Genomic DNA, 144179 nt, shown 5'->3' on the forward strand with positions numbered 1-144179 from the left:
CTCTCTCTCTCTCTCTCTCTCTCTCTCTCTCTCTCTCTCTCTCTCTTCTCTCTCTCTCTTCCTCTTTTTCTCCCTCTCTCTGTCTCTGTTTCTCTTTCTCTGTCTATCTCTTTGTGTCTCTCTCTTTCCTCTCCCTCCGTACTCCTCTCTCTCTCACACTTTTTCTCTCACTTTTCCTCCTTCCCTCTCCCCTATTTCTCTCTCTTCATACACAGAAATGTGTCTTTGCCAACTTTTATATTAAGCCCATATATTTTTATATGTACTTATCCTTCCCTCCTTTACACTGTATACACAGAGAACAGGGTAGGTTACCTACTATAGTGGAGAGGGTGATAGTCCAAAGTTGGAAAGTCCCACCCCTCCAGTCCTGCCTTTGGCACAAGCTACCTCAATGACTGGCAAGTGAGCTCCCCAAGCAAGTAACCTCATCTAGTTGAGTCAGATTCCATAACTCACAAACTGGGGGTGATTATGCCAGTCAGTGCCTAACTCATAGATTTAGATTGAAACTCAAATGAAATTACATACTCTAAGTGCTCTGCACATTTTGAAGAGTTCCCAGCAAGTCCAAGTTGGAAGGAACCCCAGTGTCCATCCAGCCCAACCTGTTCCCCCAATAAGAATCGCTCAATGAGGGATCCTTCAACCCTCTGCTCCAGTCAAGCAAGCCCTCCACCTCCCAAGACAGCCAAGTTGTTTCTGGCATCAAGCTTTGATTTGCCTTTTTCCTAATTTCCACCCACTGATCCTGATGTTGCCTTCTGAATCCAAACAGAACCAGTCTAATCCCTTTTGCTCATGACAGAGCAAATAATATGCCCAATTTTCAGTTGTTCCTACTAGACACAGCTTCTTGACCATCTATTAGTCTCCTTACACTTCAGCAGCCAGAAGGGATATACTGCAATATTGCAGGTGTGCTTTGACTGGGACAGTGCTCAGGGACTATCATTTCCTTATTTCTGGATGCCTGGTCTCTCCTGTCACTCTCCAAGACTAAGTAGCAGAAAGGGGGGCTGACTTGCATTGATGAAGGGAATTTCCTCATCTAAGAGTTCCCAATCCCAATGACATCATAGTTCCAATCCCTCTCTAACCCTTGCCACTACCCCAGATCTCTTTATTTTGAATCATGCAAGATGCCATGGTGCAGAGTGTCAGGGCTGGAGCCAAGAAGACTTCTCTTCCTGAATTCAGATCTGGCCTAGACACTTACAGTGTGACCCTGAGCAAGTCACTTCACCCTGTTTGCCTCAGTTTCCTCATCTGTCAAATGAGCTAGAGAAGGAAATGGCAAACCACTTCAAGATCTTTGAGGTCACAAATAATCACCACTGAACAACAAATTCACACCAAGGATTCATGTTGAGCTCAGTGTATGAACCTCCTAGTTGTTATTGTTATATGGGACAAATTATTCTCCAAGTCACTGATTCTTTTTTTTCCCCTAAACCTCAATCTTTGCATTAATGTTTAATGAATTTCACCCCAAAAAGCCTGCGGAGAATTTTTTGGTTCCTTGTTCTACCTTATAAGCATTCAACATTTGGAAACCACAACTCCAGTCTTTAATCCTTCTGTGGCAACATAGCAATCTGACTGCCGTTTCTCTCTCTTGCACAAATGAGTCCACTGTGGTCTACATGTGTCGAAAATAAAAATGCCAGTCTAATGGGTGAAATCTGCTCTTAATTTTGTCATGGATCCCTCCCCTTATTTTGGTGATGTCTTTCTCTGAATCCTTTCTCAGAAAAAAATGTTTTTAAATGTATAAAATACAAAAGTAACCAATTACATTTACAGTACAACCATCAAGATATTTGATTTAAAAAGCAAATTCATCGACACTCCCCCTTAAGAAACTAATGAAATTTAGTTAGACGTTCACATCAAATCATAGAAAGAGCCTCAGAAAACATTGTACACGGCAACAAGATTCCGTGATGATCAATTCTGGTGGATGGGACTCTTTTCAACAATGATTCAGGCCAGTTCCAATGGTCTTGTGATGGAGAGAGCCATCGGCACCCGGAGAGGTGGCAGGGATTGAGTGTGGATCACAACATAGGATTTGCACCTTTTTTGTTTTTGTTGTTATTTACTTGGTTTTTTTCTCATTTTTTTTTTCTTTTTTGATCTGATTTTTCGCGTGCAGCAGGATAATTGTGGAAATATGCCCACGTTTAATATATATTGGATTGCTTGCCTTCCAGGGAAAGGGAAACGGGCTTGGAACACAGTTTTGCAAGGGTGGATGTTGAAAACTCTCTTTGCATGTGTTTTGGAAATGAAAAGCGATTTAAAAAAATAAAAAAGGGCCTCAAAGGATATCAGCCCCCTGGAAGCCGACGCTCAGGAAGGCTGATTGTGCCCCCCCCCAAAGTCATACCCAGTTGAACAGCGTCTTCCCGCCCGGGGCCTCCTGATGTTGAGAGCCTGTGGTCAGAGAAGCACCTGCAGAGCAGTCCCGGTTCTCGACCGCTCTCGACACTTGTAGCCGTGCGCCCCCGGGCAAGCGTCTCGCCACTCGGGGTTAGGTTGGCGGCGGCCGCCGGGGCCAGGTACCCCCGCCCCCGCTTCCAAGGCCAGCTTTCGGTTTTGCCCGGGGGCGGCGGCGGTGGATCCCGGGCGGCTACGGGACGGGGCGGGGCGGGGCGGGGCCGAGCGGCCGGGCCGGGTCTCGGGATGAGTGGGATGGAGGGCCCGGAGACTTAATCCGAAAGAGAGCCCGGCTCGAGCCGGCTCCACATGAGACCGAGAGGCTGAGGTAGAGAAAGACGGAGCTGGGGAGACACAGACAGACAGAAAGAAAGGAGGGGGAGGGGAGGGGGCGAGAGGAGCCCCAGAGGAGCCAGGAAAGTCCCCACGCTCGCTATTAAAGGGGCTGCCCCCCGGCCACCTTCCATCCAGCTCCCACCTGCGCTCCGCTCCCGGCACGGACTCGCGTGTCACCGCCGCGCTCCCGTCATGAGCCCACGTCGAGATGCTCAGCTCCGATGTGAGTAGTCAACGGGACCCGGGCCCGGCCTAGGGACGGGACGCGGGCCAAGGGAACGGAGGGGGCGGGATGGAGGGGTGGGGGGAGGCGATCGGGAGGAGCTCCAGCCTTCTGGCAGAAGCACGTCCTGTAATGAACCCACTGGAGCTGGAATAGGGGTGACCTGGGTTCCAGGGTCACAATTTAGTTACCACGTGACCTTGGGTAGCTTTTGAGGTCCTCAGTTTCCTTCTCTGTTAAAGGAGGCTAGGAGAGGAGTCGATGAAAGGTCCAGTAGGGAAAATGCTGAATCCGGTGTGAGGCAATGTGGGGTCAAATCCCAACTCTGCTACTTAACTTGGGCAAGTCACATCATGACTTACCCTCAATTTACCCAATTATGAAATGAGGGAACTGGACTCTTTATCTAGGATCTTATAATAAGGGAAACGATTGATAGATCCGGGGTTTGAAGCTGTGAGTTCAAATCTCTGCTCTGCTCCCTCCTGCCTGTATGGATTTGGATAATCCCAGCTGGATCTTTAAGAACCTTCCAAGGCAGCTAGGATAGAGTGGATAGAGCACTGGCCCTGAAGTCAGGAGGACCTGAGTTCTAATCTGGTCTCAGACACTTAACACTTCCTAGCTGTGTGACCCTGGGCAAGTCACTTAACCCCAGCCTCAGGGAAAAAAAAAAAAAAAAAAAAAAAAAACCTTGCCCAGTCTAGGACTGAATATCTCTCCTGACTACTCCAGTGAGGACTTTGCAAATCGAAATCCTGTGTGTGGAGTGCCCAAGAACGCAGAAGGATGGCACAGGAACGAAGTGGCTTCCATCCACAGAAGAATAGAAAAGAATAGAAAAGAGCTGGGGAAAGAGTGGAGAGGGAAGGGAAAATGTGATAGAGAGGAGGCAAGATATAGAAAAGATGATCTACTGAATGGGCAAGTTGGGCTGGGAGACAAGTGGGAAAGTAGGTAACCAGAGTCTGGGCATTGATTTTCCCGAAGAGATTGATTGGCATGGGAGAGGGAAAGAAGCAGTGAATAAGGCATGAGGGAGATCTGAACCCAGGGGAAATAGATATGCTGGTGATCTGAATGTCTAATACCCCCAAAAGAGAAGATAAAAACAGCTTGAGACGAATACCCTCTCTTCCAGATATCTTCCTCATTGCCACACTTATTGGCCTTAGCCAAGTCAGCTGGGTCAAGAGCATTCCTGTGATCCAGTCTGAACCCAGCATGCACCAGTACCTCAGAGGCTCCAAGAACCTACTGGGGACTGTTACTGACACTCTTCAGCAGGTAAAGCAAAGGTTCTCTTCCTCTGTGATATTTTTTTTTGTAGCTTTTAAAATGGGCCTCTCTTTCCTTGTCAACACTTAGGGGGACCAAAGTAATTTGTAAAGTTTTGAATTTTTTCAACTAAAAACATTTACTTTCTCTTCTTCTCTGCCCCCACTGGAGGGGGAAAAGGAAAACTAAAACTTTATAACTAAATATGCAGAGTTAAATAAATTACACTCCCCCATTGCCCAAGTCAAAAAAAAAAAATGTCCAGAAATGTCTTTTTCTGCTCCCTGAGTTCTTTCTTCATCTCTCTGCTAGGTTGTGGGTAGCTTGCTTCCTCATCGGTTCTCTGGAATCGTAGTTAAGAGTTTTGGCTCTGAGCAAGAGTTCTTAAACCTTTCAAAGTTGTGTGATTTTTAAAATTGCACGTGGTTGTCAACAAGCAGTTTCTCCATTCTTTAAAGGGTTGGTTAAACTATCAAATTGGTTAACTATCATTGAAGGAGACATTATTGAAATAGCATTAATCAATTGATTGCTTGCTTAAGAATGGCCCCGAGGGCAGCAGGGTGGCTCAATGGATAGAGCACTAGCCTTGAATTCAGGAAAATCTGACACTTACCATTTACTAGCTCTGTGACTCTAGACAAGTCATTAAACTGCGCTTGCCAGAAGAAAGATGGAAAGAAGGAAGGAAGGAAGGAAGGAAGGAAGGAAGGAAGGAAGGAAGGAAGGAAGGAAGGAAGGAAGGAAGGAAGGAAGGAAGGAAGGAAGGAAGGAAGGAAGGAAGGAAGGAAGGAAGGAAGGAAGGAAGGAAGGAAGGAAGGAAGGAAGGAAGGAAGGAAGGAAGGAAGGAAGGAAAGGAAGGAAGGGAGGAAGGGAGGAAGGGAGGAAGGGAGGAAGGGAGGAAGGGAGGAAGGGAGGAAGGGAGGAAGGGAAGGAAGGAAGGAAGGAAGGAAGGAAGGAAGGAAGGAAGGAAGGAAGGAAGGAAGGAAGGAAGGAAGGAAGGAAGGAAGGAAGGAAGGAAGGAAAGGAAGGAAAGGAAGGAAGGAAGGAAGGAAGGAAGGAAGGAAGGAAGGAAGGAAGGAAGGAAGGAAGGAAGGAAGGAAGGAAGGAAGGAAGGAAGGAAAGGAAGGAAGGAAGGAAGGAAGGAAGGAAGGAAGGAAGGAAGGAAGGAAGGGAGGGAGGGAGGGAGGAAGAAAAGTTAGTTCTGAAACTGGTCAAGAGGAAGATGCAACTGAATTAACATTGCCATTGTAGGAGAGATAGATAATGCCAGCAACAATTAATTTAGAGCAGAATTTCTATTTTCTATTTCTAATTTCTATTTTTCTATTTTGCCCTGTTACCTTACTATGGCCCTTCCCTTGTTCTACACATTAGAGCTTTGAACTGAGAGATCTTGTGAGTGGAAAGGCTTTGTTTTCCCCAAGTTTTGATATATCTGAGAATTATCTGAGTGTCCCTTTGAAGGAAGACCAAAGCTCAAAGCTTAGAGCACTGGCAACTCTCTTAAGAGGGTCTTAGAGACTCTCCAATTTGTGATTTGTAGCCTTGCAGTAAGGAGAGAATTTCCATACAATTAAATCCCAAACTATCCCTGTCCCCCACCCCAAAATACAAACTCCCCGAACTTATTTCCTGCTCCTGATAACATCTGGATTTCTCATTTTAAAATACAAAAGCAAACAGTATCTTTTTGGAAGTACTCAAACCTAGTTTGTGTTGCAGAAGAACTGATATTTCTGTTTGTGACCCTGACACTTTATTAAAACTTTCTTTAGGTATTTCTGTACTGTATATTATCTATCTTACTTTCTATCTTACTTCCAAACCACAAGATCTCTTTCAACCCAGGCTTTCTCCTTTAACATTTCCTAGAGATTCACTAAGTGAAGCCATCATTGAGCCCAATCTTGATTAAAAATAATAACAGCTAACATTTATATAGTACTTATGTGCCAAGTACTTTACACTTACCTCATTTAATCCTTACAACTCTGAGAGGTAGATGTTATTATTATTCCCATTTTATTGATGGGAAAACTAAGGCAAACAGAGCGTAAGTGACTTGTCCAGCATCAGATAACCAGGAAGTATTTAAAGCTGGATTCCAACTTAATTCTTCCGAACTCAGGCCCAGTGTTTTATCCACTGTGCCCCTAGTGCTGCACACTAGGGATGCTAACCAAACTGAGGAATAGCTTATCCAGTGGAGGGGAAAAAAAATGCTTTGATTAGATATATTGTAGACTGTTTTGATATTCTCAAAGTCCCATCAGGACAAGCTATTTTGTTTCCTGTTAAGAGGAAAGTTTGTTCTAAGCCCCAGTTCCTTAAACTGTGGTTTTCGAACCTTTATAGGATCTCTAACTGAATGTGATGGTTGAGAAATTATATTTAATATCTGTAAACGTTTGATTTGCATCCTAATTTTTTATGCTATATATCCGAGGTCACATAAAAGTTTCTTGGGCAAAAAAGGGTCACAAGTGGAAAAAGTTTAACAAGTCCTCTTCTAAGTGAAAGTTGTCAGTTACCAAGTAACAATTGAGTGAAAAGCTCCAGTATTTAATCTCATGGGGGGTCGTAGCATTCACCTTGTCAAACTCACTAGAGCAAAGTGCCAAAGTGGCTACCTGTTTTGCAAAGAGCAACGGTGTATCTTTGTAGAGGAAGAAGTTGATTTCTTTTTATTATTTGTTTTTGTTTTTGTTTTTGTTTTTTAATATAAAACTTTTGGAGTGCGTGTTCTTTAAGGTTCTTCCCAGCTCTAATGATGATTCTATGTACTCCAATCTCATGAAGTTGCTTATCTGCTTCATTGGAGGGAATTTCCATAGCTGAAGTTCCTTATACTCATGAAATCATAGGTCAAAATGGGGGGGGGGGGGAATTTTTTTAAAGCATCCTTAATGTTTCCTTCTTTAAAAAATTATATTTGAAAAAAAGATTTGTCTGGGGAAAGAAAGCTATTTGCCACAAGCAAGTATCAAAGAAGGGTGGGTACTAATCAGCCCATTTTGTTGAAATGATTTGTGCTGTTTGTATAATAGAAAACAGTCACTGAAAGAAGCGTGTTTGAAGTAGGGGAGCAAAGAGAGATACACGTGATCGAAATGGGCTATTTCCTATCTTTTGTGGTTGAACAAAATTTTGAAGAGAACAAGGAAATGGAAATCAGAGTAGCCCAAGCTGACCCTAATATTCTAGTGAAATTCACCAGAGAGGGCATTTGAGAAGCTGATCTATCTGGGGCCTTTATTTCTACAGGCAAGACAAAAACTTGAACTTTACTCTTGTTCCTTGGAAGAGATTGATCATGAAGATATCACCGAAAGCAACACAGTCAGGGTCTGCTTACCCCCAGAATTAATCAAGGTAGAAATGGTTTTTCTCTTGTTTTCCTCTTCAAAAGAATTTCATTTCTAATCCAATGGGGAAAATTTCATCATTAATGTCTGACTTCTCTGATTTTAGAATGGAAGTTGCCTGGTTTCCAGAGAAAAACTTTCTGTTAAGGTAAAACAGGAAGCTCCCCTATTATGATTTTTTTCTTAACAGTTTTTGGTGAAATTTTGTGTTTCCCTAACCTTATGTTATGTCCTACAACAGTTGTGCCTTAAGAGCATCTATAAGGATCTGGAGACTTATAAGACTGAGTTTAAAGTGATCAAGGAAACTCTTGCAAAGGACCCTACAAGGCAAATTTCTCTGGATCAAAATATGTTGGCTGCTATTGATGAGATGATGCAGGTAAAAAAAAATTGCTTGTGTTTATTTACTTGTATTATATGTCAGCCAATCAATAAACATTTATTAAATGACTACTGTGAGCCGGGCACGATGTTAAGCTCTAGAGTTATGTATCCTTTCTGCCTACTCTCTTTGTATCTTTTACGGAGCCTAATTATTGGCATGTAGTCTCTTTCCCTTAGAGGGTGAGCTTGAAGTCAAGGATTGCCTTTCTTGGTTTCCTGGCACATAGTAGGCACCTAATAAATGCTTATTGACTTGACTTGACTTAAGATGAAAGTCCCTTACTGTCTAGGAGCTTACAGATGACAAAGAATAAGGGTCCTTGATTTATTAATATTTATTGAATGTGTATATTGAATGATAGCACCAGTTGTACTTAGCATAGTAGCATTACTGTTAATATAAGATTCAATACAATGTTCTTGTTCAGTCATGTCTGACTCTCATCATAGCTCCATTCAGGGTTTTCTTGGCAAAAATACTGGAGTGGCTTGCCATTTCCTTTTCCAACTCATTTTACACATGAGGAAACTGAGGCACACAGGTTGGAGTGGCTTGCCCAGCATCAGATAAGTAGGAAGTGTCTGAGGTCAGATTGAAACTCGGGAAGATGCCTACTATGTGCTATTGATCACAGGCAAGTCACTCAACCTGTCACGCAAGATTTATTAAGTGCTGACTGTGTGGTTGATCATAAGCAAGTCACTCAAGCTGTGACCCAACATTTATTAAGTGCAGCTAGGTGGTGCAGTGGATAGAGCACCAGCCTTGAAGTCAGGAGGACCGGAATTCAAATTTGGCCTCCAACAGTCAACACTTTCTAGCTGTGTGACCTTGGGCAAAAAAAAAAAAATAAATAATAATAATAATTTGCAGTCTACTAGGAAAGGATATATATATATATATATCTCAAATCTCCAATCTACATTCTTTCCCAAATTACCTTCCATCTACTCTCTCTATATCTTGTATGGGGCCTAGTCATTGGCATATTGTCTCTTCCCATAAGTGTGAGTTTGAAGATAAGGATTACTTTTCTTTGTTTCCTAGCACATAGTAGGTACTTGATAAGTGCTTTTTGACTTGACTTAACTTAAGAAAACAAAAGGTAGATATAAAGCCATTTCAACTGAGAGAAAGAGCTAATTTTGGGGGAAGAACTGAATGGAGAATCGTGAGCCATAGGAGATTACTAAAATAGACAGTTCTGATCAATGACATGAATCGATTCTGATTCTGAAGTGAGCACAATTTTTAATGTAACGCTTTAAAAATAATCGAGAATTGCAGTAGAGGCCAACTTCATTGAATTGTTCCTTACAGAACCCATCTTCCAAGGGATGGTTTCCAAAGAGGCTTCTAGAAACTTTTCAAAGTTCTCTAACAGATCCTTGGCCCTTGGTCCATTACCAAAGGGTAATATCTTCCCTTCTGTCTGGTCATCCCTTCTGTTGGAAGTCAATTGGGAGACCATGCTTGAGATCTGGGAAATCACTGAGAAGTTAGCATAGTATGGGGAAAGGGCGCAGGCTTAGAAATCAGGGGACCTGATTGAAAGCTTGACTTGGTCATTTCCTATGGCATCATCTTGAACAAGTCAATTTCTTTTTCTAATTTTAAATATAAAACATATTTAAATGAGGGGTGATGGAGTTGATGGCCTCTTATGTCTTGTCCAACTCTAGATCTGAGCCGAACACTGGATTTTCCCATTCTCCTGATAGATTTGTTTTCATTTTGGAACACATTTTATGTCATGCTCTCTTCTTACTGTCCTAGGCCCTGAATTTCAACAGTGAAAACGTGCCAGTGACCCCTGCACCCAAAGAACCTGACTTCTACAAGGCTAAAGTCAAGCTCTGCCTCCTCCTTCATGCTTTTAGAATCCGGGCTGTGACCATCGATAGAATGAGGAACTACCTGTGCTTCCTAAAGGGCTCCTTACCCGATGGCTTCAGGTCTTTGGGATAAGCAGAGAATTGGAAGATCATCACCATCATGGAAATTCCACTGGAATTTCCATGAGATATTACCCAATAGCAGTTTTTATTGGAATGATTTGGGGAATTAGGGAAAGGGTAGGATTGACTAGGTTCCATATCATTTTGCTTAAATTATTCTATTTATATTGCCTTTGTTTACATTCTCCATAGCACAATCCGTGAAAGATATGGTCAATATGACCCATTCATTTGATCAGTATACTTCACTAAATTTACAATGGATGGAATCATCTTGATTTTCTTGACCAAATGAATGTTCTGACTAAACATCTTCCTCTTTCACTTTGATAGAAAAAAGACAAGTATTTATAAGCTATTTCTGTACCTAAATGTCTGAAACGTGGAAGACTTGAATGTATTCAGAAATATTTATTCAGGAATATTTATTCAGAAATATTTATTTATGCCTTTTAAAGTTTTTGTGGAAGCATGTTGAAAAGTAACATATTTATTTATATTTATTCAAGTATTTATTATCTAATAAATTTTGAGACATTCTTTGTGAATTTTATTCTTATATGAATAAAGTTTTTGATGATACAGAGATTGTGGTGTCTCATGTTTTGAAGTCATTGAATATCACCAGAAGAATATTTTTTGTGGGACTTGGACTTAGGATTTCAAAGGTATAAGAATCTCTCTTTGTGAAAAGCCCCCCCATCAATATATAGGTCAGGAATTTAACTATAATGGACAGACTTTGTGAGTTAGCTATAAAGTCATCTATAATCTTTTGAACTGAACTCAGATCTTCCTCCTTCCATTCTCCATTTCACCTTTCAACCAGAATAATTTTTACTTTTATATATTTTTTTGGACCCAACCATTGGCATAAGGAATTCCCTTCAAGGAAACTCCCTCCATTAATGCTCATCAGCACTTACTCTGCAACTTAGAGAGCCCATTTTGGGGCAGTCTGAGCCCTGAGACTTGATTAGTTATTTGTTTATGGTCACACAACTGATATGTGTCAGAAATGGGATTCTGGCTCTCCCTCCATTACTCTACGCCATCTCTCACTAGAAAAGCATTAAAAGGCTACCAGGAGATTTGGAATTAAAATGATATTTTTGTTTTATGCGAAAAGAAAGCTTGAGATCATTGAAAACACACTTCTCTGGATGCTGTATGGCTTGCCCTGCAAAATTCTAGACTGGAAGTCCATGTAGAAATGGGGTTTGCAGAAAGCAAATTAAGATTAAAAAGCATCCAACAATCAGAACTGCCCAAACACGCCTCCTGGAGAAATGGGTTCTTCCTCACTGAAGGTTTTCCATCTGGAGAACTTTTCAAGCTGGATAACTTTTCTAAGTTTAGAATGTATTAGATGTAGGTTAAACCAGAGGATGGCCAAGTTCCCTTCTGACCTCAAAGATTCTGTTTGTGTGACTGATGGTCAGAACTTAGTCTTGTCACCTCCCACAAATACACACTTCCACGTTCATGAACTCCGAAAGCTTCATCTGATTTGTTATATTTCCAGCTCTCTCTGAGCTGGGAAGCTTCAGGTCTTCTTTATTTTCACTGTGACCAACGCCATGACCTCTCTGTTCTTTCCCAGGTCTTCAGCAATGCACTAGTTATGCTTTTCTCCCTTAGCTCTCTAGAGCTCTTGATGAGCCACCTAAAGCTACACTGGCCTTTCCAGTCCCTTGCAATTTTATCATATCAAATATCCTGCCTTGTTAAGCTTCAGCTTTGGTTTACTCCCCCTATCCACTATTTTCACTCCTCTTAGTACTGCTGCAGGAAGCTGGAGAAAATCATGAAACTATCCCATATGGGTTCACTCTAAATTTGTTATTTCATCCCAACTGGGCCCTCAGAGAGAGATATCTATAGATATATATATATATATATATATATATATATATATATATAGAGAGAGAGAGAGAGATATCTATATATATATATAGTATCTATATCTATATCTATGTATCTATCTGTCTATCTATCTATCTATCTATCTATCTATCTATCTATATCTATATCTATATAGCATATAGCATAGTAAATAAAGTACTAAGCCTTGAGTTAGGAAAACCTGAGTTTAAATCAATCCTCAGACATTTACTAGTTGTGTGACTCTTGGCAAAACCCTCAACATCGATTGCCTCAATTTTCTCATCTGTAAAATGAATTGGAGAAGGAAGTGGCAAGCCACTTTAATATGGGGTCACAAAGAGTCAGACTCATCTGGAAAATGACTATACAACAATTAACTCACTCTCCTATTCACTATAGCAGCTTTTCTAAACTTTTTCATCCCTCCTCAAAACTCTTATGGCCTCTCTTCTCCCCACCCTCTCAACTAAAAATGTTGTCTCGTATTTCACTAAGAAGTTGAGGCTGTTCACCTTAGAAGTTCTTTCTTGCTCCTCCTCCCAAATCACCTAGATCCTTCCGTCACTATCTCCACCTTCATCTCACAGGAAGACTTAGTCCAGTCTCCTTGCCAAAGCCAATCTCTACAAGGACTAGTGAGCTCATTCCATCCTGTCTTCTCCAGCAGATTGGCCCCCTTATCATCAACTCTCATTTTTCTTCATTCTCCCCATATCTCTTGGTGGCGTCCCTACTACCTACATGCATATTCATATCTGCCCTACCTTCAAAAACTCATATGATCTGTCCATCCCATTAACCTAAATCTTACAGCTTTTCCCTGATCTCATCAGTTCGTGACCTCGACAAAAGTAAGCTTTAGTCTGCTATGACCTGTATTTGATTAAGCCATGTTGGCTCTTTGGGATTACCACTTCATTTTCCAATGTGCTAATGACCTATCCCTTTAATAAAATATTCTTGAATTTTGCCACAAAATCAAGGTCAAGTTCATTGACCTATATTTTGCCTGCTCCACTGTCATCCTTTTTTCAGTATTTTTTTCTCAATTACATGTAAGCAAAATTTTTTAACATCTATTTCTTTAAATTTTACATTATAAATTCTCTTTCTCTATCCCTTCCCCTTACTCAAGAAAATAAGCAATTTAATATAGATCATACATATGCAGTTATGCAAAGTATTTCCATGATCTTTTTTTATTTATTTTCAAAACATATGCAAGGATAATTTTTTCAACATTGACCCTTGAAAAACCTTGTGTTCCAGTTTTTCCTTCTCTTCCCCCCACCCCCTCCCCTAAATATACAGTATATGTTAAACATGGTAAAAAAAATTTTGTTAAATCCGATATAGGCATGCATATTTATACAATTACATGATCTTTTTTTAAAAATCAGGACAATTGTCTTTCTTCAGTCTGGCAGTATCTCTCCCATTGAATAAGTGTTTGTTGCCTGACTACTCCAAGATCTGTCCTAGATGGCTAGCAATATCACATTTGCTGGTTCTTCAGATCCCCAAGGCTGGAGTTCTAGGCCAGGCTAACTCAACAGCCAGATTTTCTGTTGGTACCCCCCCTTCTCTAGCTTGAGTAGCAACTCCCTATTAGCCATCTTTATTCTGTCCTTTCCAGTTCAAAGGTAATTTTGCTTGGCAGAATAAACAAGCAAAATACAAAAAAAAAAAAAAAAAAAACCCTAAATTTAGCAATTATTCTGTGGTCTGTTATCCTTTTTAATATCCTGCAAAATATTGCTATCTGATTTTTTTTTAATTCCCTAATCAGATCTTGCATAAAACCATTCTTTTGGGGGTTCTTGGTTTTTCTCACTATTCTAAGTTGTAACTCTCCTGATGCTGTTCTCACAGGATGGGAGGATGATACTTTATTCAGTCTTACTTGCCAAATCTTATTTCCATCTTGAACCTATGTTTTGTGTTTTTTTTTAAATAAGTTTTTATTTACCAGATATATGCATGGGTAATCTTACAATATTGACAATTGCCAAACCTTTTGTTCTAATTTTTCCCCTTTTTCCCTCCCATCCAGATGGCAGGTAAATATGTTAAAGTATAAATTAAATACAATATATGTATACATGTCCAAACAGTTGTTTTGCTGTACAAAAAGAATCGGACTTTGAAATAGTGTACAATTAGCCTGTGAAGGAAATACAAAATGCAGGCAGACAAAAATGGAGGGATTGGGATTTCTATGTAGTGTTGAACTTATGTTTTTTAAAGAAAAAGAAAAGATCTATTGGTGGCTATGTTCTCAGTTTATTCATATCAATGTGTCTAGAGGATTTCCACTTTTCCCTCCTCATCAGAGTCATTTTTCTTTGTATCTTCAGAATTTCATTGTTATCTCCTGGCTCAATTCCCCTAGAAAATTTTAGTCCATAAGGTCCTATCTCTCTTCTGAACACTTTGAAATGACTTTTCCCAAAATCAAAAAGTGCATGACTGCAATTCCTTTCACTTTCTATCACCAACTCTAAGATGAAATTTCCCTTTCTCAAAGCTCCCATCCTTTCCACCCCATCAACCAGTTCCAGCTTGTTGGTTGGGAGCAGATCAAAAATAGCACTCCCCTTGGCGGCTTCTCCACCTTTCAAAGGATAAATTTGCCTGGAAACAAATGGATCATTTATTAGCTGCCCTACATTTGGTAGAGTTCCAGCAGTTGTCCGAAGATCCTTAACATTAAATTTCCCATCATGTACCAGGCTTGGTATTTGCCTCCCACACTCCTCAGTCTTTCTCCTTTATGTGCAAATGGTCTACAGAAATCGCTAGTGATAATTACTGTTGCCTTCTGCCTCCACAGATCTCCATTATGTTTCATTCTTGGATTTCTTCACATGTATTCCTTTTTAAGATACACCATTCTCCTCCCTCTCTACCATAATGTACCTTATTTTTTTCTGAATGAGTAACATCCTTCAGAGCCATGTTCCAGGCTTGGGTCCATCCAACCAAGTCTTAGTGTGCAACTTGTGCTCTCTCCTTACCTCTGTCTCTTAAAACCCTTTGCTTTCTTGAAAGCAAAGCTCAAGCTCTACCATCCAAATGGGGCTCTTCCCCCCTCCAATGATTATTACCCCCCACCAGAAAGATGTCTGCATTCAGGCAACACTCCCCAGTGAGGCCTAACTATATTAAAATGTACTGGGGGGAGAGAGACTATTTAACAAAAGAAATAAAAATACAATAGAATATAAATCATGTTAACGGGTGTGTGATTTTCTAAGTCGACAGGTGCCTGAGGGATCCTTATTACACTTTAGTGGCCCTATCTCTGTTTGATTTTGACAGTATTAGTCTAGGCCTTCTATAATTCTGGAAGTTGAAGTGGGGATGTGGAGCACAAATTGATGCAGAAACTGAAATGCAGAAATAGGAAGTGATTTGTACAGAATCATCCTGGTATTAAATAGTACAATACAACTAAGAATTGAACATAGATCCTATTTTTCTTTGCCTATTCTGTGAATAAACAAGGAGGAAGACTGAGTTCATTGATTTATATTTCCAAGTTAACTTGGGCAAAATAAACTGATTTTTTTTTTAATGAAGTAATTGGGGTTAAGTGACTTGCCCAGGATCACACACTAGGAAGTGTTAAATGTCTGAGGTCAGATTTGAACTCAGATTCTGACTTTAGGGATGATGTTCTATTCACTGCACCAACTAGCTGCCCCACAATAAAATGATTTTTGAAGGAAAAACATCCCACATGGTCAAAATAATATTTCAAGAAAGTGGCAAATAACATTTCAAAGAAAAATATTTTCCTTAGAATTAAAATGGTTCAAAATTCAAAATCATATGTTTGTTTCATTTCAAATCATATAGGCTTGTTGGAAGAAAAGATCTGAAATCCAAGAGCCCATTGTTTTGGCTACACAAAATAATATCAACACTATTTGGGCAAATATCCTTCAAATGCAACATGTCACCATCACCCCATCTCCCTTAATTGGAGATGTTTACCATCCCAATAATTTATTTTGAATCATAGTTTTAGAACTATAAGGAAACTTTTAAAATTCCTTTGCAGGTTAACTTGTATAAACAAAATAAGCAACAGGACAGAAGGAACATGATATAATGGATCATAAGAATATAGAGAGTTAATAGAGACCTTAGAGGCCATTTCACTTTACAGATAAGGAAACTGAAGTCCATATAAATAAATTATCTTACCCAAGGTCAGATTGCTAGTAAATGCCTGAGTCAGGATTTGAATCTAGGCCCCTTGTCTCCAAAACCCATATTCCTTCCACAGTCCTTTGCTGCCTTTGACTTAGCTAGCACTTAGGAAGTTGCTTCAGGAAAACACAATCAGCATTTGGGGAGTATTTGAACCTAGATATACTGCTTGAAAATATCCAATTTCACAACCAAGTCATTGGAAGAAGTTATTTTTAAAATTCCTTCAATCCTTCTAAGATCTAGGATTCCAGGTGTGAATTTTCCCCGCACCAACAGAGATTTCAATCCTTTCATGTCTTATGAACTAATGTGGCTGAAAATGGATAGAGTCAACTTCATGATGAGTCTATCAGACAAGAGATTCATCATTTATCACAGGTTCTCCAACCCAGTGACAAGGTATGACCTGCAGAAGTTTCCATTTCCCCTCGTCAAGCTTCAACAACCGAGTCAACTCCACTGTGGGAAGACTTTGGCCTAGCTTAATTTTATATAATTGAAACCTACCCTGCTTTAAGGGTTGGAAGATTATAGCCATTGGTAAAGGCAGGTATAAAGTGAACGACTTTGGACAAGTCATCACCCATTCCTGTGCCTTCAGATTACTTAGCTATAAAACCAGCTGGTTAGACTCAAGATCTTTTCCCAATTCTGACATCCTAAGTCATCCCAGAAATCCAAACACAACATGAGTATTTAGTCTTACCAGATGTGGAACGATTTACTTAAGCTACCGCTTAAGTGATAGGAATGAGGGGCCCTCTTGTAAACTTAATGCCTATCATTACAGTAGTAAATCCCTCAATATCCTTCCAGGATACACCCGTTAGCAAATGGTTTGACATGTTTAAATAGGTATTTAGCCCCAAAGAGAGATTTCCAGCTATGGGAAACATAAACTACACCAACTGTTGAAAGCGGAGCTCTCCCTCGGGGACACTTTGTTTTATTTTATTATGATTATTCTTTTAAATCAGCGAACCCTATGGTCTCCTAATGAGAAAATGGACTGAAAACTTACAGCCTCATGAAAAAGCAAGAAGGAAGCATTTTGTTTCTTGTTGAATGCAACAAACAAAATTTACAGAGCGCACTCCTTGCTGTCATGGAGAGAGACCAATCAGTAAGACACACTTTGGAGGACCGGCTATCCATCGGCCTGTTTATAATCAATAACACACCCTCTGAGATACATAGGGGAGAAGTCTCTGGGGTGGGCCTGATTTTGAGTAGGATGTAGGGGAAAAAAGAAAACAAACGGGATTCTATCCTATTTTTTAATTTTTTAGAGAACTGCTGACAATAACCTGCCTGGAACTGAGCTAGAGAAAGTGACTCATAATATCCAAAAAAATCCCAGGATGTGAGAGGTAGAAATGACCTTGAGATCACCTTTGTTGGCCCAGTGGGTGAAGCCAGTGTGCTTCTTAGAATAACATGCTCAAATGCATTAAAAAAAAAAAAAAAAAAAACCACACACACATAAAAAATCAATTAATTTCCCAAATACCTTTCTTTGATGTTCATGGACCCCAGGTGAAGAAAGCCTCAATCTATATTAATTTACCACAATATCCATTTTACAGAAAAACGGGCCCAGAAAGGGAAGTAAATGAATAAATTAGGAACAACCATTAAGAACTGACTTTTACCTATAACTTTGGATTTAACAAAAAGCTCATTCCATTTGATCCTCACAGATAATTGGGGGCAGCTATCAGCCCCATTTTACAATTAAGAAAATGCAATCACAGAATATCAGAGTTGGAAGAAGTTCAGTTCGTTGTGGCCAAGCCACACTGACATGAGGATCATAGAATTATAAAGATGCAAAGGTAATGGTCATCTGTCTAAGCTACTCAGTTTTATCTTGTACAAATCTGAAAACAACCAGCAATGGCAGACATCCCACTTCTGAGCAGCTTTCATTAAGAAAATATTCCTTACATTAAATCAATATACTTCCATGCCCTTTCAGTCATTATTCCTAATTCTGTCCTCTGGGGCCACCAGTTTATATTAGTCTTTAGTGTTTTGTTTTGTTTCTTAATGATCATATTTTTAAATATTAATAAAAAATTATAAGAGGTAATAGTCTAGTATAGTATCAAGAATGAGAAGAACTGAGTTCAAGCACTATAACTATATATACAACCGATCTCTGATTATTTACCATCTCAGAGAGGGAGGAAGAGAGAAAATTTAAAATTCAAAACCTAAAAAAAGTCTAAAAAAAGATTACAATATAATTAGGGGAAAAATAAAATATTATGCATCAAAAGAAACAAAACAAACAAAAAAACTGGCTCTACCACTTATTGCCTGTGTGCTATCGGTGATGTCACAGAACCTTGATGTTTCCAAACAATTCTTTAAGATAAGATACAGAAATATTGCCCTTCCACATTGATAGAAGTAGTTTTCTGAAGAGGGGGTCCATGTGCCAGTGAAATCACAGATCTCACCAAGGTTTATTATCTGAGGGTCAGCACAGTTAAGTGACTTGGCTCACTGTCATGTAACCAGCTTTCTCTGGATATCAAATCTGACTCCTTCTGAAGTGGACCTCATGCTGTTTTTCATTAATAACAGGACCAGAGTCCAAGAGCACACCAAAGCAATCAATTTGCATAAAATATATGAAAAGGAAGAGACAAACACTTCTGTACATAAGCAGATTTATTTTCTCCTCCCTGTTCACTAACAAAGAGAAGCTGATAAAAATGGTGGAAATTATCACATTATCTCATTCTGCAAAAGTTTGTTGAAATGAACATTTTTTAGCATATTTCTAAAAAAGTCAAAATAAAAATTGAACTAAGCCCATTTATATAGTTTTAAAAGCCTACCTTTCCCACCTCCCTCCTTATTTTCTAGGCTACATCACATATAAAAAAAAAAGAAATTCATAAAGACTCCCAATGGATTCTTGAATATTAAAAATAATCCTGACCCACAGACAAGAATTATTTTTTGAAAAAGTGTTATCTTTAATACAGCATATTAAACACTGTAGGTCAAAGTTGGATATTGTTTCTGTGGAGGTCCTTTTGACCTCAGCCTTAGCTTTTCTCCATGCTACACAGACCACTGACCTCCTAGTCCATTTCTGTTTCTTAAACATGATTGTAGTTAGTACAATTGTCCAAGACATTTCAATCCCTGCCCCCCAAATAGGCCAGATTGGGGGGGGGTATCAAAATAGCATACAGAAAACAGATCAATAACCACAAAGAACCAATGTGGCCCTATAATTCCTTGGGGAAAATCTTCCACGAGAAGAGAGAACAATTCTTCCTTGGCTCTGCTTGGGGCTCAGAATCTTGGCCCTGGCAAGGCAAAGTCAAGCAGTTGTAGTGGTTGGCTTGTACGCACACCCATTGGATACATATGGCCTGAAATCCTGACAGCAGAAGAAGATCAGGATTTTAGTCTGTGTTCACCACCTGAAGGGGCACAAAGGTAGGAAGAAATTCCATACCTTTCCTTCATCCTGAGGGAGTGAACAAGTGGGCTGTCTGCAATCCAGTCAATCCCAACGCACAGCCGCAGGGCAGGCAAGGATGAAATCCCACTGGAAAAGACACTTGACCCAGGGTGGAAGGAGCCCCAGGACAAATGAGTATGTGTGAGTGTGTTTGCATGCATGGGTGTGCATATGTCAGGTTATTAAATAACAAAAAGAAGGTGCATTTGTTATTAATGCTAATAAGAAAGCTACCTGAAATTACCATCAAGAATATGGCCACCACTTTCAGCTGGATAGGCTCCAAATGCCTGACACAATTTTCCTAAGAAAAATGATCACGTTTCACTTGTAGCTAAAAGGTCAACAATGTTCAAGCACCTGGAAGATCTAAGCAAATGCTACATTGATTTGGGGAAAGAAGGGAGAGAGAGGGGAAGAGAAAGAACATTCTCAGCATTCTAGCCTCTTCCCTCCTTCCCTGCTCTCCTCAAGTTTCTGGCCCAGTTTATCTTCCATTTTTCCTCAGCTTTATTTGACCTCGGAAATGTAGTTATCCATGAAACTCTGTAACAGTTTCATCACTGGCTTGTAATCCTGAAGCTGCATCAAGTAATGGACACGTGGAAGAGTCTAAACTCTTTAAAAAGATTCCTGAAGTTTCCATTTTTGTAGGGATCCTTCCAGGACCTCACATTCATTCCACAAAACCTGTGAGGAAAAAAAAAAGACACATGCAGGTGAGTGCAAGGAAATATAGGAGTGCCCTTGGATTGTGAACTCCTGCTTCTGTCATTTGCCTCTGGGTATCCCAAACACTTAGCACAGTGCCTGGAACATAGTAGATGCTTACTAAATGTTCACTGATTGGTTGACCGAAAGATGTAGTGAATATGAGAAATTTGCTGAAACACTAAAAGATTCTATGAACAGGTTTTTGTCATTGTTCAATCAACTATTCTGTGACTCTATTTGGGGTTTTCGTGGCAAGGGTACGGGACTGGCTGGCCATTTCCTTCTCTAGCTCATTTGCAAGATAAGGATGAAACAATTTGTCCAGAATATAGGATAAAATTAACAGAATCAAATGAAAAATGTATATGGAAACTAAAATAATATCAATGAAGAGCAACAGGAAGTTAAAGTCATCATGAAAAGACCAATATCCATCTCTCTCTTTCCCATGTCCTTCCCTCCTCCCTCATGTCTCCTTCCTCTCTCCAGAGAGCTGGGAGCATATGGGGATATGGCAATGTATATAATGTGTGAAGCGGTCACAGTAAGTGTTAATTGTACCCAATGATTTTTATTAGCTTCAAGGGAAATTCAGTGCTAGAGAACAGAATCAAATGAAAAATATATATGCTAACTAAAATAATATCAATAAAGAGCAACAGGAAGTTAAAGTCACCATGAAAAGACCAATATCCATCTCTCTCTTTCCCATGTCCTTCCCTCCTCCCTCATGTCTCCTTCCTCTCTCCAGAGAGCTGGGAGCATATGGGGATACCGCAATGTATACAATGTGTGAAGTGGTCATAGTAAGGTTAATTTTGTCCAATGATTTTGATTAGCTTCAAGGGAAATTCAATGCTAATAGGGAATATATCTGGGAAAGAAAGCAATTTAAATGCCAAATCAATGGAAAGAGCTCCCCATGAAAAACTTCCCGTCAGCCCCCTGCAGCCCCTTCTCTGCAATATGAAATTGCCTCACACACTCCAAGGATGCCTAGTCTCGAAGATAGTTCTCATCTGGCATTTAAGGCTCTTCACAGTCTGTCCCCTTCTACTTTTTCAATCTTTTACTACTTCCTGAACACCTTCTATAATCTATGGATACCAGTTTACTTGTTTTTCTTTGCTAATGGCACTTCATCCTCTACTTCCTTGAATTTGCATGTCTTGTCCCTGATTCTGAAAGGTTCTTTCCTCATCTCTTCCCCTAAATATCCCTGGATTCTTCCAAGACTCAATTCAAAGGTTTTTTTCTTGAGGAAGTTTTCCCCCTTCCTCTAAGGTTACCTCTCACCTACTCTATATGTATCCCAAGGCAAGGAACAATTTCTTGGTGCTCTGAGAAAATTTCTAGTTTGCACTCAAAGATGACCCCTTGGCTGAGAAACCCATAGACAAAAATTTTAAAAAAGAAAAATAATATAACATATAATCAATTTAGAATGGGTATCTTTTGGAGAAAAAATGAAGAGAAATGTATTCAAAATTCCAAATCAAATTCATCCCCTTGGTTTATGTTGTGAAAGGTGTCTGTATTCCACAAGTTCCATCACTACTGAGTTATTCAGAATCTATTTGGTGCCCAATGATAAGAAGCTAAAATGATGAACCAGATTGTTCTAACTTCATCCATCACACCAGGTGAGAAGTAAAGGAAGGAGCAATGTGGTACCCACCACGTAGTCCTGAAATATTTCTTTGGATTCCCAATGTAACTCTAAAAATAAGAAAAGGGAATAATACTTTTTGGCCTGTCTTGATTTCAAAGAGTATTTAATCTAAATTTTTTACCCTATATAATATAATTGACAGGGGGAAATGATGAATCTATAATTGAAAACCAAATGTGAGACATCTTTTTGGTTATCCTGGACCTGTTTAGGCAGCCAGTCTAGGGAAGCCTGTGGAAATCTTCTCAGAGTAATAGTTTTAAATATATAAAACATATAGGAAACTATGATACTGAATTCAAATTTAAATAAATGTATACATACATACATGCACGTACACATATACACATACATGCGTGTGTATATATATACATATACACATTACAATATGTATATAAAATATTTTTTAAACCCAATTTTCAAAATCTCAGGTTAAAAAATCTTAATCCAGGGTCAGGGGACCAAGGACTAAAGCCTCACGCTACTGCTGACCCCTGCCAATGTTGTACTGTCATTTCCCCTTTTGTTCTCCTTTCTTTCTGTAGTTATAACAATGTTAAGACACAGAAAATACATTTGTGAAACAAATACCATATTTCCTAATTTTACAAATATCTAGAGTTCCCTGACATAGCACTGTAGAGCACCAGCTGCTACTCAATAGCTAACAGAAAAACAATTCATTCATTTTAAAAGCTCTGATCTTTCTAGAACTGACAAGGAGCCCATTTGTCAGGGACAAGTATGATGGGACATTCTGCGCTGGCTGTTGAAAAGACAATATATTGATCTCAATTATAAGCTGAAATGGCATTAGCAGGATCTATGACACCAACATTAGTTCTGAAACACTCAGTGCCATAAACAAGCTTATTCATATAATCAATACTATTATGATGATTATTATCTTTATAGGTAACAAATATGCAAAATATATAAAGGACTTTATCAATAAATGTTGACCTTTTGCATTGTAAAGCTTGTTATAACATTATAATAAATACTATAGTAGAATAAACAATGAGCTAATGTAGAAATGGATGAATAGAGCACTTATTTGCCTTTTACTATTTGTCAGTCTGGGATTAAAGGCTGAGATTACAAGGAGAAGCAATAAAAGGCAAGGAGTTGTACCTTCTAGCTGGAGAAGATAACAATTAAAAAGACAAGACTGGAAGAGAGGAAGGAGAGTGAGGGGTAGTCCCCAAAATGAAGCGATCAGTGTCTGGGAGTCTCATGAAATGGCGGTCCAGAACTCAGTAAAGAGGGCCAAAGGCCAGAGGCTTCTTCCATGTGAGAAGATGGTGGGCAGTGAAGCAGAGAAACCCGGAAGAAAGGAATAAAATGTCTGAAATTTTTCAATGAAAATTAGGGAGGAATATGAAAAGTTTTCTACACAAAGGGGGGAAGGATGGAGCTGCATAAAGTTTGGAAACCAACATCATAATCTACAGACCAGAGGAATTAGAAAGGCGCAACCAACCCAAAAAAGAAAAAAATGCATGTCTGTGTAAATACATGTGTGTGATGTGTGTATATGTACATGCATATATATGTGTGTGTATATATAAAATTCAGCAGTATGTTCAGTCCTACAGACCCCGTCATGCTCAAAGAGCTCTATTCATCCATCACTATATTAGCTCATTGTTTATTCTATTGTATATTTACATATTATTATATGTTATAACAAACTCTAAAATACAGAAAGGTCAACATTTATTGGCAAAATCCTTTATAGACTTTGCATGTTTGTTACCTTTGATTTTAAGCACCCTATGGTTTTCCCCACCAGAGTTTTGATATATCGCAGGTCAGAATATGAAAGTAAGGAAGTCACAGATGACAGGAAAAGTTTAGAAATTATACATTGTATGTATAATATTTTATAACATATTTGACCTTTTCATGCCATCCTAATTCAGACTTCTTCTCTGGTAGAGAAAATGAAACAAAAATTGTATGCAGATTTTCTAGCTCCCGGAGGCACCTGACCAGCAAGATGTGAAAGGGTGAACTAGAATTCCTGGATCTTTCCCGTACCTTTCAGGACATCCAGGACCTCAATGGAAACATCATTTTCCAGGCAGTTGTAGAGATTCTTAGGCGTGGCATTTATCCGTTCCCTCTCCTGCCATTTCTTCAGCATCCTGAACTTGCAAAGGGTAATGTCATCAACCTTCTCCTGGATGGCGTCGATGTCAGCAATCTCTAACCCCAAGTTGGCGATGGCAAGTTGGATCCACTCCTTCCCAAATTTCTTGGCAAGAGTCATCAACTGTTTATCAGACAGCAGCTCCTTCTTGGTGGGATCTACAAACAGAGGAGACTTTGAGCCATCGCCTCTGACTCCACACGGAGCACCTCTAACCATTTACACAGAAGACAGATTCCCTTAAAGTCGGTCCAGAATCATTTATTAAATGCCCACTGTTTGCCAAGCACTGCGCCAAGTGCCAGGGATAGAGAGGTCAAAAGTCAGCGGCTGCTCCAAGGGGCTCACAGGCCAACGGAGGAGGCACGGCAAACAAGATGGAAACAGTAAGTGGGAAATAATCAGCAGAGGGAAGGACGCTATCGGGGTGCTCCCTACTGGGCTACAGTGGGAAAAGCACTGGCAGGGAACGAGGAGTGCTCTGATCCCAGCGGTGCCTCAGTTTTCTCATCTGTAAAATGGGACATTAACAGCACCCTCTTCCTAGTGTTATTGTGAGGATGGAACAGTGGGTATAAATGGCTTTGCAAACTGTAACGGGCCAGGCCTTTTCTGGACCGGAAGCTCAGCTTGCCACCCTGGATGTGCTTGTAATAGAGCGGGAGCCGGCGGGGCCCTTCCCAGTCCGCCATTTCCCATATTTTACATATATATTGGATTCTCTGAGTCCCAATCTGGCTCGTGACTCGAGCCACGTCCCTTAAATAGGATCCTGTTTGCCTCAGTTTCCTTATCTGTAAAATGAGCCGGAGCAGGAAATGGCCGACCTGCAGCGTCTCTGCCAAGAACACCCCAAAGGGGCTCCCGAAATGTCGGATAAGAAAAAGCGCCTGAGCAACAGCAAAAACGCGGAGCTGTCCTGGGGCACTCGGGAAAGTCCGCGTGAGGCGCGCACGCGGGGGCCAACCACCGGGGCGCTCAGTGCGGAGTGAGCGGGGAGCCCCGCCCGCCTAACGCAGGGGCGAATTAAAGGGCGCTGAGCCAGTCCCCAAATCTAGTTTTTGAAACTGTTCTAGTAACTCTTCAGTGTGACTCATAATAGATTCAATGCCCTTTATGCACTTAAAACATTTCTCTGAGAAGGGAGCCCGGCTTCAGCCCCGGGAGCCATGACGTCACAAGGGCTAACTCTAAGCCCTCCGGGCCTAGAGAGCCACGTGACGTCATGGGGAAGGAGAACCGTCACCCGCCTCCTTCCCCGCTCCCATGAAGGCTCCCGGGCCTCTCCCAGAAGCCGCGGGATAAACACCCAGGGACATTCAGAGCGTCCCTGTCCCTAAAGCCCACTTAAACCAGGGCACTTTCTTTTCCTTGCTAAAGCCCCAGGAAAAGTGCATCCCCATCTCCTGGGGCCGCAGCAAGAAAAGAAACGAGATCCGGCCCTCCCATCCCTCACCTCCCGCCGGGCGAGGTCAGGAAAGAGGCCGGCGTCTGCCCCGCGGCCAGGCCGCCCCCCTCTCCGGGCCAGGGCTGGAAAAACCATAAAAGAGGACACGGCGCCCTCTAGCGGCTCCTTCCTTCCCACCGCCCTGGGACACGATATAAGCGTTAGTCCATAACGGTCCAGGCTGATGGAGGAGGGGGTCCGGGAATCCGCCTCGTCCGGCCGGAGAACGTCAGGCTGGGGGGAGGGGTGTTTGGGGAGTTTTTTTCTTCATATCTTATGAGAAGGGGATGGGGGGAGGGGAGAAGACAATGGGAAGTCCAGGTGAGATCGAACCACAAGATATTCACAAAATTGGTTCTGGATGCTCCGAGGGAAGTCACTTTCATTTCTCTGTTTACCTATGAATTATAAAAACTCCGGCGCTGGGAAGAGCAGCAATCACCCCCCCCTCACACCCGGGCAGGGACGAGTCCTTCCACTGCTTGTCTCTGTGTCCCCCCTCGTTTTGGGGGAGCTGCCTCGGCCAATCAGCCCTGCACATAAATGCGCACAAGCGGTGTCCCCAAAGTCCTAAGTTGTAATTGCTTAAAACTTTTAGGACTGTGTGTGTGTGTGTAGTGGATCTGTGACTTTTCTGTCAGGGGTCTCCCCGTGAGGGGCGCCCCTAAAAACGCAGCTCATGCCAGCGCTGGAGCCTTTAAGAAGGCTGCCGGGGCAGTAAGTGACTGGCTGGTGTCTGGCCCAGAGAAGATGGCGTTGTGACGCATCTTTATCTCGTGAAGGCCACGTGGGCGTTCTCTGCCCCAAAGCCCGCTGGCTGCCTGGGAGCCCCCTCCGCCAAATCCCTCCTTTCTTCCTGAACGTCTCCATGTCGGATTTACTGAAACCCTGAGAGGCCCCTGACTTGGCCGAGCTCACGCTGGCAGCCATCACCGAAGGGTCTGACTCCAAATCCAGGCTTCCACCCACTGATGCTTCAAAGCCCTGGGCTCCAGGCTCAGCTTCTCAACTTCTCATCTACAGGGTCTCTAGACAAGTTTTCTGACCCATCAAAATGGGGACAATAATAATAATCCATGGCATTAACATAAGGATCACATGAGACACAAGAGAGAGAGAAAGAGACACAAGGCCCCTCCTTACCACCATCCCTCAGGGCCCCCCAAGGCTATTTCCTCCCTGTAGACCACCAAGATTGGGCTGCTTAAGGTCCCTTCTAAACACTTATGTCTCCAAACTGGGAAAGCAAAGACAAATCTGGGCTGTAATTCTCGTTTATTCCTATTCATACTCATAATTTTAAAATCTTATTTTAATCCTATTTATGCTAATTGGGATATTTCTAACTTTTAAAACCTCCCAAAAGGATGGGCAAAGTTTTAACAAAAAACTGAGATAGAAATTAGAGAGAACTACTTAAGCTGCCCGGTTAACAATGTTTTTTGTTTTTTTCCCTAAACACCAAAATGATCCCATTTCTTAACTTTTGAGAAATCAGGCATCAAGAGCATTAATTAATTAATTCTGTTAATAGATACTCAGGAAGTTAGAGAAAAGCCCATCCACGTACAGCCCAGGCCTGCTGAGTACAGGGACACATTTTTCCCCCTGAGGCAATTGGGGTTAAGTGACTTGCCCAGGGTCACACAGCCAGGAAGTGTCAAGTGTCTGAGGCCAAATTTGAACTTGGGTCCTCCTGACTTCAGGGCTGGTGCTCTATCCACTGCGCCCCCTAGCTGCCGCCAAGGACACATTTTTCAAAGAATTAAACAATAGTCTCTCAGAACAGGTGGTACTGTCCCGGAAAGGCCTGTCACAGGGCTGAGTTGTTTTTAAAATGTTCCTCATATGGATCAGCATGATGGCGCAGTGGATAAAGCATTGGCTCTGAAGTCAGGACCTGCGTTCAAATCCAAACTCAAACATTTAACATTTATTAGCTGTATGGCTCTGAATAATTCTAATTGCCTCAGGAAAAAAAATGTTATGTTTTTATTTTAGTTTATTTTTATTTTTCTGAGGCTGGGGTTAAGTGACTTGCCCAGGGTCACACAGCTAGGAAGTGTTAAGTGTCTGAGACCAGATTTGAACTCAGGTCCTCCTGAATTCAGGGCTGGTGCTGTATCCACTGCGCCACCCAGCTGCCTCCTATTTATGTTTTTATTAATCAATAAAAACCACCTCCCCTCCAAAACAACTTAGTAAACTCCTACTATGTGCAAGACACATCTGCCAAGACATGGTGAGGTACTGTGGGGTATAGAGGAAGCAAAGTTGAATAAAAGCTCCTTGAGACAGGAACTAGTTCATTCTTATCTTTGCATTTCCAGTGCCTACCTTAGGGCCTGCAAGGCACTCAGGAATAAAGATGATAATGATGCTGATGATCAAGTGCACATTTGTGAGAATGGGGAGAGCCAACGGTTGAACATTTCCTAGCATACCACTGCAAGAGCCCCTAATGCTTCTTGACTATGTGTTAAAATGATCAAAACAAGAAGTCCCTTTACTCAAGAGACTCAGATGTTAAATCAGGCAAAGATGTAAAAAGGAACCATGAGGAAAATAAAAACTGGTTATTGGGGCCACTAGAGGGCGTCAGAAGATTCCTCTCTGAGTTCAAATGCAGCCTCAGACACTGACTATGTCTTGGCAAGTCACTACCCCTGCTTGCCTCAGTTTCCTCACATGTAAAATGAGTTAGAGAAGGAAATAGCCAACCATTCCAGAATCTTTGCCAAGAAAACCTCGATAAGATCACAAATAGTTGGACAACCAAATGACCGAGTGCCATAAAAGAGATACTCAGCAAGAGCTTGGGGAGCCCAAAGTAGGGAGTGCAGAGTGGGAAAGGGAGTGATAGAGACATAGAGGAGAAGAGAGAAAGAGACAGAGACAGACTGAGAGACAGAGAAAGAGAAACGAGAAACAGAGAGACGAGAAACAGAGACAGAGAGAAACAAGAGACACACAGAGAGGGAGAGACAGAGACAGAGAGAGAAGAGACAGAGAGACAGAAACTGAGGAGACCGAGACAAGAGACAGAGAGATAGACAAGAGACAGAGAGTGAAAGAGAGAGAGAGACAGAGAGAGACAGAGAGAAGATAGGAGACAGACACAAACAAGAGTAAGACAGAGACAGAGATAAACAAGAGACAGAAAGAGAGACAGAGACGGAGAAACAAGAGAGACAAGAAACAGAGACAGAATGAGAGAGACAAAGAGAGGGAGAATAGAGAGGGGAAGGAACAGAGAAGGAAAGGAAGGGGAGAGAGAACAAGAACTTCTGGGAGGAACTGCAGGAACTGAAGTAGGTGGCATTTGAGATGGGCAAGATTTCCACAGAGAAACAGAAGCAGCAGAAGGGCAGTCTGCTCGGCAAGAGGGCAGGGACTACTGGGTCCCATGGTGAGCAAACCAGGGTCCTCTTGTGGAGGGCCTACATTCCCAAACTGAGGAGTTCACACTTTTATTCAAGGCCAGGGAATGCTTATGGGAGTGCTGATGGAGTTTGCGCAGGGGGAGAATGGAGTCAAGGCTGATGCTTTAGAAGGCCACTGAAGCAGAAGTGGGAAGGACAGCCTGAAAGGGAGACAGAAATTCTGGGCCACAAGACAACTGAGGGATCCCTGGGGCCACCGGGGTGAGCACGAGCCCTGAAACTGAACAAAAGTTTTACACACCTGAAGTATCAATTTGCTTTATTCTTTTCACGTAATTCTCCTCTTCAGGTAAACTGTCACTCATTTTCCGTCTTCTGTTAACTAAAGATAAAACAAATGATCTTTCATTTCTTGATTTCATCTTCACCCTTTTCCCTTCTAGATCACAAAGTCAAGATTCAGAGAGAAACAAATTACAGAATGATTCAGGAAAAGAGAAAGAAGGGGTCCCCCCCAGGCCCCAACTCAGGCAATGCTTGTGACGCTTTTGCATTAGGGCAGGAGATCAGACACTGGGCAGGATGGCAGAAGAAAATAAACCCATTGATTTGGGGTTTTTAGCACGTCATGCCCCATAGATGCCAATGGTGGTAACTTACTGTTTGTGTTGTTTTTCTGAATATTCTGGTTCTGATCATGTTGGATCCAGTCACCTGTTAAAACATTCAAAGATGAATATCTTTGGAAGGGAAAGAAAACGCATTTTGGAGAGGAACTGGGGAACTAGGAGGTGCCAGGGCAGGGGAAGTAACCACATGCTCCCAGGAGAAGAAGAGCAATCTGAGCTTGATTTGCGTTTATTGGCTTGTCGGCAGGATGTCCCGGAAAGCCACCGCTGGATTTCCATCATGGGAAGGGGGCTATCTCACATGCAGCTGGCCTTGGGCTGACTCTGCAGGAAGCAGCAAGTCATCACTGGTTCTGCACACACTGGGCCCTTCCTCAATGTCTGCTGAAGGGAGTTAAGCCATTATGGGCACCGCACTCACTCTCTGGGACATTTTCCTCATCCAGCTCTCTTCGGACTTCTCCCTGATTTCAGACCCGTTATTCCCCAAATTTAGACCACACTTTCCGACCCAGCTTCTGGATCTGATATTTCAAGTCATTCTGGATTTGACTTTTGAACTAGTTCAACTCCTAAAGTGGAATATTATACTTGAAATCCTCTCCCCCCATTTCCAAGAGCTTGTCGATTGCCTCTCAGCAGTCAGTCACCTGCTAACCGCTGGCACAGTTCCCGCTACCCAAGCTGCTTCCCTGCTGGGGCCCCTTCCTGTCCGGGCAAGGACACCATATGGTAGGTGGGTTTGGGATCTGGAACTAAGGCAGCCTTGGGAATAGACGTTCTTCCTTTCTTGAAGTTTCCCTGAAAACCAACTCCTTTGTCCATGAGAAGCCATAATCCTCAGACTGTTTTTGGCTCTCACACGGAACTGGGCAGACCATTCTATTTCAATTCAAACTTCAAATTAAACCCTTTTCTCTGGGTACATTTGATAAAAACCCCTAAAACTTTTGGAAAATCTCGATAAATGAATTGACTTTGAACAAAAAGAATAGGATAGTAACTGTTCACATCTCACTATTAAGAAATGTCCTTATCTAAGTCTTGCTATCTCCATTCCCCTCAACACCTAAAAGTGATTATCAATTGAGAAAAGAATGAAACTTCATCATTTTCCTTCGGCTGTTGCTACTATTATTATATAGGTCTGTGCCTATTATTTCCATAGAAATGGCATTGAGTGATAAAGTCATTTATTCTAAGCTTATTTTATGCAAATATGAAATAACAAGGAAGACAATACATCAACAAATGTTTAATTGATCAACGACATAAGCAAACACTGTTGATTAAAATAAGTAAAAATTCGGAATCTCCTGCTTATAAGCAAGAAGAGATTCTATATTGTTGGAGTCATTTACTATATGAATTAAGACTTGAAGACTAAGTAAAAACTAGATTATTTGCAAGGACAAAAGGGGAGTTTGTTGACTCATTATCCAGTGATTTTTTTTTTTTGTATCATATAAGGATTTAACTGTATATACAAGGACTTGAAGGAAAGGATTCTCTGAAAATCAGAATAAACAGCTTTCCAAAATGAGAGTATTTGGAAAATTAGAATGGATTTTTGTGATCATCATGACCAAGAATCTATCATCCTGACCAGGGATCATTGTTCCTTCCCTCTTTCCCATCCTAGCAAGAGGTTCCTGACTTCCTCAAACAGCCCAATCCCCTTTTCAAAGGATCTTCTCATTTTCAAGGCAAACTCCTATTTCTGTCATCTGCAACCTAATTCTGATTGCCATGTTTTAAAGATCAGAATTCTAAATATTACAGGGAAAGGTCATTAAAAGGGACAGGACCTGTCGTTCACTGGCCTAAGGAATTCCAAGTTGAGGAAAGTCCTTCTATCTATGCAGGTCAATGCCTTTTCCACAGCGTATATCTTTCGGGGGCTGCTTAGAGCACTGAGAATCAGGGCCCCACAGCCAATGTGTATTGGGGGCAGGACCTGAACCTGGGTTAACATAAGCAGAATAAGCAAACAAACCTCAGCCAACAAGAACACTCACATTCTCGGAGTTTTGCTTTCCAAACAATTTCCTCAGAATCCAGCTCAACCAAAGACAACTTGAACTCCAAAGGTTGCTCCAAAAAGACTTCGATGTAACTTTTCAACTTCAGAAGGGAACCATCGACAAATTCAATTTCCTAGAAGACAAAAGAATTTTTTAAAATCATGTTTATTGGGGCAGCTAGGTGGCGCAGTGGATAGAGCACCAGTGCTGAAGTCAGGAGGACCTGAATTCAAATGTGACCTCAAGACACTTAACACTTCCTAGCTGTGTGACCCTGGGAAAGTCACTTAACCCCCAATTGTCTCAAGGGGAAAAACCGTGCTTATTCATAGCAAACCACATCATCACTGAGGGCATTGTGTAAGGCTAGAGCCACAAATGCACCTTGGCCAAAGTGATCAAATTTTAGCAAAGTTGAGAAAAGATGCTATCAGTCAGTGCTGGAAGGGATGTTGGAAGAAAGGCCCATAAGGCTGAGCTTTACTGCTTTAACCACAGGAAAACAATTTATCCTCCTGAGAGAACTGACAACTGATCTAATTGTCCATATTCCTTTTAGCATGTCACTTTCCCACATGGTTCTCCTTTTTTTGGATCATAGACCCCTCTTTGGGAGCCTAGAAAACCTTCCAGATCTCTTCCCAGAGAATTTTAAAATATATTAAATAAAACACAAAAGATTACAATGAAAATCGATTATCTATTATGTGTGGAACAAATGAAACTACAAAAGAAACTAAAACCACGTTTGTAATGTTGTTACTGAAATATATCTATAGATATTTTTAAAATGCAAGCTCACAAGAGCCTACATGCAAATCAAATACATTTTTTCTTTTTTTTAAATTGGATTTCATGTGTCTTTTTTTCACAGAATTTGGAGAAATGCATTATGCATGATTACATATGTGTGTAACCTATGTCAAACTGCATGCTTTCTCAATGAGGGGGGAAGGAAAGGGAAGGAGAGAATTTAGAACTCAAAATTTTGGGAAAAAAAGAATATTAAAACTGTTTTATATGTAATTTACATGTAAAATAAATTATTAAATAATGTGAATTATTAATAATTAGATAATAAGAATAATTAATAACAATGAGAAATATTAAATAATGAGAAAAAAGAGAAAGCAGAGGGGAAAAAATGATGGAATATCTGGGTTTCAACCAAAAGATCGCAAGATTGTATATTTAGAGCTGAAAGGGACATTTAAAAATACATCAAATCCAAACTCTTCATTTTATGCGTATGGAACTAAGACTCAAATAAGTTAAGTAAATTGCCCAAATTCACCTAGCTTGTAAAATTTTTGAGGCAAGATTTGAACTCAAATCTTTGTGATTTCAAATTCAGCATCCCATCTATTACAAAGCATAGTATGGTGTTTTTATGGACAGATATAAATGGCAAGACAGTATACTTAAGTGGTTTCAGAACTAATTGATCGATGGAACTCCCTATCTTTCCCCTACTCCCTAACTCACCATTTTTTACTTTCTGGGACTCCATGCTCATAGGAACCTTCTTTACAGAATATTTCTAATCAGTTGCCAAAAGTGGGATCAGGGTTTCAGCCTTCTAATTTTGTGGTGCTCCTAGTGAACATCATACTATTATACACAATTCTGCATGCCATCTGAAGCACTGTGAGAAAATGTCTTTCTTATGGGGAAGTTTTGCACCTGCCCAACCTGCTGTAACCACATCCTATTTTTCTATTAGTTTATTAATCTTCCCAACCTAATTCAAATTCAGCTTTTGTAAAATGTTCAGCTTTTTTTCATGTCACGGAAGGACTTATTTATGGCAACTGGAAATATATTTGTAATCTGGATGTTCCTTACAATTCTAAGGAATAAAAAGCTAAACAGCAAGCTATGGTTCTAGATCCCCAGGTCCAAGCAGATGCTCTGTAAAGGTTAAAAAAACAAAAAGTTCCATTGTCATAGATCAAAGTATTCTGAGAACACTTTTGGAAACCAAGTGAGGGAACGTTAGTAGGGAACAGTCAAACTGTGGCTAGGAATAAAGGGAAGAAAAACCTCTTTTTATTTATTTTATTTTTTCCTGAGGCTGGGGTTAAGTGACTTGCCCAGGGTCACACAGCTAGGACGTGTTAAGTGTCTGAGGCCAGATTTGAACTCAGGTCCTCCTGAATTCAGGGCTGGTGCTCTATCCACTGCGCTACCTAGCTGCCCCCTAAAAACCTCTTTTTAAAAAAACCGCTTGTAACCTGCCATCTGGGGGTAAGGGGAAGGAGGGGAAAAATTGGAACAAAAGGTTTGGCAATTGTCGGTGCTGTAAAATTACCTATGCATATATCTGGTAAATAAAAACTATAATTAATAAAAAAAAACTTGTAGAAATGAAGAAATCTGAGGCCATTCTGGGGGGCAAATGACCTAAGAAATCAATCTCTGTGTGATTCTTGGTCAAATGGCCCAGTCAACAAAAGCTCCAAACTCCTTTTCTTCCTCCCTTCCCCAGTCCCTCCTACTTTTATCACGAAATCACAGATTTAAGCCAGAAGCCCAATCTCCTCATTTTACAGATGGAACAATTGAGTCTCAGAAAAGTTAAATGACTTACCAAAGTCATTTAACACAAATACTAAAGGGAAAACCAGAGTTCCAAACCCCAGGTTCCTGATAGAGGTAATGAATAGAATAGCCCATGGCTCTTTGTTTTTTAAAAAAAATTTTAATTTTTAATTCTTAATTCATTTGAAACTAAGTAGTTTTTTAAAGGAATTTAATTAATGTTTTTAATTTGTTAATTAATTTAAACCCTAACTAAATGGGAGAGGAAGGGTAAACCAAAAGGAGAAAGTCAGGTCTAAAATTCATTTGCTACATTTTAAAAGTCAATTCAAGAAATTAGGGATAATGGTAACAACAATAACTGCCATTTATATTAGCACTTTAAGGATTACAAAGTACTACATAAATATCTCCTTTGCGACTCAGAACACAGGAGGCAGGTTTTATTATTATCTCCATTTTACAGTTGAGGAAACTGAGGCAGAAGAATTAAGTACCTTGGCCAGCTTCACATTGGCTAGCAAATATCTGAGCCTGAAGTTGAATTCAGGTCTTCCTGACTCTAAATGCTGGTTACTTAAAAGTTCTATACTAGGCCCCAAAGAGACCCCTTCAGATTGATCATTTCCAATGTTTTATGGCACATAAAGACGTCACCAACCTCCGGGGTGATCTCGGCTTCTGGCTCACTGACCAGGCGGTATCGCTTCCCATTCTCCAGCAGTTTCAGACACACGGGAGGCTTGTCAATCTTCATGAACTTCTTGGAAGAGTGTTTGACAGCTTTGGCGATATCCTAAAGGAGAAAACAGGAATTAAGCAGGAATTCATCGGAGACAACCCCGGAAGGACATCTAAAGGAAGAACAGAGCCAATGGGCACCTGTTCCCATCACCCCAGCCTTTCCTGCTGTGGCTAGCAACACTATCCAGGAACTTAGGGACAAGGAAGCAGAGAAAGCTGCCCATTTCCTCTGGAGCTCCTCGGACCCTCACACTAAAGCCTTTGGAAGGTGTCCTTGAATGATCAGGGAAGGATTCTGTGGACAAGGTCAGGATTTCAACTCCCCTTTTTTCCAGTGGAGTTTGGAGAGAAATGCTCCAAGGGCAGGTAACGGCCATTCTGCTAGGATTCACACTATCTACCTATTCCCTGGAACACAATGGTTGCTTTTTGGAATGAGATAAAAGGATTGGGATGGAAACTCATCTTTGGCTGGCTCAAAAGGCTCTACAGCAGACAGGACAAAAAGGAAGGGACAGTCCATCCCCAGCATGGCTTGGATTTCTTTGCCTAGGTCTCTATATTTTAGTAGCTTTCCCTTTTCTAGAATATGGCGTGAATGAGCACTATTATCATTCTAATTCAATTAACTTTTTGATTTAATCTAATTCCCAAGGCAGACTAGTACTTTCTCTGCTGTACAATCCTAGAGATGTTGCCCAGAACCCTGAGGGATGACAGGGCTTCCTTGCCCAGAATCAAACAGCCAGGATGGGCCAAAGGCAGGATTTCCATTTGGGTCTTACAGATTGCTGGGATACTTCTCTGTCTCCTAGGTCAGACTGCTTCTCAGTATTTCTTCACTGCAGGCTCTCAGGATGGAAGGTGCCAGACAGAATAACAGAAAGACCTACCTTTATTTCTGGGGTCTTTCTCTACTTGTTTTGTTTTCCTCTCATACCCAGCAGAAGGGCCAGGGGGGAAAGGGTGGCTGTTGTTCAGTCATTTTAGTTAGACCTGACTCTTTGCGACCCCATTTGGGGTTTTCTTGGCAAAGACTCTGGAATGGTTTGTTATTTCCTTCTCCAGCTCATTTTGGAAACTGAGGCAAATAGAGTTAAGTGACTTGCCCGGGGTCACACAGTATCTGTAGTCATATTTGAGCTCACTCCTTCCTCACTCCAAATAGGCACTCCATTCACTGCACCACCTAACTGCCTCTTTTAGGAGGGAAGGGATGGATGAGAGTGTTATTCCAAGATGACAAATAAGGAAGTGGTTCAAGGTAGCAGCAGGGCAGCAATGGAGTCACAGCTAAGACCCAACCATGTTTCCTGAGTGCAGAGGTCAGGGCTACCTTTCCCTCTGTCTAACAGGAAAAGTCACCCTAGGAAGAAAAGGGCCCCAAACCCACAACCCCTAAAAATAACAGATGAAACGCACTTCCTTCCTCAGTGTATTTTCTTCCTTTAAAAAAACAGACCTCTCTCCCGGGGCCTCTATTCCTCACCTCAACTTCATCAAAGCTGCTTTTTAAAGCTTAAAAAAAACCCTTCTTTCCATTGTTTTTCTTAGTTAATAATAAGGAGAATACTTATTAAGCACAAAGTCACAAATTCTGAATCTGTGGCATTTCTATCTAGGCAAGTGTGCACTGTACAGCCAGGTTATCAGAGGAGATTCTCCCAAGGAAATCACTCTATAAATAAGAAGGCAGAGCTAGTTTATTTTAGCCAGATTTAAAAGGAAAAGAAAAGTTTTTAACATCTCTAACATATTAATAATTTATATGCTAATGGGGAGTTTACCTCCTTGGGTAAGTTGGGCAACTGAGCTTTGATTAAGGGCTAGACAAGCTTAATGATGTCAAGAATAGTAAAACTCTAGGAGTTCTGCCCTCTGGGCACGTGCATTCAAAAGGAGCCCCCAACACCATAAACACAAGATCCAGAAAAGTAGGAGGGAATTGTTGGGAGGGGGCCACTGTCTGGTCAGCAGAGATACAAGTGCTGAATCCAAAGGACCATATACTCTTGAAAACAACAGAACTAGGCTTTTTGTGGTTTTATTTTTAATAACTACATGCTAATTTAGTTTCTTTAAAAAAAAATTCATTGTTTGCTTTTTGTTTTCATATCACCTTCATTTTCAAATATATTCCTCCTCTTCCCTTCTCTACTTAACCACTGCCTGCCTTGGTTTCCTCAACTATGGGAGAGTGAGAGAGCAAGAGAGAGAGAGAGAGAGAGAGAGAGAGAGAGAGAGAGAGAGAGAGAGAGAGAGAGAGAGAGAGAGAGACAAAGAGACAGAAATAGAGAGACAGGGGGAGAGAGAGAGAGAGAGAGAGAGAGAGAGAGAGAGAGAGAGAGAGAGAGAGAGAGAGAGAGAGAGAGAGAATGGCAGAGTGAGAGAGAGAGAGAGCAATAGCAAGAAAGAGGGACAGAGAGTGAAAGCGAGAGAAAGAGAAAGCAAGAGAGAGCAAGAAGGAGAGAGAGAGCAATAACAAGAAAGAGGGACAGAGAGTGAAAGCGAGAGAAAGAGAAAGCAAGAGAGAGCAAGAAGGAGAGAGAGAGCAATAGCAAGAAAGAGGGACAGAGAGTGAAAGCGAGAGAAAGAGAAAGCAAGAGAGAGCAAGAAGGAGAGAGAGAGCAATAACAAGAAAGAGGGACAGAGAGTGAAAGCGAGAGAAAGAGAAAGCAAGAGAGAGCAAGAAGGAGAGAGAGAGCAATAGCAAGAAAGAGGGACAGAGAGTGAAAGCGAGAGAAAGAGAGAGACAGAGAGAGCAAGAAGGAGAGAGAGAGCAATAGCAAGAAAGAGGGACAGAGAGTGAAAGCGAGAGAAAGAGAGAGACAGAGACAGAGAGCGAGAGAGAGCAAGAGCAAGAGGGAGAGAGAGAGCAATAGCAAGAAAGAGGGACAGAGAGTGAAAGCAAGAGAAAGAGAAAGCAAGAGAGAGCAAGAAGGAGAGAGAGAGCAATAGCAAGAAAGAGGGACAGAGAGTGAAAGCGAGAGAAAGAGAGAGACAGAGAGAGCAAGAAGGAGAGAGAGAGCAATAGCAAGAAAGAGGGACAGAGAGTGAAAGCGAGAGAAAGAGAGAGAGCAAGAGAGAGCAAGAGCAAGAAGGAGAGAAAGAGCAATAGCAAGAAAGAGGGACAGAGAGTGAAAGAGAGAGAGACACAGAGAGAGAGAGAGAGAGGGGAGGAGAGAGAGAGAGAGAGAGAGAGAGCAAGAGCGAGAGAAAGAGCAATAGCAAGAAAGAGGGACAGAGAGTGAAAGAGAGAGAAAGAGAGAGACAGAGAGAGACACACAGAGAGAGAGAAAAAGAGAGAGAGAGAGCAAGAGAGCGCAAGAGCAAGAGGGAGAGAGAGAGAGTGAGAGAGAGAGAGACAGAGAGAGAGAGAGAGAGAGAGAGAGAGAGAGACAGAGAGAGAGAGAGAGAGAGAGAGAGAGAGAGAGAGAGAGAGAGAGAGAGAGAGCGCAAGAGCAAGAGGGAGAGAGAGACAGAGAGAGAGAGAGAGTGAGAGAGAGAGACAGAGAAAGAGAGAATGAGAGAGAGAGAGAGAGACAGAGAGAGAGAGAGACAGAGAGAATGAGAGAGAGAGAGAGAGAGAGAGAGAGAGAGAGAGAGAGAGAGAGAGAGAGCGCAAGAGCAAGAGGGAGAGAGAGAGAGCAATAGCAAGAAAGACGGACAGAGAGTGAAAGCAAGAGAATGAGACAGAGACAGACGGAGAGGCAGAGACAGAAAGAAAGGGAGAGGAGAGAAAGGACAGCCCCTACCTCCTAAGGTTATTGTGAGCATCAAATGAGATAATATTTCTGAGGTAATTTGCAAACTTTCAAGTGCAATATAAATGCTAGTTATTACTATTATTGTTAGAATAAAGAATATTAGAGTACACAGTTCAGCAACACCAGTTAATAGCTAAGAATTTGTCAGAACATGCAACATACAGAACCCTATCTCCCCCAGTCTTTGCAAAGGAGAGATGTTGTTCTTCTCTTTAGAGACAAACTTGATCATCACAATTACCCAGTACTCAAAGTCACAATTTTAAGGAAAACCTTCTATAATTCGGATCTCTCAGGATTCCCCATTTCACTCAAACTACTGAACATTTATTTAGTGGTTTTGCTGAGATTTGTTATTAAAAAAAACTCTTTGGACAAATGTTTAACAATATTTTTAACTGCTGACTAGGTCAGAAAGGCAGAGCCTCATTTGGAACCTAAATCACCTGGCTTGGGTTGATTGCTATTGTTTTTTAATAGTCACATCATTATTTCCTGTCCTTGCCTCAGATGTCCCAAAAAGTATTTGGTTTTCAATACAAGATTTCGAAGTTTAAAAGACATACGTCTTTTTAAAGTTGTATGTATGTATTTAATGTTTGACGTATGCATCAAGACTGAGTGATGGACAGAACATATGCCCCATGGCCTGGCACCCAGTAAATAATAAGTGCCTCTTAGCATTTCACATGGCAAACCAGCAAAGAAAGCAAAGCAGGAAAAGGGCCAGTGTTAGCGGAGCTCTGGAAAGGTAAGAGGCAGTGAGGACCAGGAACGGGCCCAGCCATTCTGGAAAGCAACTTAAAATTACGCTTGTAAAAAAAAAAAAGTATATAAAATATCCATACCCCTTCCATCGAGGGTTCCCACTGCTTAGGTAGAGGCTTCTAGGAGATTAAAGACAGAAAGAAAAGTCCCCACAAACAACAAAATATTCCTAGCAAGACTTTCTGTGGTGGCAAAGAACCGGAAACAAAGTAGACGGCCATTGATTGGAGAATGGGGAGCCCAAGGATGGCAAATGAGTGTAATGAGACCTTCTTGAGCTGTAAGAAATGACAAACATGATGAATACCAAGAAGCACATGAAGACTTAAGTGAACTGATGCAAAGTGACAAGGCATAGAGAGCCAGGAAGATGGTACCCACAGTGATCGCAGCCATGGAAACAGAAAGAACAATAGACACAAAGCTTGATGCTGGGAAGCAACACTCTTGGACCCAGACAGAAGATGACTCTCTGAAGAACTGGGGGGAGGGGCGCCCATGGCTATCAAGTACTGCATCTCCCATCAGGCTTCTTTCAACAGTGCTGATGGGTTTTACTGGATTGCCCTTCCCGCTTCTTAAAATTAGGGGGGTTATTTTTACCTTCCAAATCCAATTCTTCCTTTGCAACAACAACAACAACAAAAGTCGGTTCTGCACATATATATTGTACCTAGGATATACTATAACATATTAATATGTGTGGGAATGCCTGCCATCAGGGGAGGGGGTGGAGGGAAGGAGGGGAAATTTCGGAACAGAAGTGAGTGCAAGGGATAATGTTGTAAAAAATTACCTATGCATATGCACTGTCAAAAAAAATGTTATAATTATAAAATTAATTTTAAAAAAGAATAGGCATACAAATGAATAAATATAAAATACATAAAAAATTAGGGGGGGAGGCAGCCAATGTCACAGTGGATAAAGCAACAGCCCTGGAACCAGGAAGACCTGAATTCAAATCCTGCCTCACTCAACACATCAGGTGTGTGATCCTGGGCAAGTCACTTATCCTCTAATGCCTCTCCCTTCCTCCCTCTCCCCCCCAAAAAAAATTGATATCAGGGATGTTTCTCTCTGAAGGATACAAGAGAAAAGCCACCTAATGCAAAAGCAAAAATAGGAATAAAAATCTATTTCAAAAAAAGCAATAGTGAATAAGAAGAATTCATAGAAGTATAGGAAGATTTGTACGAACTAAAGCAAAACTAGATAGGCAGAATTAAAAATTGTGTATGTGACTAGAATCAACTAAATGGAAAGAATAAACCAAGGGGACAGCTAGGTGGTGGAGTGGAGTGGAGGACCTAAAGTCAGAGGGGCCTGAGTTCAAATCTAATCTCAAACACTTAACACTTCCTAGCTGTGTGACCCTGGGCAAGTCACTTAACCCCAATTGCCTCAGCAAAAAAAAACAAACAAACAAAAGAATAAACCAAATGACACAGAATGTTTATAATGAGAATAAAGAACTGAGGCCCTGAGGAGGAACTGAGCAGCATGCCTTCCTCCCCACCTTACAAAGGGGCATTGAAGAATTTTGGAACAGAAGACACTTATTTTCTCAAATCTGACGCCATCGCCAAGAATGTAGTCTGAGATGCTCAAGCCCCCGGCACCGAGGACTGAATTACCGATTGTGCTGCTGAGCTGGCTTTTTTTAAATTTCTATTTTTAATTCCTGTTAAAAGAATAGACCTAAGGGTAGGAGAAAGGAAAAGAAAAATCTGATGAACAGACTTAAGCAAGAGACTGGCCCAGAGCATCCCACACAGGCAGCTTTCAATGAATACTGGCTATGTATTCCGTCTGTTCTGTTTCCATTCTCTCCATATACGCACCTACTCTCAGAATGGCACCCACAAGGATAACAGTCAAGGCGATTCCAGGAGGAGGCAGCCCCTCCACACTGCTTTCAACAGGCAGCAGCTCTCTGGAGGGCTCACTCACCCTGCTATAGGGGCAGAGAGTGGAGCACCCCCCTCTCATCTTCCCTTTGTTGATTAAAGCTCCAGGGCAGCTCCGTGGTACAGTGGATCGAACACTGAAGTCAGGAGGACCCGAGTTCAGACATTTAACACTTCTTAGCTGTGTGATCCTGGGCAAGTCACTTAACCCCGATTGTCTCAACAAAAAAAAAAAAAAAAAAAAAGAAGCAGCAGCAGCAGCCTCCAATTCAGGGTGAACTGAATGGAGATGGACAGTTTCCCATCTAAGTCCTATGTCATCCCAGTCCCCCCATCCAAGAACAATGGCTGTGATGTCTCAACAAGAAACAGATGAGAAAGTCGGACTCCCGTCCCTGGAATACACCAAACTGTCCCCAAAGCCATGGGTTGACTCCTTATGAACCCAATGTAACTGCTTTTTGCAGTCTTTAAGTTACTATGAGTAACTATATTTCATTTCTAAACACAAGAAATGGCTTATACTCAAAAGCCTACCTGCCCCATACAGGCTCCCTTCACTATAATAATTGTTATTGAGTCATTTTTCAATTGTCTCTGGCTTTTTGTGACCCCATTTGGGGTTTTCTTGGCAAGATACTGGACTGACTTGCCATTTTCTTCTCTGGTTCATTTTACAGATGAGAAAACTGAGGCAAATAAGGTGAAGTAAATCTGCACCTTTGTACAGATGATGCCCTGGCCAGAAATGGACTATTCATAATGAGCAACACGCATTTACGTTCTCGCTAGCCTCAGGCCTCTGGGACTCACTTAGGTTGCAAAGCATAGTTAGAAACTCTCAGTGGATTCCAGAGCTCCCACTCATGGCTGGAGAGTCTAGAGTGGGGAGACCGGGGCTGCTACTTTCCAGCTCAGTCATGGATGGCTCCTTGCTGTTGTTGATTAAAGTATCTTGATTTTGGGTTTGCTTTTTTTTTTTCTTGCCATCTTCCTCAGTGACTCAATAAATGTCACCCCTGGACTTAGCCTAGAATTCACCTGGCTCACTTTCCAGGAGTCTAGCCATGCCCAAACCGGCCCAGGCTTAGGGGAAAGGCCTTTTCCTCCATCACTGAATTCCCCTAAGCAAACTCTGGTTCCCTAAGCCTAAGGACTAAAGGGCTCTGTACTTAGGCACTCACCCTTTTCCCCTCAGAGATCGAAGTATCAGGAGCCTCGACTCAATCAAGCTGAACTTCACAGGAGCATCTAAAAGCTAAAAGGGGCGCATGAACGCCAAGGAGAACGGAACTCTGAAGACGCTTTAAATGGCCTTACCCTGATGAAGGAGTCGTTATTCGTAGCAACATAGACGCGGAAGGACAAGGACGGATGGCTGTCGATGACTTTGTACAGAATCACCGCCCCGTGGTGCTGCACGGTCTCCTGGGCCTGGATGACTGGCCCAACCGGAGAAAGGGAGCTCACGTGCCACTTGACGTGGGTGTTGGAGTGATCTACGGTGGATTCAAGAGCGGGGCCAGACTTCGTGATGTGGAACACCTTGAACGTCATCAGGGACTCGTGGTCTGTAAAGAGGGGCAAAGATGCTATTAAGCTGCTGGCCTGCCATGGAAATAAGCCCCTTCTAAGCTGGTACAGAAGGCCTGAGTATACTTACGGCCCAAACAGAGGGAATGTGGAAACTGGATGGAGACGAGGATGGCGGGGTCACATTTGACGTCAAATAAGGGCCCGCCGACGACCCACGGCTTAACCACCAAGTCGGCGTATTTGCTCCAGGACAAAACTGAGTACTTGATGTCAGTCTTCTTGTTGACTTCAAAAATTAGGCCGGTCCGGGCACACTGGTAGGTTCCCTCACAGTCTACCTTCAACCTGCATTAGACACTTTATATTAACAGTGAGTTAGTTTAAAACTGTCTCTATTCAGTAATGAACTGAACCAGCTACACCCAGCGAGAGAACTCTGGGAGGTGACTATGAACCACTACATAGAATTCCCAGTCCCTCTGTTTTTGTCCACCTGCATTTTTTACTTCCTTCACAGGTTAATTGTACACTGTTTCAATGTCCAATTCTTTTTGTACAGCAAAACAACTGTTTGGACATGTATACATATGTTGTATTTAATTTGTACTTTAATGTATTTAACATGTATTGGTGAACCTGCCATCTGGGGGAGAGGAGGGGAAAAATTAGAACAAAAGGTTTGGCAATTGTCAATGTTGTAAAATTACCCATGTATATATCTTGTAAATAAAAACTATTATTATTAAAAAATAATAATAAAATATACCTAAAGAAAAAAAAAGAAATTAAAAAAAACTGTCTCTTATTCATGGAAAAAATGACTTAAAAGCTATTTAAATTTTTAATTTACTTCAAGGACCAAGGATGGTCTCATTAGAATTCATTTCCTCATTTCAAAGTGTCTATTCGAGGCAGTACAAGGTAGAAAGGCAGCCTCAGAGTCAGAGAGCCTTGAGTTCAAGTCCTCCTTCTGAAACATGTTGTTGTATGACCTTAAGCCCAACCTCTGAGCAACCCCAGGTGATACCCCAAGACCACACGCCGTCTACCTGGATCTAATCTGCACTTGCTATGGGGGTTCTTTACATCAATTAAATCATGGTCTGTACATCCCAAAAAGTCAGACAGTCAATCAACAAGCATTTACTAAGTGTTTTTGATGTCAGGCACTTATTAAGTGATGGGGAAGCAAAGAAAGATTAAAAAAATAAATATTCATTGCTCTTGCTCATGGAGGAGACGACAAGCAAACAACTATGCTATATCCAAGAGAAACTGGAAATAATCACAGAAAAAGTGCCTGTTTTGGTGAATGGGAAAGGCACTAAAATCATGAAGTCTTGGTCCCTGCCCTCACACGAGGGGCAGTCTAGCAGGGGAGTAGACGATCTGGGAGGAATAAATAAGATCTGGACCTCAAATGTAATCACTGGGCTAAATTCCCACTGTGGAAACTCCCTCCACCACAGAAGTTCTTAAGCTTCATTTGTCTCATGGCCCCCTGTGATCACATGGTGAGGCAAATGGATCCCTCCCAGACTGTTAGACAGCTAATTAAAAACAAAATAAATAGGGGTAGAGAGGAAAACGAATGCACGGAAAGAGTTGTCAAATACAGATGTGTACATACATACGCACATATAACTACACACTATAATCATGCACAGACACGTGTGTTCATATGCACTTACATACTGACACGCATGTGCCCGTGACTAAGTATGCTGTCACGGGGCACCCATGTGAATGAACTTGCCCTCACAGGCACATGCACATACAAATACATGAGGACACAAGCACATGTGCACAGAGACACAATACACCAGCATCTACACACCCACACGTGCGTGCACATGTACATGCTTGCGCAAATACGCATACAATCACAGACAGGCGGACAACAAGGATTCCGGGTTAAGAACCAAGCCCCGCCACATGATTCAGACGGACAGCTGTTCTTCCTTCTGATCTCAGAGCAGTGCCCGGTGACACCGAGGGTCACACAGAACGTGCCAGAGGCAGGCAAGGACTGGGCTCAAACAGAGAGGATCCTTACTCCAAGCCCTCTGTTTCCTGGGTCATTGGGTCACCTCCCAAGCAGGCATAGAATAACAAAGCAAATATCCAGCTGTCGAGTAATTAGCAAGCGGATCAGGCTGGATCCAGAACAGAATGAGACTAAATGGGACAGAGAAATGGCTGCCCCAAAGAGCTACTGGAAAGGCGGAAGGAAAGCTGGCTCCAGGCTGGAGGGATCAGGGAAGGCTTTAGGGGGAAAGAGCGCTTGGGTCGGCCTTTGAGTGGGCTAGGATTTCCAAAAACAGAGACGAGAGGGAGAGGGAAGCGCCCAAAGGCCAACCTCAAGTAAGATTCACCATCCCACACGACAGAAAGGCCCCATGACAATTTGTTAACGAATCGTTGGAAACCCTCTGATCTGGGATAAGGGTAAAGTCTTTAAAAAGCATGAAGCTGCCCTAATATCACATTCAGGATCACTTACAAAAATTGTCCCCTGGAAAGCAGTCTGGGCACCACCTGCTCATTCTGCTTCTAAAGATAAAAAGATAAACACACAGGGGTCAATGATTGGCTGAGGCTCTTTGTAAAAATTTTTTAAAAATAAAATAAAAAAGCCCCTTTGATCCTGATTCCACTTACATTCTCAGTGATGCAGTGTTCACAGTGTGCAGGAGAACAGCCAAACCCTAATAATGGAGAGAAAATCGCGCTTACTTCCTGCAAATATTATTAACATTCTGTAAAATGAACCACTTGTCAAGTGGAGGCCATACCTGATGGGAAAGGAGCCAGGAGGTCCTCCTTTGTCAGGTCTTCTACTGTAAAAGGAAAGAAACAAGCTATGTAAACACTCAAGGAAAGCTTCTGTAGACTCTCTCACACCCACAATGCAATGGCAAGTCTTTATATGGACAGCCGACTAAAGCATGAGTGTCAGCAGCAGTGAGGAGTCCGAGGCACCCCAAAGGACAGAAAGGCATTTTTATGAATTCCATTGTGTATCTCGGGCAACATGGTGGAACTTCAAACTAGGGAGATCTGGCTTCAAACTTTACCCCAAACCAACCAAGTTATTTCAGTGATCCAAGCCATCCCCTATTTATTATGAGGTATCCTACGGGACTATCCATACCTGGAGTTCCCCAAAGGGAAAAAAAATTATAGGTGTGGATCAAAAATAAAAAATGTCTACATCACAACCATGAATACAAGTTAAAATATAATTTTCCAAATGGTTGCTTTTTAATAATTCCTCATTTTAACAGCAATTTATAGATACAAATAATGTATAAATACAAAACATTATAAAACCATAGATTTAGAATTGAGAGACCCTAAGAAAAATGAGCTAATTTCAGAAAAGACTGGAAAGACTAACATGAACTGATGCTAAGTGAAGTGAGCAGAACCAAGAGAGCATCGCACACAGCAGCAACAAGATTATGATCATGATCAACTGTGACAGACTTGGTTCTACTCAACAATTCAAGGCAATTCCAATAGATTTGTGATGGAGAGAACCATCCGCATCCAGAGAGAGAACTATGGGGACTGAATGGGGATCACAGCACAGTATTTTCACCTTTGTTGTTGTTGTTATTTGTTTACTTGTTTTGTTTTGGGTTTTGTCTGGTTTTTTTTTTTTCTTTTTGATCTGATTTTTTTGTGCAGCATTACAAATATGGAAATATGTTAAGAATTGCACATGTTTAATCTGTATCAGATTGCTTGCTCTCTTGAGGAAAGGGGGAGAGAAAGGGAGAAAAATCTGAAACACAAGTTTTTAGCAAAGGTGAATGTTGAAATCTATATTTGTATGTATTGGGGGGAAAAAAGTACTATTAAAAGGTTTTAAAAATGGAAGAAATCTTAAAGGTCTAGTCTAATCCCATTTTACAGAGAAGAAAACTGAGACCAAGGGATGAAGTGGTTGATCAAGGTTACAAAGGTAAGTGATAAAGCCAGTGTTTGAATCTAGGTCCTGACTACAAATATCGGTCCCTTCATTGTTCCACATTCTCCTAATTCCCCCACCTCCCAGCTTTGCTTCTGATCTCCCAGACCTTGACTCCATACCTCAGTTGCTTCCCATCCTGGAACTTCCCTCAGTGCCCGGAGCCTCCTCCCCCTGGAACAACTCTCCAGCCCCTAGCAGTCTTCTGCCATGGGATGAGCCAGCCAACCTTCAGTCTGATTTTCTGGCCTCCCTCAGAGGTACCTGACCCCCAGTTTTCCAACTCCCTTTTGCATGCTGTCATTACCACTCGCATCCCCCTTAGACTGTAAGCTCCTTAAGGCAGAATTTCTCTCTCTACTCTTGCCTGTATTTGTATCTGCCAAGCTTAGCCCAGTGCCTGGCATACAGCAGGTATTTAATAAATGCTTGTTACCTGGCCACACACTGCTACATATTTTCCACATCCATTTTCCTTGGAATCCTCAAAGCATATCCCTGAGATCTAAAGACAAGCAGGCCAAATGATCCACATTGGGGGAGATCGGGGGACCTGAGATTTAAAGCTAGAAGGAACATTGAGTGTTACCTGCTAATTTTACAAATGGGGAAACTGAGGCCCAAAGAAGTGGGAAGTCACGTAAGCTAGTAAATAGCAACATCGATTAGAAGCCAGGTCTTCTGACCCCACAGTTTCTGCCCCCCTTCTATTAGTTTTCTTTTTTTTTTTCAAAAGCAAATTTCACTTTGAGAAACTGAAAACCTTTTCCTCCTTTCTTCAGAATCAAGTTAATAGATTGAGAGCTGAAGTGCCCTAGAAACCACTTCTTTTCATTTCAGAGATCAGAAAACAGAGGCCGATTTTCCCAGTTTAAACTTGTTAACTATTTATCCCTAAGGGTAAGTCTCCCGACTCTTGGATCCAGTAACGCCAGGCTCCTGGCTGTTCCTCAGACCAGACCCTGCACCTCCTGATTGGCTGGCCCCTAGGCCTGGAATGCTCCCCCTTCTTATCCTGACTCCCAACTTCCCTGTCTTCCTTCAAATACCAAATTCCCACCTTCTGCTGAAAGCCTTTCCCAGGTCTCCATCGTCCCTCCTTCCCTGACCCCCCCCTCCAATTTATCCTGGCCCTGTCTTTTTGGCACAATCATTTGCAGGCTGTCTCCTCCCCTGGACTGAGAATTCCTTGAGATCAAGGCCCGTTTTTTGGTGTTTCTTTATATTGCACTATTTACCATAGTGTCGCACTTAGTAGGTGCTTGGTAAATCCTGGTTGACTGACTGAGTGCAATGGGGACTCGTTTTGCAGCCCAGGATTTCATATCCCCCTTTCAGAAACCACTTCCATCCATGACACTCTCTCCCTACTGCTAATCTTGTCAGATTCAACTGAAGCTTCAGTTCACTCTCATTCTAACAAGTTCTAAGGAAGAGGGATGCTCAAGGGCAGAGGGGGAGCAATCGGGGACCTCATTTTACCTTGAGAAAATGACGATTCCTCTGCAGAAGATTCAGTCTGCTCCTCACCTGTGGAGACAAGTAATCAAACCTCATTAATATTCGCCAGTGAGTGAGCCCAGCCTGCAGCACTGAGATCAGGGTAATAATCCAAGCCAGACACAGCAGCCCAGGGGCTCAGTCAGAGAAGCTGGTCAGATTGGCAGCTAATGAAAAATGGATGAGAAAGTACTTACTAAGTGCTCACTCCCATGTGCCAAGTACTGTGCTAGGTGCTAGGGGTTTGAATAGTCAAATTAGGCAGTTGCTGTTTTGGAGAAGCTCACACTGACAACATGGCAGGGCTGGTGGGAAGGTCGGCGGGTGTACGGGAGCAGCGATAGGGCGGATGGCAAGGCCCAGGAGGTTTGGGACAGTATTGGGAGGGCACTCGTGGTCTGGCGGATGTTCTCCAACTGTCCTGTGGCAGTCTGAGATCCCCTGGATTCCCTTCCTAGCTTTCATTCATAAAGAAGCACAAGCTCAATTTCCCTTAGAGATAAATGTAAATAAAGGTGGATTTTTACTCTCCCTGATCATGGACTCCCAGGTTAAGAACCCCAACAGAGAGGAGGTCAGATGGAAAGTAAGTCCCAGGGAACCTCGGGGCAGAAGGACTGTAGCTAGGTTGCAGCTTATCTAGGCTAAACAGTGTCAAGGCCACGTTCATTTTCAGCAAGGGAATGAATTATCTTGCTTCAGCGTTACTTCTTTCCCAATAGCTGTTGAGTCAACAATGGTTGGGTTGATGCCCATCTGTTTTACCTCAACATGACCTTAACTGTTCACTCCCAACCAGACTCCTTGGGGCCTTGCCAGTCGGTGCTCCTGGACCGTGACGGCTACTTCTAAAGGGGGACCTCCAAGTCACCATTCGGTCCCATCCAACCAGCAGCTAGTAAGACCCTCCCCTGGGCTCCGTGCTGGCAACACCAGCATTTGAGAAGGATGAAGGCAGAAGAAAAACCATTGGTTTTCTAGTTAATAAGAGAGCGCAGTAACATTGGAGAAGGCAATTTTAGTCAAACAATGAGATCAGAAGAGGTCAGCAGCCACATGGCAAAGCATAGAATACAAGAGGAAGAAGGGGCAGGGAGGGGATGGTGGAGTCTAAAGAAGGATGTTTAAGGATTGCTGCATTTGTGCATTATTTATAGACAGTAGGTGAGAAAGTGGATAGAGCACTAGCCTTGTAATCAGGAAGATAAATCAAGTCCAATCTCAGATCCCTACTAGTCATGTGACCCTGGACAAGTCACTTAAGCCAGTTTGCCTCAGTTTCTGTAAAATGAGCTGGTAAAGATAATGGCAAATCCCTCCAGTATCTTTGCCAAGAAAACTAGAAATGGGGTCGTGAAAGGATTGGAAATGACTCAACAATGGTATTTAAATTTAAAAAATGCATTCCTTATGATGAGAACAGAGACTTCGAAGATAAATTCTAAGTTACCTAAGAGCATTCAATGGGAATGCTGCACCAGCCCTTGTCTATGGTACCTTGCTTTGTGGCTACTTTGTGGAGGAGAAGTTCTATATTGAAAAAATCTTATACCTTGGAGATAGTACCAAACATGGCTCAAATCACATTTTGTATTACTTGTGGATTTAATTTCTTTTTGCCATTTCCTCTTTGCCCACATCAGCAGTATGTGATAGTTCACTGCAGGTAAAATAGACTATTTATTTATTTATGTGTTTGTTTGTTTGTTTGTTTGCTGAGGCAATTCCAGTTGTGACTTGCCCAGGGTCACACACCTAGGAAGTATTAAATGTCATGTCTGACAATGGATTTAAACTCAGGTCCTCCTGACTTCAGAACAGGCACCCTATCCATTGTGCCATCTAGCTGACCCAAAATAGACAATTTTTTAAAATAACTCAACCATTTCCACAAAATGCTGGACTTTGTGGATGAGTAAATGGTTTGTAAGAAATGAAAAGAATCACTACGGCTGTTCCCATCACACCCTCAAATTCACATCAGCTCATCCAATGGACCAGTAGTGGTTGATGTTTACCCACATCCTTCCCCCCCAACTGCCTGGTTCGTTCCCCAGCTTGTTCTAAATCTTAGCCTCCAATAATCTCCCTGTCCAGCAGCCAATGTCCTGTTCTCTTAGTTTCCTAAGAATCACAGACTTTGAGGCCAGGAAAGATCTCTGAAGTCAAAATCCAACCTTCACATTTTACCTCTGAGGACCCTGAGGGTCAGAGAGATTAAGGATCCAAGATCACAGAGATATTAAGTGGCAAAGCTCGGATCAGAACTCGGGTTCTCTAATTTCAGATTCCATATTCTTTCCACTCATTGCATGGTTCCTGGGGACGATCTAATGTTTTCCCTCAACAAGAACACACTGACTCATTACTAGAATGAGAATCTCCTTCTAAGTACTCTCTTAGGTGTGTCAAGAGCATAACAGAATAGCTACCTAGTCCTTTATACATTACAGAGTGCCTCATTGAATGCAACTTCCAATGACAATGGAGGGCAAGCAGAACAAGTATTATTTGTCCCATTTTCAGAAAGAGAGGCTCAGTGGCTTTCTCCAGGTCATCCAGGTAGGACCACAGATTCAGGGCTAGGAGGGACCTCTTGCTTTGAACCCGGGCTCTGACTCCCCATCCAGTACTCTTTCTAGTGCTTGCTGCCTCTCAAGATGGCGGCCATTGGTAAGATACCAATTGATAAGATATGTCATCAATATGGGGAATTCCCAGAAGAGGAAACTCACTCTGCCAATGGAGGTCTCTTACTATTGATGCTTTCACAGGCTTGGAGACTTACCTTCATTAAACAGCTTGCCCAGAACTTCTTCCAATATGTGTCAGAGGTAGGATTTTAATCCTGGGTTTTCTGACCTGTGACTTCTAGTCACAATACCACAGAACAGACTTAATAAGTGCTTTCTGATGGATTATGTCAAAATATCTCATCATCATCCATCTCCAATTCTTTCCCAGGCAGATTTTTCTAGCTGTGCTCTCAGCCTTGCCTCCACCTGGCCCTTCCTACAAGCAATCACTTCCTCTCTCTCCTGAATTCCTTTTCCTCTTCCTGCAAAAATATTCTCTTCTATCATTTTCTGCCATCCGGAAAAAAAGCTTCCCTTCACTCCGCCACCCCCTCTCATCTCTGGGGAATAACAGAAAAAAGGAGTTACCCATTGAGGAGACTCCATATTCCTCTATCGAAGGGCAAAGCAAAGAATGAAAGGTAACCAAGTCACGATCCTCAAATTATGGGCTCCTTTTAACCTTTAGAGAGGAGGCAACCAGATAGGGTGGTGAACAGAGCAAGAGCCTGGAGTTCAAGTCTGACTTTAGCTGTATGACTTTAGGCAAATCACTGCCTCAGTTTCCTCAACTGTAAAATGGGAACAATAATAACACCTCCGTCCTTAGCTTGCTGTGAAAACCAAATGAGACCCTTGGAAAGCGATTAGCAGAGCGACTGGCACAAAACAGGTGCTTAATGAATCTTTTATTCCTTCCCTGACCTTCCTGGATGACGGTTCAGGGCACTGGCCGCAGGCCTGTGATAGAAGGCATCCAGAAGGAAATTTCTAATGAAGAAGACTAGTAGCTCATCCCAGCTAAGCAGCTTAATAGTTATGAGCTCCCTGTGGGGCCCATTCGGGCCAGAAGAATAAGGAGCAAGAGCTTTTGAAAGAGAGAAGAACTATCTCCGTATTTACTTCCCTGGTGTTTATTATGGATAAAGCATTTTAATGAGCTTCAGGAGGAGGCTGATTCCCTAGCTCCAGAGGCCGGCTGCCACACGGGGCTAAGAGCCATTTAACAGCCAGCGTGCCTGAGAGAGAGGGAGCCAAGTTAGTGGGTCTGCACCTTCTAAGATAATAGCCCTCCGAAGCCCTAAGTACATATCTGAATAACAATGGTACCTCCACACATAAGTTTCAATTTTTAAAAATAATTTTATTAAAAATATTTGAAATAATGTCATCCCATTATAATATACATAATTCATATGAAACCTAAAATATCTTATATTATGTATGAAGTACATTAAGTGATGCAAAAACAAAGAATGAAATGAAAAAAAAAAGTGAAATGATTCATTTAAGCCAGTATAATGCAAGATGAACTAGAAAACCTTAAACTTGAAGAGTTCCCAGGTTTCTACTTATTTTTAATAGTGAAAAAAAATACAGTACATTTACTTGACTCTTTACTCTCTACAAAAGAAAAACGTCCTAATTAGTTTCAGAATGACACTGAGCATGAAACAAACATGGGCTGCTAGGAACGCAGGCCAATAAAAACAGAGGTTTATCCGTTCCCATAGCAACCACTTCCTATCATTCTTCATCACATCATCCTGTTTTGCCACTTTCATTTGCCAATTATAAACCTATGTGCTCCGTGAGCCCCTGGAGCGACTTCTCTTCCCCAAGGTCCTGCCCAGTTGTCAAAGTGCCCATGACAACTATCTCCCGGTTGTTAAGCCCGCTGGGTATGACTCTGGTTTAAAAAGAAATGGCATGTCCACTTATTGTGAACAACTACAGTAAAACATGGCATCCATCAGACTGGTCGGGATCAAGTGAGAGGCACAATCACTTTTGAATAGCAGACAGCCGAGCATTCCTGGCTCTTGAAAGATTACATACAGTCACCTGACTAAGTCATTTGAATGATTAAGAATAATTGATTATTGATAGTTTTTTTTCGTAAACATCATTTGAAACTCACCAGACTGAAAGATTACAGTCACTTACTTGACTAAGTCATTTAGATGATTAAGAATAATTGATTATTGATAGTTTTTTTCATAAATATCATTTGATGAGCACAACCAGGAGATCCTTGTACACGGCAACAACAAGATTATACAATGATCAATTCTGATGGATGTGGCTCTCCTCAACAATGAGAGGATTCAGACCAGTTTCAATGGTCTTGTGATGAAGAGAGCCATCTACACCCAGAGAGGGGATTGTGGGAACCGAATGTGGTTCACAATATAGCATTTTCATTCTTTTTGTTGTTGTCAACTTGCATTTTATTTTCTTTCTCATTTATAAATAAATAAATGTTATTTGAAACTCACCACACTCTGTTTCAGAACTGCTCTCGGAACTATTTTCTCCTAAATAAAAACACATAACATGTATTAAACAAATAATAAAAAATAAGCATATTTTTAAAATACTTAAAGTAAACTTAAAATTCAATTAATTGAATTCTCACCAGAATCTGTTTCAGAAGTCCTCTCAGAATTATTTTCTTCTAAATAAAAATCACATAACATGTATCAAACAAACAATAAAAAACATATTTAAAAGAATATTTAAAGGCACTTTAAAATTAAATGAATAATATCTAATTTTCTGTTTAATCATGTTAGTTTGTTAAACTGCTTAAGTCAGAAGCATGCCTTATAAAATGAAAAGGCTCGTATTAAACTGTTTACATTCCCCAATGCCATTATTAACTAATATTATACCCCATGGATATCAAACGGTACCATACGTACCAAACAGTATTCAAAACATAGCATTTTATGGTAGCAAAAACACAAAAAAACTGGAAATAAACTGGGCGTGCCCATAGTTTGGGGATTGGGTAAATAAATTATGACATGTCAATGTATTGGAATATTACTGTGCAGTAAATAATAAATATGAAGAATTTTAGAAAACATGGGAGGAACTATACGAGCTGAGACAACTGGAAGAGAATAGACACAGGAGAATAAGACACAGTAACTGCAAAAACATAACTGAAAACTGAACTTTGACCACAGGCAATAACCAACATTGTTCCAAGAGGGCAAATGATTAAAACACTTTTGCCCACATTCAGTTGGGGGGATGGGGGAGAAAAGTCATGGGTCATACACAGAAAGCTTTGCTAGGCCCTCTTTCTTTATTACAATGGAAGGATGTTATAGGAGAGTACATCAAGAAATGGCTCTAATATAAATTAATGAAAGAATAAAAATTGTAAAAATTTTTAAAAGTTTTATTTTTTGGCAGCAAGGAGAGAGAGACGTCTTAGCTCTTTGGCCAAGATTTCAAATAATGGGTTTGGCTAAAATGATGCTACCTTCTCTTGTCCCCAAGGTAATCTAAATTTCCTTTTTCTCCAAGGCAAAAAAGGAGGAAATATCTCCCATCCAAGATCATGCCCTAATTTTTTTTTTCCACTCTGGGGAAAAGTTGAGAGCCTGGATTCTTTCATTGAGATAAATGATAAAGGCAGTTTCTATTGTTCAGGCCTATACAAGCTTAGAGTATAACAAAGCCCATCCTCTCCCCTCCCACTCCCACTTCACTGCCCGAGCTGGCACACTGGATTCAACGGGCTGTCTCCACTAGGCCCTAACCTTGAGACTTCTAGTTCTGGCCAGAGTACTTTGAGCTCCAATACCAAGCTGTGCTAGTCTTGAGCCCCTTTGTGGTGCCTGGAGGAATAAAGTAATAGGGAGGAGAAACAGGAGGATTAGCTTCCTGAAAATAAGAGGCCCCGTGGATAGAGCAGCAGACCTGAAGTCAGGAGGACCTGAGTTCAAATTTGGCCTCAGACCCAATACTTCCTAGCTGTGTGACCCTGGAAAAGTCACTTAACCCCAACTGCCTCAGCAAATAATAATAATAATAATGAGAAGCCCCCAGCTGCAACCAGTGTGATCTTAAGCCCATTCTTCCCATTAGATTGTAAGCTTTTTGAGATTAGGGACTGTCTTTTGTCTCCTTTGGTATCCTTAGCACTTAGTACAGTGCCTGGTATAGGTAGGTGACTAATAAATGTTTATTGATTTATTGATCCATTGAAATGGAAGCTGTGTGGGTCAGACTCCATTACATTTTTTTTATTCCATATCAAAGAGTTTAAAATGATGCATAAAATGATGCATACAGTTAAATTCATCTGCCAATTTTTGCTTGCATTGCAGATGTCCTTAAAAAAAACCTTATGATCGTTTACAGCAGAGCTTCCTGTTGGAAGGGGAATCAGATTAAATAAACTCACACTAACCACGCCCTTTAGAATAGCAGGCCAAGAGAGGCTACTCCAAGAGGGGCAGAGCTTAAGAATTAAAAGCTGTCAGCTCCTGAAAATATAGGTTTTACTGGCAGCTCCCCGTGGGGTTGGGAGTTGGTCATAAATGTCAAGGTAAACAAGGGACTTTCCAGGGCAGAACAGAATAGGATCAGGTGGGTAGCCGTGAGTGCCACCTGATAGTTTAATTGTATAGCCGGAAGCTGCCCCTGAGAGGAAAGGGAAAAAAAGGTAGCTAGGTGGCAGGGGCACAAAAATGTCAGCCTAGTATCTCCCAGTTATCACACGATTTATCACAAGATGGCAGTTAGGTGGCTTAGCAGATAGAGCACTGGGTTTGGAGTCTGGAGAACCTGGACTGTAGGGCCCTAGAGAAATCTTTTAACATGACTTCTTCATGCATAACTTTTCTTTGAGGATTTTGTTTTGCTATTAATGGAGAGAAAACTGATCTAAGGTCCTGGGTTCCAAGCCCACCCTTGATACAGGAGAGAGAACCCAGGTATGGGAAAGGAAGCCCCTGCCAGGTGGATCTGGCTGCTTCTTTTCCTATGAAGAATCTGAAGCCATCCTCAAGATTTCATTGATTGCCTGAGAACCAAAAACCACAAGGTATATGTCCTTTAGATACTGGGACATCAGCTGATTGAGAACAAAGAGACAGAAGCAGCACTGAGCTCAATTAAAATGGCCTCCTCTCTAACTATCCTTCCTTGCTAGGGCTGATAAAATTCCCTTTTGCCAACTGTCACATCTCTTGCAAATTTTGCATTTCATGATGATGTCAAACCTACAGGAATGGGTGAGGTACACTTCTAGTGCTCTAGATCACTTTTCAAAAGTACTACAAAAAAGGCACTAATTTCTACTAGCCAAAAGAGCTTTCTGATCTGGTCAATCCCTACATAAATGAAATAACAGCTCCAGATCCTATCCCTGTTACTTATAGTCTGATTCTATATATATCTGCCCATTCTAATAGAATTACTGAGCATCACAGAATTTAGGACCTTTAGGGATTATCTAGTTCAATCTTCCCATTTTACAAATAAAGAAACTGAGGCCCAAAGAGGTGAATGTTTTTTTTCCTCGAAGTTACACCAATAATTGTCAGAGCCAAGAATAAGAATCTAGATGTTCAAATTCCAAATTCAGCATCCTTCTCATTTTAATTTTAGTTTTCGTCTTTGTCATATCTTAGGGTGCAAAAACATTGCATTATGTTTAAATCCCATAGTTTGATTCACTCTTCCCCAATCACTGGGCAGGTGCATTGTTTCCAATTTCTTTTCCATTACAAATAACACCGCTATGAAAACTTTTATTCAGCTCAATCTTTTCCCCCCTTTAATAACATTCTTCATTTTTTAAATTTATATTTTAGCAGTTGTTTTTATTTAAGCCTGTCATATCAGGCAAGATGGAGTTGATTCACTATCTCAGTAGTACCTGTTAGGTCTTTTTTCATAGGCGCTTGGATGAGGCACTATGGAAAAACAGCCATCCTGGGACATTACTTTGAGGGTAAAACAGCAAATGTGCCCCCTCCAAAATAGGTACAATTGCATTGGCCACCTCGATCCTAGTCTCCCTCCCATAGTGTAATTGGTATGGGACAGCCAAGGAAGATCTGGATTTCCTCGTGAGGAAATATGGGACAGATCATGAGCCTGGGTCACTGAGTAGCACTAGGAAGCTGTCCAAGGTAAGAGATAGCTTCAGAGAGTTACGGAGGCTCACCCAGCCAATGTCACAGGCAGTGTGTGAATCCAAATCTTCCCCACTCCAAGCCCAACTCTTTCCACCAGGGCCATGCTGCCTCGATACAACAAAAGAAACTACAGAACCATCTTTTGCCTTGGCTAGGCTAAAGCAAGACTTCCCAGGCGTAATTACTCAGGCTATTTGCAAGGCAACACCCCTGTGTTTAGATGTATTACATCTGGACAAACTTTGGTATCCCCTCCATCGTCACAAGTATGAGCCTAGTGCTTTCTGGGAGAAAAAGGCCAGTCTGGAAGAAAGGGTCATCTCATGCATAAGCTTCTGAACGACTAGACCAGGAGTTCTCAAACTACGTCCCGCAGACCACATGTGGCTCGCTGAGGACTTTATGTGGCCAGCCTGGTTATGGCAAATGAGCTGAGGGGCGGAGACAGAGGGTGAGGTTTTGTTTTTACTAAAGTCCAGCCTCCAACAGTCTGAGGGACAGGGAACTGGTTCCTATTTAAAAAATTTGAGGACCACTGGACTAGACCACACATAATTCAATTCAATTTAAGAGGTTGAATAGAGGGGAGCATCGGTAGCCAATAAGAAACAACTGGACAAAAATGGAGAATCCCTACCGTAAAGAAACTTCTGTTCCATGGCAGAGATATAACATACGTGCAGAAGAAAACATGATGCATGTACATAGCAACTAAATACAAAGTAATGGGATAGGGAGGGCAGGAACAAGGGGGCAAAGAGCCAAGCCCTGAATGATGGTCTAGATTCCAAGGCTACAATGAGCAATCTATAATTAGCAACCACAAAAACATTTTACAGGTAACAAGATGTTGCTGGATGTTGGGGGTTTTTTAATAGTCACATATTGGCTGTGCCTACACACAGCAGAACAGAATGATAACCAGGCAGCATGGCCAACCTCCAGGGCCAATCGGGTTCATTCTGCCCAATAAAGAACCATCACGCATTCTGATGTTTTGACTAATCTGCTTTCCAGCCATCTGAAACTGTCAAACATATGTCAACATATGAAACTGTTAAAATCTCCTCCATACCTGATTGGGAGACTGGAGACTGAGAATCACCAGGAAGCTCTGCTAAACTTTCTAAATTTGAGGGGGGGAAAGGAAAATTCAAAATATAAGTAAAAAACAAAGGTGAGTAAACAGTGCAGACACCCCATCCCCACCCCCTTCATGTCTATTTTAATCCCACAAGCCATGACCACATGTCACCTTCACCTTCATAATCCAATCACTGATTCTGATATAAAATCAATCTCAAACCTTGACTTTCCTCTGTTGATTCAACCTTGGCTAGTTCAAGTCACAAAAACAAGGCTTGAATATCAAACCCATGCCTTTAAAATATATTTGACCTATATTCTAGCAGGGAAATTATTTTAGACCGAGGAAGCCTAAGGATTGTCACAAAAAACCAAACAAACCACCTACCGCAGGGTGGGGCAGTGTTTGACTTGGTTTCTTAGTCATCAGACGACTTTAAACAAAGGAAACTGTAGGGTTTGCTTTGTGTGACCAGCTAGGAGCTAACATTCCCTGTTATTGAGGAAGCAATAAAGGGGACAGTGGAATATCTACTTTTAGATCTATTGTGTAACAGAGAGCTCCTGTACCAACAGCCTATTTAACCACATCAGCCAAATGCTTTTCTTTATTTTGATCGACTAAGTGTATGCCAGTGGTAGACTGTTAAATCTTTCTGAACCTCAGTTTCCTCCCTGGAAAATGATCTCTAAGGAATCTGGCAACATGATTATGATTCCTCAGGGAGAAAATAATACAAAATGAGGCTGAATAAATAAGGTTGGGGGGGGGGGAAGGAAACACTTACTCCTGATCTGACAAGGAGTGGATCCTTGATACAAGGTTCAACAAAGAGATAAAGTGAGCTCCTTATGTTTGGTAGGAAGATTACTATAAAAGTAACCATGTTAATAACAATGAAAAATCCACTAGAAACTCAACATGACCACATAACCTGAATGACTTATCATAAAAGTGTACTTCCGCACCAAAAATCGACATGTTCAATATATGTTTTTTTCCTATCTCTTTGTCCTTTTACATTTGTATATGTGACATATATTGTTGTGGTTTTTTTGTTATTTTATTAACTTTATAATTATAACTTTTTTGACAGTACATATGCATAGATAATTTTTTCCAACATTATCCCTTGTACTTCCTTCTGTTCTGAGTTTTTCCCCTCCTTCCCTCCACCCTCCCCCTTGATGGCAGGCAGTCCTACATATATTAAATATCTTATAGTATATCCTAGGTACAATATATATGTGCAGAACCGAATTTTGTTGTTGTTGTTGTTGCAAAGGAAGAATTGTATTCGGATATTGTTGTTTTTTAATAAGAAAATCAGTCTGTTCAGGCTGCTTCTCTGATCCTTCCTTTATTGTCCACTGTTTCATCATCATTTCATTTTTCCAGGCATTTTTCACACATTTTTTACTTGGAACAGACCGGTCATCTCATATTCCACTAAACTGTTCCACAATCATTTATTTGTTATTCCCCATCCTTTAATAATATTAAGACTGAATTAATTTTTCCCTCTTTACAAAGATATTATGAAAAAGTCTGTATGGCTTTTTTAAAAATCTCCCAAAAAAGTCATAAAAATAAAAATTTTCAATTACATGCTCAGAATATACTCTGATTAACAAATCATTGTGTCATGAACTACAGAAGACCCGTTTCATCACTCTTCTACTGTGTGGTCAGGTTGAACTCCAAGAAAAATGAAATTCTCCCAGATGTTTCCTTACATTTTCATACACTTTCGTCCCCTCCCCCATAAGTGTCCTCAATTTTATTTTATTTTTCAATTTGATGAGCACAAAGTGGTGGTGTTCTGCAACCAGTTCTGGAGTTTGCAAGAACCCACTGTTAAATTTTCAGCACGAGCATTTCCACCTTGGGAATTGACAAATGCTACAAATCAGGACTTGACTTATTGTCAATTGTCTAGACTTCAAGAAAAGAATAGTGAAAATATTCATGTAGAAGTTAAAACTGTTGCACATACATTTTTTTTCTCTACAGAGAGCCATTTGTTAAATATTGATCAGCATATCCCTGATATAAGATGTATAATTATTTTTTTTAATCAAGATCATCATTTTCAATATGGAAGGGACCCTAAAAGGTCATCTAGTGAAACTTCCTCAATTTACATCTTATTCTTGGAGTTCAGAAGACCTAAGCTTAACTCTAACCTCAGAAACTAATCCTAGGAAAGTAATTTAAATTCTGTCTGCCTCAGTTTCCTCATATGTAAAATGAGGACACTAATAACACCTATCTCCTAGGATTGTCAAGGAGGTAAAATGAATATTTTCACTACTCTGTGAATCTTAAAACACTTTGCAAAAGCTAGTTATTATTACTATTATTATTATTACTATTATTATTATTATTATTATTATTTTACAGATGTGAAAACTAAAGTCAAGAGCCATCACTTGCCCAAGATCATCACACCATTAATAAGAGGCAGAACCAGAATCCAAAGCTAATTTTTCTGACTTCAAACTTAGGACTTTTTAACTCAGTACTGGGATCTCTCCTCTTTCATTTATCTTTTTGGTCATGTTGGTTTTGTTTTACTGCCCAGGTGGTAATTTAATTAATGTCAAAACAGCATCTCTGATATTATCTCCCATTTTAATTATTCTATCTTTTACATACAGATTTTTTTCATTTATGCCACCAATTTTATTGTGACCTTTTGGAAAATTTCCTTTGATTTCTCATTAGGTTTCTTTTCCATTTTTTAAAGGAGGTTTAATTGACTCTGTCCATTAAAAAGATGGTTCATTTCTAATTCTCAAATAACCACAAAGTACTTTTGTTAAGGTTGTACTTTCTATAACATTGCAAAGATGCTCAGTCTGACAAAATATTGTCTTTGTTCAGGAAATAGGAAATCAGTTACCAGTTACCAAGAAAACAATGGATACTGAGTACAGTTTCAGCCTTCAAATAAATACATAAAGATTTTAAATGACCATACCTCTATCTTGTGAAGAGAGAGTATCATAACCACTAGAATGGGGGAAAAATAAAACAAGATATTAAATCAGAACGTTTTCTAAACAACATGGTTGTGCTGTTCTTCAAGATGCCCATTATAAAATGTTTTCCCAAAATGTGTGGTGTTTTTTTTCAATGGGTCTGACTGTGACCACATTAGGGGTTTTCTTGGCAAAGATACTGGAGTGATTTGCCATTTTCTTCTCCAACTCTTATTCAGATAAAGAAACCAAGGCAAACAGAATTAAGTGACTTGTCCTGGGTCCCACAACTAGGAAGCATCTAGGACAGAATATGAACTCAAGAAGATCAATTTTCTTGACTCCAGGCCTGGCACTCAAAACACTATGGCTCCACCTACCTCAATACTAAAGATAAATTTCCAGAATAATAAATGCAATTACAAAAAAAATTTCATACAACTCAGATATTTTCCTTCAGATGGGTCACAGAAATGTAAAGTTAATCTGGTTAACAATAACCAAAGTCTTTATAATGACTCTATTGTGTCAAGAGAAACTAATGGGGAATTACTCCCCATTGCAGTGGAAGACACTTTACTGCTTTGGGTCTTGGATTATATTTACCTGTAATTAATGAAAGGATTGGACTCGACAATCTAGATATCTATCAGATCTATATCCTAAGAATTTCAAGGTCTAAACTTTCCTGTATTATAACTTTTTTATGTTGGGTTTGATGATTACAATTCTAAATCTTTTTTTTTTATCCTTTTTTTCTAATACTAATCTATTTATCTCAGATGGAGCAGTAAGAGTAGCTGATTTAGAATCCATAAAACATGGTTTCAAGTATTTCAACCTTTATGTACCTCAGACAGCTCCCTAGGGCATATATACTGAGTCACAGAAGGCATGCGTCTTAGTTGGTAGAGGGAATTCTAATCCTGAGGAACTTTTTTTTATTATTATAAATTTATTACAACAGCAAGAAAAAAATCCTCAAACTCGATATGGCTACATAATCTGAACTATTTCTAATACAATATACTATGATTAATTAATAACAACATACTCACCATATATTTTCTTGTCTCTAACTTTCTACATGTTTGTGAAAATGTCTATATCATATCTTCCTCTTTTTTTAATTAAAAAAAATCATAGTCCAGTTTGACTATCTACTCCTTCCCTCACTGGACATCATTCCAACATCACTTTTGATGGCTTTCCATATTTCCTAGCAGCCCCTGCATTTTTCTCTTTCTAGGGTGTGATCAGATCACCCTCCATTAACAGTTAACATCACCATCTGTATGCTCATTCCCCAATCTAGGGGCATCAAGTTTTACCCTGTTTTTTTCCTATCATTTTAAAAAAAAAGCCAAGGAAATGTTTATATGAACAGGCTCTTTTTTTCTTTTCTTTTTGTCTATTCTCTCTATATAACAGAAGAATTTCTCATCACTCAGTGGTTTCATTTTTCTTCCCTGGTCAGTGGAACCCAGAGCTAGAGGAGACCTGAAAGGCCATCCAGTTCAAGTTTTTATTTTTCAGATGAAGAAACAAGGTATTCAGTGACTTGCCCAGGATCATTAGGAGTTTGAACTCAGGACCTCATTTAAGAACCAGTACTTTTGTTTTGCACTTCTTCACATGTACCTTCTCAATTCACAGAGGGTGGGAAAGGAAGCAAAGAATCTAGAACTCAAAGTTTTAAAAACAATTGTAAAAAAAATTGTTTCACATGTAACTGGGGAAAATAAAAATATTAAATAAATAATAAAAAAGAACCAGTATTTTTTTCCACTGAACCATCTTTAGCACCTACAGAGATAGTATAATTCTCTTCTTTGTACCTAGTCATTTGATTCTAGACAATGACATAAAACTGGCATTTAATATAAAACTTTGGGGCTTGCAAAGTGTTTTGCCTGTGTTCTATCATTTGATCTCCACAAGCCAGAGAAAGTGTTATTAATATCTCCATTTTGCAAATAAGAAAACTGAGGTTTACAGAGATTAAATGACATCACACAACTGCAAGGATCTGAACCAAGATGTGAACTCGGGTTTGCCTGACTCCAAATACAGCACCTTATACACTGAGTCAAACAGCTGTCAATGTAGAGTCACTCTCTGGTTTCTGATTGTCTGTTCTTCTATCTGCTCCTAAAGTTCTGTCTTTCATCACGTCTTTAACTCATAGAATCCAGACTGTACCACCTGGGCCAGCAACGCCTGAATTCAGCCTCATCATTCCACTCTCCCCAAGGTCATTGATGATCTCTTAGTTGTGATATCCAATGGTCTTTTTTTCAATACTCAGCCCTCTGCACCTCACTTGGACATTGGCCATCAATCCCTGTTCTCCGTGATTCTTCTCCAAACTGACCTCCTCAGGATTCTTTGCTGGATTTCCTTCCAAATCAAGCTCCTAATCATGGGGGTCCCTTAGGGTTCCCCTCGAGGGCTCTCTTTTTCCTCTAGACTATTTCAGCTTTCAACAGCTTCCATAGATTCAATTATCATCCCAGCACTAAGGATTCTCAAATATACTTATTCAATTTATCCAGTCCTAATCTCCCCCACTGATCTCCAAGTCTCACATCTCCAACTGCCAACAACTCAACCAAGATCACTGCTTTCTCCCCAAACTTCCCTATTTACATTTGTTGTTTTTGCTGTTTCTGATGTCCAACTCTGACCACATTTGGGATTCCCCTGGCAGAGATACTGAGTGGTTGCCATTTCCTTCCCTAGCTCAGTTTTACAAATAAGGAAACTGAGGCAAACAAAGTTAAAGTAACTTGCCCAAGATCTAGTACATGTCTATGATTGTATTTGAACTCAGATTTTCCTGACTCCCGGCCCAGGGCACTATCCACTGCACCACCAAGCTGCCCACAAATAAGGCACCACACTCTTCTTTCAGTCACCCAGTCTTGTAACCTAGCTGTCATTTCTCAACTTCCCACTTTCTCTCTTGCCACCAATCCCCATAGCCAATCTGTTGCCAAGGTTTGTAGATTTTAACTTTACAACTTTTTTCAAATACTCCCCCGCTTCCGACACTGACATTACCCTAATACAGACCCTCATCACCTTATGCCTGGAATATTACAATAGCCTATTGATAACACTTAACACGTCTCTTCCTGAGCCAATCCATCTTCTAGTCAGCTGTCAAAATGCTCTTCTGAAAGAACAGATTCAGCCATACCAACCCCTCCTCACCCAACTCAAAAAGCTCTAGAGGCTCCCTTTCACCTTCTATAAGAAGCCTGTCCTGATTCCTCTTCTTTTTACCAGCTTCCCTCGGTTGCTTATTTCCTATTTGTCCCCTAAATAGCTTGTTTCTATGTGCATGTTGTCTTCCTGTTAGTCTATGATCTCATTGAGCCTAAGACAATTCCTTATCTTTCTTTGTATCCTCAGTGCTTAGCACAGGAGTGGTGCCTAATAAATATTTATTGACTGACGTGAGGTGAGAGCCCAATAAATTCTCTTCTAATAAACAAAAGAGTAAGGAAATACAATAAAGAAGCTGGTGGTGGCCAGGAGAGGTCACTGTGCTGCTCAGAGATGATTGGTTGGTTGGCAAGATGGATGAACTGGATGATCCCTAAGGTATCTCCCAGTACCTACCAGTCTCAGTCTATAATTAACAAATAAATAGAAAATGAGAAATAAGCAAAAGCATAAATAAATAAATAAATAGCCAAGTGTGATTTGTGCCTAGGAGAGATTCAGTGAGGAACAAAGAAGAGATTCTGGGAGAGGAGTCATTTTTGGCTGAGAGGATGAAGAGAAGGCTATCTGGGGTAAGAACATTTGAGATGGGCTTTAAATTCTAATTCCTGTTTCACTGGCCCTTTGAGGAAGAATCTGTACCCCCCCCATTAACCCCTCTGAGCCCTCTCTCTTTAATCTAAATATCCCTAGTTCTTTCAAAAAATCATCTCATGGCAGGGACCCAAAGTTCTTCAATATTCTGGTCCAAGATTTTATTCCAAAATGCAGAGCTTCCTGCTTTGAAGAACTTTTTCACAGAAGCATCAAAATAGGGAAATAGCTATTAGCCCAGTTTCACTGGAACATAAGAAAAATAAGACTGTGAGACAAGGTGGGAAAGACAGTTAGCAATCAGACCGGAAAGGCCCTTGAAGAGGAAATGGGGTGTGTGAACACAAATTGGGCCGCAAGCACTGGTGAAAAGTACCATCTTTTGAACTTGGCAGAAAATGTACTCATATGAACCAAAGGCACTGAGAAGTGATCAAAAGCAGGAGAATAACGTATAAAACAACATCTTAAAGATGCACGGTTTTGAAAGATCTAAGAACTCTGATTAGTCCTGTCTGATTCTTTGTGACCCATCTGGAGTTTTCTTAGCAAAGATCCTTGAATAGTTTTTCATTTCCTTTTGCAGCTTATTTTATAGATGAGGAAACTGAAAGAGAGAAGATTAAGTGACATCCCCAGGGACACACAGCTAGGAAATGTCTGAGGCTGGATTTGAATTCAGGAAGGTCAATCTTCCTGACTCTAGGCCCAGCACTATGGTGTCACCTAGCTTCCCTCTAAGAACTCCAAGCAATTACCAGTTATAATTCCAAAGGACCAATGACAAAGTATATCTACTTCCTAACAAAGAGGTGACACCAAAGGAGAATAAGGAAATTTGTTTTAACTATGTTTATTTGTTATAAGGGCCTTGCTTTTGTCCCCCACCCCTCCCAATTGAGAGGAGGAAGAAAGAAAGGGAGGGAAGAAGGAAGAGATTTTTGTTAAAAATTAAATTTATATCATTTCAATAGGCAATGGGGAGCACACATCAAAGATTTTTGAATAAAGGAAATAATTAGACATATCTATTAGGGAGATTACTTTGGTTTGGGGGTAAAGTTTGTATTGGGGCTGGGAGACACCAAAGGCAGGAAACCTCAAGGATGCTGCTTTAAGCAAATGTTCAAGAGAAAGGGAATCAAGAGCTGAAGGGGGTGGGGGGAGAAAAGGAGGAAGGGGATGATATTGCAGTGAAATGATATTTGATGTAGAGTTAAATTTCAAAGATGATTCTGAGGAATCTTTCTGAGTGACTGGAAAGATGGCAGTTTCATTAAGAGAAATTACAAAGATCCAGAAGGGAAGGAGTTAGCTAGATGATGAAGGGATCCATTATGAACACGTTCAGTTTGAGGTGATGTAGGAATAGCTCAGGCAGAGACACCAAACAGGCAACTGGAGATTCTGGCCAGGAAAAACAAGGAAAAATTGGGCCGAGATATCCAGACCCAGGAGTCATCCACAAAAAAGGTCATGGATGAAGCTCTGGGACAGGGCCAAACAATCATCCTCTGCTCCTCTGGGATTGTGGACAAGCTCTATTTCCTCTTCAATGCTGCCTTCCTTGCCCCGGGAGCTAACTTCCCTCCCCTGGGAGCTAACTTCCCTCCCCTACTTTCTCCACCCTTATTTCCAAGAGATCACTGAGATTGCTCAGCTGACAAACACAGAACATTCAATAGTCTACAGCCTTGGGAAGCACACACACACTGACTCATTGTAGGGATTCCCAAGCTTGGAATAAAACTCAGATTTCTATTGTTCTAAGAACTACTTTCAGTTCTAATGTTTTTAACCTTTAACACTGAACCTCCACTCCAATCAATGGGTGTTTCTAACAACTTGGATCGACAGACATATTGACAAAAGGCCCAAGTGTGGAAAGAGCAATGAAAATAGCTTAGCCAACCAGCGCTATCTTGGCTTGTTGGTCCCTAATTGTTGTCTTATGCAATAAATTTAACTGAATGATTTTTTTTTTGTTTTAAAATGGAGTAATAACTCATGCACAATCAGTACAGAGCTGATCAGCTTAAAACCTGCTTCCTTACAGACAGAGCAACAGAATGCTTCCTCACAGCAGAGAAGAGGTGAAGGTGTAGAAAGAATATGATATAGAAATACAGAATTGGTGATGCAAGGAGTGTTTTTTGCAGAACTGTTTTTCTTTGTTTATTGGTTTCAATCTGGAAATGAAACTGCCCAGAAATTTAGTGTGATATAAAGAGACAGGAATATCATAACCAAAATCCATCCTCCCATATAAATCCCTTGACAGATAGTGAACTCAAGACACTTTTTTTTTTTTGCTTGTTTAAAAGGATTTTAGTTTTCTCTTTCTTTCTTTGGGTTTTTAGTAGAAGGGTGAAGGTGGAGGAAGAGGATTAGCAACAGAAATGCTAAAAAAAACAAACAAATAAACAAAAACAAATGTCCAGAAGAGAACAGAAAGAAGCACAGAAAAACAGGACAGTTTTGAAAGTAACACGGATAAAGGCAAGTAGTCTGAAATAAAGATGGATAGTTTCCGAAAGAACCAACTTTTGTGTCTGTCTTCCAATATGAAAAAAGCAATTTTTGTTTTTACATTAGGAACAAAAGGGGGGTGTTTTTGTCACCTTCTGTATCTAGAAAAGCAAAGTCACAATTGTTTGGCTACTGACTCTTAGTTTCACGTGTAGAGTCTGTGTCTGCTTCACTGGCTGGCTGTATAGAGAGGAAAAAGCAACCGAAACTTTCCTCCTGGGGTAGAACACTTTTACTTAGAAAATGAGACTCTTGAGGAGATGCCCTCTCATCAGTAAGACATCATGAACTTGAGTTCAAATCTCACCTCATGTATTTCCAAGTTATATGACTTGGAGACACTCTCTGTCTGTTTTTTCATCTAATAAAAGAGGATATCAAACTGCATGGTCTATAAAACCCTTTCCAGCTTCAATCTCATAATCCTATGATATTCCTTTTATGCATTTGTTATATGGAGAAGATGAGGCAACAAAGGGGAAATAAAATGAGAAAGGAAGAACAGAAGTGGGATTATTATAGGAACAGTCGGGCAGACCTGGTACTGCAACAGTCCACCTGACTTCCTGTTTAGTATCTTTAGGGGTTTTTTGCCCTACCACATTATATGCTTTCTGGCTACCACATTTGCTGTCTGAGTAATCTTTTTTTTTTACTGCCTGCGAAAATTGCAAACTTAAAATGAGGAAGTAAATGAGATCACCTGAATCTGCTCCAAAATATTGTTTATAAAGAGACTGCATTTGAGTCACAGTCACTTTATAACCAGGGTCCTGGAGAAGAGACCATTCTCCAAGGGAACACTGGACTAGGTTCATTTGAAAAGCCTCAGAATTTTGTGGTAAGTTTGAAGGGCATTCAGTGGCCATCTAATCCCAGCTTCGGCCCAAAATGAATGGCTGCTACAATGTATGTGACAAGTGGTCATGGAACCTTTGTTTGGAGATCCCTGAGAGGTGGAATCCAGGCAGCCCCTTCCACCATTGGACCTCTCCAGTGGGTTGCCTGATTTGTCTCTTTGTCAACAGAATCTGACTAATCCCCTGTCCACATGACAGGACTTCAACTACAACTTTCACTCTCCCCTACCACCAACTAGACTTCTCTTCTTCACACTAAACACCCCCAGTTCCTTCAACACCTGGAAGGAACCTCATCCCTTCCTTGCCCTGGCAGCTAACTTGCCTTCCCTACTCTACATGGCATGGAACCAAGGACTTTCATTGCACTGACTGACCTTGACTGGACCCTCTCCATCTCATGCATATCTTTCTTTCTTTCCCCCCCCCCCCTGAGGCTGGGGTTAAGTGACTCACCCAGGGTCACACAGCTAGGAAGTGTTAAGTGTCTGAGACCAGATTTGAACTCGGGTCCTCCTGAATTCAGGGCTGGTGCTCTATCCACTGCGCCCCCTAGCTGCCCCTCATCCATATCTTTCTAAAACCACGGTGCCCCATACTTCCATGCTACATATTGGGGCCCACAGAACATAATGCATCTAAAGTCTGGTACTATATTAGCACTAACACCCTAAGGGGAAAATAACTCGTGTCCTATTGTGGGATGATGCTCTGGCAACAGAACAGGGGGGGCTGCTTCTTCATGCCATCCTCCCTTTCTCTCTCTGACCAACCACATGCCTCAACGTGCCAGTCAGGAAGTGAAAAAACTATTCTTCCACCTCTAAGTCACTAGATGCAGGCCCTGGCCTGGGGCAAGCAGTGGAGGAAGGCAGAATGGCACAGGACAGGATGGGGGCTTGGGTGGAAGTCACAGGCAGAGAGGAGGAATCTGCCAGAACAAACTGGCAGCCATCACCCATCATTACCATTTTCCTCTATGGCACTTAGAGGGCTGCTTCAATGTTTGCCCAAGATTTCAAACAAAATCTCAGTGGATTTCTATAGCAAACCTGAGGTGGGTGCCAGAAGGATTATTTGCCCCATTTTAAAAGTGATGAAATTATAGCTCAGGAAAGTGAAATAACCTCACCCCAGGAGGGAGGTTTGAATCCAGGGCTTCCAGGTTTCAGTGGGAAGAGGAGAAATAAGGGGGAATTATTAAGCACCTGACAAATGCCTGACACTGTGCTAAGCAATAAATATGTGTGTGTGTATATCTCATTTCAAACTCACAACCTTAGAAGGTAGATATTATTGTTAGACCCATTTTACAGTTGAAGAAACTGAGGCAGACATCAGTTAAATGACTTGCCTAAGTTTCCTGCGCCCAGTTCTTCCTGACTTCAAGCCCCATCCTACTCCAAGGCAAATCCTGCACCCACTCTCCCCACTACTTCTCAATCATTCCAGCTGTCACTCATTTGTGGGGGGAGAGGAAGGGGTGCCATCCCACACACTAGCCCTGAAGTGGGGGCTGGGGGAGAAGAGAGCAGTTTGGGTCAGGGAGGAGGGAGATTACTGTCTCTCCCCTTATCACTGACAAGCTGGTCTGCCACTAAATCGGACCTCAGGATCTACAGTACCAGCAGGAGGTAAAGCAAACAGGGCCCGCCCTAGCAGCAGCCTCAGCTGCAGGGAAGCCCAGCTCCTGTTTGTGCATGGGGGGCATAGGTAAACTAAAGATTTCCTCTATTTGTGTATAGAAGTTCACTCTAGGGGCAGCTAGGTGGCACCATGGTTAGAGCACCAGCCTTGAATTCAGGAGGACCCGAGTTCAAATCTGGTCTCAGACCCTTACCACTTCTTAACTATGTGACCCTGGGCAAGTCACTTAACCCCAACCTCAGGAAAAAAAAAAAAAAGAAATAAAAGTTCACTCTAGTAAATATGTATATATCAAAACATCCATTTCTTTAAAAAAAATCTTTTAAAATTCTTTTTAAAAAGTCTTTTTAAAAAAATACTGATCTTAAGAAAAAAAATTTTTTTTTTCTTTACCTGTAAATCTAGTATTTTCTGCACTACATTGCAGGGGAAAGAAAATTTGCTATCCTGGATTCAGATCCTCATTCTAACACTTCTTCCCTTGATGGTCTCTCCTCCCTGGGCCTCTGTTTCCCCATCTAAGAGGACTGGATTGGGTGGCCCCTAGGGTCCTTCCAGTTCTAGAAGCAGGAGCCTAACTAAGGGCCAGGAGAGTTTCCTAGAATAACCTATCAAGAACTTATCTCAGCAAAGGCATGTGAAGCTCTTTTGTTCTCAGAAGACAAAATCTCAATTTGCAAATAACCTTTTACCTCCCCCCAGCTGGAAATCCAAGGGTCAAATCTAAGGAGGAAGAAACTAGTCAGGCTATACACTCTACCTTCATAAAGCCTGGGGTTGCATCAGCTCTCTTAACACATGTGCCACAAAAAATGTTGATGGAGAAGGAGGCAAAAAAATCAATTCAACAAGGATTTATTAAAATAGGTCTTGAGACAGGCAAAAAAGGGTGAAAAGACGGAACAACCTCTATCCTCAAGAGATAAAGATTCAGGTCAGTTCTAATGGACTTGTGATGGAGAGAGCATCTGCACCCTGAGGACTGTGGGAACTGAGTGGGGATCACAAGAGTATTTTTATTTTTTTTGTGGTTTTTTGCTCGAATTTTGTTTTCTTTTTTTCTTCTTTTTTTTGTTTTAGACCTGATTTTTCTTGTGTAGCATGATACTTGTGGAAATATGTATAGAAGATTTATACATGTTTAACAGATATTGGATTATTTGCCATCTAGAGGAGAGGGTGGGAGGGAAGGGAGGGAGAAAAAAATCTGGAACACAAGGTTTTGCAAGAGTGAATGTTGAAAATTATCCATATATATGTTTGAAAATAAAAAGCTTTAAAAATAAAAAATACATTAAAAAAGACAAAAAAGACAAATATTCTCTAATATTTTTATTAATTCTAATTTTAATTAATAATAATAATAAATTAATTCTAATTAATTAAAAAACTTAGGCAGTAGGACATTCTCAATAATCGGTAGCAACATAGGGGTCTGGAAGGTGCAGACTAGATTGCCTCACTCTGCTCATGCCCATCCTGGGCTTTTATAAACTGTGTGCTGCAACACTGGTGTGTTTTTATATTTTCAAATATTTGCCTAACACATTTATCACTTTTTTTAAAGCCCCTCCCTTTAATTCCCTTCCTAGAAGGTCATCTATCCTCTAAATCTAGTTGTTTTACATCTTCTCTTCCCGATTAAAATGTAATCTCCTTGAGGGCAGAGACTCGTTTTGGTGCTCCTTCCATCCTAGTGCCAGGCTACTGGTGGGGACAGATCCCAACAGCTATCAGATGCAGAAAAACTCTCTCAAAAGTCTCGGTGTGAAAACGACCTGTTAACAACATAGTGTAAATAATCTACTTTGATAGACTCTACTCTTCTGAGCAATACAATGATCTATGACAATTCCAAAGGACTCATGATGAAAAATGCTATCCACATCCAGAGAAAGAAGTCCAGAGTCTAACTGCAAATCACTTTTCGTTGTTTTTTCTTCCTGTGGTTTTTCCCTTTTGTTCTGATTCTTCTTTCACAACACAACTAATGTGGAAATATCTCTAAGAAGATTGTATATACATAACCAATATCAGATTGATTACTATCTTGGGGAGAGGGGAAAGGGAGGAAAGAATGGAAATCAAAATATTATAAAAGTAAATGCTTCAAATTAATAAATAAAATTTTAAAAACAGATAAAAATTGAAACAATAATGACCTGCTGGCCTTGAGTGCCATCTCCTCCTAACAGGCAGAAGCCACCGCAAGATGATCTATTCAACAAAGGCAGCTACTTCTGGCCCTCCCTCTTTAGGGAGGAGTTAGCAAAAGCCATCTCCCAGAGAGAGTCAATTCTCTAAGGAGAATCCATCTGTTCCACAAGTCAGGAAGGTTCTCAGCTTCAGGATCCTTTGCCCTCTTACTCAGAAAAGCAGCAAATGAGCTCCTAGTCTGGCTGGCAAGACGTGAGCCCAACAGTCAAGATTTTTAGATAATGAAAGTGCCTTAGGGTCTCTGCAATGAAGGGGATTAACTTCTCAAAAGATGCTATGGATTTAGGATGACAGGAAAAGAGGATTATATAAAGGTGGCTCTGGTGACTACCAGCTTCTTCTCCAGACATTCAACTCAACAGTTATTTAATCAATGGATCATCAGGAATTAAGTACCAGAATAGTTCTAGGTGCTGGGAATACTATGGCAAAAAGACAACTGTCCCCATTATTTAAAAAGCAGAAGACAACATAGGGGGGGGGGGGGGTGTGTACATATGTATATATATGTGTGTGTATATATATACACACATACATAATGGCAAAAAGATAACTGTCCCCATTATTTAAAAAGCAGAAGACAACATAGGGGTGTGTGTGTGGGGGGGTGTATACACACATACACACACACACACATATATATATATATACATATGTATATATATAGAGAGACAGACAGACAGACAGGCAGGCAGACAGGCAGACAGACAGAGGGAGGATGTATACTGGAAGTCAAGTAACCCAAGTTCAAATCTTATCTGATACAATCAGGCACTTAGTCATTCTAAACCTAAATGGCTAAAGGTAGGAGCAGAAGGCCATACTGTCCCTTCCAGCTCTAAATCTATCACTCTATATACATGTACACACATATTCCATCAAGTATAAAAGTAGCTAGGTGCTAACAAAAACGTTTGTTCCCTTTCTTTGCCTTCTACCCCTAGAAGGAGATCCAATGTTGAGACAGAATTCTCACCTCTCCAGTGGGCTTTCTAGAGTACCGCCACAGTAATACATTCTGGACCCAGGTACCAAGATTTTGCTAATGATGGAAATGCCAGACAATGTACATATCTGATATGCATAAGTTTTGTTTTTATTACATTAATGTTATGCATTTGCAAGTGTTATTGTCAGAAGTCCACAGGCTACACCAGCTTGCCCAAGGGGTTCACAAAATAAATTCCATTAACAAGCCCAGTCCTAAAATATCCTGTCTTTCTTTGTATTCCCCCTACTTTGCATAGTTTTGCACACAATAATCACTTAATGTAAATGCTTCCAGACTGCAGACAGGTCACTCACTACTTTTATTAAAACAACTGTTCCGATAAGCCATCCACAATTACATGTCAGGACTCAAGTTCTTCAGAAAGAAGGGGCTGACCAATCTACTTCAATTTAATTCGATGAATGGTAGCAAAGTGGACAGAATTCTGAGCCTGGTGTCAGGAGGCCCTGAGTTCAAATTCAGCCTCAGACAATGGCTGTGTGATTCTGGGAAAATCACTTAACCCTGACTTCCTCAGTTTACTCCTCTATAAATAAGATGTTGAAGGAAATGGCAAACCACTCTAGTATCACTGCCAAGAAAACCCCAATGAAGTCACAAAGAGGGGGACACAACTGAAATGAACAACGTAAAAAAGGGAAGTGTGGAGGAGTCCAATAGCCAAAAGATGAACAATCTTTGCACTCTGTATGTTTAGGCCCAAAAGGGATTAGTGACTTAATTTTTAAAGCCTTTCTAGTTAAAATAATCTCCTGATTTAGGAATGGTTTGGGTTATCCAGTGGGATGGTGATTTCTAGTAAAAGCCTTGTAGAGATGGCATAATCCCCTCAGCAGGCCTTAAATGACAGTTCTCTTTAAGTGGGCACTGCCCTGGCTGTTCTATACTGTCAAAAAAAAAAAAAAAAAAAAGCTGGTGAACCTCAGAAAAAGAGGAAGAAAGGCTGAGCCTCAGGCCCGGGAGTTTATGCAGATTGAGTGGAAGATTTGGGGTCCCCACCAAGCGCGCCCCACAGGCCCGCGGGGATGCTCTCCCTTCAGTAAAAGTGATAATGACGCGGGGCCAGAGAGAGGCGCTGTTCGGGGCGGGGGGGGGGGGGGGGGGGGGGACGGGAGGAGGGGAGAGGTGGTGGGCCCGGCCCTTGGAAGGACCCAGGTCCCAGTCGCAGCGGCGCTCTCTCGAATTCTCCCGCCCCACCGCTATTCGAAAGTGGGAAGGAGCTCCGGGGCCAATGGCGGGGAAGGAGAAAAGGGCCAGGGTAAACAAAGTCCCGGCACCCGGAGCAGCCCCTCTCCGCGTTCCGCCTCCCAACCCCGGGGATCAAACAGTGGGAGCGAGCTCCCCTCGGCAGCTGGGGGGCGGGGAAGGAGGACGGAGAGAAAAAGAAGAGGGGAAGAAAAGGAGGAAGGAGCGAGAGATGAAAAGGAGGACGGAGATTAAGGGAAGGAAGAGGGGAGAAGAGGAGGATGCCAAGCGCCGCTCCTCCTCCTGCGACCCCCTCGGCTCGCGACCTCCCTCCCCGGGCCATGCGGACCGAGGCGAGCGCCCGTGGGGGCCGCGGACCTCGATCCGGAGCAGCCGCTGAGGGCTCCCAGCCAGGGGCTCAGCCCCGCCGAGCCCCGGGCCCCGCGCTGCCGCCCCCGCCCCCGCCGACCTCAGCGAGCATAAAGCGCCCTCCCCCCACACGCGGGCCCCGCAGCCCCATCTTCCGATCTCCCACGCTGCCCGGCCAGGGCGGGCGGCGGGCGGCCGGAGGGGGGGGCTGGGACCCGGCCGCGTGCCCCTGCGTGCCCCCCTGCGTGCCCCGGGCGCCCGCGCGCCTCTCACCTATCTTCTTCCTGCGCGTGGTGCTCGCGCTCCTGCGTGGCCATGGTCGCTGGCCCAGGTGGGCTCGGAGCCCGGCTCCCTGCACCTTGCACGGGGGGGGCCCCTCGGAGAGGAGGGGGGGCTGCCGCAAAGGAGAGCCGAGCCGGAGGGGTGGCGGAGAGAAGCGCTCTGCGTCCGCCCCAGGGAGGCGGGAGGGAGAAATGAGGCTCCGAGCCCGGAGAGGGGAGGGGGAAGAGGGAGGGAGGGGGAGGGACGGAGGGGAGGAGAAAGGGGGGCGGGGGTGACCCGGTGCATCTGCAGCTGTGCGGAGCCCGAGCTGGCGGGCTCGCGGAAACCCCCGCTCCCCCCTCACGCACACTCGTCCGCACGCTCGGGAATCTCGGCGCCGCTTCGGGCTTGTGCACTGGGGAAACGGGCAGAATTCTGGGCCCCGGCGACCCCAGACGTCAGGCGGGCGGTTGCCGCGCGGCAGACCGCCTCATTAGCAACACAATCGCAGGCTCCGGCGCCCGCGGGGACGAGTCCCGCCTTCGGCTTGTTTGGGGTTTTTGTTTGTTTTCCGCCGTCCGTCTCCCCCGCCCGCGGGAGGGTAAGCTCGGGCTAGTCCCGGGTCCTCAGTTTCCCTCTTTGTAAAACGGGAGGGGGGCGCTTCTGGTGCCAGCGCCGTACGGCAGGCACCCGCTCCGCCACGTACCGCTCCAGCGGCCCGACAAGCTTTGGAGACTCGCAGTCGTCGTGGGCTCGTCTGTAAAATGGAAGTGTGAGGGACGCTTTCCAGGTCTGGGGTTCACCCCGGCCCTTGGAGACGTCCCCCTAGCTCCTCCTCTGTCCCGTTCTGTCCGTCCGGGTGGAGGCAGGCCGGGACTTTCTCTCACAGGTGTCAAAATGGAGACTGGCTGTTCTCCACATGGCAGGTGGCAGGGGAGAGCGCGTTCGTGCAGCTTTGGGTGTGCAAGGAGTCTTCTGCACGTTTTTGGTCAATGGTCCTTTTGGATACTGACAAGTCAAACATTAACTGAAAGTACACAAACAGATCAATGCTCTGTCTGCCTGCCTGGGTCGCTCTTTTCCTCCTTTTCCCTCCTTTCCTCCTTCCTCTCGGTCTCGGTTTCTCTTTCTTCCTTCTCTCTGTTTGTGTCTCCCTTCCTCCTTCCCCTTCCCTCCTCTTTCTCTGTCTCTCTGTATCTTTATGTCTGTTGTCTGTCTCCATCTTCTCCCTCCCCCCTTTCCTTACCAATACTGGAAAACAAACACTTTTAAAAGTGTGGCTTAGTGGTCAACAGACGCCCATCTACATCAGGGGTTCCTGAACTCGGATGGAAACCAAAAAAGTCTATTTCTTATCAGCAACCTCTAGCTGAAATGAGCATTTCCTTCAATTACAATGTAGACAACCGAGTCTCAAGCTGAGAGATTCACAGCTTCTCCAGACTGCCAAAGGAAGCTTAAGGCCCTCCTACAGATCATCTCAGAAGCACTTAAGTGCCAGGAAGGGCACTTGAGATATGGGGAACAGCCCCTACCCCTGGGAGGCCACCTTGGGGTGAGAGGGTGACCAGAGTAAGGAGACAGCCACTGGGGATGGCCTGAGAGGTTTGCACTTGCTCAGCAGCCACAGCCCACCTACAAAGGGAAATTTCAAGGCAGCTTCTCCATTAAGTCAGGCTGCCTCTATATGAAAGGGAAATGTAGACAATACACAACTAATATGCAGAATAAATACAAGGTGACTTGGAAGGGAGCAGGGCATCAGCCTCTAGGGCAGTGGTCCTCAAACTTTTTAAATAGGAGGCCAGTTCACTGTCCCTCAGACTGTGGGAGGGCCAGACTATAGTAAAAACAAAAGCTCACTCTCTGTCTCCGCCCTTCAGCCCATTTACCACAACCGGGCTGGCTCTATAAGTATCCTCAGCGGGAGCATCTGGCCCATGGGCTGTAGTTTGAGAACTCCTGTTCTAGGGGAATAGGGAAAGGCCTTTCAGAGGAGGACCCCATTTGGGGTCAAGTAACTGAACATGGGAATATGGAAAAATTTGGCAACAGTAAAATGCTAAATATACTGTGAAGATTTAATTCTTTATATAAAAATAAACAAGCATATCCATCTCATTAGTATGCAAATTTGTTTTCATGTTTAATAAATGGTCAAATTATATGTATACTAAAGAATCCCTTAAATAAATTTCTTCTTAGTGATTATCAGCAAATGTATGATTTGTAAACCTATTTTACCTACCTGAGATCACATAAAAATTTCTCAGGGGACAAGTAGAAAATGTTTAAGAAGTCCTGATATAATCAGTTGACCTTCAAACGTTGAGAGATGAGAATTAAAGAACAGTTTTTTTTTTTCTTATTTTTGGCCAATTTTAATTATAAGCCACTTCATTTGATACGGGCAGATCTGATCAATTGTTCCTTTATATAAAGAACACACCAATATTTGAAATATAGCTGGAAACCAAGAAACAAATAGAAAAAAAGTCCTTTGTGATCCTTCAGTCAAAGAACCACTTCTTTAAATTGGTGCCCTTTGATTTATGCCCTCACTCAAAGTAGAATGATTCTTTGATTACAGAATTCTTATCAACATCAGTTACTTGGTTCCTTGGATCACAGCAAAGCATAGTCTATGGAAAGGTCTAGGTGTGATGACAATTGACAAAAGAATATTACAAGGAAGATACAGAGGGGAAAAAACTCAGAAAATTAATCAGAAAATAATATGATGAATATTCATAAGGAAGACAATGAATTATTTTTTTAAAAAGTTGAAAATGTGTAGACTTGTTCTTTGTTTAAGGGAAGAGATAAACCATCTAAAATTATCTAAATAAAGGGAATTTAGGTACTTTATTAAGGGCAGGTTAAGTGGTATAAGCCTGATGTCAGGAAGACTCATCTTCCTGAATTCAAATCCAACCTCAGACATTACTAACTGTATGACCCTGGACAAGTCATTTCACCCTGTTTACCTCAGTTTCCTCATCAGTAAAATGAGCTGGAGAAGGAAGTGACAAACCATTGCGATATTTTTGCCAGAAAATCCTAAATGGTGCCATAAAGAGATGGACGTAACTGAAAAAGACTGAACAAAGGTACTTTAAGCTTGTTGTTTGGAAAATTCAGTATTGTATATTACCACATTTTCCACTTGTGCCCAATTTTTTTTAAAGTGTTAATTCTCTCTATGTGTATATACCATCAGTCAATTTCTGGCCTGCTAATAGACTTATTAGGTATAAATATCATTCAAGAAACAATTGCTTCTACATACACAACATTTAGGAATAATAAGATTCAGCCACTGTATTTCATAGGTATAAGTTAATTCCTTTTTTACCTAATGTGTTTTTAACTGACAGAATGCTTCAGAACATGACTAAATCACTTTTTCAGTAAGCCTGAAATTTTGCTTTTGCCCAAGAGTGTCTCTATAGTGTTAATTTCGTATGCTAAATCCATCCATTCGTGGTGTTAGCTGTGAAAACTTAATGGCCTTTATGTTGGAAGGAGAAACAAGAAAACAATTTCTTGAGGAAATATCGCTCTGCTCTGGTCCTTGATTTCCTTAATTGTAAAATGGAGTGAGGGGGAATGATTTCCAAAATCTCTAGTTCTAAAATAATTTCTTATATGTTATTTGTATATGTTGGTATAATTCTGTCTTCATACATAACAAAAATCATATTAAAGTGGCTGGATTTATTCTGCTATTTAACTTTTTTTATTATAGAGATTATTGGAAATAGGTTCTTAGTTGTCAGGCATTAGGATCCTAGTAAGATAGAACTCAAGTAGGACCCTAGAGTTACTCAAAGAAATCGAAAGAGGCCTTTGGTGTTTGGGGGGGGGTGTTTTCAGGAAAACCAAGTCACAAAGACAACCCTGAACTGCCATAAAAGGAAATATTGCTACAGCTTGGAATAAGAAATTAAATTTATTCCAGGCAATAAACACTATAAGAGTCATAATTATCTGAATCTATAAATATAAATATAAATTTATTTTTTCCCCCCTGAGGCTGGGGTTAAGTGACTTGCCCAGGGTCACACAGCTAGGTGTTAAGTGTCTGAGATCATATTTGAACTCAGGTCCTCCTGAATTCAGGGCTGGTACTCTATCCACTGCGCCACCTAGCTGCCCCCTAAATATTAATTTCTAATGGTTGAGGGTCATCAATTGAATTAATCAAGTCAACATGCATTTATGAAGCATTTCCTATGTTCCAGGTATTATGCCTGTGCCATAAAAAATTCTTCCTTATTTTCTTAAACTCTAACCATTCAAATTATATCCATCCAAAATGTTTCTGTTTGGAAGTGAGAACTAATCCTTTAAAAAAAAATTTATATGAGCAGGCTGATTTTAGAAAAGCCTGGAAAGAGTTACATGAACTGATGCTGAGATAAACAGAACCAAGAGAACATTGTACACGGTAACAACAAGATTATGTGATGCTCAACTGTGATGGACTTAAGACTGGAATGGAAAATCCATCCACATCTGGAGAGAAAACTATGGGGACTGAATGTGGATTGAGACATAGTGTTTTCACCTTTATTTGCTTGTTTGCTTGGTTTTTTCCCTCATTTTTCCCCCTTTTGGTCTGATTTTTCTTACACAACATGACAAATATGGAAATATGTTTAAAAGGACTCTATGTGTTTAATCAATAAGATTGCTTGCTGTCTTGGGGAAGGGAGAGAGAAGGGAGGAAGGAAGAAAAATTTGGAATACAAAGTCTTATAAAAATGAATATTAGAAACTAACTTTAAATGTATTTGGAAAAATAAAATACTATTGAGAAAATAAGAAATCATCCATTTATTAATGATCCCATAGTTATTTCTAGAAAGACTCCCTCCAAGGCTGTCCATCAACTAGGAATGGCTAAATAAGCTGTGTATATGATTCTGATGGAATATTATTGTGCTATGAAAAATGACAGACAGGCAAATTTCAGGAAAACCTGGAAAGATTTACATGAACTGATATATAGTGAAGTGAACAGAACCAGGAAAAAGTTGTACACAGTAACAGCAATATTGTTCCATGAAGAGCTGAGAATGACTTTGTTATTCTCAGCAACACAATGATCCAAGACAATTCCAAAGGATTAATGAAGAAGCATATTATTTCTCCACACACACACACACAAACTAGTATTGTTTTAATACAGACAGAAACATGCTTTTTTCACTTTCTTTAATTTTTTTCTTTTTTTCCAAGTCATCTTGTACAAAATAACTAGCACAGAAATATGTTACATAATTGTACCATGTATAACCTATATCTGTTTACACCTTCAGGGAGAGGGAGGGAGAGAACAAAGGAAAGAACTCAAAACTTTAAATAAAAAATGTCAAAGAGAAAAAGAATATTTCCTTCCAACTTCTCGGTATCAGTTTTCTCCCTACCAGCTAAGTAAAAACACCATACAAGGACCTCTAACTTTATATACAACCTAATCAGGCAACTATTAGGTGCAGTGCATAGAGTGGACAGAGTGGATTATTGGCCTTGGGATACTCATCTTGTACAAATCTTATAGATCTTGTTCAAATCTGTTCTCAGATATTTTACTAACCGTGTGACCCTGGACAAGTCACTTAATCCTGTTTGCTTCAGTTTCCTCATATGTAAAATGAGCTGAAGAAGGGAATGGCAAGTTATTACAGTATCTTTGCCAAGAAATCCTTAAGTGGGATCATGAAGGGTCAAGTATAATTGAATAACAAACCCTAATTGTCACCTTTCCTTCTAGGGGAGGTTATCTCTGGGAGAGATATGTATCTTTACCCTTGAGAAATGTGACTAGTTTTCAATTACTCAGAATTGAGCTTCCTTTTGGTGATCTTTTCATTTATATCCTTATAAATTGTTTGTTTGTTTTTAGCATTTGCTTATTTCATTCTGTATCAGTTCATATAAATGTTTCTCTAAAAATCCTTATATTTATTATTTTTTGCTGCACAATAATACTGTTCCATTGTTTTTGAATTCCTCTGTTGATTCATTTTCCAAGCCTCATTTAGGAACCTACTTTGTTTCTAGTTCTTAGAGATCATAAAAAAAAATTCTGAATTTCTTGTCATATATTGGAATATAGATATATAATGTGAACAGCTTAATCATTTTTCGTACATACGTCCTTACTGATTAATATTCAGAGTGGTCCTACCAACATTTCCTTGGGATCTCCATCTATCTTCCTATAGCCCTTCCAACATTGTCTATTCCAAGCTTGTATCATCTTTCCAGACTGGGTGGGTATGAGTGAATCAGACTTAATTTAATTTGCATTTCTCTTATTAGTGAGTTGGAGTGGAGTTTCATATGTAGCTGATAATGTGCAATTTTTCTTTTGAAAACAGTTCTTATCCTTATGGTCCTTCATTTTAAATATTTAATACATTTATTACATATTATACATATATACATATTACATATTATTACATATTAATACATAAAATACATTTTAAATACATTTAAAATTCAGTTCCGCATATGCCTTAGAAATCTGACTTACATCAGTGACATTAGATCAGAGATGTTTTACTATTCCACAGTTTCTCTTCCACTTTTGTTAACATTGATTTTGCTCATATAAAAGCTTTTTAGTTTTATTTATGTAATTAATATTATCTATTTTGTACTTTTTGATGATTTATCCTTTAAGAAATCTTGCACTAAGGGAAGGGGACGAACATTTGTTAAATGCCTACTATGTGCTGGGCACTTTGTTAAGCACGTCAGAATATTGTCTCATTTGATTCTCTTAACAGTCCTATGACTTAGATACTATTCTGTATTTTGCAGGTGAGGAAACTGAGGCCCAAGGAAGTTAAATAAGTTGACCAATATCCAATCAAGACCTAAAGACAAAATACCAGCTAAAGTTGACATGAGAAGTTTATTTCAACATGAAACAGAGAGGTTGGCTGATTAATATTGCCATCTATATCAACAATACCTCACATTGCATATGTTATTGTTCCCAGAGCCATGACTAGGACAAGATGTCTATTGTTCTGCACCAGGGTGCTGGGAACACTTGTCCTACATCATCTATAAATAATGGAGCCTCCAACCCCTTAATAAAAATAATTAGTTGGTACAATTTTATCCCTCTGGTGGATTCATCCCAAGTGATCTTGTGGTCTTGCTCCAAATTAGTCTGCATTGTTTTTCCCACTGACTTCTCAGCGAGAGCAAGTTTTCCTACTTTGAGTGGTGTGCCAAGTTCCCCTCCTAAAGGTTTCTGTTCTGAGAGATGTCCTCAGACCTAGCTTCTCCCATCCTGTCCATCCCCAATGGGAATCTTTACACCTCATTTCCACTCAGAATGGCCTTCATCTTACATGTTTAATGTCATTCCTCCAAAACTATCTTACCAAATATACTTGATTTTTAAAATTCAAGTTTATGAAAATTATACCCTGAGAACTCTTAGAATTATAACTTTGTATAAGGGTAATTCTTTTCTGACACAGTAACCAAATATACAACCAAGTCTTCTGCAAAATGAAAAGCAAATCAATCAATGTTGATCACTTTAGTTTTTTCTAAGGGATACTGTTGCAGACCTTCCAAAGTGTTAAACTTTTCAGCTACAAGATATATGTTTGCTAGATTCTAAGATCCAAATAAACTCCCAACTGGATTAGCATAGCAGAGACATTAGTATATATGGGAAGTTGACATCAAAAGTTAGTTTTAGGCTTTGGCGTCCATTCTACCGAGCCTTTAGCTTTCCCTTCCAAAGGATGTAAACTGTTGTATTACCATGTATTTGAACCATTATGGCTCCATCATATTTGTTGTCTGTAATGAACTAATTTCTTTTTCCAAGCTGTAGCAATATTTGCATTTATAATAGTTTAGGGCGATCTCCATGTTTTGGTTTTGGAGGACTTCTTTAAAGTCAGCCAGATAGCAGGTACCAGACCCGCTTAGGATTTGAGTCCAACATGGCTCTTTTCAAAGCAAGGTGATTTAGAGCAGTTCCAATTTTTTGGAATGGAGAGAGCCATCTGTACCCAGAGAGAGGACTGTGGGAACTGAGTGTGGATCACAACATAGCTTTTTCACTCTTTCTGTTGTTGCTATTTGCTTGCATTTTGTTTTCTTTCTCATTTTTTTTCCTTTTTGATCTGATTTTTCTTGTACAGCATGATAATTGGATAAATATTATAAATATATTGGATTTAACGTATTTTTAAAACATGTTTAACATATAATGGATTACTTGCCATCTAAGGGAGGGGTGGGAGAAAGGGGAAGAAATTTGGAATACAAGGTTTTTCAAGGGTCAATGTTGAAAAATTATCCATGCATACATTTTGAAAATAAAAAACTTTAATAAAAATAAATTAATTAATTTTTTAAGAAAGAATTTGAGTCCAAGTTTGCTACCTCCATGATCACAGCTCATTCTATTACATTACCACTGAGGACTACATTGTCACAGACATGAGGGACTCAGAAAGGAGATGGGTCGATCAGGAAGGAAGAATGAGAAAAAATAAAATAGCAGCCCAAATAGGCCCTTGATATATTAAAATAAATAAATAAATAAATTTTTAAAAAAGGTAGACTTGAAAGTCTTGGGTAGGTTTAAGGAAGCAGATGGATAAAAGTTATACATGGTGAGGGGGGGCTCTGGAAAGATTGTGATGAATAAGCACACTGATGAGATCACAGATCCCATTTAAACATAGAATGAGTAACTGGGGGACCCCATGAGCTGTTGGATTGGGAGACCTCCTATAGAGCTGGATGTGGGTTCTAGCTCCTTAGTGAGAGATAGGCTACTTCCTAGAATGACAAAGGGAAGTACTGATCTGTCATCATTGACTAGGACTTTGTCAAAGTGAAGTAGTGAGAAAACATGCAGAGCTCTTGTGAAGGAACCTTCTCCTTCAGTAATCTATAAGTGAAACACAAGAGGACAAGTGGCTCTGCTTCCTTTGGGATCTTTTTTCTATTGCTTTGGAATGGATTGGCTGGGGGCGGGGGAAACTGAGGAGTTCTGAAGATTCTAAAGATTGCCACTGCTGCTGGGAGGACAGAGGAAACAAAAAATTTTCCTCTTTTATTCTCCCATGCTGGAAATTCCAGGGAGAGAAAGCACTAGGAAAGAATGACAAAAGAAAACAGGGCCATTTCTTCTGATCTGTCCATATAAATCCCAGAGGAGGGGAAGTTCCTAGAGGAGCATCTGATCCTCCTGACTCAGTTATCAATCATGTTTCATGCAGCCTTAGTCACAGTGAACCAATAAGGAGTTTTGGATGGCATCCCAGAAAGTTGTATGTACCCCAGCAAGCAACCAGAGCCCCTGTCAATTTTTATGAGAGGTCCCTTTCCCAATATATGAGGAGTTCTACTAATTACCCATACTATAGTGAGTCTACTCTAGAAAGGAGTTGAAGGACTATTTTCTCTATCTCCAGGAAGTGTGGGTCATTCTGGGTGATGGCACAGCCCCAAGTGATCCTATGGACTCTGGACTTCCACTCACTGAAACATAAACAATTGAAGGAACTTGAACGTGAGAAGCCCTTTGGTTGGCATTATTTCCATAAGAGAAATGATCATTTGAAAAATCAGGAAGGAATTTTCAATGCTGTCCCCTAAGAGACAGAGCAGATGCTATTCCTAATCATGATCAACCCTGACCTTGGCAAAACAACAACCCTGAAATAAGCTCATGGCAAGCCACAGAAAGACCAGACTTGAAGCTTTGAACCAGAATTTCCAGTGGTAAGGGATCTGCACACACACACACACACACACACACACACACACACACACACACACACATACAAATACACACATGAATAAAGCATTTATTAAGTGCTTACTACATGCATAAATAGAAAAGAAAGACATTCCCTGCTTTCAGAAAGCTCACATTCAAATAAGAAAACATCTATGGAAGCTTTCAGTTAGAAAACAAATGAAAATATCCCATGATCCTTTGCTTCCACAAAGCAGAGGGTACTGTATCATATCATTATATAATGTCACTATAATTTCAATAACATTCATTCAGGGCCCTTGTGTACTCGCTTGCCTATGTAACTTTTCTTCAAAGATTCTATTTTCTCTTTTTGATGTGTAGAGAACAGGCCTTGGGGCTAAGAATACCTGGCAGAGTGATCCTGTGTAGCAGGAAGAATATTTTCCAGAGCCCTGCCCTGACATGTGGGCTAACCTCGTTTTTTTTTTTTTTTTCCTTCAAAAGTATTGAGCTCATTCTCAAGAGGTGACTGGTCACCTGACTCCAAAAAACTAATACAAAAACCTTTCCCCCAATGCTTGATTGTTCTAGGCAACAAAGAGATGAACAAGCAGACTCAGCTGAATCCACCTGGTGTCTACTCTGAACATCCTTCCTGGGCTATGACTAATTAATTTCCTTTTGTTAACTGTCAGATCTACAAATTGTACATTTATTTCAATAGCAAACCTCGAGTGTAAAAGCACTAGCCAGAGTGGGGTCTTTCCTACACTGGGCAAATTGCTTTACATCTAAATGTTCTCACTCTCCTGAAAGGTGTTGTATTTTTACATTGACCAAGAGAGCTGGCTCACCTGGACTTACCCGAAATCAATGAACTCAGAGGCCCGATCCTTGTCATTTTGAATCACTGTATTATATTTCTGATTCTGCTTTCTCTAATCAGCATCATTGGGTCTCGGAGGACAATGGATTTAGGAAGTGTGGAATAATCTATTCTTCAATATTTGAGAGCTTTTCAACAGTGTATTTGAGATCCCTATTGGGTGTTTGCCATTTCCTTCTCCAGCTCATTTTACAGATGAGGAAACTGAGGTAAACAGGGTTAAGTCACTTGCCCAGGATCTTGGAATTAGTAAGTGTTTGAGGTTAGATTTGAACCCAGGAACATGAGTCTCCCTAACTTTAGGCTCCTCATTCTATCTACTGTGCCATCTAGTTGTCAATTTCTTCTCATCTTCCCACTTCACAGATGAAGAAACTGAAGTCTGCAGTTCAATCTGAAATGAATAGGTAGTATAGACCACAAGACTTAGGACCTAGAAGAGAATAAGTAGTAAAAATAGCTACATTTATTTAGTACATGAAGGGTTGTAAAATGGTTTGTCTATATTATATTATCTGATCCTCAAAATATCCCTGAGAGGTTAGTGAGATTATTATCCCCATTCTACAGATGGGGAAACTGAGGCATGGGTCATACAACAAGTAAATGTCAGAAACAGGATTTAAACTTTGTCTTTGGGTTGGCTGTATAGGTCATACCAGATGATCATAGAGGACCCTTCCAGACAGAAAACAAGTGCACCTGTTTAAAATAATCAGTATATTCCATGATACCTGTATAATTGAATTTTATGATTATATGGTAACACAGGAGTTTACTTTGAAAAAAATAACGCTCTTGTGAATGTATTATAGAAAGGACCTTTCAATTTCTTTCTTTCTTTTTTTATGAGAGATTTTTGCCATGACAATAATCATCCATTAATTTTTTGTTGTGAATGGAAAAGAACTATTGACGTGCCAACTTTTTTTTTTATAATAACAAAGATGATACAGGTGAAAGTTCAGTGACTTTATAATCAATTCATAATCATAATTAATGTAGATCTCATCTCTGCCACTGTGAAGAAGTGGGGAAGAGGTGAACCATAATTTCTCTCTGAACTTTGGTTACCTCATCTGTGAAGTGAAATATTCAGGCAAAGTAAAATATGAGGTCCTTTCTAGCTCAAAATCTGTGATCCCTACACACGGAAATAAAATAAAGACCAGGAGTAGAATTTATTATGTAAAAAAGCAGGGATAGTAATTATGATATCAGACAAAGCTAAAATTAAAATAGATTTAATCAAAGGTGAAAAATAGAGAAACTATACTATGAGTCAGCAATATCATTCACTATTGTTTTAGACCATTTGAAATATCTAGAACCAAGCATACACTTGCCAAAATACAGACAGGAACTATGTGAACATAAATACAAAATGCCTTTTATGCTAATATATTCAGATCTAAATAATTGAATGTTTACTATTCATTGGTAGGTAAAGCCAATATAATTTTTAAAATAAATAAACTTTACCTATCTAATCTATTCATTCAATGTCATCTCAATTGAATTATTTAAAAATTATTTTACTACATTAGAAAAAATAATAACAAAGTTCATTTGGAAGAGTAAGAAGTCAGGTACTCTGAAGAAATCAGGATAAAAATATGTAAAGGAAGTAAATTTGGCAGTATCAGACCTTAAATTATATTATATTATATAATAAACTATATAATATAATATAATATTCAGCTGAAGGTGAAATGTGCTGAAATGTGAAAAGGATAATTTCAGTTAAGTTAACATTGTATAAGTAAAATCTATATAGGCAAGAATAGAAAGATTGCAGGAAAAAAAATTCATAGATAAACTCTCAGATAGGATGTGATTGGCTTGGAATATTGCTGTTGTGTAGGAAATGATGAGCTGGTTGATTTAGAAAAACATGACAAGACTTAGACCTATACAGGAACAAGCTATCCATCTTCAGAGAAACAGATGACAGAAGGAAATAAGTATAGGAAGGGGAGGGAAGTAGGGGGAAGAGGCAGAAGGAGAGAGAGAGACACACAGAGACAGACAGACAGAAAGACAGAGAGACAGAGATAGACAAAGATAAACCGAGACACAGAGACAGAGACAAAGAATTGATTTCTCTGTGTACATGTTGTTTCCTCCTAGGAAGATATCCACTTTTTAGGGTAATTAGTTCATTTTTTTCATTTTTTGTCTCCCTCCTCCACAATACTAAGCACATGTGTGATAATTATTTTCTAGATGACTGAGTGAATATTCTTTATCTCTTCAAACACAATCTATTTATTCCAAGGCCATTTGGTATCTCTTTTTCATTGCACCAGAAGTCCCTTAAAAGGAATAGCTTTTGATCTGTTTTCTTTAAGATACAGTTTCTCTATCTTGGGGGTGGAGCAAGAAAGTTGGTTCCCTTGGTTCCATTGGTTTACACCCAGAAAAAAGTAGCAGGGAACTAAAGCGTTAAAAGAAGTTAAAAGATCTATCTCTTTCTCATTTCAAAAGAGTGAAAGGATTCTCTAAATGGAATTGGAGAGTCAGTTTTCTGTTGTCGAGCCCAAGATTGGCCATGCTCTTAGGGACCCTTCAAAAGCAAGTTTGCTGCTGTCTCTGAAAGAAGAGTAATACAGCTGAGACAGAAAGCAATTTGGTGAACTGTGTTCCACAGACCTGTATGAGAGGATAGAGAGACAGGGGAGTCTATTTCTTCTTTCTCCCACTCTCAGCCCCCATAATAGAGCCTCTAGCCCTTCCCTGAGTAGGAGACTGCATCCTGCAGGGAATAGAGAGAGGCAATAGAGGGAGTAAAGATATGCAGATAAACAATAGGTTTATGTAGATATAATTCCATAAATGTATAATATATTCTATATTACTCAATAATCATATAATACAATAAATATATAATTATATTTTTTATTATTTTTTCCACTTATGTCTTATTCTGTGACCCCATTTGAGGTTTTTTGGGCCAAAGATATTGCAGTGGTTTACCACTTCCTTCTCCAGCTCATTTTACAAATGAGAAAAACTGAGGCAAACAAAGTTAATGATTTGCCCAGGATTCCACAACTAATAAGTTTCAGAGATCAAATTTGAACCCAAGAAGATGAGTCTTCCTTACTTCAGGCTTAGTACTCTATGCACTGTACTACCTAGCTGCCTTTTAGATAGATAGATAGATAGATAGATAGATAGATAGATAGATAGATAGATAGACAGACAGATAGACAGACACATAGATAGAAGGGGGGAGAAAGATGGGGGAAGGGGGGAGAAAGATGGGGGAAGGGAGAAAGAAAGAAAAGGAGAAAGGGTGAGAGAGAGAAGAGAGAAGGAGAAAGGAAGGAAGGAAGGAAAGAGGGAAGGAAGGGAGAAAGGAAGGAAAGGAGGGAGGGAAGGAGGGACAGAGGAAGAGAGAGAGAGAAAAAGAAAGAAAGAAAGAAAGAGAGAAAGAAAGAAAGAAAGAAAGAAAGAAAGAAAGAAAGAAAGAAAGAAAGAAAGAAAGAAAGAAAGAAAGAAAGAAAGAAAGAAAGAAAGAAAGAAAGAAAGAAAGAAAGAAAGAAAGAAAGAAAGAAAGAAAGAAAGAAAAAGAAAAAGAGAGAGAGAGAGAGGGAAGAGGAAAAAAGGGAAAGAAAGAAAAAAAATCCTTCTCCAGTTCATTTTACAGATGAGGAAACTGAGGTGAACAAGGTTAATTGACTTGCCCAGGATCATGAGCCAGAAAGCATCTGAGGCTACATTGGGATTCACAAAGATGAGTCTTTCTGACTCTGTGCACTATGGCACTGGTTGTCCCAGCTCCTCAGGGAGTTGACTACTGGATAAACATCCAGCCCCTCTTCCCCTCCCCTCACTGAAAGTACTGGCTGTAATGGAGCTAAGACCTGGAAGATTCTGCTGGACCATTTTGCCAGATGGTGGGGAGGAGAGAAAGTGAATGTGACTGCTGGGTAACCACAGAGTTTTTATTGAGTTTAAGAGCAGGATGTTTACATGCTGTAGTCATTTTCCTGGAACATTTAACATCTCCAGTTGGATAGGACTTAGCCTCTACTTAAGTCTGATCAGATTTTGCCTGGCTAATTGAATTCAACTCCACATGTCCTGAAGAGCATCGTGGGCACTGTGAAAGGCTATTCCGAGTGGGAAAGGCTTTAAGAAGGGGCAACAGTGGACTGTGTATTCACTATAGGAAGAGCATGAGAAGCTGGAAAGGGACCCAGCATCCTGAGATCAAGGTTTCCTGAACTTTGAAGGTAATGTGACCTTTTGAGGGAGGATTGATTTTGGAGTCAGAAATTCCCAAGTTCTCGGATATTTTTGTGAAAGTGGCTGAGCTAGTGATGTCATTGGACTAGGGATTTTCCCTGCAGGGTACCCCTCTCACCAATGCAAATCAAGACCTATTTGGCCACTTCTAATCTTAGAGAGGTATCTGAGGACATTTAAAAGTAAAATGGCTTGCCTAGGGTCACATAGTCAGTCTATGTAGTAGACTATGTATGTAGTAGGGCTCAAACTCAGATCTTCCTCACTCTAAAGTTAGCTATCACTGCCTCTCACATGCTCTGTATCACCCTGAGTAATATAAAGAGGCTCCCTGAGCCTCCATAAAATTATAAATTAGCAAGAGATTCAGAGTTACATTAACATTAGACATGGTATATATGGAATTGGGTGTGATGGTACCGCCTAGAGTTCAGGATTTCTTCTTGGAAACTCTTCAATTAAAAAAAATTGATAAAGTACCTGAATTACTAGATCCCTCTAAATTCATTCTTATTCATGTAGCCTATGTAATACATTAAACTTAATTTACCCTATTTATTATAGAATGGGACAGCTCAGTAGTGCAGTGGACAGTGTCGTTTCTGGAGTCAGGAAGAACTATCGTCTGAGTTCAAATCTGACCTCACATATTTCCTAGCTGTGTGACCCTGGGCAAGTCACTTAATCCTGTTTATCTCAGTTTCCTCACCTGTAAAATGAGCTAGAGAAGAAAATAGTAAACTACTCCAGTATCTCTGCCAAGAAAACCCCAAACAAGGTCAGGAGGAGCTAGACTGAAATACCTTAACACCAATATCATGGAATGTTGGAGCTGAAAGGAACCATAGGGATGATTTTGTTCCATATTCTTATTTCACAGATAAAGGAATTGAGAGCCAGAGAGGAGAAAGGACCCAGAATTACTGGTCATCAAAGCTGGTTTTTATTGGATGGCTAAGACAACATTTTCCCCTGAAATAAGACAATTTTAGATAATTTACTCATTAAACATATTTATTCATAATTAATACTAATAAATTAATAAAGAAAGAAAAATCATATTAACTCATACTCAATACGCCATAAATAGCATTGTCAAGATTAGAACCCAAGACTTAGTGACCAGTCCTATTGTCTTTCCAAGGTCAAACAATAATAAAGGTTATTAGGCATGAGAGTTGAATCTTTCCATTGTACCCCTACTATTGTCAATCAAAAAGATGGCATTTTTCTCTACTATCTTTGAGAATCCAGTTCTTTGGCAAAGTATTTATTCCCTTTCTAAGATTCTGAGTATTTATTAACACTCCATTTAGAAGAGCAAGCAAATTCATAGAGAAGGCTAAAATCTGGCCGGAGTCACCTTTATTTAACCCAATGTGTGTTTCTTAATCATCCTAATAAATATTTTAGAAGGTAAAAGCCCAAGCAACAATATCTGCCACGATCTTAGCCTTCTAGCCAGTCAGGATCGTTAGCAATTGAGCAAGGACAAGTAACAAATAATCCTATGTCTTGCTCTTGATTTAGGATACACCACGTTTGCAAAATTGATCAGTAGGGCAGTCAGTTATTGATTTTACCAGTAGTTTCTTTGATTTGATTTTTCAAAATTATTTAAGTAATGAACTTGAAATATACCTGTAAAAATATGATTCTATTTCAAGTCAGAAGACCTGGTTTATCATGTTGGCCATATGACACTCTACCAGCATGACTTTGAGCAAGTCACTTAACTTTTCTGTGCCTCAGTTTTTCTATCTGTAGAATACAAAGATGGGTTGACCTCTAAGGTCCCTTCCAGTTCTAATTCTCTGATGCCAATATTTGATTTAAAATCAGCTTCTCAGAAATAAGAATAAGAAATAATGCTTCTCATATTCTGTGTTATTTACCACAGGGAAATCCTTTCATATCCCAGAGCCATCCTTCAGGATGGAATCCTAATATTCCAAAATTTGTTTAAAATAATAATGGGCATGTCAATGTTGTAAAATTACCCATGCATATATCTGGTAAATTAAAACTATTAAATAATAATAATAATAATGGCCAATATTTCTATAGTGCTTTAAGATTTGTAAAGTGCTTTACAGATATTATCTCATTTGATCCTCATTATGGTGGGAAACCTCTGCTGTTATTGTCCTCCATTTTGTAGATGAAGAAATTGAGTCAGCTGGAGGTTAAATGATGTCACATTCCTATTAGGTATTTGAGGCAAGAATAAATTCTGGTCTTCATGATTCTAGGATATAATGCTCTATCCACTGCACTCCAGTGCCTCTCCATAATAAGATCATCACTGGGGGCAGCTAGGTGATGCAGTGGATAGAGCACCAGCCCTGAATTCAGGAGGACGCGAGTTCAAATCTGGGTCTCAGACACTTAACACTTCCTAGCTGTGTGATCCTGAGCAAGTCACTTAACCCCAGCCTCAGGGAAAAAAAGAAAGAAAGAAAGAAAGAAAGAAAGAGAGAGAGAGAGAGAGAGAGAGAGAGAGAGAGAGAGAGAGAGAGGGAGGGAGGGAGGGAGGGAGGGAGGGAGGGAGGGAGGGAGGGAGGGAGGGAGGAGGAGGAAGAAGAAAGAAAGAAAGAAAGAAAGAAAGAAAGAAAGAAAGAAAGAAAGAAAGAAAGAAAGAAAGAAAGAAAGAAAGAAAGAAAGAAAGAAAGAAAGAAAGAAAGAAAGAAAGAAAGAAAGAAAGAAAGAAAGAAAGAAAGGAAGGAAGGAAGGAAGGAAGGAAGGAAGGAAGGAAGGAAGGAAGGAAGGAAGGAAGGAAGGAAGGAAGGAAGGAAGGAAGGAAGGAAGGAAGGAAGGAAGGAAGGAAGGAAGGAAGGAAGGAAGGAAGGAAGGAAGGAAGGAAGGAAGGAAGGAAGGAAGGAAGGAAGGAAGGAAGGAAGAAAATTAATAAGATCATCACTAAGGTCATAATCTCTAATGTGCCTCCAGAGTCTTGAAGACCATGGCAGTGGCAAAATCTGGCAAGCTCTGTCAGCAGACTACAAATCTGGAAACGCTTTGAGTATCAGTCTGCAAGAACCAGCCTAGCAAAATCCAGAGTTTCCTAACCAGAAAGTTGCCTGTTTTTTGTTCACAGAAATTCATGAACTCATCTGCTGAAATTGGGGTGAGGGCGTGTCTGCATGGGTAGAGGCAGTAACCACACAAATGGAACCACAAGATTATTTGGAGTGCCAATAAAAGAGCTAAAACAAATTATTTCCTCTAAACTAAAAAAAAATTCCTTTAAAAGAATGGGGGAGGAGCAGAGGTGTTGGGGGAGTCTGGGAGGGGAACATTTGATGTTGAATGTTAATTGGGCCTGCAACCAATTAAGACCAAATGACAGACTCCCAAGTTCCAAAACAAATGCCAAAAAACTCACCCACATTTCACAAAAAGAAGGCAAAAATCTTTGCGATTCCATAGTAGAAGGAAAAGACCTTTAAATTTTGTCTTAAAAATAATTTCCAGAGTTGTTTAAAGATAAAAGAAAGAGTCTAGATCTCTCATCTACTTATTGTCCTGGAATTAGGAAGACCTCAGTTTGGGGTATATGGAATCAATCAATTAACAAGCAATTATTAAGGGTCTACTATGGGTCAGTCATTGTGCTAAGAGTGAGGAATATAAACACAAGCAAAAGGATAGTAGCTTCTATTCTAATGGGCAGGTAACATAGGGAAGAAAGATGAAAGGGGAGGGGAAAAAAGTAGCAAAAGTTGCCCACCCAAGGGCCTGGTGGAGCCAGAAGTGCAGAGGGTGAAGGCCAGCACCTAGAGAGGAGCAAAGGAATAATCGTGCCTAATAAGAGCGCCTACATCCCACTGAGGGTGGTTGGGAAGGTCATATATGAAAGTGCTTGCAGAAAAGACATGATGGGAAATGCTGTCCACCTCCAGAGAAAGAACTATGAAGTCTGAATGCAGACCAAAGCATATTGTTTTCTTTCTTTTTTTTTCTTTGAATAATTGTACTTTTGGTCTTTTTTTTCTATTAACGCTTTTTATTTTTCAAAATACATGCATGGTTAATTCTTCAACATTAACCCACGCAAAACTTTGTGTTCCAATTCCCCCCTTCTTCCATCCCCTCCCCTAGATGACAAGTGGTCCAATATATGTTAAATATGATAGAAATATATGTTAAATCCCATATAAAAGCATATTATTTTCATTTTCAATGTTGTTGTTTGGGATGGCTTTCTCCTTTCGGTTTCTTCTTTCATGAACCATGTTTACATGATTACACATGTATGACCTATATCTAATTACTGATCACCTTGGGGAGAAAGGCTAGAACAGAGGGAAAAAGAAAAAATTTGAAACTCAAAGCCTTACAAAAAAATGAATGTTGAAAACTATTTTTACATGTAATTAGAACAAATAAAATACCATTTAGAAAAAAAGGAAAAAGAAGAAAAGATAAAGTGTTTAGCAGGTTTTAACAAATTTTATATATGCAAATGTTTGAAAAGCTCTGACATGGGCAGCAGTGTGAGCATGGTGGGATAGCAGAGGATTTGGGAGTTACAAAGACCTGTATTCAAATCCCACCTCAGATCCTGGGTTCCTGGAGGACCCCAGACTAGCTCCTCCTTGGGGAAGGAGGCAGTTTTTTCCTCTATAAAAGGAGGGATTGGGTTCTGACTTTAAACATCCCTCCAGCTCTAGATCTAGGGGACAGGCTTGCTCTGCCTGGTCCAAGATGGCAGATGTAGGAGCAATGAGATGGAATTGCAAAGAGGGGAACTGAGGCTTGCCTTTCATTGGATCCTCAGTGCTTAGCACAATGCCTAGCCCGTAGTAGGCAATTAATAAATGCTTATAACAATGATAACTGTAATTTATACCCTGCTTACTCTGACGTGTGCTTTAGCACTTTACAATTATCACCTCATTTAATCCCCACCATAACTCTGGAAGATAAATGGAATTATTGTCCTCATTTTGCATATGAGGAAACTGAGGCAAACAGGGTGAAGAGACCTGCCCCGAGTCACACAACTAGTAACTATCTGAGGCAGGATTTGAACTCAGGTCTTCCTGATTCCAGGCCTAGTACTATATCCACAGCACCACCTACTTCATTAACTGACTGATTGTAAAGAAGGGAAATACTTGCCAACTGATCAGAGCTAGCCCAAAGCAGAATGGGCTATCCCAAGGGGTAACGGATTCTCCCTTGTTGTAGGCCTTCAAGCCTGAGTTGATTGGCCACATGTAAGGGATATTGTGGTGGGGGTTCTTGTTCAGTGGGTAAGATCGCCACTGAGCTCCCCTCTAATGCAGCAATTCTGAGGCCTTGAGAGGAGCTGAGATCTAGAACTTCTGACCTCTGGGATCTAAAAGCAAAAAATCAACTGTCCCAACAAAACCCAACGGTCTGTGATTTAATTAGCAAAGAGACTGAAACACTAGCATATTGTGGGTGGTTAGTAAATGTTCTTTGGCAAACAAGGTGTAGAGACAGAGCACTTGGGTGTGACCTTGACATGACCGTGGATCGTCCAGTCTCTCGGGACTTCATTTACCTCGGTGTAAAAAGAAGGGTTTGGTTAGATGGCTCCAAGGTGCCTTTCCTCTCTATAGACTGTGGTCACTTTACAAATGAAGTTCCAGGCAAGGCAAGGAAGGAGTTTTGACTGTTGCCATGAGGAGAGCCAGGCTTTCCTTAAAGGCAGAGCAGGAAGCCCCTTAGTGATGCTGGAAAAAATAGGAAGCCACTGTCTCTCTGAGGTGCTCTCGCTGAACCTGGCTCCAGGAGGCTTTCGTAATGCCTCTGGGGATGCTTGCTGAGTTTCTGGTCCTCGCTGGATGTGGTTTGGCCACAGTCTCCTTCTGGCTTGACTGACATGTTCTGACTTGGAGGCTGCTCGGCTCTTTCAGAAAGAACATGGGCCTTCAATTGGGTTGCGCTTCTTTGGAAGCATCTCCACCTACACACACACACACACACACACACACACACACACACACACACACCCTTACACACACACACACACACACACACACACACACACTCTTATACACACATACACACACATATACACAAACATATACAAAGACACACACATACATATACACACACACACACACACACACACTGAGCTCAAGCTCTCTGAAACTTTAAGGAACAGTCATGTCAGCAAATGGGTAAAGCTTTCAATGACTTTTCTGGGTACAGAGCTGTGTTCCTCCAGACAGAGACTTAAACTTATCAATAAATCAATCAACAAGCATTTATTAAGCTCTAATATGCTCCAGATACTTGGTTAAATTTCAGATAAGTAGGTGGTGCAATGGTGAGAACTCCAGTCCTGAGTCAGGATGATTTAAGTTCACTCATTATCAGGCAATAGCTGTGTGATACTGGACACTTAATCTATTTGCCTCAGTTTCCTCATCTGTAAAATAAGCTGGAGAAAGAAATAGCAAATCACTCTATCGCATTTACCAAGAAAACCCCAAATGGAGCCACAAAGAGTCAAACAGAACTGAACAACAACTGTGATAAGTGAGTATAGTTAGGTGACACAGTGGATAGAGCACAGGAGTGAGGATGACCTAATTTTCAATCAGTGCTTCAAACATTCGATATCTAGGTGACCCTGTCCAGTCATTTATCCTCATGTGCTTCAGACCTCATCTATCAAATGGGGAAACTAATAGTATCTACCTCACAGAGTTATGACAATCACTATGTAGATACCAGCTTTTAAAAATTAATTATTAGGGGCAGCCAGGTGGCACAGTGGATAGAGCACCAGGCCTGAATTCAGGAGGACCCGACTTCAAATCTGGTCTTGGACACTTGACACTTCTTAGCTGTGTGACCCTGGGCAAGTCACTTAACCCCAGCCTCAGGGGGAAAAAAATTAATTATTAAATAGTAAAAACAGTTTCTGTCCTTAAAGAGCTTACATTCTATTGGAGAAGACAACATATATAAGTCAGCATAAACAAGAAAAACTTGGAGTAGATGAAAGGTAACCATCTGGGTCCACCCCGGGGACCAGGAAATCTCCTAGAAGAGACGGAGCTGAGTCTTGAAGAAAGCCAGGGCATCTCAATGAGGAGGGAGGCCATTGTAAGCATGGGAGACTTATGGAGACACATGTGGGAAGAATAATTGATCCTAAAAGCAATAGGGAGCCATTGGAGTTTACTGAGTGAGACAAGCAGAACTATATGATCAGATCTGCACTTTAGAAAAAGCCTTTTGACAGCAGCATGGAGGATGGACTGAAGAGCAGAGAAATTTGAGCCAGAGACCCCAATTAGTAGGCTACTCTGGTAGAGAAGGCTTGAGAGTCTAGTAGCTATAACAATGGAGAGGTGACTTCTAGGAGAAATGGAGACTCAATTTTTTGAAGTGTTTCTTATTGCAGGCTAGGCCATAAACCAGATGGTGCTTATTTGCCTAATAATGATCAAACTGCTCTGGAGTTCAGGGTTTTCCAGCTCTAAAACACTTGAGTCTCCCCTGTCTGCTCCTATAAATGAGTAGATGGAAAACCCGATTGAAAGCCCTGAATGCTCAGGGGACAAGTTCATTGTCTCTCCTGATGCTCATGCTGCGTTTCAGAAAACAGGGCCCTTCTGAGAGGGTATTCTGGCCTGTGACCTTACACATCACAAATTGACCACTGAGATTCTGTGAATCTCACCTCACAAACTCTGCCCCCTGTTCTTTACAAGGAGCAAATTGGGCCACTTAAAGCCTAAAACACTTCGCTTCTCTTTGTCTCTCTTATCTGTCCAAAGTGGCCACTCGGAGACTGACAGGGGAATACGCTTACTTCCATAACCAATAAGCCTGATAAGAAATAGCCCTGCCAACTTTCCACTCACCTTCTATTTTTATCAGTGACAATTTTGAAATTGTCACATTAGCTGGTCCTACCTTTGCTGGTCCAATGGTAGTATTCAAGAAAATGAAGTCTCAGGAAACTAAGGGACCTGGCTAGAAATATTCAGAAGAAGAGCATACATATATTGTATTGTGTATTTCTGTATATACAGATAGATATTTATATCTATCTATATACAAATATACGTGTGTGTGTGTGTGTGTGTGTGTGTGTGTGTAGAGCAGAGTTGTTTGCAAGTTGTCTTCCCCGTGTGATCTCAGAACAGAAACCGAGAAAATCCCAAATGGGGCCACAAAGAGAATTACAACTGTGATAAACGAGTATGGCTAGGTGGCACCGTGGATAGAGCACAGAAGTGAGGATGACCTACTTTTCATCCTGTCTCAAGCATTTCCTATCTGGGTGACCCTGTCCAAGTCATTTATCCTCATGGTGGTTTAGATTCGTCATCTGTCAAATAAGAGTACTAATCGTACCTACCTCACAAAATTATGAAGATCAGTTAACATATATGAAGTGCTTGACAATCACTATCTAAACAGGACTGTTTTCTGCCTTTCTTTAGGTCCTCAGTACTTAGTGCCGTGCCCAGCACACAGTAGGCTTTTAATATATGCTTGTTGACTGATTGGAACACTTCAGTGCCATCTTCAAGAGATTCACAGTCCTTTTAAGTTGGCTTAGCCAATACATTCGAGAAAAACAAAGTGGATGAAAGATTTCTCTTATTCAAATTACGATGCAATTCAATGGCCAGGCCACTTGAGTTAGAACATCAGGACTTATTTCTTGAAACATCATTGCTGAGGGACATGAACTGGATTCAAAAATGAAAAGGACGGGAAGAGAACTAAACTTGCAGTCAGAAGACATGGGTTTGATTCCTACCTTATATACTCAGAAAATGTGTAATCATGTGGATATCACTTAACTATCTCTGCTATGACTGTAGAATCCACTATCTACCTCTTGGGATTGTTATAGATAAAATATTTTTAAGGCCTAAAGTAGAAGAGAAATGTGAATTAGTTGAATGATTAGGCTGAATTGAATTTAGAGCAAGTGTAAAACTTACCCAGATTTCTACCCAATTAACATTTCAAACCTCCCCCCCACTCCCAACACAAATATTCATGAGGCTTCATGATTAAGAATTGTATTTCAGTGACTCCACAAGCAAGGAATATCCATACCATCCTTATCATGAATATGTTAAAATGAGTGTTTAATTGCAGACCATCCCTACTTACCTGTCTCTTATTTACATATCTTTCCCAGAATTACTAAGGGTACTTAGATACCAGCTGTTAAATCAAAGCCTCCATTTTTCTGGCAAGTCAATAAAGTCTTTTTTTAGAAAGTTCTTCAAAATAATGCTTTGCAATAAAGGTCAATAAGACAGTATGAAACACTCATTACTCGATGCAAGACAGGTTCACCACATCTGTGGTAGGAAGATGAGCCCCAGGGGGAAATGAAGGCAAAGCTGAGTCAAAGAGTAAAAGATCAATTACTCATTTCCCAGTGGAGCACAGGGAGACTGAGAGGCTGCTGCTGCACGTGATTGCTGGATGTGAGGTCATGGATGCTGGGGAGATGTATTGTGATTTTAATGTAGGTTAAAAAAATCTATTGGAATCAAATCTTATTCCCCTAAATTATGGAATTACCAAGCATTATATTTATGGGTGTATGATGCTACAGAAATAGACATCTATACATTTGTATAGGTAACTATGTATCTGTGTCTAGCAATGTGGAAGAATATACATGTATTACATATATATATATATACACACATATATATGTGTGTGTGTGTGTGTGTGTGTGTGTGTGTGTGTGTATATCAGAAGACATGATATGGAGAATGCACAAAAGATGGTGTAGTGAATAGAGCTCTGCATCTAAAAACAGGAACGTCTAAGTTCAAATCCAGCATCACACAATTACTAGCTGTGTGAATCTGGGCAAGTCACTTCACTTCTGCCTGCCTCAGTTTCCTCATCTGTAAAGCGGGGATAATCATAGCACTCCCTCTCAGGGTTATTGTGAAGATCGAATAAGACAATATGCACAAAGCATTTTGCACATCTTAAATCATCATTTAAATGCTATTTTAGTTATCTTCGTAATAATTATTAGTTTGCACCTTAGCCTTTTTTGATCAGTCACATGTGCTCTGAACCTTGAATAAAGGACAAAGGAGATGGAAAGCTCCTAGTGGGTTCCTTGGTTTCCATGCTTTATCTGTTGAATATGACAGAGCTGCCCACTCAATAGGAGATACACATACACAGAGATAAATACGCATACACCTGTGTATGCAGAAACACACATATATGTGTAGGCATGTGTACATATGTGTATGAATATACAACACATATATTTCTTCATAATGCCTATGTGCTGTAATGAATATATTATATATAATAGGTATATAATAAAAATAGAGATACAGCTATTTATTTGTGTGCATATGTACATGACATACAAAAAGAAACATGGAGAGACATAGACAGGTTTAAGTCTGGCTTCTGAGAGATATTGTTTATGATATTTAGTAAGTCACTTCACCCCTCAATGCCCCAGCTAACTCTCTAAGACTATACATTGCATATTATTGTTCTATAAGAAACAAATCAGCAGGAGGATTTCGGAGAGGCCTGGAGAGACTTACATGAACTGAGGTTAAGTGAAATGAGCAGGACCAGGAGAGCATTGTACATGGCAAAAGCAAGATTATTCAATGATCAATTCTGATGAACGTGGCTCTTTTCCACAATTCAGGCCAATTCCAATGATCTTGTGATTAAAAGAGCCATCTGCACCCAGAGAGGACTGTGGGAACTGAGAGTGGATCACAAACAACCGCAAAAAGAGCAAAAATCCTCTATTGTGATCCACTAATCTAAAGAGGCTGTTTTCTAAGGCAACTCTCCCCTGTCCCCAAGTGTAATTCTACGTTTCTAACACCAAGCAATCAGAATACATACATTTCATAGGAATAAACATTTAGGGACCCTAAAGGTCACCTGGTGCAACTACTTCATTTTATACTTGAAATCAACATAGAGATATATAGGTAAAGACATAACAAACCAAAAGGAGTTTTTTTTTTTTTTAAAGGACTCCTCCCATCTTTGTTTACAAGCCATAGTACTCAAATATTAGTCACCTTAACCTTCAAGGCCACAATAGAAGCATCTCCCTGTCCTGGATTTTTCCCATCTCATAATCAAAGAGTTATAAGGTTCAAATGAGATAAGTGATAAAAAGTATTTTGCAAGTCTTAACATCCTATATAAATGTCAACTATAATAATAACAATAACAGTGATAATCATAATAATAGCCTTCAGTTTGGTGATGACGTCATTCTCTGAACTTTCTCTCACCCTCCAGCTGGGCTTATGCAATGTCTGCTTAGAGCCATAAAGTCAGGTTCTGTTGAATGTTTAACCTAAAGGCTCTCTGGGGAGAAAGGTATGGACACACACTTTTAAGTTTAATTTGCATTATTGAGACTTTTAAAAAGTCTAGACAATGAATAAAACAATTTCTGAAATACAAATACCCTGTCAATTTAACAACTTAGTATCTGATTAGAACAGATTTTATCATACCCAGATGTATTCTTATTCATATACTTGCCCCTCTCTCCTAGTTAGATTGGAAACTCCTTAGGGAAAACTGTCACTTTTGTCCTTTGCATATGGATCTGTGATCTAGATCTAGGAGTCTTCCTTGGCTGAAAAGATTTCAGAGATCCTTTAATCCAACTCTCATTTTTATATATACCTTCTCATGGCAAGGGGACTGCTGGGAAGTAAATTTTGTTCTTACCTGGGTGGATGAATTAAAGGAGTGTGGGAGGCAGGAGTCCCAGGAGTTCAAGGACGATGACCAGAGCTAATGGTCAGACAAGTTGAACTTCAAATTGAATATAGTCATGAATAGTGACAGCCGCCTCAGGTTCATCAATCCCTTTAAATAAGGACCTACCTGGATGTGATTTGTCAGAGCATTTACTCTCCAATTTTTTTCTACCATGGCCCCGTTGGGGTATCCTCTCACACCTCAAACCATCACCTTTGAGTTTCCTTTTACGTGTTTAGTTCTCCATTCGAATAGAAGTTCTTTTAGGGCAAGGACTCTCTTTTTGTTTTATTACTATCCCCAGTTTAGCACAGTAATATAATAGTAAGTACTTAATAATAATAAGTATTTAATAAATGCTTGTTGATTTGGTGACTTGACATTAGGACCAGGTGAATTTATGTCCTCTCTACTCTTCTCTTCTTCTCCGCTACCTGGCAAACTGACATTGTTTATCTTGCTTATTTGTTGCAATACCTTTAGAATGGGGTTTATTTCAAGATCCAAGTATACTGATTTTTATTATCTTCTTAGGATTTGCTGTAAAGGAGGGGACAACACCATAGGGGTGGGGAAGTGGGGGAACTACAAAGGGAAACATCTAAACAAAAAGCTTTAGACTTAACATCAAATCTATATTGAATCTGTCTCTATCTTTCTGTCCTTCTGTGTCTCTGTCTCTCTCTCTTTGTCTGCATAGGCCTTTCTCTCCCCATCTCTCCTCACTTCTCTCCCACTCTGTCCCTCCATTTTTCACTATCTTCATCTCTCTTCCTTCCATTTCTCCTTACCCTCCTCCTCCACCTTCTTCTTCTTCTTCTTCTTCTTCTTCTTCTTCTTCTTCTTCTTCTTCTTCTTCTTCTTCTTCTTCTTCTTCTTCTTCTTCTTCTTCTTTTCTTCTTCTTCTTCTTTTCTTCTTCTTCTTCTTCTTCTTTTCTTCTTCTTCTTCTTCTTCTTCTTCTTCTTCTTTTCTTCTTCTTCTTCTTCTTCTTCTTCTTCTTCTTCTTCTTCTTCTTCTTCTTCTTCTTCTTCTTCTTCTTCTTCTTCTTCTTCTTCTTCTTCTTCTTCTTCTTCTTCTTCTCTCCCTCTTTCTCCTCCTTCCCCTTCTCCTCCTCCTCCTCCTCCTCCTCCTCCTCCTCCTCCTCCTTCCTTCCTTCTTTTCTTCATTCCTTCCTTTTTTCCCTCCTTCCCTCCCTCCCTCCTTCCTTCTCTCTTTCTGCATCGAGAAGCTCAATACAGATAAGGAAACTGAGGCCCAGGGAGATGAAACAACCCATCTGGGCCTCTTGGGCAGAGCTGGACTTCCAATTCTGGCCATGTGCCTCCGAGTTCAGTATTCTTTCCATCATGCCATGTTACCCTTAATGTGCTTTTAAAGTTGTTGAATTCAATCGATTTTCCTCAGCAGATCTGGCACTCCAGGCCTCTCCAGCCTCCCCAGTGAAGCTACAGAAAATGTAGGAGATGAGCCTCGGCTTTTCTCATTGGATGGCACAATAACAAGCTGCCCAGACAAACCGGGGCATGATTTTGTAATCTGTTGGATTCATCAGTGTTTCGGCTCTGAGGCGGGGCTTGGTAAACTATCCAGCAGGCCTGTTGGAAATGGCAGCTCTGCAGCATGCAAACACTGTTTCTACACAAGGGGAGTTAAGTTTTGTCCAAAGTGGGGAAATGCTGCAGCTTCCTGCAGTGAGGAGAATGGGACAGAAGCAAGTTGGGTGATCCTCACAGCCTGCTTTAAGTGAGTACATGGGCCACATATGGAATCAGATGAGCTTTACAAACTGAGAAAAGGAGCCCTTGCAAATTTCCACCTGAAGTTTGCTTTTCTCCACAATCAGAGCTGCTATTTCTACAATCCTTCAAGGTAGGAGTCTTTGGACTTTTAAAATACTTTTCCCCATTGCCTTCTAGTGCAATTGGTCTCCTTTGTCATCCTATGTTTTATGTTTTATGAAACATTGTTCTGGCTTCAGTGTGGTGCAAAAAGGGCACGTGATACACCTCATTAAGCAGGCCTGTTTAATTTCAGTGAATTCATGCATCGGCCCTTCGAGCTCCAGGTGCTGAGGTTAGCCTTGTTTTACAGAAACTGAGACAGAGGAGAGGACTTGTCAACGATTGCCAGCGAATGACTCCAAAAGCACCATTGCCACCCGACAACGCTATCTCTCCAAGAACATGTGCAGCAAAAGGAAATGTGATTTTCCACACTTCAAACAACCAGGAGGCAGAGGGGAAGAAAACAAGGCCCGAAGCTCCAAGCGCTGACCCTCCAATGATTCATGTCCGGTCGGCCTTTCCCTCCCAAGGAAGAACCGCACGCGACAGTCACCCAAGGGGGCGCCCCCAGAAGAGCCGGGCACCCCGGAAAAAGCCCGCCTTGGAGCTCCAGGAGGAGCGGCCGAGCCTGGGAGCAGGGCCTGAAGAGGAGAGACAGGGCCCTCCCACAGAGGGAGAGAGGGAGGGAGGGAGGGAGGCGGCTGGAAAGCCAGGGCAGGGCCGTGCTCTGGGAGAGGGCTGGAGAAGTGCCAAGGCCAGGCCGAGAAATACACACACACACACACACACACACTCACTCACACACACACTCACACTCACACACAAACACAATACACACACTCACACACACGATTTAGGACGCCTGCCAACCAGCAAGGCCACGGGAAGGAAGAAACAATGAGTTAGAGCCAAAGGGGAGAACTTGGTGCTGACTTCAGGGCAGGGCCAGGTGGGGGTGGAAGGGGGGGCAGCACTTCCTGTTCTTGCCAGGAGCCTCAGTTTCTGAAAATGGGGAAAAGGGAGGACGACTCTTCAAGGATTTTTTAAGTGCCTGCTAGGCATTGTGTAAGGGACTGAGCATGCAGGCATGAAAATTAAGCCCTCAAAGAAGGCGTAGACACAGATAACTCTGTCTCTGTCTCTCTGTTTCTCTCTTCTCTCTCTTTCTCTCTGTCTCATTCTGTCTCTGACTCTCTGTCTCTCTTTCTGTCTCCATCTCTGTCTCTTTCTCTCCTGTCTCTGTCTCTTATCTCCCCCTCTCTCTCTTCCTTCTCCTTTCTTTTTTCTCCCCTTCTCTCACTCTCTGTATCTGTTTTTCTGTCTCTGTCTGTTTCTTTCCATTTGTCTATCTCTTTCCCATCTTTGCGTGTGTCTCTGTCTCTGTCTCTTTCTGTCTCTCTCCTCCTCTTTGAAAGATTAAGCCATTGAAAAGGTTCATCATTGTCTATTTACAACTTCCCAGGATTTCTGGGTAAGTAGAGCCAAAGTCCAGGCCCCAGTGGACCACAGAAATCCTGTGGTAGTTATGTGGGGATAGAGCTGCTGACTAGATGACAGTCAGTGGTAAGAAGGGGCCCAGGAAAGCATTCTGAGCTAAGACTTCTGCTTCTGGATGCTGATGTTCCTGGATCCTGCTGGCCACTCTCACCTCCTCTCTGGTCTAACATCTCACTGAGCCCCTGAGGCAGGTAGAGCAGCAGGTGGAGGACTATCAGAGAAATTCTTCCAGCTACTGCAACTGAAAGAGATGTTATGTCACAAATTCTGCCATCCACATTTTCTAGGAAAGACTGTAAAGAAAACACTGAAAAGTAACCAAAAGTAGTAGGGAAGTTCTTCTGCTGAGCCTTGAAAGACAAAGGGCTTCTGAGAAGGGAAGGGAAGTATGGAGAGCATTTCAGGCAGGAGAGATGGTCTCTGCAAAGGCATGGAAGTGATGAATGGCTTATCATGTATGTAGAGATGGGGGACAGCAAGTAGGACATTTGGATGAAATGTAGAGTTGTGAAGAAAAATAAAGAATAATCACACTAGAAAGAGAGTAAAGGGCTTCAAATGTTATTATATTTTATCCTAAAGGCAATCCGGGACTTTTTGAGCAAAGGAATAACATACATGGACAGACTCATGTTTTAAAAATTCTAATTTGTCAGCTCTATGGAGGATGGATTGGAGATAGGAGAAGTTGGATGCTGAGAGGCTAGTAAAAGGCTATGGAAGTGGTCCAAGCAAGAAGCAGTAAAAGTTTGGATTGGATTGGTGGCCATGTGAGTGGAGGAGCTATGGTGGTAAGATTTGGAAACTCATTGGCTAAGGAGAACAAATGAAAGCTAGAAGAAAGGCAAAGATGACTCCCAGGTTGAGAATCTGGTCAATCTTAAAAACAGCAGCGAGGATGAGGGTAGGTTAAGGTGGAGAGGTAATAACTTCTGTTTTGGCCATGTTGGCTTTGGGGTACCTTTACCATCACCATCCAGATGGAGCTATCCAGCATCTGATGTGAGCTTGGTGCTGGATAGCTCTTGGGGTTATCTTCATAAAGAAGGAACTTGAACCCCTGGGAGGCGATAAGGAATAGAAAAGAGAAGAATGCTCAGTAGAGAGAAATAGTGGCTTGGTAATATTTTTCTACCTACCTACCTCACAGGACTTTTGTGTGGCAATCATTATAAGAGCAAAGAAATGAGAATTATTTTTAAAACACCTAAAAGGTTTTTTGTTTAATTCACAACATAAAAATCAATAAGACACCAAGTGATTCTAATAAAGTAATCAGGAAGATAGACAACAAAAGGGGGAAATTACATCATGCAATCAACATAGGACTTTTGTTTGTCAAGTAAGCACTTCAGGTAAAGAAACAGGAAGTAACTAGGTGGTGAGGCAGTGGATGAAGTGCCATCCTGGAGTCAGGAAGACTCTGACCTCAGATATTTATTAGTTGTGTGACTTTGGGCAAGTCAGTTAACTCTGTTTGCCTCAGTTTGCTCATCTGTAAAATGAGCTGAAAACGGCAAGCCATTCCAGTATCTTTTCCACAAAAACCGGAACGGGGTCACATCGACTTAGACATGACTGAAACGACTGAATATCAATAGGAAATGGAAAGTAGACTAGGTTAGCATGAAAGGATGAGTGGTTATATAATTCCAGAGTACTGCCAGAGAAGAATGCTATTACTTAGGATATAGATTTGATTGTGGCCATAGGAATAGAGAACAAAAGTCTCTCATTCCACTCTAACTTCCAGTGCAGTTAAAAAAAAAAAGTCCCAGAATAAATCTTCGTGGTGCTAGTGCTAGGTGCCAAGAACATAATGGGTATTATAATAAATGTATTCATGGACAATGGACCTTGTGGTAGCCATGAAGTGAGGGAGGACAGAGAAGGGAGGCAGAGACAGAGATAAAAAGATAGAGAACTTGAAGATAGATTCAAGGTTAAATCTAGGGCCGGAGGTTCCCCATGATGTTGTCTATTTAATTATAGCAAACACTTCTTCAGAGTGCAAAAGACATGGTTTTATCTTTAGAAAGGAAAAAAATTATAAAAGTAGAGAGAGCAAATAAACATGCTTGAAGGGTATGCTATGCCAGTTTACCAGGAAGTGGTAAGGAAGTAGAGAAGGGATAAATTCACCTGGCCCCAGCAGTACAAAGTCCATCCAGGCAGCTCACTTCTTAACCACAGCAATGAATGAGACAAGGCTCCAAATGCTGGTGGTTCTGTTCAGTCTGGAGCAGGAGCACTCTTTACTTGCAACTGAGTACTAAGACAGCTGACTGTGTCACTTGGTGACCCTATCCTATCTGAGGAACTCAGACTTTCCCACACTTTCTTATTCAAAAGTTACTTCTGCACATGATCCGATGGTTCCTTTTTCTGGCTAAGAAAACCACATTTCCTTATCAGTCCTGATTCCAACAAAACATTTGTTGTTCAATTGTGTCTGACTCTTTATGATTCCATTTGGGGTTTTCTTGACAAAGATACTGGAGTGGTTGACCATTACCTTCTCCAGTTTATTTTACAGATGAGGAAACTGAGGCAAAGTTAAATGACTTGCCCAGGATCATACAATTAGAAAGTTGTCAGATTTGAACTCAGTTCTTTCTAACTCCAGGCACTCTATCTACTATGCAGCACTTGTAAAATTTATAATTTACATAATATAATATGTATACAAGATATATATTCATAACATATTTTTGAAAATCTTTTCATGGGGGGCAGCTAGGGGGCGCAGTGGATAGAGCATCAGCCCTGAATTCAGGAGGACCCGAGTTCAAATCTGGTCTCAGACACTTAACACTTCCTAGCTGTGTGATCCTGGGCAAGTCACTTAACCCCAGCCTCAGAAAATAAAGGAAAAAAAGAAAATCTTTTCATGGGCCATGTGATTAGCGCTTCTGTCTATACTAGCGGGGACAGCTAGGAGGATCAGTGGATTAAGCAATGGGCTTAGAATTAGGAAGACACACGTTCACGAGTTCAAATCTGGCCTCAGACACTTATCAGCAGTGCATCTCTGGGCAAGTCACTTAACCCTGCTTGCCTTGGTTTCCTCAACTATAAAATGAGCTAGAGAAGGAAATGGCAAACCATTTCAATATCTCTGCCAAGAAAACCCCAAATAAACTCATCAAATGTCAGATATGATTGAAATGATTGAACGATATTTTCAGTTCTCAATAAATGACTATTGAATTGAATGGAATTCTCCTGGCTAGTGGATAGCCTTATAATGCACTTATTAACAAATCACTTATTTAGGGCACAAATCCCACAGACCAGTAATCCCCACCTCTTTCCCCAACCAAAAAAAAAAAAAAAAAATAGACCCAGCCTTATCGGAATGAATTAGGAGAATGGCACTGCTTTGAAAAAATCACAAAATCGTAAGGTCTGGAATCATAAGGTTTGGCTTTTTTAAAAAAAACTTATTTAATGTCATATATAAACAATGGATTCATGTCGGAAGCACATGGCCAAACGTTTTCACGTTGTCTATGTGAATCCTCCAAGATGGGGGACAGGCCTCCTTCAGGGATGCCTCAAGCCACCAGTGGTCCCTACAGACCACATTTTGTCAGCCACAGCTCTCGGTGGGTATAGGGAATTTTCTCTGTAGATAAAGAGCTGGTATTTATAGCTGGGATGTGGGTGGGAGAATGCAGAAGCCAAGGTGAGTGGTCACAGACTATAGTCATGGCGAACAGGAGAGAAGAGCATGCAGGGAAGCACCAAAGCCCCATAATTGGGCTCAAATCTAACCTTCATCATGTATGCAATAGAGCAAGTAGATGAAGTGATTCCATCTTCACATATTTATAGAAAAGTTTCTAAAACTGCATTTTGCTCTACTTTTAAAAAACTGAACAAACAGCAGAATTTTGTACTGTACAGATGGGTCAAGCTAGAGCAAATTCTCTAGAGAAGGCTGTTTTGTGCTTTCTCGTATTTTAATCAGGAATACTCTTGCTGCTGTAAGACGATTGTCACAAAGATTTTAGGGAAATAGGAAAGAGATCCGTGCTTTCTTTTTTTCTTTCTTCCCCCCCCCCAGGCTGGGGTTAAGTGACTTGCCCAGGGTCACACAGCTAGGAAGTGTCTGAGACCAGATTTGAACTCGGGTCCTCCTGAATTCAGGGCTGGTGCTCTATCCACTGCACCACCCAGCTGCCCCCCATGTTTTCTTTGATTTAAGAAACTCCCAAATGAGTAAAGTTCCTTTCCTCACGCAGCCTGTGCTCTACAACACAATCTTAAAGAGTTGCTGAAGGCGTGAAAGGATTAAATGATTGTCCAAGATCACAAGTGCCATTAAGGGTCAGAGGCAGGATTTGAACTCAGCTTCTCCTGGCTGTGAGCCCATTTCACCATCCATTAAGCCAAGCTGACTCTCCAAGATTTTGTGAAAAAAAAAGGAACTTAGAAATACTAACTGGCAGTTGCTGCTATCTTCTAGATAATGTTTTTGCATAATAATGCTATTTATGAATTGTCTCCATTTGGGGATATTTTCTCTCTTTTTTTGAGAAAGCTTTGAAATTGATCTTGACGTGCTCTCTTCCTCCAGAATAGATTTCTTTTCTGTGTAGTTCAGCAGGCACAGTTATTTCCACTCTCCAATTTCTTAAGCACCATTTCCACACTGTCGTCTACCTCATCAGGAAGGGAGGTGTTAGATTACAAATACAGTGATTAAACTGTCACAACAAGAATAGCTCTCTTTAGTAACAGTGACACATCTGGCCAGTTTTTTTTTTTTTTGGGGGGGGGGAGGGTTGTTGCCCTTCTTCCTAGTTTGCTTATAAATATTCTTGAAATACTTTTCTATGGACCCATTTCCCTTCCCCACTCTTGATTGTCAGGGGGGGGGGATGGATGATAGGCTTGCAATGTTCTATCATCCCCAAAATAATGGTTTAAAATGAGCTTGTGCTCCAAATGGAAGTTGCCTGGGGCCTTTATTTCTCTACTCAGCAAGGAAAATAAATGTTTGCTCCCTAATGCAGCTTCTGACCTCCTTTGATCTTCCTCTTGTAGTGATTATTTTACCTCAGTTAAAAAGCCTTAAAAAGGATGATTATTGGAGAAAATACATTCTTTTGTCTATTCTCCATTTGACAGTCAATACTTTGTTTAAATAGGTCAGATTGATTAGGAGATAGTAGTAAACTGCTTTATCCTTCTCTTTATTCCTTAATATCATTTACAGTCATATTAAATGTATAATTAATATAACTTAGGCAATTAATTAAAAATCTAATCTTTCTTCTGCTGTGATATTGACCTTTGCCCTAATTGCTGATCAAATTATATGTGCTTGCAGTAATAATTTCCACTTCAGAAACCAGTAATTCCCTGTCTGTTAAGAGGCAGCCAATTTCTTTTTCTTTTTCTTTTCTTTTTTTTTTTTCTTTTTTTTTTTTTTTTTTTTTTTTTTTTGAGGGGGAGGCAGTGTTTGGTTTCCTGTTTGAAGTTTGGATTTAAGTTTTGTTATGATTTCTGTTTTGGGGGATCATGCTCAGGGCTATCACATCTGGCACTTTTTGACTCACTTATTAAAGCAGATATTCATGAGATTTAATACAACTTCAGTAATTAACAAAAATTAACTAAATAACTAAAAACCCAATCTTCTTTCTTCTAATGTGATACTGACTTTTGCCCTAACTGATGATCAAATTACATACAGTTGTTGCAGTAATAATTCCCACTTCAGAAACCAGTAATTCCCTGTCCGTTGAGAGGCAGTGGATTTTTTTTTGTTTTGTTTTGGTGGGGGGAGCAGCGTTTGGTTTCCTGTTTGGAGTTTGGATTTGAGTTCTGTTTTGCTCTGTTTTGCTTTCTGCTTTTGGTGATGATGCTCAGGGCTATCACATCTGGCACCTTTTGACTCACTTGCTAAAGAAGATATTCCAGATATTTAATATAGCTTAAGTAATCAACAAAAATTAACTAAGTGATTAAAAATCTAATTTTCTTTCTTCTAATGTGATATTGACCTTGGCTCTAATTGATGATTAAATTACATACCGTTGTTGCAGTAATAATTCCCACTTCAGAAACCAGTAATTCCATGTCTACTAAGATGCAGCCAATTTCTTTTGTTTTGTTTTGCTTTATTTTTGTGGGGGAAAGCAGTGTTTGGTTTCCTGTTTGGAGTTTGGATTTGAGTTTTGTTTTGCTTTGCTTTCCATTTTGGGGGATGATGCTCCAGACTGTCACATCTGGCACCCTTTGACTCACTTGCTAAAGAAGGTTTCCATTATATTTTTCATGGACATGAGGCTTTGGAGCATTTTGTAGGTGCTAGCTGGCTTTCTTCTTTGCTTTGTCATGGAGCACATTTTCCCAGATTTTTTTTTTTTAAGGCTGGGGTTAAGTGACTTGCCCAGGGTCACACAGCCAGGAAGTGTTAAGTGTCTGAGACCAGATTTGAACTCGGGTCCTCCTGACTTCAGGGCTGGTGCTCCATCCACTGCCACCTAGCTGCCCCCAGATTTTTTTTAACCATTTTTCCTAAGTCCTAAAACAGTCCTGAGATTAGTCGACTTTTCCTGATTTCTTCATTCTCCACAACAATTCTCACTGTATTATCTTCAATTATCTTCATGGTGGTCTTTTTCTTGAGCTCATCATAGCACCATAGATTTTGTGCAGGAAGGAACTTCTGAGATCATGTGGTCCAGGCTACCCAGAGTCAGCAAAGTGGCTCACATACTGAACCCCGAGTCAGGAAGATCTGAGTTCAAATCATGCTCCATCCACTTACTAACTATGCGATTCTGAGTATGTCCCTTAAACTCTAGGTACTTCAGCTTCATCATCTGTAAAATGGGACTAATAATAGCATTTGCCTCCCAGAGGTTCAAATGAGGTAATAATATAAAGCTTTCTTACAAACTTTAAAGTGCTACATATAATATACATATACATGCTAGCTATTATTATTACTAGATGAGAAAATTATGTCTCATAAATGATAAATAAATTGCCAAAGATCCCACAGGTGATAAAGCTGAGGTTCAAATCTTAGCTAATCTGAGGTTTTATCTAATTCTAAATCTAGCACTTTCCCAGTCCTGATTCTTAGCTGACTATTGGCTTGATGAACACTGAAAGGCCAATTGATCATATGTGCTATGAAATAATGCTTTCTTTTGCCTTTCAGTGAATAACAAAGCTCTTTATTAGCCACCCAAGGTGAACTTCAGTTATGCTTCCATGCAGATGCTCCTTTCTATTTCTTTTTAGTGAGAAGGAGAATGTGGATTCAGTTTATATGGTAGATGATGGCCTAGTTTCTAGAGTAGTGTATCACTTCTTTGCTTGTGGGGCAGATTTCCCATTTGGAACGTTTACACTTAAACTGCTGTTGAAGTGTTCCTAATCTATAATAGAACCCATCATTGCTTTTATTTCACAACCATAACCTTTCATTATGTCACCTTCCTGCCATGATAAAGCAGCAGGCAGTCAATTAACCGACCCAAATTTATTAAGAATCTACTATGTAGCAGGTATCGTGCTAAGGGCAGGAGATACAAACTAAGGCAAATTTTATTTTATTTTTTCCTAAGGCAAATCTTAAAAAGAACCCAGTTGCATTTTGATAGAGAACAGGACTTTTGTGCAGGTGTTATTCTCCCTTCCTGTATCACAGGGGAGGAAAATGATGGTCAGACAGACACAATTCCACAGTTTTGTTGGAGTCTGACTTAGAAACTAACTTTCCTGATTCCACATCTGGAACATCTTCCTCTGTATGATACTGTTTCCCTCACACCCATCACATTGATCCCACAGATGCTTCTTGTGGTCACTGTAATGGTTTATAAAGAAAACATGTGGGCTGGAGCACTGACTAATACAGGGGTCTGGCCCAGTCCCTATGAGTGCAGAGAGTCGTGCTGATTGGAGTCCATTTCCAGGAAAGCTGTGATGGCTGAGATGAAAGCATCCTGAAGAGACCTTGGAGCATGTGTACACATTGTGTGACTGCCTGTGTTTGCTAACCACAGGGTGGATCTTAGCCTTTTTGGTTCTCTGCTGTTGAGGAACTGAAACTAGACCTTTCAAAGGCCTGATCAGCTTGAGACTTTAGGTTTTTTTCTCTACAGCTGGCCCTTCCTGCAATATAACCGTGCAGTAAAGGGAGAGGTCTTGGGCTCTCTGCTCAAGACCTTGACCTGTGGCCTTTATCCATTCTTTGCCTGCCTCAGGTTTGTTGGAGGGAGGGTTTCCCTGTAGTTTTTGGTGTAGAAAGTTGGAGTCTATGTAAGTTTTCCAAGGTCTGGAGAACTAGGAATCTGAGGATGGAGGAGTCCAGGACTTGAGTCCCTGCTGGAGCAACATTGAGGTTAACTTTAGAGTCACAAGCAGTAAATATTTGCATGGTAAACTTGGTTGGAACAATGCTGTATGGAAACTCTGCTAAGTCTTCTGTCCCCACAGAATTAGGTGATGTGGAAGCGTGTACCCCTAAGATGTTGGAAACAATTGTATTTATGTTCTTGCTATTTTGTGGTAATAAATATGACTTTATAAAAGCTAACTGATATTAAATGGTAGTTACACACTCTTTACACTGATAGCAGTATGGCCAGCACTCCCTGAGAACTTTGATGAAGTTAATGTTGTCAGCCTGATTCTGGGATAAAAAGCCCAAAGCAGAAAAAGGGAGTATACTGCCTCCATATGCAAGAATTTGCAATAAACAACATTTTTCTTCATTACACTTTGGTCCCCTTTTTTTTATCCTGCCTTGTACCCATAGAATGCCATCCCTGACCCCAGAGGGTATATCTTTCAGTTGTTAATATAGCTTCAAAGAAAAATTGGCCCTGACATCTCATTATAAACAAGGTTTTAGGTGGAACCATTCTCAGGAGAATTTGCATTTTTTAAACCAGGTCCCTGTGGGCCTGTTTTACCAGAGAGAAAGCCAAAGAAATAAATTGCCAGTGATGACTAAGCCACGCTGTAGCTTTGCCAAGCTTGGAGTTCCAACCGTGAGCAGCTGGGAGACAAAATCCACCACTTAAAAAAGTAAAATGAAAAGAAACGGAATATATGATGGTCATCAGATTTTCTTAACTGTCATTAAAATTTTCTTGGAAAAACTTTTAAAATCTGCATAAGGAATGAGCAAACACAATTCTTGAGTTCTTTTCTTCAGTGAAGTTTTATATCTCTTTTATCATTTGACCAATTCTGATTTTTAAGGTATTTTATTCAGCATTTTGGTGTCTTTTTTAAACCAAGTTAATTCTCTTTTCATTATTGTCTTGTGTTGCTCTTCTTTCTTTTTCCATTTCCCATTACTTTTATTTTTAAAATGATATTTTGCTCGTTCTTGAGCTCTTCCAGGAATTTTTGCTGGGCTTGTATCTAATCTACATTTTGGGGGGGTTGGGAGGGTTGCTTCTAGCTATTTTCACTTTGTTATCATCTTCTGAATTTATGTATTGATCTTCACTGTCACCAAAGTAGCTTTTTATGGCCAGATTCTTTTTATTGTCGTTTGCTCTTTTTTCCAGTTGATGTTGAATATTCACCTGAGGATTGGGATACACTATCCCAAGCTTCAGCCTTTTTGGTGCTACTATTTTCATGAATTATCTAACAATTAAATTAATTGGCTAATCATTAAATTAATCATGAATAAAAAAAAAAAACAGAGAAATTTGGATGTGAATCTCTGTCCTCTGCAGGCAACAAGGGAGGGAGGAAATGAAATCTTCTTTCACTGATGTCAGCTCCAAGTCATTTTTCAGCCACATCCCAGTCTCATTGGATTTGAATTGGCAAAGTAGAGATGGTGGAGAGACCTAACCATATCCACATCTCGATTTTAATCTTCATTCAAAGGTCTCAGCAGAAGCCAAGTTGGGGAATGGCAAGTGTGGTGAACCACGAAGGAGTCAGTTGAAGGATCTGGGGCTGGTTAGCTTACAGAAGAGGAGACTTAGCAGATGCAGGATGGCTGAGTTCATGCATTAGAGGGGGTGTCATATAGAAAATGTATATTTGCTTGGCTCCAGATGGCAGGATTGGCAAATGTAGGATTTGCATAGGTAATTTGCAAAGTAGGATGAGCTGCCTCTGAAAGAAGTGGGTTCTCCCCTTGTGGAGGGAGGTCTTCCTACAAAGGCTAGATAAGCATTTGTTAGACATATTATGATGATATTCTTGTTCAGGTAAATATTGGCCTAGAAGAGCCTTTGAAATGCCATCCAACTCAGAGATTTCTTGGCTTCTCCAGGCTGTCCTGACTCATCTCTGAAGGATTTGCTTTACCAAACCATAGGAACCTCTGCATGGTGGATGTTCCCTCCACCTCTGAGCTACTTCTAACTTTGGAAGTGCCCTCTTCATCCCAGTCTCTCCCTCTGATTGGCTGGCTCCTCCCAAACCTTCATTTTAAGGAGAATGTCCAGGTCAACTCTATCTTTCTTCCTCTTGCATGTCTCTGAACTGGACTTTTCCCACCATGCTTTAGAAACTGCCTCACTCTGGAAGCTCATTCCACTCCTGGACTACTTCCAGCTTAGAAGTGTTCCTTCCTTACCTGTAACGAGCTGTCGTCTCCAGAAGCTACATTTGGCGTCCACACGTGGGGCAAGGACTTTTGCTTATCCTGACAAGAGGAGCTAGAACAGACCTTCGCACTTACCCTCTCCCTCTGATTGACTGGCTCCTCCAAGAACTTCCATTTTGAGGAGGAGGCAGAGACCCAATATGTTCTCATTCCTCTGGCTGTGGAACATCTCTCCAATAAGACTTTCTCTAGGCACCCAGCGCCTTCCTTTCTACCCCAGTTCCTTTCATCTTCCTTTGATGGACTGTCTTTTCACATTAGAATGGAAGATCCTTGAAGGCAAGAATCACTTTTCTTCCAGCCTGAATTAGTATTCCTTGCATTTAGTGAAGCACAAAATCATCACTTAAGAAATGTTTATTGACTTGTTTAAAGGTGATAATAGCAGGATAAAGGCAGCAAGTGCTGAAGCTCCAAGTGGACCCCGGGGGGAAGCAGATGACATCTGCAAGAGGGAGATCCCTGATTCCAGCTTTCCAGCTCTACTTATAACAATAATAATAGCTAGTATTTATATAGTCTTTCAAGGTTCACAAAACCCTTTACAAATATGATCTTATCTAACAAAAACTCTGGAAAGTAATTTTTTATGGAGCCCATTTTACATTTAGGGAAGTTGAGCTCTGGCTAATGTAATTTGTCTAGCTAGTAAATATCTGAGGTAGGATTTGAACTCAAGTCTTCTTGCCTCCAATTCCAGTTTTATCTTGGGACCTCTTCTGGTTTTTGGAGGTTAGTCTATATGGCAAATAAAAGCAAGGGATTATCCTTTGCTATTGAACTTGAGGCAAGTTCAATTTAGATTAATCTCTTTTTTTCATGCTAAGTATGCTTTCCATTCGAAGGTTTATTAGGACTCTGTTGCTTGTCAGGGATGGAGTGAGAGGAATGAATCATCCCTAGGGAAGATCTAGAAATGAACCATGCAAAGGTCTGGTCTAGCTCCTCTTCTCAGGATAAGCAAAAGTCCTTGCCCCACGTTGGGCGCCAATTGTAGCGAGCTGTCGTCTCTAGAAGCTGCCGGATCACTCTCTGGGAAGAGATCTGCTGTGTCTTCTACTCAAATCTCTCTGACAGATTCTTCTTCCTGTAACGAACCGTTGTCTCCAGGCAGTTGCTGTTAACTCTTGTCCAGGGAAGTGACTTCCCTTCCTGCAGGGAGCCCCGTCAAGCCTGATGCAATGCAGAGTCTTCTTCTATCTCTGGGAGTCCTCTCTTTTATTCTCCCAGAGAATGGGCGTGGGATAATGCAAGGGCTTCTGGGAAGAACCACCTCAGCCAATGAGCCTGCTCCTTCCATCAAGTCAACCTGAGTTCTCACCTTGTAATTGTCCAACCTGAATTCTCACCTTGTCACTATCCAGACAACCCGAGTTCTCACTTAGTAATCCTAACAGAACCAGATTTAGATATTTCCAAAGAGTTTTGGGTTGGAGCAGCATGTCATATTGAATGTTATTAAAGGCAAGTTCCCTGTTCATCTGCCTAGAGGAGAGGAGTCTATCCTACCCCCACTGGGAACATGGCTCACATGACTATTATAATCATTTTATTCATAGAGAAACTGAAACTTACAGAAGTATTTATTGATTCCCCAGAGCTACAACCAAGCTAACTGGATTTCATGTCCAGGGATTCTCATTTCAAGTCCAATGTGCTATTATAAATATTACACTCCTTTTCTCATCTAAGATGGAACCTGTAAATTATGATGACCCGGAATGGGAAACAAGCATTATTTCTCCATGGGCATTATGCGGATCCATTTAGTGAATCACACACTCATAGACTCTTTTCTTTGCTACTATGTTGGGCTGGAAAAGAGGGAATGCATAGAAGACTGTGTCCAGGATGTAGATTTCTCCCCAAAAGTTGTAAAACCTTTGTTTTGGTGTCGTTTTATAGTCAAAGAGAAGAATGAAATCAGTAGTGATTTGACAGGCAAAATTCCCCAGCAATTATTTTTGTCCCTCCACATTATCTCCATTGTCAACCAGCCCATTTCCCACAGTCCTCTCTGGCTTTCCGCACTCACCCTGGGTGTCTTCAGTTTTTTGTTACTCATTTGGAAGAGGGAGAGGGACAGTTTGAAAAAAAAATCTGGACAGGCAATTATGACTCATTACAGGCTTACTATGATTAAGATTTATTACAGCATTTCTTTAAACCAAGCCACCTGTTTTACTGAGACCCAAGCCAATTTATGTTTTGCTCCTGCTTAACATCCTGCAAACACTTAGAAGCATTGACCTACTAGAATTTCAAGGGAATTAATGAAAAAAAAAATCAAATGAAGGTGGCCTAACTGTACCTGATCTAGAACTATATTATAAAGCAGCAGTCACCAAAACCATTTGGCATTGGCTAAGAAATAGACTAGTTGATCAGTGGCATAGGTTAGGTTCACAGGGCAAGATAGTGAATAAAAATAGCAATCTAGTGTTTGACAAACCCAAAGATCCCAAATTTTGGGATAAGAATTCATTATTTGACAAAAACTGCTGGGAAAACTGGAAATTAGTATGGCAGAAACTAGGCATGGACCCACATTTAATACCACATACTAAGATTAGATCAAAATGGGTCCAAGATTTAGGCATAAAGAACGAAATCATAAATAAATTGGAGGAATATGGGATGGTTTACCTCTCAGACTTGTGGAGGAGGAAGGAGTTTGTGTCCAAGGGAGAACTAGAGATCATTATTGATCACAAAATAGAAAATTTTGATCACATCAAATTAAGAAGCTTTTGTACAAACAAAACTAATGCAAACAAGATTAGAAGGGAAGTAACAAATTGGGAAAACATTTTTACAGTTAAAGGTTCTGATAAAGGCCTCATCTCCAAAATATACAGAGAATTGACTTTAATTTATAAGAAATCAAGCCATTCTCCAATTGATAAATGGTCAAAGGATATGAACAGACAATTTTCAGAGGATGAAATTAAAACTATTTCCACTCATATGAAAGAGTGTTCCAAATCACTATTGATCAGAGAAATACAAATTAAGACAACTCTGAGATACCACTACACACCTGTCAGATTGGCTAAGATGACAGGAACAAATAATGATGAATGTTGGAGGGACTGTGGGAAAGCTGGGACACTGATACATTGTTGGTGGAGTTGTGAAAGAATCCAACCATTCTGGAGAGCAATCTGGAATTATGTTCAAAAAGTTATAAACTGTGCATACCCTTTGATCCAGCCATACTACTACTGGGCTTATATCCCAAGGAAATACTGAGGAGGGGAAAGGGACCTGTAAGTGCCAAAATGTTTGTGGCACTTTCTGTAGTGGCTAGAAGCTGGAAGTTGAATGGATGTCCATCAGTTGGAGAATGGTTGGGTAAATTGTGGTATATGAAGGTTATGGAATATTATTGTTCTGTAAGAAATGACCAGCAGGAGGAATATAGAGAGGGTTGGAGAGACTTACATCAACTGATGCCGAGTGAAATGAGCAGAACTAGGAGATCATTATACACTTCAACAATGATACTGTATGAGGTTGTATTCTGATGGAAGTGGTTACCTTTAACATAGAGAAGAGCTAATTCAATTCCAACTGATCAATGATGGACAGAATCAGCTACAGCCAGAAAAGGAACACTGGGAAATGAGTGTAAACTATTAGCATTTTTTTTCTCCCCAGGTTACTTTTACCTTCCGAATTCAATTCTTACTTTGCAACAACAACAAAATTTGATTCTGCACATATATATTGTACCTAGGATATACTATAAGATATTTAATATGTATGGGAATGCCTGCCATCTAGGGGAGGGGGTGGAGGAAAGGAGGGAAAAAATTCGGAACAGAAGGGAGTACAAGGGATAATGTTGTAAAAAAAATTACCTATGCATATGTACTGTCAAAAATGTTATAATTATAAAATTAATAAAAAAAGAGAAAAAAGGAAAGAAAAAAGAAAGAAACATTGACCTATTGGTTTTGATTCTCCTGTCCCCCCCCAGGAGGACATGGATAAATATACTGTCCCCCCCAAAAAAGAATAGAAAACTCTCTTTGTTTCCCCTTCTGGATTCTCACTTTTCTTTCTTAGACAAGTTGCAGCTCCCAAACACTCATGACCTGAAGTTTACAAATTAAGGGATAGGGACTTCTACCTTTTCAAAATCACCCACAATGCCCTGTAACACTATGTTTCTGGTAGGCATTCAGTTAACACTAGTTGACTCATTCTAGCAGAGCCAGAAAATTATATTCCTAGTTGCAGAGGATTGATTAATCTATAAATTCAATATTTTTAATAAACACTTATGAAATGCCCATAGTATGAGCATCCTTGGGTTCCAAAAAAGAAATAAAAGCAGGATCAATGATTTCAAGGATCCTCAATTTTATTACATTGACCTAGATATAAATTCTATGCCTAAATTAGGGACACAGGGCATAGTCTGTGACTCTGATTAAGTCATTTAACCTATCAGCCACCATCACCCCTCCTGGCAACTCTCTGAAACTGAGATTCAGAGAATGGGTTAACCCGTTTTGATAGAGGAAGTTTCCTTATCAGAGTTATCTATTTTAATGAAATTTCTTCAAAAGGAAAAATAAAAGGCAGATAAATAATTGCTTACTCTAAAACTAAGGGCAACAAGGTGGTACAGTAGAGGGAGTGAGGAACCTGGAGTCAGGAATCCACCCTCAGACACTTATTAGCTATGTGACCCTGGGCAAGTCATTTAAGGTCTGTCTCAGTTTCTTAATATTGCAAAAGAGAATTAACAATATTGCCTATCTCCCATAATCTTTTTGGACTCCAGACCCAGCGGATGGGGTTTCCTTGATGATCCTGAGCACTTTCTCTTTGGGAGAGAACCTCAGGGAAGTGATGCCATGAAGTGCAAGTGAATTGGATTTAAATGAGGGAAGGCTGGGCAAAGTCACTCCCTTACTTTCTCCTCCAGAATCATCAGGGTTCAGTGGCCCAATACAGATCAGAACAGCTGGAGATGGCTCTGGATGCCCCACTCTGTTATCTCCAGGCACCCCATCCATTGCCTACAAAAGCCTGATCAATAGATTTGTCACCAGAAGGTAAACTCTGTGTTCCCATCAACCTCAGCTTCCTTTGGGATCTCTCATTTGGATTGCTGTAGATCATTTGAAGAGACGTGTTTTTCCCTTGAGAGCCAAGGATTAATCTGTATTTGTCCCAAGTTCCAAATTCACATTGGAAAAATTCCCCAAGCCTTGTGAGTTGATTTGGCCCTGGACTTTCCCTCTGGTGGAGAAAGCTTAATTTCCTTTTCCTTTTACCTTTCCTTTATTATTCTTCCTGCTTTTACTTGTTTGTTTTATTTTTACCTTGTTACTCTGAGGCGTCACTGTGGAATTGAGTCTGAGTGTGCTCTCCTCACTTTCTCTTCCCAACCACACAGAAATCCTCACAGAACTTGCCTTAGGGACCAGCTCCGAGGCAGAACTCTTTCTAGCTGCCTCTTGCCTCCAAGGCTGTGGAGTTTTTGCTCTGGGGCCACAAAGGCAGCAGGGAAGACAATTTGACTCCATTAGTTTCTTCCCTCCAGAGAAAATCTAAGTGAGCCTGAAGTTCAAATTTTAAGACTCTTCTTGGAAGAATTATAAAATTAACCAAGATCCTACCCCTCAGGCAGGGAGTGGAATGGAGTGGGGGAGTGCCTTTTAACTTTCCATAGTGTAACATTGGCAGACAAGCAAAAAAATCTCTTGAGGACATTGACCAATCTCCAAAGCCAATAATGGAAACAATCCAGCTTTGCCACCATTGGTTGGGGAGGACAAAATAATGGGATGTATTTTTGTTTTTTGTTTTTTAGCTCAGCCTAAACACTCTCCTCCTCCATCTTAATCATTTGACAAATTAGGTCAACCCTACACTGTCCACTAGTGTGGACAATGGACTACAGGGTTCCTTGCCTCCTTTTACTATCAACAATTTTGCCCTATTAAGTCTCAGTCTTGCATCATTCCCAACATCTGCTGCCTTTGCTCCTACACACAAACTGGAAAAAATCGTAAAACTATGTTGACTTAAGTCTGCTGCAGATTTAAATTGCATAATCTTAACTGGAGAATTTACTCCAATAGGGCGGTCCCTTCTCACTTCCCTTATTGACTGGTCCACTCTACCCAGCAGCTTTTAGTGATCCTTTTCATCTCTCCTCAAACCTCTTATGGCTTCTCCATATCCCTCACCCCCACCCCAACACTTTCAGCTAAGAGTAGTAAAATTGAGGATCCTGGAGATCATTGATTCTGCCTTTATTCCTTTTTTGGAACCCAAGGGTTCATAGTGGGAACTCTGGGCACTTCATAAATGTTTATTAAATATTGAATTCATGGATTAATCAATCCTCTGTAACTGGGGATGCAAGGGATGCAATTTTCTGGTCATGCTAGAATAAATATACTTGGTGAAAAAATTCAGGCAGATACTTAGAGCAATGGATAGAGCATGGGGCCTTGACTTAGGAAGAAAGTTCAAATCCTACCTCAGACACTGTGTGACTTGGGGCAACTTTTTAAACTTTAATTTGCCTCAGTTTCCTCAGATACAAAGTGGGCATTATATTAGCACCTACTTCCCACAATTTTGAGGAAAGGAAAATGAGATGATTTTGCAAGTGATTGCAAAGCTGAAAGTGCTATATGAGCACTAATTATTTATTATCCTCCCCTCCCCAGGTGTCCCTGATATCCCTTCTGATAGTCTCTTCCTGTTCCTTCTATAACAAACTCTTCCATATGCATAAATGATCTCATCCCATCCCATCTACTCGGAAAGATTGCTCCTTCTATCAGCCCTCCTCTTAGCTTGACCTCAGGGAAGTGATGCCATGAAGTGCAAGTGAATTGGATTTAAATGAGGGAGGGCTGGGCAAAGTCACTCCCTCACTTTCTCCTCCAGAGCCATCAGGGTCTAGTGGCCCAATATAGATCAGAAGAGCTGCCGATGGCTCTGGATGCCCCACTCTGTTATTTCCAGGAACCCCATCCACTGTCTATAAACACACCTATGTCTCTCCATCTCACTTGATCCATCCATCCCTGCTAGTTACCATTTTATATCTCTTCTCTCTTTTTGGCTTTTTCCTCAAGAAAGCTATCTCCCATAATTCCTCTCACTCCCTTTCTAAAAGTCCATCTTTTCACCTCATCATTAAACTGAAGCTGCTCTTTCCAACTTAGCCATGATTTCTGACTTAACAGAACTATTGCCTTATCTCCAATCTCTCTGCAGACTTCATCACGGTTGATCACCCTCTTCCCCCGGATATTCTCTTCTTTCTGGTTTTCCATCACACTGCTTCCCCTGGTTCTCCTCCTATCTCTCTGACCATCAGCTGGATTTTCATCCGGGTCACTCTAACAAACCGTGCATGTCCTTCAAGTCTCTGCCCTGAACCCTCTGCAATCTCTATACTATTTCACTTGATGATCTTATCAGCTCCCATAGATTCAACTCTTATCTCCATGTAGATGAATCCCAGATTTATTTGTGCAACCTTAACCTGTTTCCTGACTTCCAGTTTCTCAACTGCAATTGTCTATTGAACATTGCAAATTGGATGACTCATAGACATCTTTTTTTTTTTTTTTTTTTTTTTTTTATTTATTTTTATTTTATTTTATAATTATAACATTTTTTGACAGTACATATGCATGGGTAATTTTTTACAACATTATCCCTTGCACTTACTTCTATTCAGATTTTTTCCCTTCCTCCCCCAAACCCCTCCCCCAGATGGCAAGCAGTCTTATATATGTTAAATATATTACAGTATAATTTAGATACAATATATGTGTGTAGAACCGAATTTTTTTTTGTTGCACAGGAAGAATTGGATTCAGAAGGTAAAAATAACAGTTTACATTCATTTCCCATTGTTCCTTTTCTGGATGTAGCTGGTTCTTTCCATCATTAATCAATTGGAATTGGATTAGCTCTTCTCTATGTTGAAGAAATCCACTTCCATCAGCATACATCCTCGTACAGTATCATTGTTGAAGTGTACAGCGATCTTCTGGTTCTGCTCGTTTCACTCAGCATCAGTTGATGTAAGTCTCTCCAAGCCTCTCTATATTTCTCCTGTTGGTCATTTCTTATAGAACAATAATATTCCATAACATTCATATACCATAGTTTACCCAACCATTCTCCAATTGATGGACATCCATTCATCTTCCAGCTTCTAGCCACTATGAAAAGGGCTGCCACAAACATTTTGGCACATACAGGACCCTTTCCCTTCTCTAGTAGTTCCTTGGGGTATAAGCCCAGTAGTAGTATGGCTGGGTCAAAGGGTATGCACATTTTGATAACTTTTTGGGCATAATTCCAGATTGCTCTCCAGAATGGTTGGATTCTTTCACAACTCCACCAACAATGCATCAGTGTCCCAGTTTTCCCACAGCCCCTCCAACATTCATCGTTATTTGTTCCTGTCATCTTAGCCAATCTGACAGGTGTGTAATGATACCTCAGAGTTGTCTTAATTTGCATTTCTCTGATCAATAACTGAATTTATTTTCTTCCCCAAATCTTCCCCTCTTCCTGCTTTCCCTGTTACTGTAAAGCAAAGCTTCTTAAATGGGGTCATGTAACTGAATGTGGGGGGAGTGAAATTATAATTATCACTAAATATTTGATTTGTACGCCTATTTTACACACCTATATATCCAGGGTTGTATAAAAATTTCTCCAACAAAAAAGAGTTTCAAGTGAAATTGTTTAAGAAGCCTTGCTGTAGAGAGTTCTATCATCCTCTCAGTCACCTGGGCTCAAAATTTAGGGGTCATCCTGAATTTCAATCCCTTTCACCCCTTTTTATTCAATCAGTGGCCATGTCCTTTTATTTCTTGCTTCATTGCTTCTCTCCTGCTTCTCTTTCTCTCTCTGATCCTACTGCCACTGTAATCCAGGTGATCACCTTGTACCTAAACTATTAAATACCCTCTGATTAGGCTTTCTGCCTCAACTCGTTCCCCTTTACAATTAATATTCCACTTAGCCATCAATTTGATCTTCCTAAAGCAAAGTTTGACTATATCATTCCCTCTCCTTCTCACTCTATCGGAGATCTGTTCATCCATAACTGTTGGGAAATAATGTCTCAGCCAATTCTCGGAGCAATTTAACCACCCTGGGCACCATGTCCACCTTACACTTATTAACATCATCTTGCTTACCTTCCCTTACATCTTGGCCAGTTTTTTTCATCATTTGGGGTAGTTTTTTCCCTTACTTGCCATTATGCAATCTATACTCTCCACATATCAAATGTTATTTTTTCTTTTTTTTAAAATTATTTATTTATTTATTTATTTATTTTATAATATTATCCTTTATATTCATTTTTCCAAATTATCCCCCCCACTCCTTCCCCCCAATGACAGGCAATCCCATACATTTTACATGTGTTACAATATAACCTAGAAACAATATATGTGTGTAAATACCATTTTCTTGTTGCACATTAAGTATTAGCTTCCGAAGGTATAAGTAACCTGGGTAGATAGACAGTAGTGCTAACAATTTAAAATGTTATTTTTTTCTAGGAGCCCGGAGTCCTGCTCAGAACTGACATGCCATATTTTGGCTTCTATGATCCTGAGTGATTCTCTTTCCTGCAGTTTTCCAGGACACTTAACTCCTCTTGTAATAGCTTAGGAAGCCTCTTGAGCAGAAAATTACAATTTCCAACAGTGGAAAAGCCTTTCAGGATATTTTCAGACTCCCCTCTTCCTTCCCACCAGCCCCATGTTCTTTTCTTCAGTGATTTCTCCCAGACTTGTACTCCCCCTACATTGTATTTCCTCCCCAGGCCTGCTGAGCTTTTGGTTTCTAAAGAACAGAACTGACATCTAATTAGAAAGTGGTTCTTGAGTGATTCCTGCATTAAAGTCTTCAAACCCTTCATTTTATAGATAAGTCCCAGAGAATGAAGGGATTTGGACAGGGCCACACAGCTGGTGAAGTGGCAGAGATGGGTTTTGAATCCAGGTCCTTTGACTCCAGATGGTAAATGGCAGATTTAACTGAGGTCTTCCTAGTCCAGATTCAATGTTGTTCTTACCCACAAACAATGGAGGCAGTCACCTCTGTGGGATAATTTAAGAAAAGTCAAGATGATATCCTATTTTAAAAATATTTTCCCTACCTAGCACCATACCATTAAGAGATTCATGACTTTGGGGTGAAGATTTTCTTTTAAAATAATTATAGTTAGCATTTAAATAGAATTTCAAGGTTTGCAAAGGCACTTTGCATATATTTGCATATATTACAACTCAGTGAGTAGGTGCTATTATTATCCTCATTTTACAGTTGAGTGAACTGAGGCACAGGGAGATTAAGTGATTTGCCTGGGGTTGCACAGCCCCTGCTAGGCTAGAATCAGAATCAAAATTCAAACTCATACCTTCCTGGCTAACTATCCCACACTTTATCCATTAGATCCACATTTAATTTAAAAGGCGATTACTCCTAATAGAGATAGCATTTTGATTCACTAACCCCTGACCCTAGAGTGAATCAGTCCCCAATTCCAGATTATGTATTTTGAGAATGAGAAGTGAAGAACTTCATGTCAAGAAGTCCTGACTTCAAATCCCAATTCAAATCCTTAATAACTAATTGGGTTTATCTCTAAACTTCTAAATTGTTTGCTTATCTATAAAATGGCACTAATACCTTGATTATCTCTAAGAGTTGCTGTGAGGATCAAATGAGTGGTGAAAGGTTTTGCAAACTTTGAGTTTTGTAAATAAAAGAGATTATTGAGAGGGGTCCAGGGATATTTGGACAGAAAGAGCTAAAGAATAGATAATATTAGATAAAGAAAAGGATAGAAGAGCTGAAATATACAAGCTGTGTGAGCCTGGACCTCTGTGTCCAAGACAAGTTCACTAAGATTCTAATTTCCAGAAAGGACCCAATTGCTTTGTTAGAAGAAATTTCTTCCTCTGGGAACTACTTATACCAATGAAATAACTGTAATTAGTCATTGTAAAAACAAACAAACAAAACAAAACAAAAAAACTTTAATGAATGAGCAGAATCCTCCTTAGGAGAAGCCTTTAGAATTTTGAGAATCTGATGCTCAGAGATGCAAGCAAGTCAGGGAGAGATGTTTGATAATAAAAAACACAGATAAACTTTGAAAGCATAGATTAGAGTGAAATTTAGTGACCTCTGCTGGGGTTCTGAGGAAATTACAGAGTGAACTGGTGCACCCAAGTTGCCATAGGACAGTTAAGTCCATTGGGAAGAGCCCCAGAGAGCATCCCCCAAAGACACTTAACTGGGAATCACAGACAGGAAAAGCCCTTGGAAGCACAAGGGACTAGAAATTTTCACAGATCTCTGGGAGAAGGTGGTCCATGGGAGAGATTCTGCCCCTTTCTCCCTAGATTATTGTTCATTTTTCTCTATTTATACAACAAAACTTGCTTCCTTCTGCAATTTAAGCCATGAGCTCAAATTTCCTTCTTTCTGGAATATTATGTGCCCTGTACTTGAATGGGGAACTGGTCTCGGTGTCATCGAGACACCATGCAGAGATTTTCTGAGGTTTCTTGAAAGCAAACAAGAGGAAAGATGATATGGTCGATAGTGTCTTAACCTTGGAATCAGGAGGAAGTTGAGTTCAAACTCTGCCTCTGATACTTTTTACTTGTGTCACCATTGGGGACTTAGGAATCTCTTTTAAAAAGATTGTTTCCTCTTCTGTAAAATGAGGTAATTAGGGTAGATGGTCTCAAAGGTCCCTTCTAACTCCAAGTCTATGCTCCTAAGACCATAAGACAGGAGATGAGATACGATGGTTACATATGCATGAAATAAGGTTAAGATTGTGGTATACAATGATTTATTTTGAACTTATTTACCATGTAGAATTTATCAGGTCTCAGAATGATCCCCAAATGTCCTATCATTGAAAAGTCATTCCCTTTAACATCAGCATTGGCCCAATGACGGTATATGGTTGGGCATCATGAAGCTTCTTAATCCCAGAAGAATCTAAATGGCAGGTACTTTATAGGGAAATTTTTAAAAAATAGGATCAGGGTTCCAACTCACTTCCAGTTGATCAATGATGGACAGAAATAACTACACCCAGAGAAGGAACACTGGGAAGTGAATGTAAACTGTTAGCACTACTGTCTATCTACCCAGGTTACTTATACCTTCGGAATCTAATACTTAACGTGCAACAAGAAAATGGGATTTACACACATATATTGTATCTAGGTTATATTGTAACACATGTAAAATGTATGGGATTGCCTGTCATCGGGGGGAGGGAGTGGAGGGAGGGGGGGATAATTTGGAAAAATGAATACAAGGGATAATATTATAAAAAATAAATAAAATAAAATAAAATAAAATAAAATGTGACTCCCCCCAAAAAAAAATAGGATCAGGGTACAAGTGGACAGGATGATCCTGGTACAAGTAATGATTCCCTGTATGGGAGAATCAGAAGTCAAAGACTTGATTACTGGCTTGTATGTCTAGAAAATGAAATCTTGCCCGTCATTAAGAAAGGCAAAGCTTTGAAGAACAGAGAGCTGATTTTCCTGCTACATGCTATCATGGCCAAAGAGTGTTGGGTTCGAGTCTGGGTGATACAGTATAGTATGGGAAGTATAATGTTATATTAGAGAGTATCCAGGAAGGGCAGATGAGACGTCAAAGACAGGTCCTTATATGAAGACTGGTGATAGCCTGGAGAATCTTCATTCAAGGGGAATATATTGATTCTGTTCTAGCACTCAATAGTTGTCCTTTGGAAAGGGGATTCAACCTTTTTCTGGCTTGGTTCCAGAGATCCAAGTTAGAAGCAGTAATATGTGGAAGTTACAAAGAGGGAAACTGAGGCTTGATGTCAGGGAAAGGAAGCCACAGTGAAATGGGCTATGTCTGGAGGTGATGGGTTCTCTCTAGAGTAGAGATTGCATGACTGCTTGTCACAGGTATAGCAAAGGGAGTCTGGGAAAGATGGCCTTTGAGTTCCTGGCAAATGGATTTTAGGATTCTGCAGTCTATTGGTAACTGATGAACCTAATGGAAGGCTGCTACCATATGGAGTAGATCTTCCATGGCGGATTTAAGAGAAAATATGAATAAAAATTATTCAAGATCAGCAACTATGGAAGGACTAAGACCTGAGTAAGCGAAACACCCACAATGATAAAACTGAGTGTCCTTCAAAGCAAACTAAGATCAAATCTGTTTTGAGAAAAATCTATTAAAATATACATACTTATATGTGTGTATGTATATATGTGTGTATATACATACACACATATACATATACATACGTGTGTGTGTGTGTGCTGGGGAAGTAGCAAGATATCCATTTCTTATCTGCTATAGTTGAAAATACATGTAGCCAACTGTCACTTATTTAAGAGTTGACTTGTGGGTCACTCAAGCTTCTCGAGGAAACTTTTTTGTTGGACATCTGTTATTACATGTTTTTTGGTACCATTCCAGGGAACAAAACAAGTGAAAAGGAAATAAAATAGTTTGAGTGCAAAATTTAGCAAGTGATTCTGGTGAAAGGTTTTACGGGTAAAGGGGATTCAAGTACTGATTAAAAAAAGGAAATGATATCAGCCCTGAAGTCAGGAGAACCTGAGTTCAACTCTGGCCTCAGACACTCAAAATTTCCTGGCTGTGTGACCCTGGGCAAGTCACTTAATCCTAATTGCCTCAGCAACAAAAACAAAAAGGAAATGATACCCAAACCTTGAAACTTTTTTACATTAAAACTAGAGTTCTTTGAAAGTTCTGATCTCTGGATAACAGGGCTACGGGCACACAGTAGGTACAGTAGGTACATGGACTTCATGGTGCATGGCCTTTACCAGTGGTCTCCAGAGTTGTGAAACTGAGCAACAGTGATCTTTGGATTTTTGATTTCTGTTATTCCTGCCCCCCAAACATATATAAGGGCAGCTAAGTGCTGAGGTAGATAAAGGGCCAGATCTGGTGTCAGGAAGACTCATCTTCCTGATTTCAAATCTGGCTTTAGATGTTTACTGGCTGTGTGACCTTAGGGAAGTCACTTAACCCTCAATTTCCTCATCTATAAAATGAGCTGGGGAATAAAATGGCAAACCATTCCAATATCTCTGCTAAGAAGTAGGGTCACAAAGAACTGGACATGACTGAGCAACAATAACAAATCACTTTATTTTTCTTTGATCCATTCCAGAGATAAGAGATGGCAAATCTAGGGACCATTCTGAGTGTATCTAACAAGATAAATAAAAATACAATACAGAATATTTGGAACTATACTCCAACCCCCCCAAAAAATCACCAAATTGTGAATGTCTTTTGTCCTATGACTACTACTACTACTACTACTATTACTACTATACCTATGAGTACCCCTGCAACTACAGCACTACCACCACCACCACTCCTATTACTACTATGACTAAGACTTCTAGTAATAGTACAACTACAACTACTACTCCACTACCACCACAACTACTACTACAACTACTATTATTACAATATACCACCATCACCATCTCCACTACTAATACTATGACTACGACTTCTACTATTATTACTACAACTACACTAGTCCACTATCACCACCACCACTACTACTATTACTATTACAACTACAAGTACTACTACAACTATACCACCATTACCACCTCCACTACTAATACTATGATTACTACAGCTATGAGTACTACTACTACATTACTACTACTAATACTATGATTTTGACTTTTATTACTATTACTACACCATCACTACTATTACTATTATAAATATTACTACTACTACAACTACGACTGCCACTTCAACAATAACACTACCTCTACCACTAGCTAACATTTATAAGCACTTATTATGTGCCAGATATTGTGCTAGGTACTTTACAAGTCCCCCCAACCACTTCGGGCCTTATAACAGCTCTGAAAGTAGAGACAGACAAGGTTAAATGACTTTTCCAGGATCACAAAGCTAATGAAGATTTGATGCCAAATTTGAACTCAGATTTTTCTGACTCCTGACTCAGAGCTCTTTCTATCAATTGATCTAGCTTCCAATTAGATGAGCATACACCAAAGAGATCAAAGAAAGAAAGAAAGGAGACACATGTACAAAAATATTTGTGGAAATATGTATGTTGTTTTTTTAAACTAGAAAAAAACTTTTTAAAAAAAAATTTAGGAAAAAGAAAAGTTTTACTCATCAGTTAGAGAATGCCGAGGCAATATATTTGCCACCAGCTGCTTTGTTTTGTTTTGACTCCAACATCATAATCATGTTTCCTGACTTGGTATCCTCTGGCATCCCATATCCTCCATTTCCTTTTGTGAATTCTTTTTTTTTTCTTTTCTTTGTGAATTATTTTCCCTCATTAGATTTTAAGCTCCTTAAGATTGGAACTGTCTTTTCTTTATTTTTTAAAATATGCACCCCTAGTACTTAGCACTGTAATTGGCACATAATAAGTACTTAATAAATATTTAACATAAAGTTGTGGTATATTAATGTGATATGGCATATAATTCCAAATCCATAAGGATTTATGAAGAAATGAATTGAGAGAAATCTGAGAAGACATATATCCTTATATAGAATAAAATAAAGATAATTAGGAGATAATTAGGAGAACAATTTATAAATGATTACAACATGATAAAGGAAAATAATTTTGAAAACTTTAGAATTCTTATCAAGGCAATGGACAAACATGACTATAGAGACCAATGATGAATCATACTTTCCCTCCCCTTGACAAGAAGATGATATTCTAGAAGAGCAGAATGAACAATGCATTGTTAGACATGGCCAATGATTGGGTTTGTTTTGTTTGACTCTGCTTCTTTGTTACTAGAGAGAATTTCTTTGCATGAACATGGAGAATCATGAGCCAAGAGAACTTGAACTTCCTCTATATGTTTAGTCTCCCCCTATCAGAAAGTAAGATTCTTGAGGATAGGGACAATCTTTTGTCTCTCTGTCCTCAGGATTCAATAGTGTCTGGTACATAGTGAGAACCTAATAAATGCTTTTTTCATCCATTCATTTCTTCATTCATTCTTGGTGGGGAAAAGTTCTGGCATCCAACTTTTCTATAAATGAGGATAGAGATTCACAACGAAAAAACACAACAGGATTAGAGAGGATAAGTGATAATTGTGAGAAAGAGAAAAAAAGAAAGGAGAGAGGAAAGAAAGGAAAGAAGGAAAAGGAAAATAAGTATGTCAACAAAACACATAAAATACACAAATGAGAGCAGAAGAAAGTTTAAAAAGAGATGCAAATTAACAAAACTATTGGAATTACTGTTAAATTTCTTAATGCTTAAAAAACTTTAAGTAACAGAGATTCATTGTTTCATATACAATCTGCTCTTTGTATGCAGAGATGAGCATACTTGGAATGCTCATGCATAAGTCCATATTAAAAATACATTCTTCACAGTGAGTTTAGGATTTGACATTTTTAACAGAAAAGAAGGTTGGGGAACAGACCACAGAGCTAAGTGGTGAAATCAGGATAAAGGTTCACATGGAAGAAGCTATTCCATTTCCTGGTGGTTTCAGTAGATTTGCCAGAGAAGACCATCGTGGTATCCTATGTGATTCTGTCATACTGCCTTCACCCAACAAACTGTAGCAGCTAGAAAAAAATAATGTAGAAATAAGAAAAACCAATCTTTAAAAGAAGTTGGAAGACCAAATAATAAAGGAATGGAAAGAGAAACTCCTGTGGATTGCATAATTCCATGAAGACTTGATGTCTATTAATGTTCAAAGATTTCTCCCAAACTTGATAATACATTCCAATTTACCCTATCAAGTTCTTGAATTTCTGATCTTTTCATAGGTTTTATTATAGCTTCTGAAATGCCGTCAAAGATCTTCAGTTTGAACTCTAATAAATTTCAGGGAGGCAGATTTGTGCTTGATAAGAAAAAAATGTTTTAAGCAATTTGAGCTGGGCTTCCTCTGGAGATCATGAGTTCTAGCAGCACTTGCAGTCTTCAGGGTGAAACCGGGTAACCATTCTCCAAGGAGTCTGTAGAGGGGATGCCTACCTAGTGCATGTTGTCCTAAATAATACCTGACATCCCCTCTGCCTCTCAGAGTCAGGGATTCTAACCAATCCTTAGACTTTCAGTGTTTTCTTGACTTTCTTATACATCCCCAAACCTTTTCATTAGAGTTTACTACTCCTTGACAGTTCCAAGCACCAATCACATATCATCAATGTGATGCAATGCAAAGTATCCTTGGGTTCAAATATTACCTTTGGTACTTACTAGCTATACAAGCTTGGGCAAGTCACATAATTCATCTTTAAAATAAGGGGGTTGGACTAGATGGCTTCTAATATCACTTCCAGCTCTAAATCTTGGATACTATGATCAATATGTTGGTATATACTATATTGTGCCATATATAAATAAATAAAATTTTTCTGCCGTGACACTTTCTACCCCATCCATAGTCTCTCTACTACTTGCTCTGGGAACAATAATCAAATCAACAACTACCATTATTTCTGGAAATGGTGGTTCCACTCACACCTCCCACTTCATCTTCCCCAGGATACCATACTTGTAGATGTTTTTTCTCTCTATTAGAATGTCTTTCTTTTGTCTTTCTATCTCCAGTGTCTGGAACATAGTAACTACATTCATAGCAAATTCATTCATCCATTTTTCTCCCTTTCCTATGCAATGAGAATAGATATTTACAAATAACCTAATGAAAAAACACAATAGCACTAGAAAGATTTGACATTCAAAGGTTTGTGATTCTTTTTAAGCCAAATTACTTTCAACCGCCCCTCTGCCCTCACAAATCTTTTCAGAGCTAGAAATATTAGAGTCAAAAATGTTAGGTTTAATTTACTTGGGGAAATGGAACAAATTTAGAGTACTTGAAGTATAGACTGTAGTGGGCCATTTCTACAATGAAATTGAGTTTCCTTCATTCCAATGATAAATTAACTCTGTCCTTTAATGGGTTTCATATTCAATTAGTCAGCAACTGAAAGGAGCTGTCTAGCAAAAAATAGTAAATTCTATATAACAGGATTAACTTAATTTCCCTTGGCTTGATTCTATTTTTTTCCTCCTAGTAGAATATTAGTAAAGTTCTAATATTTCCTTTTATCATAACATTTCCCCCCCTCTCTCTGCCTGAATAACAATATTGCTGCCAAACAAAATGTGATCCTCTCATCTCCAATCAGGCAAGACCTAATTGTAAATAAAGAATGTCTGGTTTATGATTAATCTATGAAGGCAAAGGCAGACCTTTTTTGGCATGTTATTAAGAACTGGAGCTGAGTAATTTTCCTCTGTTTAGCATTCAGAATGCTTGTGACTTCTTTCCATTTTTAAAAAAATAATATTTTATTTTTCACACTTACATGGAAAACAATTTTTAACATTCATTTAACATAATTTTTTTAAAATCTTGAGTTCCATATTTTCTCTTTCATCTCCTCCTCCTCTCTCCCTGAAATGGTAAGCAATTTGATATAGGTTATACATGTGCAATCATGCAAAACTTATTTCTATATTAGTCATCTTGCGGAAAAAAAACACAGACCAAAACCCAAACAAAACAAAACCCAACCCCAAACCAAAACAGCTCATGAAAAAAACAAAAGTGACAAATACCTTGCTTCAATCTGCATTCAGACTCAATCAGTTCTTTCTCTGGAAATGGATGGCATTTCTTATCGTGACTCTTTTGGAATTAGCTTGGATCACTGTATTGCTAACAGCTAAGTCAATCATAGTTGATAATTACACAATATTGTGGTTATTATTTGCAATGTTCTATTCATGAATAGAATCTGATTCTATTCATTTTGCTTTATATCAGTTCACACAAGTCTTTCCCGGTTTATCTGAAAGTATTCTGCTCATTATCTCTTAGAACAAAATAGTATTTCATCCCAATTATGTAGCATAACTTGTTCAGCCCTTCCCCAAATAATGGACATCCCTTCAATTTCCAATTCTTTGCCACCACAAAAAAGAGCTGCTACAAGTATTTTTGTATAAATTAGTCCCTTCCCTTCTTTTTCCTTTCTTTTCCATACAGATTTATTAGTCTTTTCACTCTTCTACCTTACTCCTTACCACGTACACAGACTACCTTTTACAGGAAGCTTTCCTCACCCCTTCTTAGTCTAGTGTTTTTATTCTATTATTTTATTCTATTATTTATATATTTATTTATTATATTTTATATATTTTATTATATTATATATTATATATATTATATTATTATTTATATATTTATTCTATTATTATTTTATTCTATTATTTCCTATTCATCCTGCAAGATGTGCAAAAAATGTACAAAAATATTTCTTTTTTTGTACATATTTGCATGTTAGAGCGTAAGCCTCTCCAGGACAAGGGACTGTCTTTTGCCTTCTTTTGTATCTACAGCACTTAGCACAGTTCCAGACATACAGTAAGTATTTAATAAATACTTATTTGTTGATTGATTGACTTATCAGGGGGGACAACTATTATGAGAGGAATTGGAGAGAAATATTATGATTCATATCACAAGTGACTGAGGTAAAGAGGGCCCCAAAGCATGCTGGGTCCCCGGCATCTCTAATTGGAGGCACTGGCCCTGGAAGAGAGACTAGAATAGCAAAAAGGGTTAATTTATTATCTGAATGAAAGTTTTATCAGCAGTGATTGGCTCCAGGTAGTTTCAAAAGGCTGGACTTTGTTCTGATGGTGAGTTGTTTTTCCCACCTTGCCCCACCCTCCAGAAGGCACAATGGTGCACTGTGGTGGGGAAAGTGTGGGACTCTTTGCTCAGCTTTACTCCTGAAGTAGTTGGGGATATTTTTGGTATACATAAATATGCACAGACACATACATACATACATGTGCTTGTTCTCTCTCCTGTTAAAATGTAATATCTTTGAAGGCTAGAGCTTTTTTGCCTTTGTCTTTGTATTTCTGGGGCCTCGCCAGGGCCTGGCACAGGGTATAATCTAGAACCAGGAGACTCTAATTACAGTGGTTGACATATAGTGGATTCTTAATAAATGATTTTTCATCCATCCATATGTCTGTCTAAATATCTTTTTATTCATTTACCTATCTTTCTCTCTGTCTGTCTATCTGCCTGTCTAGTTATCTACATATCTCTCTAATCAATTTTTTCTTCCTTCCTTTTCTCCTTCTCTCTTTATTTCTTTCTGCCTACTTATCTACATATCTATTTACCTTTCTTTCTATCTTTTTGTCTGTCTATATATTTATCCAGCCATCTGCCTGTCTATTTATCTACATATCTATCTAATCATTTATCTTTCTGTCATCTGTCAATAAATCTATCAATCCATCCATCTGCCTTCTTGCCTGTCTATTTATCTAAATATCTATGTATTAATTTACCTGTTTGTCTGTCTGTCTGCCTAGCTATCTATCCTGACCCTTTATCTACATATCTATCTAATCACTTTCCTTCCTTTTTCTTTTTTCTTCCTTTCTCACTCTCTCTTTCTTTCTATCAGTCTATCTTTATCTAAATATCTTTCTTTCTTTTCCTATTTTTTATCTATTTGCCTATTTATCTATATATCTATATAATCATCTATCTTTCTTTCTGCCTATCTATATTTTTGTCATCTATATATCTATCCATCCATCTATCTGCCTATCTATTTATCTAAATATCTAGGTAATCAGCTATATGCCTTCCTTCCTTTCTTTATCACTTTCTCTCTCTATCAGTCTATCTATATATCTATTTATCTAAATATCTAATCATTTGTCTTTCTTTCTGTCAATTTATCTGTCTGTCTATATCTCTATCCATCCATCTGCCTATGTTTGTCTATCTAAATATTTATGTAAACACTTTCTTTTTCTTTTTTTCTTTCTTTCTTCTTCCTTTCTCACTTTCTTCCTATCAGTTTATCTATATATCTAAATATCTAATTACTTCCCTCCCTCCTTTACTTCCTCCCCCCTCTCTCCTTCTACTTGTCTATATGTCATAGCAAATCAGTTAAGCCCTCTGAGCCTCAGTTTCCACCCTGGTAAAAATGAGAATACCTCTACTACTTACCTCACAGGCTTATTGTGAAGAAAGACTTTGTGACCCTTAAAAAGCTTTAGAAATGAGAAATACGAATTCTTCTTCCACTCCATTCCATTGCAAAGCTTCAGTAAATTTCTTCCATCCAGACACACCAATCATATTTGTTTAATGAAGGAAAGGTGGTGGTATTTAAATAATTCAGTTCAAAGGGTACATTGTAAAAGAATAAATTCATCTCATCTTGGCTGACTTTAACAGGATGCTGATGTTATGAGATCTTATTCTCAGAACAATCAATCCATGATGATACCCTCTGGTCTAAACCCTGAAACTAAAGCTTTTTTAATTGAGTTCCTTTAGGTCAGTTTGAAAAGTCAGTTTTAACCATGAAATGAAGATATCAACTAAAGAAATAGTTTTTCCAAATTAAGATATTTGGAAAGTCTGACTTATTGGTTTGTCTCTCCAGGATTCACTATTCAAATTTCATGACTTACGGAAGTCACAAATTATAATCAACAGAGAGTCTCATAAATAAGAGGGACCTCAAAAGCACTTATGCCAATTCACATAGGAGCAGGGATCTTCTCTTTAAGATTCCTTACATTCAATTTAAAACTTCCACTGATGGAGATCACCCCCCCCCCACCCCAGGCAGCTCAGACCATTTTTGAATGATTCTCAGTGTCAGTTCCATCAAGTCAAAATATGTCTTTTCATTGTTTCTCCCAAGTGCTTCATTTTCCTTCCTGGCCTTCCTCCTGACTTTCTGAACTCCATAACCATGACTCTACTACCATCCTATTCTAGAACTGCCTTCACTGCTTGGGTTCTCCTTGCCTTGGAACATCCTGTTGTCCCCATGGCCTGGTCATCATGATATACCTCCTCTGGAATACCCAGTCCTGTCTCTTTTTGGTGAATTCCTCCTGAAGTATATTTGTTTTAGGGTTCAGCTTGCCTTCATTGCTCTCTCAACCTCTTCCTGACTTTCTGGGCTTCAGAATCATGCTCCTGCTTCTCTGTGTCTCTCTCTTCTTTATAACCCTTTTTGGAGGCTGTCCTCCAGCATTCCAATGTAAGCTCCTTGAAGGTAGGAACTTTTTTTTTTTTTCTGTTTGTATATATCTGTGTGTATGTGTGTGTGTGTATGTGTATGTGTGTGTATGTGTGTATGTGTGTGTATATGTGTGTATGTGTGAATGTGTATGTGTATGTGTGTATGTGTGTATATGTGTATATGTGTGTATATGTGAATGTGTATGTGTGTATGTGTGTATGTGTATATGTGTATATGTGTATATGTGTGTATGTGTGTATATGTGTATATGTGTGTATATGTGAATGTGTATGTGTGTATGTGTGTATGTGTATATGTGTGTATGTGTGTATGTGTGTATATGTGTATATGTGTGTATATGTGAATGTGTATGTGTGTGTATGTGTGTATATGTGTGTATGTGTGTGTGTATGTGTGTATGTATGTGTGTGTATGTGTGTATGTGTGTGTAGTGTATGTGTGTGTGTGTGTATTGTTAAGAAACACAGACGTCCTTCCTCTTAGGAGGCCTGGGAATCCCCAGGCAAGCCCTGCCTTAGGGATGTCACCATCTTAAGCCAACTGGGCATGTTCCAAAGGCCCCATTACACTTACATATAAAGGCAACTTCTTCCTGTGAGCAGAAAGGATGGATTTGTCATCTAGGGCATCCACTGGGGAATGTTTTGAAGAAATTTCTGTGCAACAACTAGTGACCCCAATGTTTAGGGGTCACTGCCTTCTACCAGCCAAAGGTATACTGGAGAGAGCCCTGGAAGTAGAACCAGAAAACGTAGATGTCAATCCTTACTTTTCAACTCACTAGTTATGTGACTTGAGGCAAGTTGCTTACTTAGCCGATTTGGGTCTCCCTTCCCTTAGCTAGACAACTATGAGGTCCATTCTGGTTCTGAATTTTGTGATCCTAAAATCATGGTTTAAACAGGAAATATATTTTCTCAACTGTGTATCTTAATTTAGGGTTCACAAAATAGGTTCCTATAAGCAATATTGCTGAATACCGCTCTGCGTGTCTGTATGTGAGGGTATGTGTGTGTATGTATGTGTCTGTGTATTTGAGTGTGAAATCAATAGGCTGAAGCATAATGCTATGGGGAGGCAGTATAGTACAGTGGAAAGAGTACAGAGGATCTGGGTAGGAAATTTGCCACTTATTACCGTGTCTGGACAAGCACTTGTCTTCTTGTCCTTCACTTTCCTATTCTGCAAAATGAGAAAAGCTCCTCTAAAATCCCTTCTACTTCTAACTCTCCTCTGTGACTATGATTGAGGCTAATTAAACCAAAATCCGCCCTCTCTCACAGTTAACTTTTTCTTTCCTCCTATGATGTTGTGAGTGGGCACACCATTAAACACACCTGTTAAAATGTGAGCCTTTGGGGGCAGCTAGGTGGCGCAGTGAATAGAGCACCAGCCCTGAAGTCAGGAGGACTTGAGTTCAAATGTGACCTCAGATACTTAATACTTCCTAGGCTGTATGACCCTGAGCAAGTCATTTAACCACAACTGCCTCAGCAAAGTAAATAAATAAATAAATGAAAGTATAAGCCTTTGTCACCTTTGGCTGGAGCAATTGAGTCCAGTGACCTTTCATCTTTGGGGAGAAGGTGGGAGTAGGAATTTTCCCTGGCAGATGCAAAAGAAGTCCAGCTGCCAGGGAATCCAACTTATAGGGGAAAGTTGAAGACATTATTTATTTGTTTGTTTGTTTTTGCTCAGGCAATTGGGGTTAAGTGACTTGACCAGGGTCACTAGGAAGTGATTTGAACTCAGGTCTTCTTGACTTCAGGGCTGGGGCTCTATCCACTGCACCACCTAGCTGCCCTGAAGGCATTAGTCATTAATGTAGCTCATTTTCCATCTTTTGACAGGCTTCTGTAATCTCTTCTTTCTGACTCCTAAAAGAATGGCAGTCTCTGATATGACAGAAATTTCACAGAAGATGAAGGAAAATAAACAATCCAAGGCAGAGGTTTTAAGGAGGGAAAAGAAATTCACAGTAAAGGGAGCTGTTCAAATCCACTACAGGTTAGTCAAGGCCAAAGTTATCATGTTGGAGAGATGCTGCAGTTTACTAGCACTCGTTCTGCTGTATCAACAGCTGTGTTTATCCACATCCCAAGGTCCTTTGGGGGATGCTGGATTACTTTTTAACTGTTAATTCACTCCTTTTGTCCAACTTTCTGATTTGTGGCAGCTTGAAACAAAGAAGTGCCTCGGGGGTAGGAGATGAACAACCTTCATCTCATTCGTTAATTCCCAGCATGCTCCTTAGAACCTGCGGCTGGAGAGCAGGATGCATAAAGAATAGGTCTCAGTCCAAAACCCAGGAACAAACTGAGTTAGGGAAAGAGACAATGGGATGACTTGTGGATCTTAATTAGGAACTCAGAAAAACTAAAGGGGATCACTTAGATTCAGGGTAGTACAGTGGAATGGGTGTTGCCTCTGGAGCCACAGAACCTGAGTTCAAATCCTATGTTACTAGCTTTAGAACACTGGACAGTCACAGTCTCCGAAGGTCTCTTCTTTTTGTCTTTTCCTCTCTTCTTCCTTCTCTCTCTCTCTCTCTCTCTCTCTCTCTCTCTCTCTCTCTCTCTCTCTCTCTCTCTCTCTGTCTCTCTCTCTCTCTCTCTCTCTGTCTCTCTCTCTCTGTCTCTGTCTCTCTCTCTCTCTGTCTCTCTCTCTTTCTGTCTGTCTCTGTCTCTGCCTCTCTCTGTCTCTCTGTCTCTGTCTCTCTCTGTCTCTCTCTGTCTCTCTCTCTCTCTCTCTCTCTCTCTCTCTCTCTCTCTCTCTCTCTCTCTCTCTCTGTCTCTGTTTCTGTCTCTGTCTCTGTCTCTCTCTCTGTCTCTCGCTCTCTGTCTCTCACTCTCTCCTCTCTGTGTTTCTCTCTCTTTTCTCTTTCTCTGTCTCTTTCTCTCCCTCTCCCTCTACATCTCCCTTCCTCCTCTTGTTCCTGGCCCTCCCCCGCCCCCCCCAAAAAGAGAAAAAAACCTAAATGACATCGTGGAGGCTCTGGACATGAGTGAAATGACTGAACAAAAACATGAATATTGGCATGTATATATAATTAGTGTCCCAAAAGTCTTATTGCAGTTTTAAACTTTAATAAGAAGGCCTTTTGGCTGAACCAGAAAATACGTAAAGGGGAATGAATCATAAGCAAGAGTATGTGGGAGCCAGGTTCTAATGTACTATTGTATTAAATTATATTGTCTCATCGCTATAATGTATTTTTAGTTGTTTATATGTAACAACTTCTGGTGGGATCCTAAGAATAACCATGTGTACTATAACTCTTTGTCTAATTGTTTTCTTATTATTCCAGTTAGTTATTTCTGACTTCCCTTCGTGCTTTGTAGACTTCTTGATTGTTATCATGGCTGCTTCCTTGGTATCTCCTATGATGCTTCCCTGATTTCCCTTCGTGCTTTGTAGACTTCTTGATTGTTATCATGGCTGCTTCCTTGGTATCTCCTATGATGCTTCCCTGATTTCCCTTCGTGTTTTGTAGACTTCTTGATTGTTATCATGGCTCCTTCCTTGGTATCTCCTATAATGCTTGGTACAGCCTAGTCCCACAAGAAGTCATTCATAAATACTTCCTGACTATCCAACCTTTCGGACTAATGAGTTTCCAAAGTTTATTACCTCTTTTCTCAAGCAGCTATTCCTCTCTCCCCAATGCCTAATAATTGTACGTTCGGAGCAGCTCTTTTTTTTTACCTTCCCAGTAGGCAGTTGGACTTGAACAAGCAAGATTCCTGCGGAATTATTATTTAGCTGTAATATGGTTATAGCTTCTGTGTAAATTAACACACTTGCGTGGTATTATAAGGAGACTTGAAGCATGCTATATGGCATTTAGTAACCGACACACAAATGGGGACCAGGCGTGTAAGCTAAGCCATCCTAATACTTTGAAATGTTCTTCCTTTTTGAGCTTTTGCCTAAAGTGGCATCTAGAATCCATTCTAAACATGTCTCTGCTAACCTAACTTGTTCAATCAGTTCTGTGTTTGGATTGTGTTTAGGCTGAGGAAGATCCGAAGTTCAGACAATTCTTGCTTTTGTGGAGCTCCCAAGGTAGTCACTGTAACCTGTATTTACTTGATAACTTAAATGATCTTGTAGACATGGGGATTCTAAGTCCAAACCAACCTAAGTCTTAACTAAATCCAGCCTCAATGATTCTTTCCTTTAATTCTCAAAGGTACCCATCAGGTCCTCAGTATTGCTATCAGCAAATGTACACTGCCTATAGATTTCCACATCTAGAAATATGTCAACAAGTTACCTAAATATGCGTGCAAGTAATTGCCCATATGCTTCTACTGCCTTCTGTAGCCAAGACTGTGACTTCCATAAAATGAGGGCTGTGACCCTTCCTTCTTCCATTGAGATTCTATCATCTCTCTTCTAGGAAAGAGGACGTTGGTCACAGAGTCTAGAACAAAGAACATATCTCATGCAGATTTCCAGCTCTATTGAGAGCTCAGTAAAGATATTCCTTGAGAGAGTGCCCTCCAAAAGTGAGGATGGAATCGAGGAGGGGGAAGGAGATAGCTAGGGACAACGACACGACCTACAAGTTAACTCTAAGCCTGAGCTCACTTTCCCCTAGACTCTATATATGCTCAATGGAGAATGTGACATATATTGAGCAGGAGTTGGGAGAGGGGGCGTAGTACCAACAAGATCACCTTAATGGTTAATACTTCTTTCTATTATCTATTTAAGTCCAGCTGACTCAATTGATAGCTATGTCAGAAAGCATACCAGTAGGAGTTCATGAGCTATAGCACTAGAAAAGATGGTCTCCAATGCCTCAGTGGTATCCCTAGAACCCTAAGGAACATAGTACATAGGTACCTGACTCATCAGCGTGAGCACCTCAGATCAAGTCAAAGCTAAGCTGCATATCTCTTATGGGGAGCTGCTCAGAGATTCTACTGCTCTTGGACTTCTGGTCCTATTTCTGACACTTATTAGCTGTGTGACCACAGACAAATCTTTTTTTTTTTTTAATTTTATGTATTTATAATTTTTTTCACAGTATATATGCATGAGTAATTTTTTTATAATATTATCCCTTGTATTCATTTTTCCAAATTATCCCCTCCCTCCTTCTACTCCCTCCCCCTGATGACAGGAAATACATTTTACATGTGTTACAATATAACCTAGATACAATATATGTGTGTAAATCCAATTTTCTTGTTGCACATTAAGTATTGGATTCTGAAGGTGTAAGTAACCTGGGTAGATAGACAGTAGTGCTAACAATTTACACTCACTTCCCAGTGTTCCTTCTCTGGGTGTAGTTGTTTCTGTCCATTATTGATCAACTGGAAGTGAGTTGGTTTTTCTTTATGTTGAAGATCTCCACTTCCATCAGAATACATCCTCATACAGTATTGTTGTTGAAGTGTATAGTGATCTTCTGGTTCTGCTCATTTCACTCAGCATCAGTTGATGTAAGTCTCTCCAGGCCTCTCTGTATTCCTCCTGCTGGTCATTTCTTACAGAGCAATAATATTCCATAACCTTCATATACCACAATTTACCCAACCATTCTCCAACTGATGGACATCCATTCATCTTCCAGTTGACCACAGACAAATCTAACCAGAGTGAGCCTCTGTTTCCTGATCTGTAAAATGAGAACACTGAATGAAATGGCCTCTTGGGTCTCCTGCTCTAAATCAATGATTTTAGAATTTATAATACGAGGAGATCTTACCCCTCCCCCCAACACTTTTTGTGTGGCTGGGACCAAATCACTAATGCACTGTGAACCTCAGTTTCCTCTTTGCAAAATGGGGACAATATCTGTAGCATGAGTCTCCTTTGGTGAATGACCTAAGGGGGTGAGCTGGAAAAGGGCCAAGCAAAATGGGCAAGCCTCATGGTGGAGCTCGGATTTGCATTGTTGGAAGGAATATTCACATTGATGAGATCACAGAGTAGTTTTTAGTGTATGAATATCCCCCAGGGTCATCATGATGATCGAATGACATAATGTATATAAAGCACTTTAACAAAGAATATGCCAGCTATTAATACCCGGGGAGCTTTATGACGACTACAAAAGTGACTTGTTCTCTGGGAACCTCACCCTTAGCTTGAGAAATGATGCTTTGATCCATTACAGAAAGACATTTGATGATGAGCTCTACTAAGGAAAAATATTAAAGAGATGACATCTCTCCAAATCAGCTAAATATGGAACTGATATATTTGCGTCCTTTGAAGCTAGATAATGGAATGGGAGCTGAATGTTTTGACCAGAATTGCATTACTCCATTTAAATCAAGCACCATAACACACAATTCCTTTTCTTTCTCTCTCTTGCCCTGACCTTTTCTTCTTTCTCAGATTTATAGCCACAAGATGTTTATGAGATACA

General features: G+C 40.3%; 2 protein-coding genes across 3 annotated transcripts; one reads left to right on the forward strand and one right to left on the reverse strand.

Moving 5' to 3' along the window:
- Nucleotides 1-2855: 2855 nt before the first annotated feature.
- IL12A (interleukin 12A) lies at nt 2856-10003 on the forward strand. Its single transcript, XM_074298093.1, has 6 exons — nt 2856-3001; nt 4143-4288; nt 7547-7654; nt 7754-7795; nt 7889-8029; nt 9812-10003. The coding sequence occupies exons 1-6, from the start codon at nt 2971-2973 to the stop codon at nt 10001-10003; spliced, it is 660 nt and encodes a 219-aa protein (XP_074154194.1). The 5' UTR covers nt 2856-2970.
- An 8762-nt stretch (nt 10004-18765) lies between these two features.
- CARD8 (caspase recruitment domain family member 8) lies at nt 18766-75374 on the reverse strand. 2 transcript variants are annotated; one of them, XM_074298096.1, is made up of 17 exons: nt 75083-75374; nt 61165-61196; nt 58170-58220; nt 53569-53604; nt 53429-53467; nt 48337-48384; nt 45674-45718; nt 45540-45586; nt 45382-45431; nt 43006-43223; nt 42663-42913; nt 34815-34949; nt 31607-31745; nt 29620-29673; nt 29261-29341; nt 24018-24287; nt 18766-20278 (listed from the first exon to the last, which is right to left on the reverse strand). In XM_074298096.1, exons 1-17 carry the CDS (start codon nt 75124-75126, stop codon nt 20265-20267), a joined length of 1554 nt encoding a protein of 517 aa, XP_074154197.1. In that variant the 5' UTR covers nt 75127-75374; the 3' UTR covers nt 18766-20264. The 2 variants fall into 2 exon arrangements, with proteins under 2 accessions (XP_074154197.1, XP_074154196.1); XM_074298095.1 differs by having other exon boundaries at nt 53569-53607.
- Between the last annotated feature and the right edge of the window lie 68805 nt (nt 75375-144179).

Source organism: Sminthopsis crassicaudata, chromosome 3 (genome assembly GCF_048593235.1).
Source record: "Sminthopsis crassicaudata isolate SCR6 chromosome 3, ASM4859323v1, whole genome shotgun sequence".
NCBI lineage: Eukaryota > Metazoa > Chordata > Mammalia > Dasyuromorphia > Dasyuridae > Sminthopsis > Sminthopsis crassicaudata.

What these genes read in the sequence shown, in the direction of transcription:
- CARD8 (XM_074298095.1), bottom strand. Translation starts at nt 75,126, where the DNA reads ATGGCCACGCAGGAGCGCGAGCACCACGCGCAGGAAGAAGATAG. An exon ending in GACTTCTGAAACAGATTCTG is followed by an intron (nt 53,468 to 53,568) that starts GTGAGAATTCAA and finishes GTTTTTATTTAG; the next exon opens with GAGAAAATAGTTCCGAGAGC. An exon ending in CTTTCCAGGGGACAATTTTT is followed by an intron (nt 43,224 to 45,381) that starts GTAAGTGATCCT and finishes TGTCTAATGCAG; the next exon opens with GTTGAAGGTAGACTGTGAGG.
- IL12A (XM_074298093.1), top strand. Translation starts at nt 2,971, where the DNA reads ATGAGCCCACGTCGAGATGCTCAGCTCCGAT. An exon ending in GAGAAAAACTTTCTGTTAAG is followed by an intron (nt 7,796 to 7,888) that starts GTAAAACAGGAA and finishes GTCCTACAACAG; the next exon opens with TTGTGCCTTAAGAGCATCTA. An exon ending in CTATTGATGAGATGATGCAG is followed by an intron (nt 8,030 to 9,811) that starts GTAAAAAAAAAT and finishes TTACTGTCCTAG; the next exon opens with GCCCTGAATTTCAACAGTGA.